This window comes from Xiphophorus hellerii, chromosome 5 (genome assembly GCF_003331165.1).
Source record: "Xiphophorus hellerii strain 12219 chromosome 5, Xiphophorus_hellerii-4.1, whole genome shotgun sequence".
NCBI classification, from domain to species: Eukaryota; Metazoa; Chordata; class Actinopteri; order Cyprinodontiformes; family Poeciliidae; genus Xiphophorus; species Xiphophorus hellerii.
Genome location: NC_045676.1, coordinates 25,020,649 through 25,162,245, shown reverse-complemented (window position 1 = coordinate 25,162,245; position 141,597 = coordinate 25,020,649). Strand labels below are relative to the sequence as shown.

At 38.8% G+C, this 141,597-nt stretch overlaps 9 protein-coding genes and 1 long non-coding RNA gene across 16 annotated transcripts; 5 read left to right on the top strand and 5 right to left on the bottom strand.

The window, feature by feature from the left end:
- Positions 1-13,124: 13,124 nt before the first annotated feature.
- On the bottom strand, positions 13,125-16,726 carry LOC116719325 (uncharacterized). Its single transcript, XR_004339168.1, has 2 exons — positions 16,601-16,726; positions 13,125-14,260 (listed from the first exon to the last, which is right to left on the bottom strand). It is a non-coding gene; the product is annotated as an uncharacterized LOC116719325 (long non-coding RNA).
- LOC116719324 (phospholipid-transporting ATPase ABCA1-like) lies at positions 16,616-52,848 on the top strand. 4 transcript variants are annotated; one of them, XM_032561812.1, is made up of 49 exons: positions 16,617-16,799; positions 20,362-20,470; positions 21,809-21,902; positions 22,689-22,830; positions 23,007-23,125; positions 26,821-26,942; positions 29,017-29,208; positions 30,406-30,495; positions 36,408-36,651; positions 36,749-36,888; positions 36,966-37,082; positions 37,907-38,101; positions 39,386-39,591; positions 39,673-39,849; positions 39,940-40,162; positions 40,267-40,488; positions 40,901-41,105; positions 41,195-41,308; positions 41,401-41,575; positions 41,680-41,811; positions 41,910-42,049; positions 42,161-42,298; positions 42,407-42,636; positions 42,730-42,802; positions 42,898-43,100; positions 43,205-43,256; positions 43,375-43,479; positions 43,750-43,898; positions 44,066-44,190; positions 44,911-45,009; positions 45,153-45,342; positions 45,459-45,553; positions 45,641-45,673; positions 45,778-45,883; positions 46,129-46,203; positions 47,002-47,171; positions 47,251-47,428; positions 47,520-47,635; positions 47,726-47,870; positions 47,966-48,089; positions 48,196-48,325; positions 48,468-48,651; positions 48,781-48,887; positions 48,985-49,126; positions 49,251-49,385; positions 49,502-49,605; positions 49,719-49,811; positions 49,968-50,211; positions 50,517-52,848. In XM_032561812.1, the coding sequence occupies exons 2-49, from the start codon at positions 20,405-20,407 to the stop codon at positions 50,658-50,660; spliced, it is 6,804 nt and encodes a 2,267-aa protein (XP_032417703.1). In that variant the 5' UTR covers positions 16,617-16,799; positions 20,362-20,404; the 3' UTR covers positions 50,661-52,848. The 4 variants fall into 4 exon arrangements, with proteins under 4 accessions (XP_032417704.1, XP_032417703.1, XP_032417701.1 ...); XM_032561810.1 differs by having other exon boundaries at positions 43,375-43,488; XM_032561811.1 differs by having other exon boundaries at positions 16,617-16,823; positions 43,375-43,488.
- Positions 52,849-59,008: 6,160 nt separating this feature from the next.
- LOC116720743 (ovomucoid-like) lies at positions 59,009-62,441 on the bottom strand. Of its 2 annotated transcripts, none has more exons than XM_032564148.1 (4): positions 62,384-62,441; positions 59,589-59,620; positions 59,387-59,496; positions 59,009-59,142 (listed from the first exon to the last, which is right to left on the bottom strand). In XM_032564148.1, exons 1-4 carry the CDS (start codon positions 62,430-62,432, stop codon positions 59,097-59,099), a joined length of 237 nt encoding a protein of 78 aa, XP_032420039.1. In that variant the 5' UTR covers positions 62,433-62,441; the 3' UTR covers positions 59,009-59,096. The 2 variants fall into 2 exon arrangements, with proteins under 2 accessions (XP_032420039.1, XP_032420038.1); XM_032564147.1 differs by lacking the exon at positions 62,384-62,441 and adding an exon at positions 59,934-60,000.
- Positions 62,442-65,987: 3,546 nt separating this feature from the next.
- On the bottom strand, positions 65,988-67,235 carry LOC116719403 (serine protease inhibitor Kazal-type 1-like). Its single transcript, XM_032561909.1, has 4 exons — positions 67,076-67,235; positions 66,724-66,743; positions 66,512-66,621; positions 65,988-66,121 (listed from the first exon to the last, which is right to left on the bottom strand). The coding sequence occupies exons 1-4, from the start codon at positions 67,125-67,127 to the stop codon at positions 66,076-66,078; spliced, it is 228 nt and encodes a 75-aa protein (XP_032417800.1). The 5' UTR covers positions 67,128-67,235; the 3' UTR covers positions 65,988-66,075.
- Positions 67,236-71,947: 4,712 nt separating this feature from the next.
- On the bottom strand, positions 71,948-73,050 carry LOC116720633 (serine protease inhibitor Kazal-type 1-like). The gene is made up of 4 exons (XM_032564006.1): positions 72,929-73,050; positions 72,598-72,629; positions 72,387-72,496; positions 71,948-72,083 (listed from the first exon to the last, which is right to left on the bottom strand). The coding sequence occupies exons 1-4, from the start codon at positions 72,975-72,977 to the stop codon at positions 72,038-72,040; spliced, it is 237 nt and encodes a 78-aa protein (XP_032419897.1). The 5' UTR covers positions 72,978-73,050; the 3' UTR covers positions 71,948-72,037.
- A 1,324-nt stretch (positions 73,051-74,374) lies between these two features.
- LOC116720595 (probable pancreatic secretory proteinase inhibitor) lies at positions 74,375-75,620 on the top strand. The gene is made up of 4 exons (XM_032563948.1): positions 74,375-74,482; positions 74,841-74,872; positions 74,971-75,083; positions 75,485-75,620. Exons 1-4 carry the CDS (start codon positions 74,434-74,436, stop codon positions 75,528-75,530), a joined length of 240 nt encoding a protein of 79 aa, XP_032419839.1. The 5' UTR covers positions 74,375-74,433; the 3' UTR covers positions 75,531-75,620.
- Positions 75,621-78,572: 2,952 nt separating this feature from the next.
- On the top strand, positions 78,573-86,685 carry stra6l (STRA6-like). Its single transcript, XM_032561947.1, has 18 exons — positions 78,573-78,794; positions 79,084-79,165; positions 80,663-80,763; positions 80,884-81,014; positions 81,106-81,226; positions 81,317-81,362; positions 81,509-81,634; positions 81,887-81,957; positions 82,271-82,379; positions 82,482-82,635; positions 82,873-82,948; positions 83,104-83,185; positions 83,591-83,639; positions 83,806-83,923; positions 84,001-84,120; positions 85,077-85,240; positions 85,825-85,968; positions 86,055-86,685. The coding sequence occupies exons 1-18, from the start codon at positions 78,769-78,771 to the stop codon at positions 86,285-86,287; spliced, it is 1,953 nt and encodes a 650-aa protein (XP_032417838.1). The 5' UTR covers positions 78,573-78,768; the 3' UTR covers positions 86,288-86,685.
- A 2,295-nt stretch (positions 86,686-88,980) lies between these two features.
- tdrd7a (tudor domain containing 7 a) lies at positions 88,981-101,162 on the top strand. Its single transcript, XM_032562157.1, has 20 exons — positions 88,981-89,188; positions 89,371-89,515; positions 90,248-90,395; positions 90,647-90,690; positions 91,959-91,999; positions 92,194-92,370; positions 94,035-94,757; positions 94,879-95,066; positions 96,039-96,231; positions 96,629-96,740; positions 96,854-97,065; positions 97,173-97,307; positions 97,502-97,585; positions 97,671-97,805; positions 97,916-98,026; positions 98,249-98,432; positions 99,092-99,243; positions 99,559-99,752; positions 99,886-100,046; positions 100,385-101,162. Exons 1-20 carry the CDS (start codon positions 88,985-88,987, stop codon positions 100,618-100,620), a joined length of 3,579 nt encoding a protein of 1,192 aa, XP_032418048.1. The 5' UTR covers positions 88,981-88,984; the 3' UTR covers positions 100,621-101,162.
- A 674-nt stretch (positions 101,163-101,836) lies between these two features.
- On the top strand, positions 101,837-120,211 carry tmod1 (tropomodulin 1). Of its 3 annotated transcripts, none has more exons than XM_032563944.1 (13): positions 101,837-102,187; positions 106,487-106,551; positions 106,662-106,762; positions 106,882-107,018; positions 110,437-110,593; positions 111,045-111,161; positions 112,557-112,646; positions 113,470-113,600; positions 114,369-114,476; positions 114,568-114,711; positions 116,439-116,583; positions 117,170-117,308; positions 118,897-120,211. In XM_032563944.1, exons 4-12 carry the CDS (start codon positions 106,896-106,898, stop codon positions 117,271-117,273), a joined length of 1,119 nt encoding a protein of 372 aa, XP_032419835.1. In that variant the 5' UTR covers positions 101,837-102,187; positions 106,487-106,551; positions 106,662-106,762; positions 106,882-106,895; the 3' UTR covers positions 117,274-117,308; positions 118,897-120,211. The 3 variants fall into 3 exon arrangements, with proteins under 3 accessions (XP_032419835.1, XP_032419836.1, XP_032419837.1); XM_032563945.1 differs by having other exon boundaries at positions 106,487-106,570; XM_032563946.1 differs by lacking the exon at positions 117,170-117,308 and having other exon boundaries at positions 101,838-102,187.
- A 3,172-nt stretch (positions 120,212-123,383) lies between these two features.
- cplx2a (complexin 2a) lies at positions 123,384-141,386 on the bottom strand. Its single transcript, XM_032563841.1, has 4 exons — positions 141,196-141,386; positions 140,054-140,139; positions 126,413-126,591; positions 123,384-125,004 (listed from the first exon to the last, which is right to left on the bottom strand). The coding sequence occupies exons 2-4, from the start codon at positions 140,082-140,084 to the stop codon at positions 124,813-124,815; spliced, it is 402 nt and encodes a 133-aa protein (XP_032419732.1). The 5' UTR covers positions 140,085-140,139; positions 141,196-141,386; the 3' UTR covers positions 123,384-124,812.
- Between the last annotated feature and the right edge of the window lie 211 nt (positions 141,387-141,597).

Below are 141,597 nucleotides of genomic sequence, written 5' to 3'. Positions count from 1 at the left end.
CAAGATTCATATGATGAACTTTCCTCAACTTGGCCTTTCTTTGGGTTGCAAAACAATCAGTTTTAGCAAATAAAAAATGTGAGCTCTGTAATCATAACCCGTTGTGTCATCATGAATTTTGCCAAGTTTAGATTTTCAAAAATAATTTAGCTGCACGCCGTTGTTGAGGTTCCCCGTTGTTATCTTGCCACGTGGTCATGAATTACTTGCATGGGACAGAAAACATTGCTTGATCAGCAGAGGTGTGCAGAGGCCCTGGCGGGAGAAAAACAACCGCGGCAGCAGAAAGAGGAGGGAAAAATGACTGGCAGCTATGCCAAACGTCAGGTGGAGACACAAAAACAGTGCAAACATGGGGATAAAAGGGTCAGACAAAGTAATGAGGTACTGTAGTTCCTCCTATGTTTGCAGTCAGATGGTGACATTGTGAAAGACGATATTGGTTTAAGGCTCATATGTGAGTTTAGAAGCAAGAAGATTTGCAGTGGAAGACAAAGATCTACACAATCCTGTTAAAATGACAAACAACTGTGATGTAAAAAAAAAAAAGATTTACTGTCTTTTTTCTGAAAAAGAATGTGTGTGCACACCGCTAGACGAACGCTTAGTTTACTTTTGTACACATTCAACATCAATAACAGTTAATCTGATTGACCTAAATTAAAATTCAGTTCACCTATTGTTGTACTTTCCCAACATGCACAAAATGTATTATTTTGGCAAAAGCCATCTCTTGCAGAGAGATAACAAATGATTAAATTGATCCCATTGAACAAATTAATCAGTCATAAATAATGTTTAAAAAAAGGGAAGAAATACACACAGAAAAAAATATAAAAATTAGAAATTGCACAAAGACAATGGATTATCCTCACAAGCAACAACTCAATGGTCTTGCTTAGAGGATCTCTGGGTGAAGTACGAGTTCTCACTACGTCCTCTAAATATAGTCTGAGATCCAATTGACATATTTCTGACAAAAAGGCCTTTTTTTTCAAAACACAAACTGTTTTCTGTCTACAGTAATTAAGCAGTATTAGGGCAGTGTACCAAAACTGGATTGTTGGAAAAGTGAATAAAGCAACAATCACAGTTTTCATTTTTGTTTCTGTCTGCATGAGCAAAGCTATGACAACAAGAGGACAGGAAATAATGCTTACTAAAATCTTTGGAAAGTCAAATTTACGTTAGACTAGAATAAACACATTTTTATTATCTATTGCCGATTCCACAAGCAGTGAGTGGACTAAAATAATCAGAGTGAGTCAAAAAACAGCAGACAGACAGTAGCGGAGAGAGAATAGACAGAGGTCAGTGTGGCCGCCAGCTGTTTGAGATGAATAGACCATTATATTGAACAGAGGGCAGCAGATGGCTAGTCAGCACACTGGCACATTGCACACAGACATCTCTGAAAGACTAAATGGGAAACTCACGTGACTAAAATAGCAAATCTGCTGGCTGACCTGTAAGCGCTGCTAAATGCAACCATGCTTCTCCTAAAGTCGGTGTGGTTCAAAAAATTCTCTAACAAAATTATTTATGCGGTTGTTTCACAAAATATTGGTTCTTAGCCCTGTAATGGGGTTATATTGTGTATTTCCCAGGGACATTATATAGTGGCATTTTATAGCACAATCATTCTATGTATGTCAAACATGACTTAAAAGAATTTTCACTTCATAATTTAACCCTTTGAAATTGAGCCTCTGTCTCTTTAAGAAGCTCCTACTCTTTCTGATACTCCGCCGTCAGCATGTCACCACAACAGTGCTCCTCCATGATGGTGTTTACAACCATTTGACTGAGAAGAAGTTAGTAAAATCAACAGATGCACATTTCCATCAAGGGTTTTCTAATTGCTGCCACTAGTCTGAAGGAGTTGAGCGGGGAAAGGCGTATGCTGGGAGTGGTGCTCTGGTGACGTAAAGATCAATTTTATACAATTAAACAATGTTCCAATAATGTTACCACATGTGGTCATCGTCTTGGAGGTGTTTTTGATGAACATTTTTTTTGTGTGTTTCACTCACAGACGTTTTAATCAGCCTGTGACTCACATATCATGGCGGTAAGAAATGACCAAATCTGAGAAGGTTTCACATGACTATTTGAAATGTCATGGCTTATTCTGAGAGAAACCGCTGTCCACAGGATGCAGAAAGAAGCCCACTTCCTTTTAGTCTGCTCACAGCTCAGTCTCAGCGTCTGCGCAACTGTTCCGACACAAACTGAACGCAAACATCCACAATCAAGGCTTTCAACAGCGGAGGTTGTGCGTGACAGTGATGCACCGTGTAAATAGTTTTTCTCTGCTTTATACCCTACCGGAAACTGAAACGAGGATTAGTGTCTTTGCATATAAAGCTACTTCCTCTTCACAACGGGAATAACCAGCGGAGGTGATTTGCAAACCTGATAAAGATGTTGCTTTGGCAGTACTGTTTAAATATCCCAGGACTCTGCTGTAAGTCTGGCCACAGGGTCAACCAACAACGTAAAGGCAAAATGGGGAGACTGGAAGACATCAAAGGAGGCAGAAATGTTTTGTTTTTCCTGCTCTACCTTTCTAAAATAAAAACTAAATATTACACTACCACTTTTTCCTCCTGCAGGTTAAATTGGACAGTCAAATATCATGAGATCACCTCATGATTAGCCAGTGTCTTAATCATGTATGTGTTAAATAAGCGTCAGAGGTTTAGGGTTAGGGTTAGCATGCTCCGCAGCTTAGCATGTTTACTCTTTGATTAGACTTGTTAATCATCTGACCCCTTGTATTTTTCAGTGTGGTTAAGAGTCATTCGAGTATTGACCAAAAAAAATTAAAAGAAAGAAGCTGATCACCTGTTTCATGAACTCAGTCCCAGTTTATGCCTTGAACGTCATTAAACTTATGTTTTTTTTGTTTTGTTTAGTTTTTTTTTTTCCTAAACTGTGCCCTAATGAGAACCCATCATTAAAAAAAATGGCCTAAAATGTACTATTCGTTTTATTCTCTATATTTAAACAAGTCTGTCCCTTGGTGACGTTAAACAAAAACTCAACTAATTATTCAGGATTTAAGGTTTGCTATGCAAGTCGTGAGCGAGGGCAGCCGAAGTGTAAGATGATGACAGGGAGGCACACAGAAATATGGGGCAAAGGTCGCTTCCTTATTATTCAACGTACAATTGTTTTTATAATCTAAAGGTTTTGTACAAGCTGAGGCATGGAAAAGGTCTACACAAGCACTGAAACAATGCAGTGCGTGTTTGTTCACACAGCCCTACTGCCCTGGGGAGCAGTTTTTATTCTAACTCCAACAACAAAATCCAATAGCAATAGTTGGGTAGAGGAAAACGTTGTCTTTTGATAAGTACACTTCGCCACAATGGAAGGCTGAGGAGGAAATTCACAACTTAAGTTATGTGAAAAAGGAAACAACTTAGTTACGTCTTGCCAGATGGGTTAATATCTTGGGTGTCTTGATGGGTGTTTTCTTGTTCATTTCTTATTCACTGACTTTAATCACCAGATCTCAGTTATGAAGCTCAACACTAGCTAAAGCGCTCAGTAACTATAGATGCTCAATTAGCGTTTGCTGCAGAGCTTTTACAAGCCTCATGAAAAAATAAAAAAGACCTTAAATGGGTTAAATGAAGATTTTTTGTACGTTTACGTAACCTTATTTGCGTTGTCTGTGAAAGGCCGAAGAGCTTGACCGAACGTCCTGTTGGGAGGCCAAAAAAGGAGGTGCAGAAGGCCGTGTACGACACGAAGACGTGAAAGTTCAAAAGGGTCAAAACTTGGGAGAACGAAGCCATTTAAGAAAGCTCCACTCCTGGGGAGGAAAAGTAAAGAAACATAGATTAATATCTGAAGCCCAGTGTTGCAACGACAGTGGCCTCATTCAGGAACCGCAAGTATGTAGGTCGTTTCTAGAGGGAACGCAGAGTTAACACAGTTACATGGAGAAATCATTATTCAATGTGAGCTACAACCCACACAAGTGGTGTGTGCAGCGGTCCTGTTTACAAAACAAACCGAATGCGAACAGTGTGTTTGTGAGGCAAACAAAAGCAAACGCACTCCAATAATCACTTTTTTTATTATTATTGTACAATTTAGCATTAATATATTGATACGACTGGCAGCTTTGGGTTAAAAGTAATATACTAAAGTCAAACTGTAGCTTAAATAAATACATAATTAAACTGCTGTGAATGATTTGCCATTGCACAAATTAGGTTTATTGAGAATCCTGAGCCTTCAGATGTTGTCTCTAATCAGGTTTTGATGCTGTTGAATCGCGACTGTGAGCTCGCAGCTGGATGAGATGAAGATCGTTCAGGTTGCTCCGTCTCTCCTTTCGGTTTCCCGCTCCGTTTCTGCCCGGTAACGACTTCTGGGAGCTTCGATGTCTTTTTTTTTTTTTTTTTTTTTTTTTATTGTACTCAGCCAGTCAGTGACATCATTCCCCTTTCACCCAGTTCCGCGGAGGCTGCAGCGCGAGGTAACTCCCGGTCAAACCGCGACGCGTTCAAGGGCTCTTGAGAAAGCTCGGACAAGCACAAACAAAGACAAGAAACGCGAAAACGTCTACGCTGCTCCTCGGCGGCTTCAGAAAAAGAGACATCGTCAAAGCAGAGCACGTCAGATCTGCGAGAAAAGATACATTTGGGATGTTGTGAAATTATTTCTGATCTTAGCAATGTATGCAGATTTTTATTGCATGGTAAATGAATGTACTATTGCAATATGTGTATAAATAAATAGGATTATATAAAAAAAACATTTGTAGATGTTATTGATTGTCTAAACTCAGTGAAGATTTATTTTTACTTTATCAGTATCTTACTGTCTTTTTAAGTTCTGATAGGTTATATGTATTATTTAATGTCATTTTCACTCATTATTATTGAAATTGCAGTTATGATATAGCTAAACATTGACATATCTTTGAAAAATAGTCTTCATAAATGATTGAGGTCACACAATAGCATGTAAACATAGCCACAGTTGAGCTTACATGATATAGGACTACAGTACAAGAGACAGGTTGTCAGATTTCCGACGGTACATGAATGCAACACAAGTCCCAGCATCGCAAGCAGGAGGAGGCCGCTCAATGATTATTATTATTCATCTCTACAGCGTTCAGACATGTTGTGACCATTTTAACACATTCTATCGAAACATTAAAGTTTTTCACAGTACCTATGTTGTTTCCTTTAACATGCTTGCTGTCATTTTCAGAAAATAAAACAGAAAACTAACCGTATCTTCATGTTTTGACTATAAAACCTACTTGGCATTGACATAGTTTAAAAACAGTTGGATGTTTGACGGTAGTCAGATTTTCTTTTTCTTTATTTTTGTGATCAACCAGATGTGACACTTTTTTTTTCTTTTTTTTTTTTTTTGCAGCGTGTTGTTAAATATAGGTGATGTGTCCACCATCCCCCTCTCCTCCAACTCCTCCTGCTCTGCCTGCCTCCATCACACTCCGATCTGGGGTTACTATCGGGTAAATCTCCCCTCCTCCTTCTCCTCCTCCTGCCGGGGTTACTATCGGGCAAACATGTTTCATCCTCCTTTTCTTGCCTACCTTGGACCAGCCTGCTTAATTTGCTGCATTTTGACAATAGATGCAGCTTACGTCCACATATGTAACGTTTTCACCCTCGACAGTGATCGTGTCCTGAAAAGAGGAAATCTGATAGATGCAGCAGTTTAATTAATTCCCGTTGCGCTCTCTTTGTCAGGGTTACTCTCGGCCAGAGGGGAAAATGAGGAGGCTGGTAATTTACACCTTTGCTCCCTTTTAACAATAAAACACATTTACTGCATTTAGGTCATCTCATGGCAGGGTTTGTCTTTTTGTTTGTTTTGTTTTAATTTTTCTTCAAAATGCAGGCTGTTATAAAAAAGACACTAGCTTTAATTCACAAAGATAAGCAACAGTCCTCTGAGATATTGTATTTATTGACATTTTACAAGTTTGTCTTCCTCCTCCTTTCTGATGACAAACCTGAGATGAGTCATATGGTTCATAAAGTCCCCAAGGTACAAGGATGTAAGCAGTTAAAAAGTAAATACTCAGGAATTTAGAAGGAGCTGCTTTACCAGATGACAAGAGAGAAATTATAGACTGCATGACTAAGATTAAATAGGAGTTTGCCTGATAAGGCTTGTTTGTTGCAGGACTATTTTAGCTGAGTGCGGTTGGCCATCTCTGGTAGCTATTAGGCTCAGTTACTTTTTATTCGTTCAAACTAAACCCAGAGGAACAGACTGTAACACATAAATTAGATTTGCAAAAATGTCCAACCACCACCAGACAGTGATCTATGTCTATATTGCTGCCAGACATCACAACATTCAGTTTTCAAAAACTTAGAGCAGTTGTTTTTTCCCCCAACCACTGCTTGACAGAAAGTCCTCCTGACCCCAAACATTAGGCTATCACAGAATATCCATTTTCAGAAAAGGAAGTCAGATGAAGACCAGGCACACATCCAAACCAAGAGCAGAAACACTTAGCAGTCCTTCAGCAAGGTCTGCGCAGAGAGTTAATTGGTAGGCAGGAAGGTGGAATTAGAGACATCAGTGGCGACAGTCAAATGTCTGCCAGGGACCAGAACGGGCGACATCAAAGTCTACCTGACTTTATGTTCTCTCTGTTTTCACGCTTCGTGGAAGCGATCTCGTCTGGTGGTCTGCTTAGCTGTGACACCTTCCTGGAGGGGCGCCATCTTCTGAACTACTTCTGCCAACGACCTAACATTTTTATTGCATAGATAATGCTCTTGGCCCTGTCTTTCTGTGTTTGACTCTGTCTCACGCCTAGACAAAGCTGTTGGGTAACCCTTTGTTGAGTCTCAGAGCTTATCTGCTCAGATGTATTTCTCGCCTCTAATGATGCTTCTGTTTCTTTTTGGTGTGTTTCTGCTCTGTTTTCTGAAACTCCCAGTCGGTTGTGGCAGAAGGCCGCTCGCATTGAGCCAGTTTCTTTTGGAGGTTTCTTCCTCTTAATTCAGAGTTTTTCTTCTGCACTGTTGCTGCATGCATGCTCAGTGGGAGGGATCGCTGCAAAGTCAATGACTTTTACTAGCAAGCGATCGTCCACTGTCGCTACATGCTCGTCCAGGTGGAGTGAATGCTGCAAGTCAATGGCTCTATGCAACCTGCCGGGTTTCCTTAGATAGAAAACTTTGGGAACACTTTATTTGAAGGGGTGTACATAAAACTGACATGACACTGTCATAAATCTGACATAACACCTGTCAGGAACATGAAGGGGTCTCCATGAATGCTTATGACTGTTGTCATAACGTGTCATTCGGTAAATAATGACACTTCTAAAGCAAAGTTGATACCTTTAATGGATTTTTTAAATGCAACTTTTAATGGAATTTTGCTTTTAAAAAATTAATTATTTACTGAATAATGCAAAATGGACACTTTTAATGGACTTTTAATGCAACCTTTAGTTCCACATTACATTAAAAGTGTCATTATCTACCGAATGACACTTCACAACAACAGTCATAACCATTCATGTAGACTCCTTTATGTTCATGATATTATGTCATTTTTATGACGGTGTCATGTCACTCTTAAGCACATCCCTTCAAATAAAGTGTTACCAAAACTTTTTAAAGCAAAGCAAAGAGAGGCGAGACATATTGTTCTTAAAACTGAACCATCTTTGACATAAAAAATGCCACTGCTCTTCCTCCTGGAAGGGTAAATGGCCCACACTTGTACAGCACATTATCAAGCCTACTAAAAGCAGTCATTGGCCCATTTACACACACATTCACACACTGATGGTGGTGAGCTACATTGCCGCCACAGCTGCTTTGGGGCCGACTGACAGATTGGCTGCCGTTCAATTGGTGCCACCCGGTCCTCTGACCTCCAACAGCAGGCAAAGCGGGTGAGCTGTCTTGCCAACAACAGCAAAGAGACCAACTGAGACAAAGCAAGGTTTTAAACTGGCAACCTACCAGCTACAGGATGAACCACTACCTCCCCTCCACCATAAAACTTTAGAAATACCCAAAGTTTGCCCCTAAAAACAGAGTAAAGCGTTCTATCAACCCCAAACAGAAGAATTTAGATCACCAGTCCATCATAGGATAACAAAGAGACACACAAAGTATAAAAAAAAAACATTCATGCATACCAGAGAGCTATTTAGAGTGGTCTGTACTCACACAGTAAGCACGCATTAATCTGTATGATATTATTTCTTTACATTTAGCGTTCTATGAGAATCGAAAAGTGTTTTAACATCCTGGAAGGCATTAATCTCCTGATCCCATTATCGCTGAGTGTATAGACTTTCTCACGCTGCATCAGCCATAACTCACTATTGTTCTCCAGCCTGCTGGCTTCTGGCAATTTGCTTCATAAAACAATAATGTCTTGATCTGTTGAACCACCTTAATAGACTGAATTTTTTTATTTCTCACACAATCAACAGTAATGCGTATCATACATTTGTCTCAAAGTGTATTTTAGGTCTGACTTCAACTGAGCTACAATCTTAAATTTGGACATGAAAGTGAAGTTGTTTTGTGACTTTTAGCGTGTTTCTTTCTGTGCTCTGTGTCAGAGAGAGGGAACTCGAGATTACCCTCGAACAGGACATTTACCAATACATAAACACTTCTTGTCTATCCAGAATGCCTCTGTGTATCGGTACAGTGGCAGATAAAGACTTAGTTAGAAAAACATGTAGATATTGTGCAGTGACACTTCCTTTGGCAGCTTTATCTCCAATATTGCAATCGATATTACACAATAATTACTCTGTTACTCAAATCATACCCGTACCACAGTCAGGCTTTAGCTGTCCACATAGCAACAAAAACAGACAGGAAATGTCACCAGAACAGAAATGCTGTCATGGTTTTCTTTTTTAGAATAATGTAAGAATACATGCATAACTGTTTTAAATAAACAGCTTAGGAAAGAGGCATTTTGTTCATGACTTGGCAAACATTGTTAGCTTATCTTATAAAACATAACAAACAAAATGGAAATGTGTAAATACTGTGGATATAGAAAAAGTACTTGATTTTTGTAATGTAAATAAATGACAATTACCACGTAAAGTTCAGCTTTTAACCTGAATAATTCTAATGAAAAACGAATAAATCTGTCACATACGTAGGCTTCTGGTTCAATTTCAGTCTTCTTCAGTTCATACTGATGTTCAATTGAACTGAATTGGATTAGCCTGGTTCAGTAGATACAGCCATAGTTTGCAGAGAAGTTACAAAAGGTCAACTGGGGAACATTGTACACAGTCATTAGTCAGGAGCAGAGTACCTCCAGTCTAAAACAAAATAAATTTGGTCTGATTTAACTTCAAACGGTGAAGAAAGCATGTGTGTCTTTTTTACTCAGTATATGCAAACTTCTGGTTTTCTGGATTTTAATACCACCACAGCAAGATCTTCTTTGGATTTTAGCCACAAAGTAATCTCCAACTGACCTTCTACAGTATATTCTTGTGTGTGTGTGTGTGTGTGTGTGTGTGTGTGGTGGTGGTGGTGGGGAGGGGGTGAGTGTTTTTTTTTTAACAAGATATGTTTCACTTTTGTTGTATCTACACTGAAGTCAGGGTTTGAGTGCATGACATGAATAACCACTATTATTAGCAAATGCACAGAAAGAAGTGATTTAATGTGTCTACATATCAAATTCAAGTCCAGACTGTTATGCTTTGTGGGGTTTTTGTGCTTAGACACATTCTGCTTGCTTCATCAGACCATTTATTTATGTGCAGTGTAGAATAGATAATCTATTCATGCAACAACAAGAAAAGAAAGTAAGAAATGCAGCTTTCAAGAGTTAATGAAGCAGTACTTGATTAATTTCATTACAGATTTTAAAGATTTTAAAACCCCACATAATGAAAACATTAAAGATATCACATGCACATTTTGTACATTTTTAAATTAACCAACTCAGCTGCACAATCCTTTGGATTAGATAATAACTACACCGCATTTATATTTAAATTTTGCTCTTTTAAGAATATAGTATTCTGTTTTCATTCTTTATTCTGTTTTTATATGTTTCATATTCTATCACTGTGTGAATTTACTTGCTTTGTCATTTTGCTGCTTTTGCAAGGAAATTCCCCCAACTCTATTCTATTCTATTCTATTCTATTCTATTCTATTCTATTCTATTCTATTCTAAGTTAAGTATTATGTAATCACTGAGTGAATTGTACATACAAGAGGGTTTTGTAGGTGATGTACAAGTAATTCTTTCACATAACCTTCTGTAAATAATCAGTTCTTGCCTTTTAGCTTTTAATAAAATGTTGAACATCTTAAAAGGCACTCTATTGTGCGTTGCTCTTCGGGTCGACTGGAAACAAAAGGAGAGATTTTAGAGCGTGTTCATGTCGGTTGATTATCGTCATTCTTTATTGGTGCAGGCAGATTTGGGGGTCTTTGATGGATTAAAAAACTAATCTGTCTGATTGGGGATTGTGTTTTAATTATGCCCCATGCTGGAAGAACTTACTGTACCCCATCCACACTGGAGAAAAGAACATTTCTTAATGAACCATGCTGCATTCCAGTTTTATCTTGTTTCAGCTGTCAGTTCCACATAGATCCCAATGTACAGAATAGTTTAAGAGATATCACATTTCCTTATTTTATTTGGGTGAAGTAAAAGTGTTGAAGTAGGCACTCTAAAATAATGCTCTGTGTGTCTGAGAGTAGCAGTTATTGTTGTTTTAATATAACATTGTTTCGTTACATTGTTTTAAAGAAATTGTCACATTTGACCATGCACACAAATGAAAGAAAATATCAGAAAGATCTCTAAAATAATTGATTCACCTGGAACAATGTACTGACGCCAATGAGAAACCCTAAAGTTTTTATTTTTGGTTTGAATCTGGTGCTTTGAATTAAAATTAACTAAAGATATCACAATTAAAATGACAGTTTGAATATTTTTAATGCATTAATTGTGAGTGGGTAAAAATCTAAATTCAAGGCTAAATATTTAAAGCATTTTTCTTGCAAATTTAGAGCACAATAGTAACTTTTGCTTTAAAAGGGTAGTGAAGATCACCTCCACCAGGAACTTGCAGTTCTGGTCGTCAATTTTTAATTTAACAACTAAGAATTGTGGCATACTTTCATGTCAGTATTTTTACTTCAGTTAGTTGCACATTCAAAGACTGAAAGTTTGCTCTTTTTTTCTTTTCATACATCTCAAGCTCAGGATGCAGTGCATTTGTGAAAAGAAATGTTGCCATGCCTCTTTTGTTGCTTTGGGCTTTGGATTCTGACTAAGTGAATTCTTACATATTAATAAGCTCTGACCTAAGCCATTCCTTTTGGAGTTCTGGCTGTATGTTTAAGGTCATTTCCTGCTAGAATGTGGACATTTGCCTGAGTTTTATGTTTTTTGTCCAGGTGTTCCTTGTATTTAACTCTTCTGGCCCATCTGTTTTCTGATGAGGTCACTTCTGAAGGCAGTTAATACAAATTTGTGTTTAGGATAATTATAGTTACAGCGAGTACAAATGAACACCAAACTTTACTGAATCTTTTTGAAGTTTTGCATTCAGCTCTACTTTGTGTACTCCCAACAAAATCCAATAAGATACATTGAAGTTTGTGGTCGCAATGTGTCTAAAAGTGAAATAGTTCTGGGGGTGTGACTATTTTTTGCAAGGCACTGTATAATTTCAAATGTTCCTTGCAGTTTTTTGGCTGACATCATCCTCCCCTACGCAACCTAACTCATCCTAATTTGGTCTAAGTGCCTATGAGGCATTCAAACCAAAGCACACGCTGTTAAGGATCCAAACACTGATATCTGAGGACATTAAGTGTTGACAGCCGCTTTTGCACAGAGTATTTGTCGGACAGTTGAGAGGTCTGGTTAAACAATATAGTAAGTATTTGTCATTGTTTAACCTGTTGTCTCTGCACAATTTGGGACAGACTCAGTGATTAAGCAACAGAACAGTAGAGGACAGAGTGCATTTTAGAGACAGCAGAGTTCAAAACAAGATGGATGAGTTATTGGGTTAACTTGTTTTCAGTTTTAAAATGCAGTAGACGAAACAGATTTAAAGGTTTTCATCAGTCAGGCTCTGATGACTTGACGAATTGATCGCAGCTGTTGCACTGATTACATTTTTTGCTGAACAATAACATGTTGGGCTGTAAGTGACAGTAGAATATGCTATTAAACACTCTTGTAGTTGTAAATATCGGGACAGAAATTATTACGTTTTGTAATCTTTTGCAGTACAAGATGTGAACGGTAGCTTTTTTAAAAATTCTACACAAAGAAATCCACCAAAAAGTAGAAAATGCAGTTTAACAACTTAGAGTTCAGACCTCTATCCATCAAGATGTTACTTCCCATGACTGAAACCTGTTGTGCAGAGGACTCTGCACAATAATCATGCAAAAAAAATAAGGACACCATATTTAATTATCTACAATGATGTAAAAGGGTAACTTTAATTTTAATATGTTCATTCAGTTAATAGATAATCTACAGAAGAGGATTAGGGCCACTGAAAAAAAAAAATAAAACAGTTCTGACTTTAATCTCAGAATTCTGAGATTAAAATCAGAATTCTGAGATTAAAATCAGAATTCTGAGATTAAAATCAGAATTCTGAAATTAAAGTCAGAATTCTGAGATTAAAGTCAGAATTCAGTTTTGCTTTTGTATGTGGGTATTCGCTCAACAGTTAGTGCTTATTTTCTACACCTGTGAGAACTTATGTTATTTTTTGATACAAGAGCATTATTGTTATCTTTTATATTGAATAACTGATTTGTAACAAAAGAATGCTTTGAAAAGTTGGCTCATTCTGATGACCATGTTATTCGAATTAACAATAAAATGTTTAATCTTTGCAAATCCATAGCCTTATATCTTGCCTCCAATATGTATTTTGCTGTAAATTCAATATTTTCATGTGCCTTGTTTTGCAGTGATCAAATAACACTGATCAGCTAATTTAATTGAGAAAATTATTTCATTTTACAGGATAGTATTTAACCACAAGGTAAAGTATTCAGAGATCTGAAAATGATGGAAACAGAATTCAAGGAACTGCCACAAATGAACTCAGTCACATGACAAAAAGCCATTTATTTGTCTTTTCAAACATTAATTAAAAATAGTTAAAGAGACACACTTAATAATTATACATGGTCTCTTACACTTATAAATGTCATGAGACAATATCATGGTACAGGGCACGGTTCTGTTTCATAGGTGCAGTGATGCTACAAATACAGTTCAAATTATGTTGGATATTTGTTTCTTATTTTAGTTCTGTCATATTAAGAGCTTTACCTAAGTCAGCTAACATAGCATCAGTTTGGTTATGAGCTTGTTAATTTACATAAAAAGCTGCTAAACTATCATAAAGTCATTACAGAGCTGAAACACAAAATGTGATGGATCTTCACATGGGTGATGATTACTACAGCTTCCCTTTACTTTAATAGCACTAAGCATTCCCCAAAAGGCATAAACACTTCAAATATTTGCAGAAATACAAGTTTGTAGAAACGCTCTGTAGTTTCAAAATGTTAATTTAATTTGGGGTGACCAAGTCCAGTCCTCCAGAGCTACAGTCCTCCAACTTTAATAGGGATCCCCACTCCAGCACACCCTCATTAGCAAGTCATGCACTTCTATAGAGTTATGGCAACAAGGTCTTCATTTGCTTCAGATATGTTGACATAGAGTTATGCCTAAAGATTGCAGCAATACTAGAAGCTCTTAAGGGTTGGACTTGTCCCTGAGTCAATGCATGAGCGGTTTGCTGAAATATACGAAGCTTACATAGCTTTAGTCCAAGAAATCAGGTTCAATGGGCAGGTGAAAGGTCACCATTGGCAACATCTTCACGCATTTCAACATAAATTAGTGTTGTCACAAGATGCATAATCACATTGGTTGACCTACGAAGTTTGGAAGTGAGATGAGCACAATATAATCCAGTATGCTAAAATTGCAAGTATCTATTTGGTACAGAAAGAAAGTTTGTAGTTCAGGCTGATTAGGGCATCCACATCTGACACTGTAGGAATTGTCTTTCACTTTTACAGGGGATCTCTCAGCAGTTGTCCTTCTTTTCTTTGGAGCTGTTGTTTGCTTTTGAAAAAAATTGCAGACGGCAATTCAGTCTCTGTGAGAGGGGATGTAATCTGGCAGTTTTGTCATCCATCAGCGCTATGACATCACAGCCAATCTGTAAATAGATAGAAAGAACAATTATTTTCTTCAATGCACTGCAGAACAATAACAAGATCACCCAAAATAATGAGCCTTTAGTTCACTGCTTATGGCAGTAAGAAAATACTTATTGTAAGTAACATAAAAGCCATCTACTGTATTGGGGCAGAAAGGACGTTCGCCTTTAAAAAATAAAAGACCGGATTGATTAGGATATTGGCACTAACACCGATTTATGAATGCAGTTTAATTATAGTAAAAGGTATTACACATGGCACATACAAGGAAACATTGTGTGGAACAACAATAGGGTCATTTTGTTATTTTCATTATTTATCTATTCATTTGCCTATTTATTTACATCCATCCATCTATCACAACATTCTGCATTTCTATTGGTTGTGCAGAGAACATCACATCACATCACCCTCTGGTCAAAGTTCAAGGCGGGAATGATCCTAACCAGGACTTTTTATTTTACAAATAACTTTAAACATTAACTTTGATTTAGTGAATTACAACTGCAGCCTATAACATTTCCGCACCTGGACGGTAACTGTGCTATTTGCACATGGTATGTGATGAAATTTCAATCTTGAGATTACACATACCATACAGTGCAGGAAAATGATTTTGTGATTGTGAGACAGTTTCCATCTTTTTCCAACATGTACCACTGACATAGTAATGCACATCAGTTGGTGTTAGCTAAACGGTGAGGACGTCCCATGTTCAGAACAACCGAGTAACCTTTCTCCCTTTCGCTGAAGTAAACGGTATTGACACGCCAATCATATTGGTCACTATATCTGTAATATAGACTCTGCTTCATTTTCTCGGAAAACATTCAAATAAACGAACAATAAAATCAAACGAAACAACCCCATCAGGGATAATTCCAGCAAACAGCTGTTTACACCATTTATTAAACGTGTGTGATGTAACATTGCAAGACACGTTAATTCCTCCGTCGATGAAAGCTAAAACCATGCTAACAGCTAGCTGGAGCCGTTATACTTTAGACATTAAACTATCCATCTTGTTTTATTCACCTTTTGTTGTTTAATTAACGAAATGGCATCTTCGAAAGACCCCTCGGACATGGAAAAGCTGACTTAAATCCAACATGTTCCTCCAGATATTTCGTTGTCCTCCTGCACAACTAGCATGTTGGTCATTGAGAAACTTTAATCTCAGATTTCTGACTTTCATTCAGTCTGACTTCAGACTTTAATCTCAGATTTCTGAGATTAAAGTCAGAATTCTGAGATTAAAGTCAGAATTCTGACTTAAATTTTTTTTTTTTTCCAGTGGCCCTAATCCTCTTCCGTAGATAATCACATTTTAGCTAAAGCATGATTGTTTTTCTGAACATTCAAAACAGGAATAAACTAGTAAAAAATTAAAATAAAAAAATGTTTTAAAAAAATTCATCCACCCCATAATAAAGAAATACAAACACAGCACAGAAAGGAGTTATGCGCTACTACTTTATGATAGAATAAAGTACTGGGGGTAATTTTTAAGAATTTCTTTATCAAAAAAAAAAAATCCATCTATCATTTAAGACGGCTTATCTTTACAGGGTCACAAAGGGGTCATTGGGCATTGGGAGAGAGGGGTAGATTCAGGACAGGTCGTCAGTCTCCACTGAAACTGTCAAATATAATGTACATTTCAAAACATTTTAAGGTGTTAAATATAAAGGATAGTGTTCTCATATCCTTAAGTCATCTCTTCCAATTTCTCCAGTTTTCCAGAAAACAACATTTTTCTAAGGATCTATGTCTTTTTATACGTGATGGGTTATATCAGAATATGCCTTTCTGAGAGTACTGGAAATATGACTGATGCAAAACAAGAAGTTAACAAAAAAATTGTCAGGATGATATCCTGTTTGCGATTCATTGTGCAATAGATTTCACCCATATACAGAAAAACAACTAGCTGCTCTGTTATATTATTAATTTTAGGAACAAAAAAAGAGGAAAGGAATGTCAACTTTAGACATTCAGTTGCTAATATTGCGAAACCTGTGGCAAATTTGACAAAAGTGAATTATGGGTTCAAAGTTTCAATATATACAATAATAACGCTACACAATCAGTTCATATATTGTTAACCAGTTGCAAAACAAACATTGATATTCTTCATCCAATAAACAAATATATAAAAACGTAATCAAATAGTCAGTTGCATTATTTACACAACCTAATTACAAGGGGTAATTGAATATGTGCTCTCCCTTAATTGAAAACCAGCGCGGTAAAAATGAGGCTGGCCCTTTAAGAGATGTTTTGCTGCCGCACGTGCTTGCCTTATAAGGGAGCAGCAACAAACTGTGACCGTTAGTTACCTTTTGCTGCGCTCCGCATCGAGCTGCGTATAAAAGCCTGCCTGGGGAGAAAAAACAGTTTTCCTAGACACTGACAAAGAACAAGGAGGACCGCGGCGTCAGAGGGACGCAGTTGTTAACCTCGTTTTTCGCTTCTGTTTGAGAAAAGGACGTTCAATTGATGAGAGGCAGAAGAGCGAGTAAACACATTAAGATTAAGGTTGGTGACTTCACGTGCACTTCTGTGAGTTTTACGCAAAGATTTGGAATTTCTTTGTTAAGACGAAAATGCCGCACCACATATTTCATCGCTTTTTGTCTTGTTGTTAGCATGTTGTTAGGCTAATTGTGTAAATCTGGAACTGAGAAGAAAAAAAACCCCAGTTTTTTATGTCGTAAGGAAAATATGGTACTTTAATTGAACTAATGCAATTATCCGCAACTTTTCGTCATTTTTACGTCTGTAGCTTAAACCAAGGGTGCAGTTTACTTAAAATTAGGACGTTTTGCTACTATGATGATAAATGTCACGTTTTTCTTTTTCCTGTAGTCTCTAATTTTCTATTTCGACAGCGTCTGAGACGGACTCGACTCTGGGCTGGAGTCTGTTAGAAAGTATAAGCAAGTAGCATCCGGTGAGGGATTACAAAAGTAAAAGAGTTTCTGTTGCAAAGTCTTAATTTGATGCTTAATAACAACCTCATAAATGACCATAACTTGAAAAACAATGGCTGTTGCTGCTTTGTCTATTTACACATTTAGAATAACACGGTCTAATAAGAGACAGACAGGAATAAATCGCTCATACGACATAGTTTATGTCTGGTGTAGCTTTATTTTGTAGGTTCATTCGTCTTTTTTGCCGCTTTATTTTGTCTGACTTGACCAAGCTGTTGGTCAGCGCCGCTGAACTGGATGACCGACAGTAACCCCAGTTCAACAGAACAATGAGATGAAGCACAAAAGTCAGTCTGGAAGACGATTATTTTTTTATAATCTCATATCCTATTAAATACACCTACCGAAAACATTTCGTCAAAGGCGTTTGGCTCATGTCTGCTTTTATTGATCTTACATTTAAGTAATTTCCACTCGATAAAAAACTCATACAGAGAATGTCTTTGTGGGTTTTTTAAGATCCTTCTTTTAATTTTTTTTTTTACCCCCCGCCCCGATATTTTTGTTTGACATGCATGCCTTATGCGATGCTGCCACGTCGTTGAAATATTGTGTTTTCAGATGTGCTACTTTGAGCCAAGAAAGTCGTTTTACATACAACATCGATGACTATACCCCCTCTTTTTTTTATACAAGAAAACGAAAAAAACTATGTTGATCAGTTATCATTTTGAGGCGCTTTACGAGAGCTAAAAAGACAATGGCGTTGAAGAACGGAGGAAAAACATTCTGTCTTAATGTGATGTAACACGTGAACGAGGAACGATGGTAAACAAGCATAAATGTGATTTTTTTTTTTTTGCCATGTTTTATACCACTGGAGGCGCCCTCGCTCTGCACCAGTCACTGAGCTAAATAACCTCCATCTTTATTCTCTGCATACGACGTGTAGATTTCGACCCAGTGTTTGTCTCGTTCAGATGCGTAATTTTGTCGCTGCGTCAAATAAAAATTAGTCTTATGCTACGGTGGAAATTAGTAGAATGATGGCAATACATTCATCTTTGTTCTAAGGGTTTTAGTTTAAAACGGCTCGGCTCATACATTGAGAAGAAAAAAACAAATTCCGCATTTTATCAAGACACGACGAGGGATTGTTAAATAAAAAAGACACGGTGCCTGATATGACTTGCTTTGTTATTCATGCCACATGACGCAGTAGCCTAAAATATGGCCAGATTACTCATTTACAGAGATTTATGGAACAGCTTTGCTGTGATTAATTAAATATAATTTTGCTTGACTTGCTTGCTTAGTAGTTGTTGCCACCAAATCAAGTGACTCACTGAGGGGTGAAACAGATGTACCCGAGCAACAGATAATGTGGCTGGATCGCTGTGTTTGTTCATGGATCCCAAAGTTCCTGTTAGTTTTTATTATGAAATGTTAAGCATTTCAGTGGATTTTGTTATACTTTGCACATTTTGTGCAATGTCCATCTATATATATATCTATATATGTCCTAAAATCAATTCCTACTTTGCACATTTTGTGCAAAGTAGGAATTGATTTTAGGACATATATAGATGGACATTGTTGATCTATTAGTCTTTTTTGTTGGTTGGGGGAATTTTCACATCTGTTTCCCTTCAGCATATTTGTATCCAAAGTAATAAGTTGAAAATGATTTAGTGCTAAAAGCAATCCTTGCATATTTTCTTTCCCTCAGTGAGTATTTATCCCACCCTGATGGTGGTAAAAAAAAAAAAAAAAAAGACCAAAGTTATTTGATTTGGTCAAACAGCTTTGACCAAAAGTTATTTGGTCAAAGTTATTTGCTTTAAGACTATTTGTAAAATATTTTTTAAAGTAATAGAATGTTAGATTTTATAGCAGATCAACTAATCAGTATGACACGTTGTGTTTGATCATCACTGTCCTTGACTTCGCTGTGCTATGGGCCCACTGTCCACTGCAGCCAATCAGCTTTAATCTGTATAAAGGACATTATGCATGGAAAATAGGACGGCCTTGATTTTTCCGCCAATGAAACGTGAAGTTTCACCACCTAACTCCAAAAAATTTGGAACGTACTGAATGAAATACAGTCTGAATTTGTACAGAGAGAGCGTTCGGGTTTGCTTTCTAATTTTAAATAAATTTGATCTGTGAGACGCATTATTTCTCTGGTCTAAGTGAAAGGTCAACATAATGTCAGTGCCACATACAAAGAGTTCTTATTAGAAGAGTTTCTAGATTGATGAACAACAAAATATAAATCGTTTTCAAAGAAATGAGACCAAATTTCACTTTGTAAATATAAAAACTATAACAAAGGGAAAAAAAAATAAAGCTGTTTAATTATTCATTCTGTAAAGAATAAACAAGGAGAAAATAATGAGCTGAAGTCATTCCTAAATTTTGAATTCATATCAAATGGAACATCGTGTTTGATTCTGAGGTGTTATCTGGCTGGAGCCAGTGAAGATAACAGAATCTACTGAAAACCTTTCATGGGCTCAATCCTCCTCCCCCTCCTGCGTGCTCCCCCATCGTCTCCCCACCCACTCATCCTCCCAGATCAAGTGCTTGAACTTTGGACAGAAGAGTTTACATTAAGTGGAGCTAAATTTGCAGGAGTCGGCAGCCGTCTTCCAGTCGGTTGGCTGAATTTTGCTGAGCCTTGCTGTTATTTTGGCAGCTCTGTGTTTCAGGTCAGAGGAGTTTTGTTCCAACAGGTGAATGTTCTGGCATTTTACTGTAGTTTGCCTCTAATGGTTTAATTTTGGGATTATTTACTCTTTCAAGAAATGCTTGTCATCCAATTTCAGCCTTCCTCTTGCTGTTTTTTTCCCCCCTCTTATCGTTGCGTGTCTTTGGTCGTCTTCTATTGATGTTATCACTTTCTGTTCTGTTTTCAATTCCATTTTTCTGCGTGAGAGCGTCCTCTTTAATTGACCACTGTTTTATTTCACAAGAACACAGCTAAATTAAAGAGGCTTAACATGCGTCTGTTATGGCTGCATAACTATTTCTCCACAACAAGAATAGTGTAAATTAATGGTTTTGATATTTGTTTTTGAGTCATCTCTGTGTTTTATGCTTGTTGTGTTTGACCCTATGTTTTTTTTTTGCGTGTGTGTGGTTTTTTGGTGTTTTCTCAGTGAGGAGCTGGCGTTGGCTTGTTGAGGTTAGGAAGACGGCAACATGGCAGTCTCCACTCAGCTGGGTCTACTGCTATGGAAGAACTTCACCTACAGACGAAGACAAACCGTAAGTAGTCTGTTAATCACTGATTTGAAAGAATCATAAACTCAGCTGTAAGTTATGACTGATTATTACATCTGTTAATTTTCTAAATACTTCTCTTTCTGTGAAATTGTAAATTTTTTAGCACACATTTCTAAGTATATCTAATTATGTATATATTATGTAATATTTAGAGATGCAACCGGGGCAATAAATGTGGAGACAAATTTTGCTCTGATTTACCTGTGGACAGCTGAGTCAATATGAAAAATTAAAATATATTCATTTGAACACATTAAACTAAAAACTCTCCGTTGACAGTTTCTAAACTGATCATTTTTAACAGTTTCTTACAAATCTAATTGAAGTTAGGGACATGCTTGATGTTTCTTTCTTACATTTTAAATAAATCTTTGATAAACAAGATGTAAAACCTGGATTGGGCAAATCAGACTTTAAGAAATTCCAACATATGCATGGGGAAAGAAAAGTTGATTAATCTCTACTAATATTATTGTTATTTAAATATTTATACAAAATGTTGGAATAATTTCCCAACACTGTTTGAACTCATTCACGTTTCCAGCTGGTTGACTTTAAATCCAAAATTTTTTTCTTGTGTGCTTACTCACACGTATTGTTCCCATAAGTGGGTAGAGAGGGAGTGACGTTATTGTCTTCTGAGACATTTGGATTGACAAGTGTTACAATGTGGAGACTGACTGAGATGGATGTGAGGTTGACACAATCATCGGTTAGATCTATTTATCTGGCTCCTATCATGTGCCAGTTGATGCCCACACGCTCAAAGTTATGCAAATTAAATTCAGTCTGACAAGTTGACATAAGTGCTCCTTTATACAGAGGGGGGTGAGTTAGTCTGCATACAATTAGGTCACTTCTCAGCTCCTCGAAGTGGCAGCTGTGGCCGCGTGACTTCCTGAACAATCTGCTTTGACAAAAGGGATACAGTGCATATTATTGAGACAGCGGCTCTGTTCTTCAACCGTCACACTGCATGTCTGACCCGCTGCTTCAAGCGGGCAGCTGAAGCTCAAAGGCCATATGGTGCGGATGGAAAATCCCATACAGATCTCCCTGTCTCTGTCTCGCTCTCTAGCAGCTTATTAATCAATTTACTTTACACAGATTCATGGTGAGATTCAGTGTTTGTAAACTAAAACAGTCAAATGTACTCGAAATGTAGCTTTGCTTGAATCAAATACTGGAAATGAAGCAAAGGAATCTGCAACGACTGAAGAACAAATGAAAAGAATCAGTCAAGAGCTGATTAACTCATCAGTTGTAAGTGATTTGTGTCTAGGAATGTTTAACGCCTTCCCATCATCCTTTGTCCCTTAGATCCAGCTGCTGATTGAAATCATTTGGCCCTTATTTATCTTCTTCATCCTGATATCAGTCCGGATGTATTATCCTCCCTATGAACAACATGAATGTAAGTAAAAAGGAAAGTTTATATGGAAACTTTACTCAGAAGCTGTAAACCTTTTCAGGGAAATGCAATGTTTTGCTATCCACACAAAAGTAAAATTTTAAGTCTTTGACTCTTTGAAAAATTTGAGGACCTACTGTAGAACCTTGTAGTACATCACAGGTAACCTTCAGTGAATTAGATTAAACTTTATTCACTACCAATATTGTACTAACAAAACACATATTGAAGAATGTTATTTTTAAATGATAAAGAGGATGCTGTATCACTGAATTGTTCCATTGTGTTATTTTTAGGCAAAACATTTGATTCTCAGAAAGATCAACATGGTAGTCAACTGAGGTCCTTGTTTTTGACGCACAAGAAGCTCTCCGCTTTGTCAATATTTGTTTGCACTATGTGAATCTGTGACTAAACCATCAGCTGCAGGAAAAGTGCAGCTGCTTTCTCAACCTTCTGCCACGTAACAGTTCAGCGAAAGAAAGCATCTAAAAGTTATTAAAATGTTTAATACATAGTATCTCAAAAAGGCTCCAACCTGTAAAATTAAACCAAGCCAACAAAGTGAAGGAGTGTCCTTTCTACTATTTTAGAAAGTAGTCATATTTTAGAAAGTGTCATATTTTATTTGTACATTTGAAACAACTGCTACTAAGAAATCAAAGAAACTAAACATTGAGGTTATTTGCGAGGAATACCATGTATCTCATTATTATTTACAGTTTGCTTATGTTTTACCTATTCTGGAATTTAACTTATCGTGAAAAATGTTTGCTTTTTTCCCCCCAGGCCACTTTCCTAACAAGGCCATGCCCTCAGCAGGTACCCTGCCCTGGGTACAAGGCATTATCTGTAATGCCAACAATCCCTGCTTTCGTAATCCGACCCCTGGAGAAACTCCAGGCATAGTTGGAAATTTTAATGACTCCATGTAAGTAAAGTGGCTAAGAATTTTTTTTCTTTATACTGTTTTGTATTAACACTATTAACATTTGATCAGAACTGTAGAATTTGTTTGTTTTTACTATTTAGAAGACGTCTTTGTGTCTTTTTGAAGCTTATAAGAGCGTTGTGTAATTGTGTTTTTCCTCTTGCTGTCGTCACCAGAATTTCCCGTCTGTTTAACGATGCCAAGAAGATTCTTCTGTACACCCAGAACGATAAGAGCTACGAAGGCTACCGGGGAATGCTGGGAGCCCTCAGAAAGCTTCAGAAGAACCCTGCTCGTAAGGACACGCCTTTAATTATCCTCTTGTTGCGCCTTCCAGTTGAAAAGTGTCCTACTTTCAGTCCCACTGGGGACTTTTTATCGTTTTCTCACCATTCATCAGCTGCAGCACCTGTGTACTAACTCAAACTTATTGGAGCCCAAGGTTATGAGTCTAATCTAGCATTCACTGTAGGTACAAATTAATTGCAATGAATAGTGTCATATAAAAGATAGACTAAGTTTGCGGTTTGGCAGCCAGTGTTGCAAGTAATCACTGCCATACTCCATCAACATTGGTGTGCTGGTAGGGAGGGACAGTCTGCTCGTACGTGCTGTCAGTGGCACAGAACAGGAAATATATTAAATTTTAGACTCCACCCTGGCAGACAAAATGTAATCAAAGCATAGATTGGGTAGTTTGTTTTCTCTACAATGTCCCTGCTTCCTGTCCCAGTTTAGTTACAGACAGTCTGCTGTAGATACTGTAAACACTTTCTTCTAAGCCATTCAGGATTTTACTGGAATAATTAGGATTTATGATGAAAGTAAAATTAAACACATTCAATCTTTTTTTTTGTCTATGATTTAAACTGTTTTAGTTATTTTAAATTAATTTAATCAACAACAATGAAAAGAAGAAAAAAAGAACTGAGGATTTGGGTTTTTGTGTGTATTTTGGTGTTAATTGAGTCTCTGTGTTGTTCTGTCTACCCCTTGATTTCCAGCTGTCCCTTGTTTCCCCCGATTATCTTCTGTATATTTAACCCCACTTGTGTCACCTGCTCCCTGTTGTGTGTCTAAGGTTCTGTATTCCCAGTGCTACCAGTGTCTGTGTTTCCTTGCCTCATCATTCACCTGTGTTGCCTGGATTTCTGTTCTCCTTCGTGTTTGGCATTAAAATCATCATTTCTCCCAACTACCGGGTTCCACTGCATCCTATCCTCACCATCTACAACTCCAATTCATGACAAGAACAATATGTAAAATGGTCTTGTAGAAATAACATGACATAATAAAAGAAGATAAGAGAATTTAAAGTGTAAGACTATTAAACAACAAGGATGGAATAGCTAATTGTTGCTTAAAACTATATTTATACCACATTCTTATGCCCGTCAGTATAATTCCTCTATATAAATGAGAGGACATTAACATTATGTCTCATAAGACCCCAATTTAATTTTATACTGAGCAGATTAGTTCTTCCTTTAGAAATTGTGCAGCTAAATTTTTTTGGTAGTTGTTTTGGCTGCATCTTAGTTAGCCCGGAGGTAAAGCTAATTGTATAATCACTTCTTGGAAGCTTTTCTAAGTTTTAATCAAGAGAGATATCTCTTCAAAGCAAAAGGCCAAAATAGGATTTTTCAGTCATATAGTTAATGCATAAAAAAAGTTTCGCAAAAGAAGATGTTAGTTTCCTGTTTCAAACATCGTCAGATCCTAGTTATTGATTATCTCCCACGTTTGAAATGTGTTTCGTTGTAAGATGTGAAACAAATTGAGCAGAATGCATCTGAAATATTTTTATTGGCTCAGAAACCTTCTGTGCACTTGATCACAAACGATTTCTAAAGTTAAACCATATTTCTTTCTGCGTTTGTCTTGAATCCGTGAGGGAGAATGCACTTGTGTAGAGACATCTCTAACATAATGCATCGCTAAGCAGCTAAAATGGGAAGTTATCTCGGAAATAGCAGCCTAGATCAAAGGGATTCTGCATAATCTCACTCACTTCTGTTGCTGATAACAGCACTGGGTCACTTTCAAGATGCAAAAAAAGAAACAAAAAAAACACATCACTTGTCAACATATGCAGCACATTTCACACTTACTAGCAGCCCTTAAAGAGCTGCACTTAAAGAGATTAATGAATCTTTCATTACAGAAGCATAATCTCACACAATTTATATGTAAAATAAAGACGTTAAACTGAAAATATTAGTCTGTAAAAAAAATTCATGATGACTCCCCTGGTGATTCTTATGAAATACAAGTATGTGAAATGTTTTTATATATGTTTTTATATTTTTACCAGGGTATAACTATAACATTCTACTATTCAAAATGGGAAAGACAAGAGAACATGCAATTTAATTAATGTTATTAGCTTCAAGAAAGAAGCTACTCACCAAGACTTGTTCACTTTTACCTTGGAAGCAAAAACTGAACATTTTTAAAATAGCCAAATCTGAGGCAAGACTTAGAAGACTCGGGTTTATTTAGTCACTGAGCATTGTGTGAAGGACGGTACAACTTGTCCACAGCTAACAGCACTGTCTTCAGTGTTAGATTATGCTTCAGCAGTGAACTTCAGTGTTTTTAAAAAATTTATTTTACACATATTTACAGAGTCGCCAGTAGATGTGGAGTGCACTGTATGGAAATAAAGTAAAAAAAAAATATATATTTCATCACAATTATGCTGACATGATCTCCTGAGTAATCGTGTAGTTCACTGGGAGTTGCAGCTTCCCAGTGGGACGCTGATTAGGCTCCATTAAAGCTCCCTGACCGTTAACCACTGAGGGTTTAAGTCATTAATACTCACACAGAGCTGGCAGAGGCACACAGGGACACATGAACAGCTATATTTGGAGAAGAAATCTGATGCCAAAGTATTGACGATGCTTAATCTTTAATCAGAAATTTCAAAGGACCCACACATCTCAGGACCATCTCAGGACCATCTCAGGACAATATTTTTTTCAGTCACATGTCTCTTGAAAAACACTCTGTTCTCTTTCATTTCCTCCCTTGGGTGTTTTAGTTAAAGCCAAGTGTTTCCTGTGACTGTTGGTTTAGATGTCATTTGATCTGTATACACAAAGGAACGACATGGAAAAACCATAAGCAGTGGGATTGGGAGACACATATGATTTAAAGAAAAAGCATGCTTTAAAGCTAAAATATAAAATTTTATTTCGTACAGTACTACAGAACATCAGAAAAGGAAGTATAAGAGTAGCAACATCTTCTCCTTTTGCGAAACTGTTGTTTATGAAAAATGGCTGTTAAAAAATCTGTTCCTCTTTTTTGTGTATAATTCTCCAAACTGTCCTCATAAGTCCACAAAAAGAAAAGAAAAATCACTGGAGGGAAAGGAAATTAAAATGGCTTCCTCAAGAAACGCTGCATGTAAGAAAAGTTAGTGAAGAAGCCAGTTTGAGACAGAAGGGATAAAGTATTTGGAGGAAAGTTGGACGCCCCGCAGTAACCTCTGCAGACTATTAAATTCATCGCTCCGTGGAAGCGGGAACAGTCTGTATTTTTGTGTGCTTGTGTGCATCTGTGTGAGTTTCTGGTACCGCTCAGCTGACTCGGGCCGGTTTCAGGAAGGGTTCGGCTTCTTCGGAATGCAGCAAAGCACAAAGAGCTTTCAGACTGCGAGGAAGATGAATTGTGTGTGCATTTGGAGACTCATCAGTATTCAAATGCTTGAAGTGGATCGCAATCATAAGATAAAGTCTGGGATTCATTTCACATGTTGGCTCATTGTTGATGTTACTCCCCATTTCATTTTGCAACTTTGAATCCCCTCCCCCAAACATTTGGACAAACATTCTGTCTAGTTGAATCTGGCAACTCCCTTTTATGAAATACCAATAATATCAAAATAAAAACATTTGCAACTTCCTCATGTTCTCTCTTCTATTGTTTCCAAGACGATTTGAACTCAATCACCTTTGCAATTTTGTTTGCCCTCCTCCCCAGGATTCAAGCTGAAAGACTTCTTGAGAGACGACGAAACGCTTTCTCACTTCCTGCACCACAACGCATCGCTCTCTCATCACACGTTGAAGCAAATTTTGGAGGCTGACGTCAATTTGGAGAAGGTAAAATATTAGGATTGTTGCAGATATTCACAGCGGTTGTGCATAAATCTAATGACCTTGGCTTTGCGGTATCTGTTGGACCAAAGGATTCAGCCAGAGCACAGCTAAGCCCTTAATACCCTGGGGGGTGGACGTACATTGAGTCGGGGGATGGATGGATGTACAAGCTACTGAGCAGTAGTCCCTCTCCCATTTGTTTTTTTTCCCTGTATGTTTATCATGGTTTTTGATATGATTTTCCCCCTCCTACATCTAATTTTCTGTTGTTCCCTTAGCTGAAAGGATAAATTGTTATTTCTTCAGCGTCCATTTTTTCTTGTTGTGTGTTAAAAGGACATTCTCTAAACCTATCCTCTTCCATCCATATGAGCTATATCTGAATAACTTGAACCGCATTCACTGACCGATTCTCCGGCCCTTCCTTCGCCTCTGCTCTGCGGCTGCAGTCACATGATTGCTTTCATCCCTCCCCCCTCCCAGTTCCCCTCACGTGCAGAGACAGAGGCTTTAAATCAAAAACACGTTACACCATCTGATTCTACACAAACCACCCCCTCCTCCCCTTCTGCCCCGTCTACCAGGCGCTCATTGATCACAGAAGGGAACGTCTCATAGATCACGTAGCTCGCCAGGATCATCGCTCCTTCGTAGGAATGACAATTATGAGACTGTTCACATTGCTGCACCAGTTTCTGTTGACATATAATGTAATATAATACTTTATTCTGCAGCGAAAAGGTGAATACACACACAGGCCGATGTTACGTTTCTCAAAGGAAAACATGTTTTGAATTCTGTCAGTCAATTTGTATGATTCCCAAACCTCCCAACTGGCTTTAAGCCCTGATGTTCTCCAGTGAACAGATTAACAGCTGTGTTATGCGTGTGTTTGTGCAGGGGTGCGTGTGCGTGTGTGTGTTATGTTGTCTAATAGATGGGATAGCACAGAGCGGTCAAGGACATTTGGAGGCAGGCAAAGAACACACACATCTTGACTCTGTCGCCAAAGAAAAAAAAAAAAGAGCCTCTGTTCCCTGTAGGCTCTTACGTTCCAGAAAAGGACATTTTGTTACTTCACCTCTCTGCAATTTCTCCTACTAAAACATAACACTTTTTTTTTCTCCAGAGCAGGGGGGAAATAAACAGTAACAAAACATATTATGATGAAATTGGTTTCTTGGAAGTCTGAGTACAATGTTTGTCCCATTATTTATATTACCAATTCTTACTTTTTGCTGTTTTCTGCTAGTTTTCTTCAGTCTGTCCAGTCTAAGGACGTTTTTGTCCTATTAGCTAAAGACAATCTCCAAGTAAGCTACCTATTGAAGCAAACATTTTGATGCAATATTGCTTTCTAAAACATGTGACAAAATGTTATATTAACTGCTTAATATTTGTGTCTCTGAAATGTAATTGAAATAGTAGTTGACTGTAGGCCTAGTTTAAAGCTACAAGTAAAAATTTTTGTAAAATCAACATGACTCACATTAGACAGTCTGTCATGTTTTATGGTCAGTTTTTCTTTCTGTTTTGCTATTTAGTTGTAAAACCTTAACTATTTAAAATAAAAAAATGACACTCTTTAAAACAATCTTCCAGGCCCAAGTGTCCCTGGTGACATCACGTAAGGCATTAGTCAGCTGACCAGTTTGTTGAGTGCCTCCATTTGTGTTTTTTATAATTTGTTTCATATTTTTAAATGTTTTAATAATAATAATTCTTAATAAAATGTGTTTATTTGTGTTATATAAATATTCGGAACATTGTCCAAGTCATTTTTGATAAATTGTCTTGGATATTTGGGAAATTTCTCAACAATAAACTGTACAGAGACCATATGAAGATTATTTTGGCAGACTGGAATGGAATTTAAAACTTCCATCTGTATCTTAAAATGTCCAAAATGCACTGCATGTTGTGGAATCCAGCAGTTTTATTATTACTAGGTGAAAAAACACAAGTTCGTATTACATAAAATGCATAAATAAAGGCTATTATTTATGTATTTTAAGAGGAATACATTGGACTATTTTTGACCTTTTGAATTTAAATAGTTTTGTTTTTTTCATTTCAGGTGCTCACAAAAGGTTTTGGATTCCATCTCAGAGATCTTTGCAACGTAACACCGCTGGAGGAGTTTGTCCACATTGCAGACCGTAACGTGTCCCACTTGACTCAAGAGATCATCTGCAAATCATCCAGTAACTGGCTGAACAAGGCTCAGAACCACTTCCTCTCCAATTTGGACTTTCTGAAACCGATTCGAGTGAGTTCGATAAATTTTTTGAGTTAATTTCAATTTGATTTTTGACATACTGATTAAAAACAGTTTTTTTTTCTTGTTGATAATTACGAGTATTTATTCTAACAGCCAATGGGTTAATAATTTTGTGTGGTGCAGTAAAATGCTGTTTTTTGGGGGGGGGTTGTACTTCAGAGTCTTATCATTATAAAGAATTGGCCCAGATATATATATAAAAAAAACTCCTGACATCTAGATGTTTTTCTTGTATAAGCAAGGTTTTCTTTACAAGAATTTCCTCCCTTTCCTGTTTGGTGTCGACTTTCCTCTGTTCACAAACAGTCTCCCCCTTCCCATAAACTTTTGAACTGTATACAAATCATTATGAGGAAGGATGGCAAAGGGTGAACAAAACAGTTTGCTGTTCAGAACTTAAAAGCAACAGCGAAAAGTCAAGAATTTCTTCAAAAGTCAACATAAAACATAGTGATGCTCATTATGCTTTGTTCTTTCAGGTTTCTTATTATTTCAGCATAAAGAAATATATATGCCTTGTTGATGACATGCGAACAGGCACTGACTAATATAGGATATTATTCCCAGAAAACAAACTTTGTCCTCAAAACTGAGTCCAAATTTTGCGAAACCCTTTTTTATGCAATCGTGGGCAATCTTTTCAACATTGGCAAAAAATGTTACTCTTGCAACACTCCCAAATTTTCTCCCATCACTTTCCTGATTGTGAGAATTTGTAACGGGGAGGAGGAGAGAAATAATAGGTTAGAAGTAAGACAAAAGTGAGCAAGGTGGGGGAAAGAAAGTTGAGAGTTCACTGGAGTATTGTTGGTTTTTCCCTAGAAGGCTGTTCTCTTTTCATTGACACCTGTGCTTTATCAAATGTCTGACATTCCAGCACCCTGCTGCCTAGAGTGATACATGAGAGCTCTCAATCACACATTCAAACACCGGCGTTCCCAGATAGCACAGAAAAAAAGAAGAGCTCAAATCCCCTTAAACTTTTTTTTCCCCTTGCCTTCCTGTCTTTATGATTTTCATTATCACAACCTTCATTTTACCTCACTTCTTACAATTTCATGACAGTTATCTCGTCTAATCGAAAAAACCATGAAAACTCTTCCTCCAGAGAACTTTGTAGTAAAAGAAAGAAAGAAGTCATTATTTAAGAAAGATGAACTGAGAATTATCCATTCTCTTTGGCAGAAGGATGTGAGTTCAGACCCCAAAGCTGTCCAAGACGTCTCAGCTGCAACCAACAACCTCCTGGAGAGCCTCGGCGCACTTGGCATTGAGGTAAATGAACTGCTGACATGTACAGAGAGCACCACCCACACAGTGCCACATGCAAACACGACATCCAAATTATTTGTATCCAAAGTTCAGTTGTCATGTTTGTGACTGAAATCAATTCCTAACCACACAGATAAACTGTCAGAATTCAACCAAAGGTTATGGTGTAGCAATTTGTATGCACTGTATTTGGGTAGATTTGGCCAATATTTCTGAGTAGAAACGATGTAAAGGCCAAAAGGCACGTAAGTTCATTAATCCAACCAATCCAACCAATTAGCCCCAGCCCAAACCATTTTTATGATCATTTTGATATTCTGGTTTGTAATTTATATAACTGAAATAGTGAAAAACTCGTTAAATATATTCCAACAAAGTCGAATGTTAACCTTTTGCCTCACAACCACAGCTAAGATGTCCCCTTCATATGCAACGGCTGCCTCAAATATTGGCTTTACAATTAGCCTTTTCGCTAAGCTAGCCGACCTCCAACACAGAAACTCAACCACATGACTTCCAGAAGATACTAACGATACCATATTGACATATTTATTGTCAAAACAACCAGCAAAACCTTATACCTCACCGCATAATAGAAGAAATGAGACAACCAGAAGCAGTAGCTTACATTTTTCACACTGCTAAAATAAAAATTAAACCCTTTTAATGGCTAATTTTTAATACCCTCTTAAATCAAGAGTTAACCTGACAGAGAAGCATCTACAACTGGAAATGGCAATATGTTTTTTGTTCTTCAAAAGTAACCGGAGTACATGACAGACTTGACTCAGTGAAACATCAAGTGTACCTTCATTGATGTTGCACGTAGCAGAAAACCATGAAGAGCCGCATGTCTGACCCCGACTAGTGTAACTGAGTCTGCAGTGTTGGAGTGCAATGAGAAATCAGAGATGCAGGAATTGGTTGAGCATGCTCACCAAACGCAACACAACCCCCTTTTCTCTCAGGCTCAGGCTCTGCTGATCTGGCAAAACATAAAGACCCAGCTGTCTGTCTGCGTGTGTGTGTGTATGTGGGGGGGTGCATGCGTGTGTGTATGTTGAGGCTTCCTGTCTAAGCAGCTGACGGATCCCTAAAGAACCACTCTTTTTTTCTTTTAACTGTGAAAATGTTGCAACTTTGAGTCATAATTTCCTTTTCCCTCTTTGCACAATATTTGATTCCTCTTTTTGATTGGAACAGTGTTAAAGTTGAAGCGTTTGCCATAATTGTTAGAATAATTTGAAAATTAAAAGGTCTATGTTTTCCACAAATAAATAGCTGTTCTGTGGACATGGTGCGGCATCTTCGGTTAAAATGAATGAGCAGCCATGATCAGCTGGCATGCAAGCAATGGCATGTTGTTGCTAAGAAAATGCAGGAGACCAATCTAATTTGTGGTGTGTGCTTTGGTCCAAGGTTTTTTAATTAGTTGTAAAGCAAACTACAGCCGTAGTGTTGTTTTTTTGTTGTTGTTTTCTTCAGAACTTTGGACATGAGCGAAAGAGAATGTTGTCTAGAAATATAAAACTATGGCATTATTTTATTTTCATATTTTATTAAAGCTGTCAGAATAAACAGGAATATCTTCCTTATAGGAATAACAAAGATGTCATGCCACACATTCAGTTCAGTATTTCTTTAAGGTACATAACACGATTAAAATCATAGGAAGCATCCTTCATAATTCTGGCACATTTAAATTTGCAGTCATAATATCAAAATAATGTTCTTAGCTGATTTATATGTGACTTTTCACAATTCTAAAAAAACAGTGTTATTGAAAACAATTAAAAAATGTTTGATTAAATACTTTTTGAGTCCTTTTTTAAGATTGTCATTCTTGAAATTTACGACTTGCATAAATTACCAAAAAAAATAATAGTGAGAGAATGACTTATGAATTGTATTTTTTATTTATGTAACTGTGTCAACTTAGATTGGAGGGTTTAATCCATGTGAATCTTGTACTTTTACATCTTAAATATCTAACTGCAAACAGTTCCTCATAGTTTGCAGTAATGCTGCATAGTGGTCACTTACTTTAGCTATTATTTTTATTTTCAAATTGCACCATTTCAAGAAAAACTTTGTTAAAAAATATGAAGCAATAAATAAACAAGCCTACAAGTTTAAGATGCAACTAAAGTCATATTCAACATATTAGAATATGCATTCATTTGAAGATTATTTATGAAACTAAAAGTAACATTTAAAAATAATAATAATGTATTGAACAGTTCATTAAGTCCATTCTGCATAATTAAATTGTTTATTGGTCTGATAAAATATTCTAATCGTAAATATTTTTATTAGCTATAATCAAAAATCATCCTTATTCATAGAAAAAAGCTTGAAAATAGAAGTCTTCGCATAATTAATCAACAACATGTTTCGCTAAGTGAATTGAGTTACTGAAAAATTTACTTTTTCAATCATTTAAGAAATGTTTGGACAGAATGCTAGACATTTCAGGGCTAACCAAAGAGATTATTATAAATCTTTTTAACACCTTGATGAAGCCCTGATGTATAAAAAAAATACTCAACACAACGTAGATCAATTCCAGGGTCAAACTGGTTGTTTTCTTGCGATCACGCGTGTGTTGGGACTTCATTCAAGTCATCAGGTGGACATTTTCCAGCCAGCCACCCCCTTATACAGCAGTAGAAAGGGAATCAGTGTTCAGTTTTTCTGCTGACCATTATTTTGCTTTCCTCACTGCTCTTCTTATCAAAACAACCTCAGATAGCCTCATTTGCCATTCCCGGTGGGGAAAAAAAAATAAAAAAATTCCCCCACATCGCATCCTTTGCAGTTTTATTGCATTTCTAGCAAAAATCAAGCCAAAAAAGCCTTGCATTCTCCAAAACACATCAAAAGTTAATTTAATATACTCTGATTTCTTGGAAAAATGTGTTCAGTATCTGATATACTTGTTAAAATTTTATTGTGTGATCAGCCTTTGAGCTGCTCTTGTCTACATAGCTGTGTGCTGGAGTGGAAACCTGAACTTTAATAACCTCACAGAGGCTGTGTGCTGAGGTTACTCTGGGACAATTCTGTTCTTCTGCCTGCCTGCCTATCTGCATCCCAGTTTTATTTTCCATGTGCGTGCGAGTGCAGCACATCTGCATTCTTGTATATAGCAGGTATTACTCATCCTGCCACCTCGCCAAGTTAGCGTGGGTGTTCGTCATGAAGGGAATGACACAAAATCGTTTTCATCCCAAGAAAAACGCTCATTCACACAGACCTACAGACCTACAAACAGGTTTGGTATCCAAAGTCACCTACATGCACATGGTGATATAGAGATGCGTCACTCAGAAGGTTGCACTTTGTTTGTTTGAGAGAGGTTGTGGCGAAGAGGATGTTGGCACCCTTAAGTGGAACGACAAATGTAAGCATCTGTCACAACACACAGAAAACCTCATGAGCAGCGAGTGTAAAATAGCATGCAGCATTTGTACACACACGCACGCACCCATGCCATGCACTATTTCAGATGAAACTGCAGGAAACAATGTTACCCTGATGTAGCTGCAGACTCAGCTGCAAGGTGAACCAGGTTTAAACAGTGAAAGTGAGACTTGCTCTCACTTTCTCAAGTTTTGAATATCTGTTTTACGAGCTGTGGGCAAAAATAGACCCATAAATATATGAATACATAAACAACACTGTTTTCTGTTATGCAACAACCAGGATACGGTGGATGTTTGCATATCATCTTGCCAATATGTGCCTGTGCTTGCATGTGTTTCTTTGTCTGCAGTGAGGAGTTGTGAATAAATGTCAGGATAATAGCGCTCTACTTGCGGAGCCAGCAGAGGTTTGCCTGTTAGAAGAAATGACCGAGAGTAACCTCTCTTTGTTCTCAAACCTCCCTCTGTTTTCACCTCCTGTTTCTAACACAGCCACTTTATTTCTTTCTTTCTCTCTTTCCTCTCTCTGCCTCTCTTTCCATTTTCTTTTTTTTCACTTTTTCTCTTTCCTCTGTCTTTCTTTTCTTTCTCTCTTTCCTCTTTCACTCTCTATTTCTTTGATATCGGGTATAGTTTTTACCCCTCCATTCCTCCACCAATACTTGCTAAATGGGTGAGGTCTCCCTTTTATTCATCCTTCTTTCATTCCTTTCTTGTCACGAGTTGAATCCCTGATTGCATGTCTAGTTGAACCGCTAGGAAACACAGTTAAACCTGTGCTGACTTGTCACTTGACCTATGGTAACCTACCGTGCGGCGAACCCGGTGATGTCAGAACGCATATGACTGCTGAGTGCTGACGGTATAAAACACCGCTTCCCATTTTTCACACTGAAGAAAACCAAAATGTGACAAAAACTCAAATTGCTTTCTGTTGGAAACAAACACAGCTACAGAGTTTATGCCAATTTCAGACAAAGGTTGCAATTCAAACAGAAGTTCTTTTCACGCATTATCAAGAAATCCCTGAACAAAGAGGACGGCTGTGTGCTGTTTTGTTCCAAACCTCAGGATTCTTTCCAGTTTTTAACACGCATATTTCTGCCACTGCGTTGGCCTGCATGTATCAGTTTGTGAGTTGTTGATTTGCTGCAGAGCAACAATGTTGCTGCTCTGGCATAAACACTCAGCATGATGGCTGTTTCTGATGAAAGACACTGTGCTGACTCGCATTACGCGTTATCTAAGCTCTTCCCTTAAAAGCAGCGCAGACCCTCTCTCACACACGCATGCTTGGAGGACTGGGAACAGCAGTTAAATTTATCTTAGTCGGGCAGACGGTCAAGTGTTAAGTGTCTCCACCCCTCAGAGCAGCACTTCTCTACATGTATCGAATGTACACTCACTGTGCACATGACGACTGTTTTAAATCGAGCTGTGGCAAACGATAACCTGCCAGATGTGGGTTTTTATGTCTCGCATCTTGACTGCCAACTCAGTACAGGAGAAACTGAGACTTTTGAGGTTTCCTGAAGGTGTGAAAAAAGGTGTGAAAAACTGAGCACAGAAAAAAACAGCTATATAGTCTTTTTTTTATGCCCAAGAGGGACTAATTTTGGGCATAAATTTTGACTAAAATCGTCTATTTTTCCCCAGATATCTGTAAAAAAACAAAGGGCAACTGAACAACAAAACCAACTGCCTGTGGCCATGTATCTTTCTTTTTGTAAAAAAGTAGGAATCTGAATTTTGTGTTAGATTTTAGCTAATCTGCCACAAAAGTTTTATTTTTAAAAACATGGGGGAAAAAGCTCTTAAAATACTTTTCTAACCATCCTGCTTTAAGGGATAATTAATTATTAATTATTTTTATGTGGTGCAGAGTCCACTTCACACTGTGAATGTAAGACAACACTTGCTGTTAAATAGCACTTTTCTAATAATTTACACTAAGAATAATTACAAAGTTGATGTTTTAGATGATCTTTAGCGTTGTTAGCAGGGGCATCATGCAGTGCTAACTTTACTAAAACAGCAGTCGGTGGATATTGGATTTAGACAGTTACCTTTATTCAGATCTCTAAACTGCTGCCAACATTTGAAATGTTCCAATTTTCCTAAATAGATTTAAAACTCCAAAGGATTAAACAGCATCCTAATTCAGCCTTCTGATTATCTGCTGACATCCTGCTCTAATTTTAAATAACTTGGACTATTTAATTAAAATAATTCACAGATATTGAAAAAAGCAAACTTTGGGTTTTCTATCAGTTGTTCATATTAACTCTATGGGGTGCAAAAACTGATCAGAAAAATATCTGATCTCTGAATTTCCAACCGGTCGGTCAAAAATAAGTTCCAATTGTGCTGAAAATGACCAACTTAAAATCACAAGTGAAAAATAGCTTCCAAGTGAATCCATCTGGTTTAATATTTGGAATTAGCTTTACTCTCTCCCTGAGCTTAATGTTTGTGTCTCTCTCTCGACAGCTTGCCAGCATGAAGAGCTGGAAAGACATGAGAAAGGAGATCCTGTATCTGACTGCAAACTCAACAGGATCTCCGAAGCAGATGTACCAGGCCGTGTCGCGTATTGTTTGCGGACATCCAGAGGGAGGCGGCCTGAAGATCAAATCCCTCAACTGGTACGAAGACAACAATTACAAGGCTCTGTTCGGACACCACGGCAACGACAGTGACAGTGAGCCCATGTCCACCTATGACAACTCTTCAAGTAAGCATCCTTATATTTTTTTAAAATATAAAAGAGTTGTTTGCTCCCAATTTTTATCTGTTCAATACTCAAACTGCGGTTTGTGTTTTTCTTTTAGCTCCTTACTGTAACAACCTAATGAAGAACCTGGAGTCCAGCCCCATTTCCAGGATGATTTGGAGAGCCCTCAAACCTCTTCTAATGGGGAAGATCCTGTATACCCCAGACACTCCAGCAACACAGAGGATCATTCACGAGGTACAACAGATTCCGCACAGAAAAGCCCATTATCAGAATGCCTCTAGTGAGTTAACCTAAAAGCTTGAATTTTGCAGGTTAACAAGACCTTCCAGGAGCTGGGGGTGCTGAGAGATCTGGGCGGCATGTGGGAAGAAATGAAACCTAAATTTTGGAGCTTCATGGAGAACAGCGAAGAGATGGACTTAGTCAGGGTGAGTATGTACACTGACATCATTTCTGTAGACAAAATATGGCTGTGTTCCCAGTGTTCCTTCATGTGTAGCCTAAAAAAAATTCAGGCAACTTGAGGGCATGTTTGTAATTATTTATCCTGAGTGACCCGCACAGAGAGTTTGTTTTCTTTTTGGGCCACTTTCAAGTTCTAGGGCAGCAAAGAAAGATAGACAGTAATAAAAAATAAAATAAAATAAAACCAATCCTAAAAAAAGACATGTTCCAAGTACAAAATCAAACCCTAAATTCTCTGAACACATTAATATCAGAGAGTCAACCACACAAAGCTATTGCACTACTTCCTCAGTTTAGATGAGCAGCTTTTAGTGGGCATAGAGCTCATAATGTGGTTGTTTTATTGATGGGAACTTTAACCCAATTTTCACCACCTTCTTTCCTTAATAAACTGCTTAAACACCACCTCCACCTAGTGGTGTATGCTTGTAAATTACCTTGTACATTTTTCTAGGAATTAAAGATAACAAACTTCTATTATTTTGTTTTTGTCCATAATGTATTTACTGTAGAAGCCCATACCCCTGGGGCACTTTATTTAACATTCAAACAAAGATATTTTCTCAATAAAAAAAAAAAAGAACTTGTGAAAAATACTTTTTATTATATTTATGAGAACAACATGGCAATCACTTGCAATTGGTAGAAAATGCAGGTCAAAAACAGCACAAAACAAATGCACTCTGAAACCAAAAGGCTAAAGGATACAGTAGCTATTCATAAGTTTTCCTTTTTTACACTGCTGCTTGACATAAATCATCTTTCAATCATTCTGTTTTTCTTCCAGTCCTTGCTCCAAAGCAATACCAGCGCTGCTTTCCTGGACGCTCAGCTCAGTGAGACCGAGTGGAGTGTGTCCGACGTGGCGGACTTCCTCACAAAAGCCTCAGAGGACCGCAGACCTTCGGGGTCAGCTTACACATGGAGGGAGGCGTTCAATGAAACCGATCGTGCCATAAAGACTATTTCACAGTTTATGGAGGTTAGTGAGTTACGAATGCTGTGGCTGTTTTAATTTTAATTTTATTTTTCCATTGCAAGGCAACAAAACAAAAGAAATCTAGAACATGACATTACATTTTTACGTAATCTTTTTTTTTTACCTCTAGGGTTTAAATGGCAAAAAAAATATTACTGTTAGTTTAAGATCCTGTCAGTTAATCTGAGATTCATGGCTCTTGATTTGTTTTATAAAATCGTTTTCTGTCTTTGGATAAAACCAATAAGAAAAACAACGACTGGGAGAAAGGGCGTTAAATGCTGATTATTTTTTTAGGTCATCTCCCTGTAAAATCGTTATTAATATTTCCAATGAGTTTGTGTGCTTGACCTCAAATACCAGCACAGCTATTAATAAAAACCTTGAAATTAAATGTTCTTTTGCTTCACATGCTTCATCAAACTAACTCAAAGCCATGTGATCTGTATCACTTAAATAAAACAAGGTCAGCCATAAATCCTCCCTCTGTTAGTCAGCGCTGATTCTCTGTACTTGTTTTGTTCTCAGTAAAGTTCTTTAAATATCCGCTTCCACCTTCATAATGATCTGATTTCTATTATGCCGTCTGTTCTTAAAGTGATAGGCTTCTCATGTCATATTTGATCACGTATATTATAAGTTATTGTAAGTCTTCCATTTCCTTCTAACACTATAGATTAAAAACAAATATAATCAGTTACGTATCCATTTCACAACTTTTACAACCTCTCTGACTAATGTTTCACTCCAAACAACCCAGTGACCGACTGACTTTCTTTAAGGAGATCCTATAATCTATATGCACAGTTGTTTGTTGCAGTAAAATCAATGTTACAGCTCCAAATAACCATAAAAGTTCACCCTTCAGTGTTTTCTACGCTGTATTTGATTGGAATTTGCTTTTCTGAATCTTTAATGTTTATCAAAGTTGGGATGAAGGAATGAGGTAAAATTCAGCTCATGTTAGATAAACAAGTGAAAGGTTGATCTGTGGGAGGGCTGAACACATCGGGTAAAAAATTCTGTGGTTATTCAGTTTGAACTTAGTGAACTGTAAAAAGTTCATAAACTGTTTTTCATTAACAAGATAACAAGGATAACTCAATAAAATAGGTTAAATGGTAATAAAAGTCAATCACCTAACAGTTAATTGGACCTCTTATAGTTTTATTGGTACAACAATATAACAATAAAAATTCTGAATCACTGTGGCAACATTTTCTCATTAAATCCTTTCCCTACTTGCCTGATTTCTCTGGCTCTTTTTCTAATTTCCTCTTCTTTTAGTGTGTGAACTTGGACAAACTGGAGTCAGTCCCCAACGAGGAACGCTTGGTCAACAAGTCCATGGGTCTTCTGGATAACCAGAAGTTCTGGGCGGGAATCGTGTTTCCCAACATCGCTCCCAATAGCACTGACCTGCCTCCCAACATCAACTACAAAATCCGCATGGACATCGATAATGTGGAGAGGACGAACAAGATCAAAGACGGGTGAGTGGCGACGGGAAAGACGATTTTATCTTGGGTTGTTTGCTTGACAGTTTTTACATTTTCTTTTTTGTTACTTTACAGATACTGGGATCCTGGTCCCAGAGCGGACCCCTTTGAGGACCTGCGGTACGTCTGGGGCGGATTTTCTTACCTGCAGGACGTCATTGAGCAAGGAATCATCCGAGCCATCACTGGTACTGAGGAGAAGACGGGCATTTACATCCAGCAGATGCCCTACCCTTGCTATGTTGATGATATGTAAGTGATTGCATTATAAAAACAAAACTTTTCCTGTACAAAGATCTGGTAGGATTGTACGTTAAACATTTCGCTCCTTTTTTATTTCAGATTCCTGCGAGTTATGAGCCGGTCGATGCCTCTCTTCATGACTTTGGCCTGGATGTACTCTGTGGCCATCATCATCAAAGGCGTGGTGTATGAGAAGGAGGCGCGACTGAAGGAGACCATGAGGATCATGGGACTGAACAACGGCACCCTGTGGCTGAGCTGGTTCATCAGCAGTTTAATCCCACTGCTGATCAGCGCCGGCTTACTGGTGATGCTGCTGAAGGTGTGTGTTGTTGAAGACTAGCACATGCATCATTTCTATCATTTAAAATAGTAGAAAACGTGAGATTATTATTTATTATAATCTTTTTTCCACTCTTCTCTCAGATGGGAAACCTATTGCCGTACAGCGACTCAGGCGTTGTGTTTCTTTTCCTGGGATCCTTCGGTGTTGTAACCATCATGCAGTGTTTTCTGATCAGCACTCTGTTTTCACGTGCCAACCTGGCGGCGGCCTGTGGAGGAATAATATACTTCACCCTCTACCTGCCCTACGTTCTGTGTGTTGCTTGGCAAGATTACGTGGGATTTGGAGCAAAACTTGTAGTGGTGAGTGAGATAGATTTTATTACACCTGAGTAAATGCAGTCCCCTGCATTTTCATTGATACCACCGGTAAGGATATGTAAAAAGCCTCAAAGTAAATTCATATTTTTCAGATGTAGCACAGTGTCTCTCAAGTAATTTTTAACAAAATCACGGCTCATGATGATGAAGGAAAATTTTTGAGAGAAACACACAGAATCTCAGACCATATTTAACACTGGGCATGAGGTGTTTTTCCACATATTCATTCCTTGTTTTATCTTCAAACAAACAATGAATAAAGAGACATTTATTTGGTGTGTTTAGTGCCAAAAACTTCAACCTCAGATTCACATCCATATCTTACACCTAGCGTGATACACAGGGATCCCAAGAATTCCTGCTATGTAAACTGTGGATATTGTTTCTCTCTCAGAGTCTTCTGTCCCCTGTGGCTTTTGGCTTCGGCTGTGAGTACTTTGCCCTGTTTGAGGAACAAGGTGTGGGAATCCAGTGGTCTAACCTTCTAGCAAGCCCCCTGGAGGAGGACAGCTACAACCTGACCACCTCTATATGCCTCATGCTGTTCGATGCAGTGCTGTACGGAATAATGACTTGGTACATTGAAGCCGTTTTTCCTGGTAAGACACAAAAAAATTAGCTTTTTCTTAAAAATCTGATGTAATCTGTGCAATATAAGTCATTTTAAAAACACATAATTATGTTGCAGGTCAGTACGGGATCCCCAGGCCTTGGTATTTCCCTTTCACAAGAACATATTGGTGCGGAGAGAAGGAGAATCAAAACATTAATACTCCTCTGTCAAAGAAGAGCAACGCTGACGGTACAGCAAATACAATCCTAAGTAATACCAAACTGCAAGAGAAGCCCTGGCTTATTGCTAATATGATGTTCTTGATTTCATCACATCTACAGCTGTGTGCTTCGAGGAGGACCCAAGCCACATCGACCCGGGTGTTTACATTGAAAACCTGGTGAAGATCTACAGCCATGGAAACAAGCTGGCTGTGGACGGATTGACCCTTAAATTCTATGAAGGCCAGATCACCTCCTTCCTCGGCCACAATGGAGCTGGCAAGACTACAACCATGTAAGTTCATATGGTCAGTGAACTTACTCTAGTTACCAACTAGAGAAAATGTAAACAACTCATTTCAAAACACTTAAGTGGTGACCACGTTCTGTTTGTGATAGGTCAATCCTGACTGGACTGTTCCCACCCACCTCTGGCACCGCCTACATCCTCGGCAAGGACATCCGCTCCGAGCTCAGCACCATCCGGCAGAACCTGGGGGTCTGCCCCCAGCACAATGTGCTTTTCAGCATGTATGTATGCACTTTAACTGGAAAACACTTTAGCACACTTGGGCCCCCTTTCTCGTATTTCAAGCGTTTGTGCTATTTGTTGGTTTGCCGTGAATCAGGTTGACCGTCGAGGAGCACATCTGGTTCTACGCTCGCCTGAAGGGCCTGCCTGAAGAGAAAGTGAAGGCTGAAATGGAACAGATCGTCAACGATGTCGGACTGCCACACAAGCGAAAGTCTCGCACCAGCACGCTGTCAGGTCGGTTTCTAGTTTCAGGGTTCTCTTAATTATTTTCAGCACTTAAATTGTTTGTTTTACATACTTGATTAAATTTGGAGTGCATGTTTCTGACTTTATCTTTTTGTGCAGGTGGAATGCAGAGGAAGTTGTCTGTAGCGCTGGCGTTTGTCGGAGGTTCTAAGGTTGTCATTCTGGACGAGCCTACTGCTGGTGTTGATCCGTACGCACGCAGGGGAATCTGGGATCTGCTCCTTAAATACAGACAAGGTAAATGAAACAAATATTATTTTTGTGTCATATATGTAAAAGTTGGCCAAAGGGCTTTAGTATGGCAGCGTTGTAGTGAATGACCTTACGTTTTTATTCACTTTTTAGCCCGCACCATCATCCTTTCCACCCACCACATGGATGAGGCTGACATCCTGGGCGACCGTATTGCTATCATTTCCCATGGCAAGCTGTGCTGCGTGGGCTCCTCTCTCTTCCTGAAGACTCACCTCGGAACCGGCTACTACCTGACGCTGGTCAAGAGAGACTACGACCTGTCTCTACAGTCCTGCAGGAATTCTGCCAGCACCGTCTCCTACATGAAGAAGACAGAGAAGGTAACCGAAAAGACATTTTTATGCTTAATAGTCTGCATTAAAAAAAACCATAAAGATAAATTTATTAAGGTTTTTTACCCCCACTTCTTTCAGGAGGACAGCGTATCAGAGAGCAGTTCAGATGCTGGTCTTGGCAGCGAACCTGAAAGTGAGACTACCACTATTGGTAAGAACTGGAAGCTTAATGTTTCTAGATAAAGAGTTCAAAAATGATATTCATCCACCTTTCTGTCTTTTTTTTCTGCTCATCTTTCCCATTAGATGTCTCCCTCATCTCCAGTGTGATTTTCAAACACGTCTCAGAGGCTCGTCTGGTGGAAGATCTCGGCCATGAGATCACCTACGTCTTGCCATACCAGTCGGCTAAAGACGGCGCCTTTGTTGAGCTTTTCCATGAGCTTGATGATCGACTTACTGACTTAGGAATTTCAAGTTACGGAATTTCTGACACCACCTTGGAAGAGGTAGGGGCTGCTTATTTAACATAGCCTTTTAATCCATTTTTAGCTAACATTCATTGAATCTCGAGGGAACCCTTAAATTGACCTTGTTTCTTTTGATGCGGCAGATTTTCCTGAAAGTGGCAGAAGATAGCGGTGTTGATTCTGTTGAGCTTTCAGGTGAGATTTACAATGTTTTAAATACGGCAAATGCAAATGAAAACAAAAATAAAAAACAAATACAAGCTGAGAAAATTGTTGAGTAAAGATAAACAAGTGTACTTTGGTGTTTTTGTAGATGGAGTCGTACCAACCAGAACCCGACGGCGACATGCATTTGGGGACCACCAGAGCTGCCTGAAGCCCTTCACCGAGGATGACTTTGACTTCAATGACTCTGAAGGTGACCCAGGTAGAATTTAATTGCCCGCCACGCAGCGCAATGACGAATCTTTTAGTTTTAATACTGAGGGGCATTGTGCATTTGAAAAATATGCAAAAATCAGAAACATTGCACAGAAACTTAGCCAACCTGAGGCTCATGTGCTGCTGTTACAAAACTGGAACAGTTGCATGCTTTTAGCAAAAACTACAAGTTTCATTGCTGTTGCAAAACCAGAGAACACATTTATCTTGTTTGTATGTTTGCTGACAATGTGTCTTTTCTGTGCAGAATCTCGTGAGACTGACTGGCTCGGTGGAACAGATGGCAAAGGTTCATATCAGGTCAAAGGCTGGAGTCTGAAGAGACAGCAGTTTGTTGCGCTCCTGTGGAAACGGTTCCTCTACGCTCGCCGCTCTAGGAAAGGCTTTTTCGCTCAGGTGTGCTGTGGTTAATGTTACATCCAAGAACTCTATGTAAAGTTGTGGTGCTCTTATCATTAACACAACTTAGTAAATTCATTATTTTACACCATGATAGAACCACGCCCATTGTCCATTTTATTGCACTGAAGTTTAAATGCATTGTTCTGGTTCGTGTTTTTCAGATTGTTCTGCCAGCAGTGTTTGTGTGCATTGCACTGGTCTTCAGCCTCATTGTTCCTCCGTTCGGGAAATACCCGAGTCTGGCTCTGCATCCCAGCATGTATGGAGAGCAGTTTAGCTTCATCAGGTGGGGCGTCATTCCCATGTTATCAACCTCTGTCCTAATATCTGGCAATCTTTAGGAAAAATGTAAACCTTCTTTGCGTAATTCTAGATAGCATTTTGTCACAGCGGTGTTTACGCTTTCGTTTCTGAGAACAAAAAAGAAACAGTATAAATGAGTGAATAGTGTTTTTCCATTAAGAGGTGTACATAGATGTAAAAGATTGCATAATGGCAGTAAGGATTATTATTTAAACAAGTGCTGCTAAAAGACCTAGATGATGAAGGAAATAGCTGCTTTTTAAAAAAGATTTTATTGTGAGTTAATACACAACTCACAAAAAATGTAATATAATTTCTTGTATATTAAATGTAAGAAATGCCATTACTTAAAGCAGTGGTTCCCAAAGTGTGGGGCGCACCCCCTAGGGGGTTCACACTGCCATTGCAGGGAGGGAGCAGGAAGCGGTATGAATGAATAAAAAAAAAAAAAAAAACAGTTACACAAAAGTGTTTCACTGTAAACATGGTTTGTAGTTTTGTTGCAACCTGAAGTGTGAAATAAACTTCAGTGGAGTTTGAAAACAAAATATGTGTATAGGTTTATGTCTGGTTGAACGATGTGTGTGCCCAGTGGATTTTTTTTTTTTCTTTTTTGCGGGGGATTTTATTGTAATCCATAGGGGGGGCAGAAGAAAATCTTTGGGAACCACTGATTTAAAGTGTTCTGTCTGTGCCTTTGCAGTAATGACATACCCGAAGAACCCCACAACAACAAACTGCTGGGAGCTTTGATGGACAAACCAGGATTTGGAACCCAATGCATGGAAGGAGAGCCCATACCGTAAGTAGAAAATAGTAACTTTATTCATGGAGATTATTTATCCAGAAAATGGTAACTTCAGTAAAACAAAAATCAAAATGATGTAGTAATTAGAAATAGAAAAGTTGAGCTGAAAACTAAAATGTTCTCTCTGCGTCCTCCAGGGACACTCCCTGTGTGGAGGTGAAGGATGATTGGACGCTCCCTCAGGTTCCTCAAAGTGTCAGTGATATATTCGACAAAGGCAACTGGACCATGGAAAACCCGTCTCCACTGTGTGAGTGCAGCTGTGAAGGCCGTAAGAGGATGCTGCCTGAGTGTCCTGCTGGGGCCGGTGGACTTCCACCGCCACAGGTCAGTAGGACCAACAGAAATCTGAACACAGATTCAGTTATGGCAACAAAGTGGTACACCCATAAACTCAACTTGGCACACAGTAATGAAGTATCATGGTTTGTCTTTGTATCCAGATGATGATCAGTGACAAAGACACACTGCAGAATTTGACTGGTAGAAACGTGTCGGACTACCTGGTCAAAACCTACGCTCAGATCATCGGCAAGAGGTAAAGACTCTTACCGTCCTTTCCTCTGAAGCCATATTTCTTACTTATAAGTTCTAGCCTTTCATTATATGATTTCTCCTTTTACAGCTTGAATAACAAGATCTGGGTCAATGAGTTCAGGTACATTCTAAGACATTATGTGTCTTAAAAAAAAGAAAACATTGATCTGAGTGCTTCTCTGCTGTGAGCTGCACTGATGTAAAAATGTTTGCTCTCCATAACAGATACGGTGGATTCTCTCTGGGCGCCCGAGGTTCCCATGTTTTGTCCCACACAGGTGATATTGATGAAGCTATTGTGCAACTCAGGCAACTCTTCCAACTTGAACAGGTAAGAATTAGATTAGAATAATGATATTATTCTTATTATACAGAACCAGTTTGGTTTTACTAAAGGAAATTTCTATTTTGGTCTTTGTTACTGAGGGTAACACAAAATCTGCATGGATCCTAGATAACTTTGGTTTATGATTATAGAGTTGTAGTAAATATTAAAATTTAAGCAAACATACTACATATTTGCTATAGACGACTCTCTGTCTCTCTCCTTTCCTTTCTGCCTCATCCATCCTTTAGGGAACGGCAGCCCATCGTTTTTTCAGCAGTCTCTCTGGTTTTATCCAAGGATTGGACACAAAGAATAACGTGAAGGTTAGCAACTCTATATGTTTTTGTATTTCACACTTCAATATATTTTGATCAGTGCTCTGTTTAAATAATTACTGGTCATAAACAGTTAATATCTTACCTGCTGTGCACAATTCTTTTGTGTTTTTATTTAGTATAAATCCATGTTAGTTGGTTTCAGAGGCTAAGCTAATGGCTAGTCTGAGAGGGACCAAAGACATTTATTGTCTTATAATATTGTCATAGAAGTTTATTTATTTAAACTTTTTTCATGTTTGCATTAAGTGAATGTTTACAACAAATCTGATGAATTTTACACAAGAAATGGCGGTTGAAGATGGTCATCCATCAATGATCTTCCTCTGTGAAATACTCATGTAAAGCATTTTCAGTCCCAGCAATAAATAAAAAGTAAAGAAATGTAAAGAGCAAAAACATTTTACTAATTCAGGTCAATACTGCTTTTGATTCTTGCATCATGTTACAACATGATAAATGAAATAATTTGCCATTACAGGATTTCTTCCTGAAGTAGCTCTTCAGAGAAACTGTAATTCTTTTGTCACAGCGCCGTATAGAGGCCTGGCATGACAACTACAGCTGACTCAAGGTGTCTTGGCAGTGCTGTCGAAACTTGGAACTTTTGCTCAATCATACGAAAATACTGGCAACTTCCAGATGATGTTCTCATGTAAACGTAGACTGAGAAACTTAAGATATCTTGGAATGTAATTTTAGAGCTACTTAAAAATTTCACCCAGTTCATCTCTAAGGCAATGGTTTAAATCCAAGTTTAAAAACTCCCCCCCACCCTTCCTTTAGATTTGGTTTAACAACAAGGGCTGGCACAGCATTGGCTCCTTCCTCAACGTGATGAACAACGCCATTCTGCGGTCGAGTCTCAAACCTGGTCAAGACCCGACAAAGTTTGGCATCACCGCTTACAACCATCCACTAAACCTCACCAAGGAGCAGCTCTCACAAGTTGCATTGTGAGCATGACGATCAATTTGACATATGAACGCAAGCGGAAATTTTCCCAATTTACAATTCTTACTTTTTGGATTTTAGGATGACGACATCTGTGGACGTGTTGGTGTCCATTTGCGTCATCTTCGCCATGTCCTTTGTCCCTGCCAGTTTTGTGGTCTTCCTCATCCAGGAGAGAGTAACAAAGGCCAAACATATGCAGTTCATCAGTGGTGTGCAGCCCTTGCTTTACTGGCTGGCCAACTTTATTTGGGATATGGTGAGACATTACCAAGTCAGCACCACTCGAGTGGCAAAGTATTCTAAGTGGAAATATTAAAAGACCCTCCTCTTCCTTTTCCTTCTCACAGTGCAACTACATCGTTCCAGCTGCGCTAGTGATCATCATATTTGTCTGTTTCCAACAAGAAGCCTACGTTTCTTCCACCAATCTACCAGTACTGGCTCTGCTGCTTCTCCTCTATGGGTAATTTGGACAAACTCTCAACACTGAGGCTTTGCACTTCAACCACATTCAACGATTTCGTGTAAATTTATGTTTTGCTTATTTTACCAGGTGGTCAATCACCCCTCTGATGTACCCAGCCTCTTTCTTCTTTAAGATCCCCAGCACTGCCTACGTAGTTCTAACCAGTGTCAACATACTGATTGGAATCAATGGCAGTGTGTCCACGTTTGTCCTGGAGTTGTTTGGAAGTAATGTGAGTAAATGTTACGAGTTTCAGAGTTTCAGACTATAGAATTTTTAAAAAAGCATTAGGAAGTTAAATTGGCATTAATTGCATTCCTCTCTCAGGAGATCGGTGGTATTAATGACATCTTGAAGAATGTATTCCTCATCTTCCCTCACTTCTGCCTGGGTAGAGGACTGATTGACATGGTGAAGAATCAAGCCATGGCTGATGCTTTGGAGAGATTTGGTGAGCCTTTACCTTGACCTGTTATAAATGTTATAGTCATATCATTAACTAGGACAAGAAAAGTCTCATGAAAGGCCATGTTAAAGAGACAAAATGTCTGTTATAGGTGAAAACCGGTTTCGCTCTCCTCTGGCATGGGACATGGTGGGGAAGAACCTGTTCGCCATGGCTATAGAGGGAGTTATTTTCTTCTGCATCACTGTCCTCATTCAGTACCGCTTCTGCTTTAAAGCCAGGTGGGTAAATCATGTCATCAGTCGAGTTACCCTACCACTTACCCAAACATCACAAATGAAAACATTAGTTGTGGGTTGATATTTCAAGCTATGACGCTCAAGTCCACTGAAATTTGAACTCTCCTATTTTAAAACCCCACAGATCCTCCACCGGCCATCTGAAACCAATTGGAGAAGAGGATGAAGATGTTGCCAGAGAGCGACAGAGGATCCTGAGCGGCGGTGGACAGTTGGACATTCTTGAGCTGAGGCAGCTCACCAAGATTTACAAGCGGAAACAGAAGCCGGCCGTGGACCGGCTGTGTGTTGGCATCCCTCCCGGAGAGGTAAGCCCCAGTTTACAGAAAATAATACAGAGGAACATGCAAGATTTTTTGTATTCTTTTATGAAATTAAGCAAGTGTGTTGAAATAGTCATAGCAGATATGCTCAATGATACACATTTTCCCTTGTAGTGTTTTGGTTTGCTTGGGGTCAACGGAGCAGGAAAGACCAGCACCTTCAAAATGTTGACTGGAGACTCAGATGTGACCAGCGGTGAGGCCTACTTAGCTGGCAAGAGGTATGAAACAAGACAAGCATTCTTATTTCATTTAAAACTAAAATAACATGCGAAAACTTTGGAGACTAATGTTCTTGTGTGTTTTCTCTCCTTTCAGTGTAAACACAGAAATAAACGAGGTGCATCAGAACATGGGCTACTGTCCTCAGTTTGATGCCATCAATGACCTTCTGACTGGAAGAGAGCACCTCGAGTTCTACGCCATCTTGAGAGGAGTACCTGAGAAGGAAGTCTGCGAGGTCAGCAGCAACACACATCATTGGTCTTTCATGTCCAACCTACTCCAATAACATGTATATCAAACAAAGAAAAGTTAAGCTTAGTCCAGACATTTAGCAAAACTCTCTTTTTTTTCCCCACTAGGTGGCAGAGTGGGGGATACGGAAACTGGGATTGATCAAGTATGTGGACAAAGCAGCAGGGAGCTATAGTGGAGGAAACATGAGGAAACTCTCCACTGCCATTGCACTCATAGGAGGACCCCCTGTTGTGTTTTTGGTCAGTGAGACTACATATTAATCATAAAACATAAAGATGGCAATGTTCACATTGGTGCTAGCTGATGTGTTACACAGTATATTTCGGCTAAAAATATGTTATCACCTTTGTAACAGGATGAACCAACAACAGGAATGGACCCTAAGGCACGTCGGGCCCTCTGGAACGCCATCCTGAGCATCATCAAAGAGGGACGTTCCGTGGTCCTCACCTCCCACAGGTCAGTCGAAGCATCTCTTTGAACTATTGAAATTAATGAATTCAGTGAACAATTTCTGTAGTCTCCCTATGTCTGTGTATTGAATACATGTTTTCTCTCATGGTTTGTCACAGTATGGAGGAGTGTGAAGCACTCTGTACCAGAATGGCTATCATGGTGAACGGCAGGTTCCGCTGTCTGGGCAGTGTGCAGCACCTTAAAAATCGGTAGGCCTGCACAAATGAAACATTTCATTACAAATAATTTTGTTTTGGTAACAAAATAAGGGGTGAAACCTGTAAACCCAAAGCATTGTTTTTTTCATACTCAAATTTCTTTTTCCACCATTATTCACACTTAAAAAAATAAATGTCTTCCACCAGGTTCGGAGACGGCTACACCATCATCTTGCGCGTGGCGGGACCGGACCCGGACCTACGGCTGGTGATGGAGTTCATAGAGCGGGAATTGCCGGGGAGCACGTTGAAGGAGAAACACCGCAACATGCTGCAGTACCAGCTCCCCTCTTCGCTCACCTCCCTCGCCCGAATCTTCTCCCTTCTCTCCAAAAACAAGGAGGCACTCAGCATAGAGGACTACTCTGTCTCTCAGACTACTTTAGACCAAGTAAGCAAGCAAACACAAAGTCAGTGGCGGTTCTTTCATTAACAAAGGGGCCCCTTTGTCTACAACCGCCCAAACATGTTCAAAATTCTGATATTGGATAAAATATAGTGCTGCTCTGCAAAAGAATCAATGAAAAGCAATAGAAAACTCGTTCAAGTTACATTTTTATCTTGTGCCTGTGCTGCTAACCCACACTTTTTTACTGACACCCTGAGTAGCTCACTATAGAAACTGCCACTGCAAAAGATTCAAATTAGTCTAGCAATATCTAATTGTATTTTTTTTTTTCTTTTCGCCTCCCTCAGGTGTTTGTTAATTTCGCCAAGGACCAAAGTGACGAGGACCACTTGAAAGACATCCACCTGAGCAAGCGGGATGCAGTCGTGGTGGACCTTTCTCAATTGAACTCTTTCCTCACGGACAGCAAAACAAGAGAGAGCTGCGTCTGATTTCTGAATCATGCTTCATCCTCTCTCCCTGCTAAAAAAAAAAAACGTGGACCACTCACTTGTGGGGGAGACGACCTATGGTCATTTTTTTTTATTTCTATTTTTTAGTCTTTTTTAATTGTCATCGTGTTTCAGTGAACCTGCGTCTCATCGCACAGCCTCCGATGGAGGCAACGACGGCAGGTTTCGTGACAGACGCTGAAACGATGAAAACTCAATGCAAATCAATGCAAGTCAAATAAACGTATATTTAAGATTAGAAGGTAGCTGTGTAGAGGTTGGAGACTGGTGCTTCTCCTCTTCACGACGTGGACAGGAAGAAAAAAAGACACTTGAAGCGACGGCAGAATCTGAATTTCTCAGTTCGACTGGAAAGTCCAGGTTACTGACTTCATGGATAAGACACTTTGGTAGGGGATAACGCGAAACGAAATCTGGAAGGTTTTCGTCCCCATTCCTCGGAGCAGACGGCAGCAGTCTGCGGGACTGCCTGTAAGCAAGCGACAGCAGAGTTTATGACGTTGTAAAAACAAAGTCATTCGAATCATTCACTGCCAGCTCTTGAAAGATGGACTGACTATTTTTTTTTTATTCAGGGTCAAACCTTTTCTCGATTTCTATTCGTTACCAAGCCAGTTGTTTTATAATCCAAGAGATGGTTGAAGATAAGCATCTAAAAATCCCGTTTTAGTCTCAAATGTGCAATCATCTGTGTTTTAACCTTTGCTAATCTGAAAAAAGAAAAATTCTTTTAGGCAGGCATGGTTAAGTTGTTTTTCATGGTTGTCTAATAATTCAAACTGCTAACCAATGTGGGGTTTTTTAATGTATTTGGTGTCCTTAACATTGTCCAGCACAGTGCCTAATCTGGTGGAGCGTCAAGCTTGAGCACTCCATTAAAAACAACAATGTATGTAGGCTGCCAAGGAATGTATAAGACCAATACCAACATGCAACAAAGCATAAAGAAAATAGTTTTATTATAGGTTATTGTGAAATGATGTGTGGGGGGGGGGGTTCAACTGTTGTCCTTCATTGTCAGAATCAAAACAAAAAAAAAATAGTGGTTCCCTTATGTCTGGTTAAGACGTGCATTCTGCTCTTCTGGCTTTACGCATCCTGCCCTCTCTCTTTTTTTTTGCACGGCCACAAGGTGGAGTCATCAGCAGCTCTATTTGTGTGAACCTTAGATCTGAAATATGTAAATGTTTTTGGTTGTGGCCTTCCAGAGGGTATGATGGGAGCACTTCAGATCTGAGCCTGTGCTGCATGGATAATATGTACAGTTGCAATTTTTTGATGTTAACACTGGAGTGAACTAACTAACTGTCTGTGTGCCAAACAAAGCTGAACTTTAAACACTGACCGATCAGCAAAAGGAAGCGAGTGTTTTATAACGTTTATCCATCAGGTCAGTTTGAAATATATTCCTCTTTCTCTTATCAGCCAGGGTTGTTGTATAAAAAAAAGGTGTGCACTCTCCTTCTTTTCTTAACTAGACTGCAAGTTACATTCATCCTGTGGAAAAATTGCCAAAGTCTGCCCACATCTATTAACTGCAACTGAGGATGAGACCGTTGTTTTTAGCAGCTAATCAACCAGCCAGACTAAAAACGAGGACCATGTAAATTAAAATTGTGCTTTTAATACTTTATAGTTAAAAAGAATCATCCAGGATTTTAACTGATTACAGGTGCTCTGTCTTGTATAAAATCTTGGAAGGGGTTTCAATTATCTCTGGGATCTGCTAACTAAAACTGAGGACTTTATTCTCTTCCTTGAAACCTCTGATTTTTAAAGAATTTGAGCACTTTACAGGCTTAGCAGGCCTTTGTTTTCATTTTTTTTAGACTTAGAGATGTAAAAAGAAAAATCTCTCCACTGGAAAACAGATGCGACAAACAATAAAGCTACGCCACCGCAGTGAAAAGTTTGCTAGAAACTTGAACTAGAGAACAAAGGCTTGTGTATTTAAGAGAAATGTGATGAAAATAAGTGAAGAAGTTGAGAAAGAGAAATAGTTGTGAGAAATTCAGGACAGAATGAGGGTGGTGATTCTTCTCTTTTCATTCTCAATATTATTCTTTGTTTACATTTTTAAGTATTACAGCTGTTTGAGTCTGTTACCCATTGTGAATAGTTATTCTTTACATTAATAAAAAAAAAAATCATATGTTTTGACAACAAATGTCTCCCGACTGTATTTTTTGTTTATTTTATTCACTTTGTTTTTGTGTACAGCTGAGAAACTTAGCATTACACATCAACATTTTCCTCAGAAGTTATATTTTCAGTCGGATTACAGATATAAAATCGACAGCATCTATGTAACAACGCATGTAATCCACACACACAAAAAGTGTAAATAAATCAGTCCATGAATTAAGTTAAAGTGGAAAAGCACAAGGAATAACAACTGTATTAAATACTTAGGAGACTTCTTGTTGCCTATGACAGCTTCTAGACATTTTCTGTATGGAGAATATTGCATTTTTTTAATTGCCAGGCAATTGAAAAAGCTGTTTGAGGTAACCTTTAAATTCATTTCAAACAATGCTGCACATGTGGCCTACAGGCATTCAGGGGTTGCTGCAGTTTAAGCATTTTTAAAAGATGTAAAATAGATTGCAAACAGTAGTGTGAACAAGATTCACATCATGTTTTATATATGCTTAAGCATATTCCCCCTCAGTACCTACTGTTATGCAAATTAGATTTGTACATCAATATATTGCTAGATGAAGTGTCATCGATAACCCATAAAATGCTGCAATTTTTAAGTAATTTCAGAGTATAGTTTTACAATTGTTGAAAGTAAACCTATTATTAATGTTTTAGTAATTTTTAAAAAGTTTTTATTGAACAGATGCTATCTTAGAAATAAGACTTTTAATCTGAGCACACACGTATACTGGTATATGTGGCATTGTCTGACTGTTTCCCCAAGCAGGCCTGGAGGTGGTTTAAATGGACTAACCTTTCCCAAGTACCTAGAGCAGGGGTCACCAATATGGTGACCCCTGCAGGCATCCGGTCACCTGAGGGGACATTGTCAGTCGCCCACGGAGCAAGTTCTAAAAATAGCCATTGTCATTAGGGAGCCCTGCCAAAGAAATTATTTAATTTAATGTTTTTACAATGAATTAATAACATTTGTTTATATTTAGATTTTTTTTAAAGTAAATTATAAAAAATGTTTTAAATAAATTGCTTTATGCATAAAACTCTTTTCTATGGTTAAAGTTCAGAACTATGTGCTGATGCCTGCAGGATATCTTTTTCTTCTCTCCACAATTTTGTTAATAGTAAAGAGGGTTGGATAATAAAAAATACCATAACTTTTTTCATTTAAAGGAAAATCTCACAGTGCATACAGCTGTAAAGCTGCAGCTGCAACAATCCATACTCTGTCACTTGTGAAGGTGCCATACATATAAAGTTTATTTGCTTATTAATATCTCTACAGCCTCTTCCTTGCTAAACTAGCATACAGGATAAATTGTATAATACCGAGAAAAGCAAGAGCAAGAAAAGCAGAAGGTCACAAGATTGATGACATTTAAACTTTATTACAATGTGACAAGAGTAGATATCATTTTTCCAGTTTGCTTCATAGTATTGAATTTATCAACTGTAGAGATCAGCAGTGTCCCTCCCTGACGAACATGATGTTCTTTCTGGTTTTCATGAGGAGAGAATTGAGACATGGCGTAGCTGTGATTCACTCATTCAGATGCAATACTATTTATAATACCAAACGAAACATAGTAACTAATTTTTCTGAACAATTAAAAGTAATTTTTTAAGCTTAAAATGTATCTAAGGTAAACTCTTGTGTGAAGGCAGGATAAGAATTGCTATTTTTTCCTTCATTGTAGAAAAACACTGTAGAAAAACCTTCCTGTTCCTCTCAATGGTTGATTCACACATATTCTGTTGTATTTCCAAAGATAAAACAAGAAATTTCTTTACACTTAAAAATATAAACACAACAATTGTTTTTTCTCCCTTTTTGTCATGAGTTAAACCCAAACATCCAAACTTTTTTCTTTCTCAACAATATACATTGTTCTCTCAAATATTTTTCACAAATCTGTTTAAATCTGTGCTAGAGAGCACTGCCTCTCTGCCAAGATAATTAATCTCATCTTGAAGGTGTGGCATATCAAGATGCTGATTAGACAGCATGAATGCACACTGTGTGCTTCAGACTGGCCACAATAAGAGGACATTATGAAATGTGCAGATTTGTTTCACTGCACAGTGAACTGAAAGGTCAGACATCCACTCATTAGCTGCCTTTCCATTGCAAATGTGCGCAAAACCTTGTTTGATATTCTGCAAATGTAAAAAAAAAAACCACACACACAATTTAGCAAATAAGAAATGCAAATAAAATCTCACGTGAGTAAGTTTGTTCAGGTGATAAACATTTAAAAAATCATGCCACACTTCTCCTGCTAGTTCCTGTCGTGTTTTTTTTAAATGGCATGTTTATATAAAGCAAATTTATTTTCTAAATGTCAAATTACATAGCCAATGGTGTTCATAAACACAAATTTATGAACTATGTTTAAGAGGATTGTATACATGGAAAACTGCATCTGAGGATGAGACTTTCCAGCAGAATTTATAGAAAATAATAAAGTAAGTTTCTTTTTCTTGAATAATCCAACTGATATATAACACTGCTGGCATCACAGTTCATCAAGGCTTTAGATAACAACCAGCTCTGAGGGTCAGTGTGAATTAACCTGTAAAGTGTATTATGCATCATAAAATATAATCTATATAATTCTGTATGTTTTTGTTTGTACTGTAGAGTTTGACCTTAACATAGTGATCAGCATAAAACAACTTATCAAAGCAGGTTTTATTGTAAATAGAAATTAAATAGTTACAGCTGTCTTTTGTAAAGAAACTACTTTCAAAACTATACCTTCAAAACAAATGAAACAAGAAAAACTTTCATTTTTCACCTGCTGCGACACAGAAACACAAAAAGTGTTCGAGTCATGATGTTGGTGAATGTCCGTTCTGATGTTGAACTCAGAACGGACAAATACTTCTCTGTTTAAAGGTTATTTATCTGTTTTATATGGGTGTGTGTGCGTGCGTTTATTTGTAATACCTTATGGGGACCCTTTTCCTGACATATACTACATTGTGGGAACCCACTGCTCCTTGTGGGGAACAAAACCTGGACCCCACAAGGGGAAACGCTGTTTTTGGGTCAGGGGTTAGATTTAGGACTAAGGTGTTTAGGGTTATGGTTAGGTATGTAATGGATAGGTCTAGGAATAGGATAACAGTAAGGCTTAGGCTGTAGACACAAAGATAGCCACGCAAACATGTGTGTGTGTGTGTGTGGGGGCGTGTGTGTGTGTGTGTGTGTGTGGGGGTGTATAGGAGCTTGGCAGCTGATAGCACAACCTCATAAAATAGTCATTATCACATATTGCACAGACATAAAGATACAATTTGTTAATCACTGGGTGTCAACCAACATAAAGAATAAAAAATAAATTAATTAAATACATATATGGATATACACTAAGAACATTTACATACTTTATTGAGAACTTTTATTTGATTGGAGAAACACACCAAAGCGAAATAGGAAAAAAAAGAAAAACTATAATAAGATCTTCTTAATGAAAGACTAGACAAAGGCTGATCAGAAAGATTATGGAAGGGTTTTTAAATCCTCAAACTGTTTGGATTTGTTTTTTCATGGTAACATGGAAATATTACGCTGCATGATTTCTTTTCTTTTTTTGCATGGGCACAACGTTGAGTCATCAGCAGCTGTTTGTGAGAACCTTAGACCTGAAAAATGTAAATGTTTTTATTGTGGCCTTTGAGAGGGCATGATGGGAGCACTTCAGATCTGAGCTGGTGCTGCATGGATAATAAGTACAGTTGAAATTTTGTTATGTTAACACTGGAGTGAAAAGCTGAACTTTTATCATTCCTCTTCCTATTAGCTTGTTGTAAAAAAGTTTTCTTAAGAAAAGGAGAGTGCAAAGTCTGCCCACATCTGTTAACTGCATCTGAGGATGAGACAATTGCTTTTAGCAGATAAAGAACCATCCAACCATCCATCCATCTTCTTCCGCTTATCTGGAGTTGGGTCGCTGGTGTAGCAGCCTAAGTTAGAAGGCCCAGACTTCCCTCTCCCTAACCACTTGGGCCAGCTCCTACATTTCTACACTTAAACAGTTCTCTAAAGTGGATTTTAAAAAATTCCATGAAATTCACATGAAATTCACATGTGGTCACATGTGAATTTCATGGGATTTTTTTGTACATTTCCAAATTTCATTGAGTTAAGGGAATTATTCTACGCAGCTATGGATGGCATGTAAAAGAATAGTCTTTTTGCCCTCCAGCATTGTGCACAAACCAATAACATGCAGAGAGTTTATACTTGTAAACCTGATTATGATTAAGTCAGTGCCTCACCAGCTATGAACCTCACTGCACGTCACTGACTCATGGCGTTTGCAACGTTTGCCAACCAGGCGTTTGCCAACATACCCCACCTCCAGGCCTGGTTCAAGAGTGCGACCCGCGTCCGGGTGAAGGAATACTGTTTCCAATTGTTTTGCTCGTCATATGCAACCAACAAGACTAAAAACGAGGACCATGTAAATTAAAATTGTGCTTTTAATACTTATTTTCCCAAAAAAAATTATCATTCAGGTTTAAAATTGATGGATAATTTTGATTTTGTCTCCTTTTTGTTCTTTTTCCTGCTTCTTTACAGTGATAAGACTCATTTAATGGTAAGCAGACCTCACAAACCTCATCGGTTGTTCCAAAATTTCAAAATTCTGTTTTAAAAAGCAAGAACAATGTAAAGAACATGGGTGTCTTGTACTTTGGCCTCATTTAAAGGCGGTAACTAGGACTGCCTCTTACCATCTTGGAAATATTGCCAGAATTAGACAAGTTTTATCATCTGAAAATACACAGCTCCTTATTCATTTGTGTCCTCATGTATGAACTACGTTAAGATCTTTAAATGGTCAGGTCCCTCACTACATTACCAACATTTTGATCCCATAAACTTCAGCCAGAACCTCTCCAGTTAAATGTTTTACATTTGTTCTTATCAGCTGTTCTTACCATATTTGGTCAATTTTTTTGTCTAAGTCTGTATTTCGGTAAAGCACTCTCTAGTTTTAGCTGTCAAAAGTGCAACATAAGGTTTACTTACTCACTTGCTAATATCTCTTTAGTCTTTTCCATCAATTATAAAGCAAAGTCTTCACAAAGTATTTTTGGTCAATTTTCTAGTGCAGATATCTTAGTACTATTGAAATAAGACTAAACAAACTTACAAAAAACTTTTCAGCAAGATATAGGAGTTTGTTTCAACTCAATAATACCTTAAAGGGGCAGTATTATGTGTTTTCCAGACATATAGAGCCATTTTATACCTCAATCAAATAACTATATCACCTTCAGTTGTTATAACAATGCCATATACTGTATGTCAACTATGACAGACAAGAAAATTGACTTCTTAATGTAAGGTCTTGAAATTGGGCTTCTGTCTCTTTAAAAACTCCTGTTCTTTCTGAAACTCCACCTTCAGGAAGTCATCACAACATTGCTCCCCTATTAACCCTTTCATAACATTTTCCCCAGTGTTTCACTAGCAGGTAGCTCTTATATTGAGCTCAGTAGATGCCCACTTCCACCAGGTGTTTGCTAACTGAATCTTCTGAAGGAGCTGAGTGGAGGAGTGGTGGTGGAGGTCTGCTCTATGAGGCTGAAGCTCAGCTTGTAGTTTATGATTATATTTGAACATGAATGTTAGAATGTTTCAGAAATGGCGCTCTGTTCACCCAGGCGTTCTGCACAGCTGAGTGGTTGCCACGGAAGATTAAAGGATTTCTCTAACTTGCATGAAAGAATCAAAGCAAAACTCCAGGTATGTTTTTGATGAGGGAAAAACATTGTAGCATGATGTAAAGCTCAAAAAGGCTGATTTTAGATAATAACACTGTCCCTTCAATATTCATTTTGAAAAGAACTAGTTCTACTGGCAGGTTTTTTTTTTTACAACAAAATGTCTTATGATTTAGAAAAACAATCTGCCAGTGGAACTTGTACTTTATCAATATTAAATTGATAAAGTACAATTATTGACTTAAAACAAGCTCCTACATCTTGGAGAGAAGTGGCTTGTAACATAGTTTTGTCAAGTGTATTAAGATATTTGCACTATAACTACACAAAAAAACTTGGTAAGATTTTGTGTTTTTGCAGTGTTGTGAATATAATATGCATCACAAATTGTTGCATAATATTGAGAGAAATAACCAGAAGGTCACAGGTTGATCAAACTTAGACTTTATTAATGAGACAACAGTGGATTTCATTTTCTGGGTTGCCTCATAGTGTTGATTTTATCAACCATCCTGGTCAGCAGTGTCCCTCTTTGGCAACCAAGATTTTCTCCTTGGTTTCACTGAGGAGAGAATTGTGACATGACAAAGCAGCGATTCAGTCATTCAACTCAGATGGTATTTATAGCAATAAATAAAACGAAGTAAGTCATTTTTCTGGAGACATCCTTTTGTATAAACAGCTGTCAATGTCACATTGGGCGACTACGAGGTTGGGACTAAAGCATTTTAATTTAAAAAGAATCAGGTTAGGTGACTTAAAATTAACATGTGAATCATGTTTGTGCAGCAGCTGAGTGTACTCACCGCATCTGCTTGCAGAGGAGACACTCATTGCCATAAGTCTGTCCGTCGCTTCCACACACAGGGCGCACATTCATTGTGCATGTCCAGATCCTTGGATCAGCACAAACAGCCTGTCGGACATGTGAACAACCCAACATTACATAAGATTCTGCCTAATAATAGTACGTTTTATTCATACACTTAATTCTAAGATTTATATTACCTTTCTGTTGTCCTCACACTTGTGCGCAGCAACTTTAGAAAAAAAAGAAAGTTTACTCTTATAATCCAACTTGCATTTACCATGTTGACATCACATTTGACATACCCAGCTTTAGATGACTACTTTCAGCATTGCGTATCAGTATGAATCAAGCTGTAAGGCGTCTATTATGCATTCAAAAGAGAATTTAGATAATAGAATATGTGTGTTATTATCATAGGACTTCACCTTAATGCAGTGATTAGTATAAACAGTTAAAAATCTCCTTTGTAGAAAAAAAAAAATAAAATTCTTTGAAAAAATACTTTCAAAATAAATTAGACAAGAAAATAATTAATTTTTTACTTGCTGCAACACGGATGATCAGGAGCCCCAGCACAAGTCTTCCAGTCATGATGTTTGTTGATGAATAACTGAATGGACGTATCGGTGGGTGAATATATACAGGTATTCTGTCAGTCACCGCCTCTGATTATATGTAGCTGTTTGCTGGGAGTGAGCGACACAGTTGATGACAAAGCGTGGGGAGGTAAAACATGGAGAAGTAATAGCAGAAGGGAGCATAGCAGTTGTTGAAGAGAAGTCAACCAAGAAACTCACAGGGCGATGAGTTTCTTGGAGGTCGCCCCGTAATTGGTGGGTTGTCTGTTCTAGCCCTTGGGCAAGACGTTTTACCAACTTTGTCTGCTGTTGGTGGTCAGAGGGACTGATGGTACCAGTCAAACTACCTTAGCTACAAACCAGTAGATTGCTACCATCAGTGTGTGAATGGGTGAAGTGCTTTGTGGTCCTCTTGACTTGATAAAGCACCAATCAACCACATGCCATTTACCAATTACCAAAACTATAAGTACCTTGGAATACCATAAACAAATGGCAACCAGAAAGACACCACAAGGAAGGCAGCAAGAGACAAATACCAAGTATTATTTGACAAGTATTGTGAGGTAACGCAAAAGTTTTGCTAGACAATGCAATACTTTTTGGAGGTTACGCAAAAGAATAAAATCCTCCATGTCCCCTGGGGGGCTCTGTAATATATATAAAATATGACATAAGATAAATTTGACTTCTTCGTCTTGAAATTGGGCTTCTGTCTCTTCAAAAACTCCTGTTCTCTCTTAAACTCCACCTTCAGGAAGTCATCACAACATTGCTCCCCTATTAACCCTTTCATAACATTTTTCCCAGTGTTTCACTAGCAGGTAGCTCTTATAATGAGCTCAGTAGATGCCCACTTCCACCAGGTGTTTGCTAACTGAATCTTCTGAAAGAGCTGAGTGGAGGAGTGGTGGTGGAGGTCTGCTCTATGAGGCTGAAGCTCAGCTTGTAGTTTATGATTATATTTGAACATGAATGTTAGAATGTTTCAGAAATGGCGCTCGGTTCACCCAGGCGTTCTGCACAGCTGAGTGGTTGCCACGGAAGATTAAAGGATTTCTCTAACTTGCATGAAAGAATCAAAGCTAAACTCCAGGTATGTTTTTGATGAGGGAAAAACATTGTAGCATGATGTAAAGCTCAAAAAGGCTGATTTTAGATAATGATAATAATAATATTCTTCAATATTCCTTGTAAAAACTACCAGTTGCACTGGCTGTTTATTGTAAAAAAAATGTCTTATGAGTTAACAGAAAATCTGCCAGTGGAACTTGTACTTTATCAATATTAAGACATTATTGACTTAAAACAAGCTCCTACATCTTGGAGAGAAGTGGCTTGTAACATAGTTTTGTCAAGTGTATTAAGATATTTGTACTATAACTACACAAAAAAACTTGGTAAGATTTTGTGTTTTTGCAGTGTTGTGAAGATAATATGCATCACAAATTGTTGCATAATATTGAGAGAAATAACCAGAAGGTCACATGTTGATCAAACGTAGACTTTATTACAATGAGACAACAGTGGATTTTTCTGGGCTGCCTCATAGTGTTGATTTTATCAACCATACTGGTCAGCAGCGTCCCGTTTTGGCGACCAAGATGTCCTTGTAGGTTTCACTGAGGAGAGAATTGTGACATGGTAAAGCAGCGATTCAGTCATTCAACTCAGATGGTATTTATAGCAACAAATAAAATAAAATAAGTAATTTTTCTGGAGACATCCTTTTATATAAACAGCTTTCAGTGTCACATTGGGCGACTACCAGGTTGGGACTATAGCATCTTAATATCCAAAGAATCAGGTTAGGTGACTTAAAATTAACATGTGAATCATGAATCATGAGCTGAGTGTACTCACTGCATCTCCTTGCAGAGGAGACACTCATTGTCATAACTCTGTCCGTCGCTTCCACACACAGGGTGCAAATTTGTTGTGCATGTCCAGATCATTCGATCAGCACAAACAGCCTGTCGGACATGTGAACAACGCAACATTACCTAAAATTCTGCAGAATAATATTACGTTTTATTTATACATTTAATTCAAAGATTCATATTACCTTTCTCCTGTTCTCAGACTTGCGTGCAGCAACTTTAGAAAAAAAAGAAAGTTTACTTTTATAATCCAACTTGCATTTACCATGTTGACATCACATTTGATATATCCAGCATTAGATGACTATTTTCAGCCTTGCGTATCAGTATGAATCAAGCTGTAAGGCGTCTATTATGCATTCAAAAGAGAATTTAGATAATAGAATATGTGTGTTATTATCATAGGACTTCACCTTAATGCAGTGATTAGCATAAACAGTTAAAAAACTCCTACATACATTTTTTTTTATAAAATAGACTTCTTTGAAAAAATAAATTCAAACAAATTAGACAAGAAAATAATTAATTTTTTACTTGCTGCAACACGGATGATCAGGAGCCCCAGCACAAGTCTTCCAGTCATGATGTTTGTTGATGACTAATTGAATGCACAGATCGGTGGGTGAATATATACAGGTGTACTGTCAGTCACCGCCTCTGATTATATGTAGCTGTTTGCTGGGAGTGAGCGACACAGTTGATGACAAAGCGTGGGGAGGTAAAACATGGAGAAGTAATAGCAGAAGGGAGCATAGCAGTTGTTGAAGAAAAGTCAACCAAGAAACTCATTGTTTCTTGGCTTCTTGAAGTTCAACCTTCAAGATTGGTGGGTTGTCTGTTCTAACCCTTGGGCAAGACGTTTTACCAACTTTGTCTGCTGTTGGTGGTCAGAGGGACCGATGGTACCAGTCAAACTACCTTAGCTACAATCCAGTAGATTACTACCATAAGTGTGTGAATGGGTGAATGTAGTGTGAAGTGCTTTGGGGCCTTCTGGATTTCATAAAGCACAAATCAACCACAGGCCATTTACCAATTACCAAAACTATAATTACCTTGGAATACCATAAACAAATGGCAACCACAAAGACACTACAAGGAAGGCAGCAAGAGACAAATACCTGCAACGAGTTTCTGAGAAGCAAATTCTGAGAAGCCAGCTGAATCACAAGAGCAAAGTCCGGGTAACAGTTATGCTGTGCTGGAAATAAGTTGCCCAAAGAATAAAATTTAGACCTGTGATATAAAAACATGAATGGTACTCATCACTGCACACCAAATCCAGTATCCACAGATTATCCACTAACAGCACAGGAGGCAGATGTCTGGTGAGCATCAGAGCCACCATCCAAGATGAAATATCCAAGCTCCAAGAATATATCAAGAAGATGAAGCACTCAGTGAATGCCTCACACAGTGAAAACTGGAAGAGAAGGAGCAGAAGGAACCATCATAGGAGGAAAACCTCCCATATGGGACGTACCATCAACACATAGGAGAAATAGTTGATATGACCAAATCCTACAAATGGCTGGCGAGGACCGGACTGAAGGACAGCACAATGGGAGGATGTAGATTTTGTGTTTCTGTTTCTAGTTAGTTTTGTCCCTGAGTCGTCTTCCTTCCCTGATTGATTCCTGTTGTCTCTTGTTTCCCTTGATTATCTCCCTGTGTATTTAACCTTACCTGTGTATTTAACCCTGCTCCCTGCCAGGTCCTAGTCATTAGTCATGTCTCATTGTCACCAGTGTGTCTTAGTTCCCTAGCCTCTTCGTTCACCTGTGCTGCCTGGATTTCTGTTCTCTTGTTCATTAAAATCATTACTTTCCAACTTAACCTGGGTCCAGCATATCAATCCTCACCACCATCAACTTCAACTCATGACACACAGAAGCACTGACCATGGCAGCACAGGAACAGGCCTGGGGCACCATATCTACCAAGAGCAAACAAGATCCCTGTTGCAGGCTTTGCAAAGAAACAATCCTGCCACTCACAGCAGGGTTTAAGATATTAGGCAGTATAATGAGTTTTCCAGGCCTGCATTTTATAGCATAATCAAGTAACTATTATTAAAAAATGAGGATCATTAAATGCTAGCTTTGGACAAAACCTTTGGATCCTTCCTCTTTTCCTTTTGCCCGGGATCGAGCGGCGTTCTCCATGAGCGACCCGCAACCGCGTGCTGTTAAAACGAAACAACAACAAAACGTGTTGACGTCACAGATCACGGAGTTTAATCTCATACAAAGCAATCGACAACAAAGCTGCAGAGGTACAGAGATATACATTTTATACAGACAAGAGAACAGACAACACGAAACACAAAAGACAGACAAAGGCGCCCAAAATGTGGAGGAAAAGATGGAAAAAACCTCTCTTGCTGGCTTGCTGACCTGTACTTTTTTATGAAAGAGGTGTTTCCCTATTTAATATATGCAGTCAAGGCGTTCCGTTCTTTGACCAATTAGAAACTTAGAAACTCCCGGAAACTCCCCTTCTTTACAGCTCCGATGTCTGGTTTTTATCTAACCACTTCGTGCCCATCTCCGTCCGACCTGGCCGAGAGGCGCCAAGAAGTCTGTTCCCCCTTTTCGGAATGCAAATTTATTGCTCTGTCTTCAGCGGGGGAGGCAAAAAGGCCCTGGTTTGTCTGCTGAATTCCCAACTGCTCAACAGAAACTATTCCAAATAAGAGTGTTGGCTATACCTTTACACATGTCGTGGATTAGCTATATTAAGCACCAAACAATAATTATTTTCTTTACACTATGCTACTCTCAGTGGTTATAAAAATGCCATATATTATCGAAGTCCCCTGGGGGACATGGGGTAAAATTTTACTTTGTATTCCTTCACAATACATTTGAGCTCCCTCGCAATAAATTAGCAAATGCACCCTAGTCTATTTTTTATACAGTCACAAATGTCAATTTAAAATTGCAAATATATACACATTTAAAGAGCCTCAGTGAAAACATGCTTACTCATTGATGCAAAAAACTGGTTGAAAACTAATTTTTTCCCTCCATATTTAAGTCGGTTTGTGTAAGGCTGAGAAGGGACTGTACATGAAATTAGCCTTTTATTAACTATTCAGACTACCAACACAAAAAAGATACAATTAAAACTGTCAGATGACTTTATTCCCCATTGAGAATAACTCACTGGATAATAAACAGGCACTTTTTTATGGAAGGTTTCTGTTTATATCTTAGAAAAGATGGAAAGGGATGGAAAGCCAATGTTTGACCTGCTATGCTGTTGCATTTTGCACATAGGTTTGTGGTGTATTTGTATCCTATAGAAGAAGATATAAAGCTTCAGATATTTCACAAATTAGATATTAAGATAAATGGAGAAGCCTTACGAAAACCTTATATCATAGCAAAAAGTACGGTAGCCGCCATGACAAAGATTTTTAGTATTCAATTATGTCACATGAACTGATCAGTACATTATTGTGCGAGAACACAAAAGTGTTGTGAGGTAACGCAAAAGTTTTGCTAGACAATGCAATACTTTTGGGAGGTTATGCAAAAGAATAAAATCCTCCATGTCTCCAAGGTGGCTCTGTAATATATATAAAATGTGACTTAAGAGAAAAATTGGACTTCTTCATCTTGAAATTGGGCTGCTGCCTCTTCAAAAACTCCCGTTCCTTCTGAAAAAGATGAAAGGATTTCTCTAACTTGCATGAAAGAATCAAAGCAAAACTCCAGGTATGTTTTTGATGAGGGAAAAACATTTTAGCATGATGTAAAGCTCAAAAAGGCTGATTTTAGATAATAATAATATTACTGCCCCTTCAAAATTCATTTTAAAAACTACCAGTTGTACTGGTAGTTTTCTTTACCAGTTGCACTGGTAGTGTTTTGTAAAATAAAAATGTCTACTTAACAAAAAATCTGCCAGTGGAACTTGTACTTTATCAATATTAAGACATTATTAACTTAAAACAAGCTCCTACATCTTGGAGAGAAGTTCCTTGTAACATTTTTTCTCAAGTGTATTAAGATATTTGTACTATAACTACACAAAAATACTTGGCAAGATTTTGTGTTTTTGCAGTGTTGTGAATATAATATGCATCACAAATTGTTGCATAATATTGCGAGAAAAACCAGAAGGTCACATGTTGATCAAACTTAGACTTTATTAATGAGACAACAGTGGATTTCATTTTCTGGGTTGCCTCATAGTGTTGATTTTATCAACCATACTGGTCAGCAGTGTCCCTCTTTGGCGACCGAGATTTTCTTGTTGATTTCTCTGAGGAGAGAATTGTGACATGACAAAGCATTCAGTCATTCAGCTCAGATGGTATTTATAGCAACAAATAAAACAAGGTAAGTCATTTTTTCTGGACAATTAGAAGTCAAAGTATGACTAAGGCGAAAACTTATGTCAAAGAAAGACAGGAATTCATACTTCCTACTATATTCCCTAACGAATAAAAACACTCAGTTGTTGATTTGCACTTTTTTGCTGCATTTTTAAAGACAAAAACTGGAGAGATCCCTTTGTGGAAACAGCTTTCAATGTTGCCACATTGGGTGAGTACCAGGTTGGAACTAAAGCATTTTACTTTCCAAAGAATCGGGTTAGGTGACTTACAATGAACATGTGAATCATATTTGTGGAGCAGCAGAGTGTACTCACTGCATCTCCTTGCAGAGGAGGCATTCATTGCCATAAGTCTGACCATTGCTCCCACACACAGGGCGCACATTCAATTTGCATGCAAAGATCTCTGGATCAGGACATTTAGCCTGTTGGACATATAAAAACCCAGCATTACATAAAATTCTTCACAAACATAGTAAGTTTTATTCATAGAGGAAATAAATATTTGATTCTAGAATTCATATCACCTTTCTTGGTCCAGCCTTGACTGCAGCAAGTTTAGAAAAAAAGATAGCAAGTTTATTCGTATAATCCAACTAACATTTAACCATGTTGACTTCAAAGTTGACATAACCAGCTTTAGATGACTACTTTCAGCCGTTAGTATCAGTCCGAATCAAGCTGTAAGGTGTCTATTATGCATTCAAAAAAGAATATAGATCATTTAATATGTGTGTTATTATCATAGGACTTCACCATAATGCAGTGAACAGCAGGAAAAAAAAACATTTTTGTAAGATGAAAAATACATTTTAAAAACTACTTAGAAAAAAATACCTTCAAAACAAATTAAACAAGAAATTTTTATTTTTTTTTTACCTGCTGCAACACAGATGATCAGGAGCCCCAGCACAACAAGTCTTCCAGTCATGATGTTCGTTGGTGAATAACTGAGTGGACAGATCGGTGGGTGTATATATACACATCTACTGTCACTCACCGCCTCTGCTTATATGTAGCTGTTTGCTGGGAGTGAGCGACACAGGGACTCTCTGATCCACACCTCCAGGGACGTCAGAACGTAATTTGGTCTGGATGATGACAAAAAAGTTGAGGTAATACATGTAGAAGTGATAGCAGAAGGAAAACAGCAGATGGTAAAGAGAACTCCACCAATAAACTCATGGGGTGATGAAGAAGGAGTTTGCCTTGTAATTGGTGTCTTGGTGGTTTGAGCACCCGTTCTGCCCGCCTTCATCGCTGTGTCCTTGGGCACCAACCTTGTCTGCTGTTGGTGGTCAGAGGGACCGATGGTACCAGTCAAACTACCTTAGCTGCAATCCAGTAGATTGCTACCATCAGTGTGTGAATGTAGTGTGAAGTGCTTTGGGGCCCTCTGGACTTGATAAAGCACCAATCAACCACAGTGTTGTGATTTGTGTTTATTCTGAGTTTTCCTGTGTCCCTGAGTCTCTTTGTTGTCCTGTCTCCCCTTGATTACTCCCAGGTGTGTCTCATTCCCTGATTACCTCCTGTGTATTTAGTGTCACCTGTGTCTCTGTGGGGTCCTCGTCTCAGTTGGCGTCTTGTCTGCGTTACTCGTTGTCCATTCGTATGCCTTGTGCTACCTGTGATGAGCCCTGGATTCAGCTCAGCAGTGCTGTCTCGGTTTTTGGACTGTTCTATGTGATTTTGATCATTAAATCATCGCTTATCTAATTCACCTGGGTCTACAGCGTCTGCCTCACCACCTTACACCACCAATTCATGACACACAGGCCATTTACCAATTACCAAAATTATGAATACCTTGGAATACCATAAACAAATGGCAACCACAAAGACACTACAAGAAAGGCAGCAAGAGACAAATACCTGCAACGACATTCTGAGAAGCAAATTCTGAGAAGCCAGCTGGATCACAAGAGCAAGGTCCAGGTAACTGATATGCCATGCTGGTAATAAGTTGCCCAAAGAATGAAATTTAGACCTGTGATTTTAAACATGAATGGTTTAAAAGCACTGCACCCCAAGTCCAGTATCCAATCAATCAATCAATCAATCAATCAAATTTTATTTGTATAGCACATTTCAGCAGCAAGGCATTTCAAAGTGCTTTACATCCACTGGCTATCCACTAACAGCACAGGAGGCGAAAGAACACAAAACCAATTGTGATGTAACGTAATAGTATTTCTAGAGAATGCAATTCTTTTGCAAGGTTGCAGAAAATAACAAAAAATCCCTTATGTCCCCTGGGTGGCTCTGTAATATATATCAAATATGACTTAAGATAAATTTGACTTCTTTGTCTTGAAATTGGGCTTCTGTCTCTTCAAAAACTCCTGTTCTTTCTGAAACTCCACCTTCAGGAAGTCATCACAACATTGCTCCCCTATTAACCCTTTCATAACATTTTTCCCAGCGTTTCATTAGCAGGTAGCTCTTATAATGAGCTCAGTAGATGCCCACTTCCACCAGGTGTTTGCTGATTGAATCTTCTGAAGGAGCTGAGTGGAGGAGTGGTGGTGGAGGTCTGCTCTATGAGGCTGAAGCTCAGCTTGTAGTTTATGATTATATTTGAACATGAATGTTAGAATGTTTCAGAAATGGCGCTCGGTTCACCCAGGCGTTCTGCACAGCTGAGTGGTTGCCACGGAAGATTAAAGGATTTCTCTAACTTGCATGAAAGAATCAAAGCTAAACTCCAGGTATGTTTTTGATGAGGGAAAAACATTGTAGCATGATGTAAAGCTCAAAAAGGCTGATTTTAGACAATGATAATAATAATCATACTGCCCCTTCAATATTCCTTTTAAAAACTATCAGTGCAACTGCTGTTTTTTTAATGTCTCATAATTTAGAAAAAAATCTGCCAGTGGAACTTGTACTTTATCAATATTAAGACATTATTGACTTAAAACAAGCTCCTACATCTTGGAGAGAAGTGGCTTGTAACATAGTTTTGTCAAGAGTTCAAAGGAATTTGTACTATAAATACACAAAAAAAACTTGGTAAGATTTTGTGTTTTTGCAGTGTTGTGAATATAATATGCATCACAAATTGTTGCATAATATTGAGAGAAACAACCAGAAGGTCACATGTTGATCAAACTTAGACTTTATTAATGAGACAACTGTGGATTTTTCTGGGCTGCCTCATAGTGTTGATTTTATCAACCATACTGGTCAGCAGGGTCCCAGTTTGGCAACCAAGATTTTCTCCTTGGTTTCACTGAGGAGAGAATTGTGACATGACAAAGCATTCAGTCATTCAGCTCAGACGGTATTTATAGTAATAAATAAAACAAAGTAAGTCATTTTTTCTGGACAATTAGAAGTCAAAACGTGTTTAAGGTGAAAACTAGTGTAAAGGGAAGACAGGAATTCATACTTTCTACTATATTCTCTAAAGAATAAAAACGCTCAGTGGTCGATTTGCACTTTTTTGCTGTATATTTAAAGAGAAAAACTGGAGAGATCCTTATGTATAAACAGATTTTAATGTTGTCACATTGGGTGACTACCAGGTTGGGACTGAAGCATTTTATTTTCCAAAGAATCGGCTTAGGTGACTTAAAATTAATATGTGAATCGTTGAGCGTCTAGAAGCTGAGTGTACTCACCTAATCTCATTGCAGAGGAGACACTCATTGCTATAAGTGATCCCATTACTGCCGCACACAGGGCGCATAACCTTTGTGCATCCTAAGGTCCTTCCAATAGGACAATTAGGCTTTGTGGCCTGTGAAAAACACATTACATAAAACTCTGCTGAATCATTGTTAGTTTTATTCCCACATTTAATCCACTTTTAATCCCACCTTTTTTCTATTCTTCTTGCCTGCATCACCTTCAAGAAAAAAAGAAAGCAAGTTTATTTTTATAATCCAACTTGCATTTAACAATGTTGACTTCAAAGTTGCTACAACCAGCTTTAGATGAATACTTTTAGCCGTTAGCATCAGCATGAATCAAGCTGTACGGTGTCTGTTATGCATTCAAAAAAGAATGTCGATAATTCTGGATGTTTTTTTTTTTACTGCAAGACTTAACCATAATGTAGTGATCAGCATAAGCAGTTAAAAATATCCTTTATAAAAAATAAAATTAAATAAAAAATACTTTGAAAAAATGCCTTCGAAACAAATTAAACAAGAAAATACTTAATTTTTTTACCTGCTGCAATACAGATGATCAGAAGCCACAGCACAATAAGTCTTCCCTTCATGGTGGATAACTCCGAATGAGCAAACGTGCGGGCGTATATATACTATCAGTCACTGCCTCTGATTATATGTAGCTGTTTGCTAGGAGTGAGCGACACAGTGCCTCACTGGCCCACACCGAAAGGATTTTTTTTAGCAGGACGTCAGACTGATGTTCGGTCTGGGTGATGACAAAAAGAGGGAAGGTAATACATGTGCACACTAAAAAGTGTATTTGGGCTTTTGTTCATCTTATGGACTTTTTTTTACATTAATCTCACTTTATTTGTTTGGTTAGTGATGACAACTTGGTTTTTGGTGTTGAATTAACTTAAAAGTTGCACATTTTAACTTAAAGGAACTATTTACTTTGGCTTTAGTTGAAACAATTATGTTCAATGCCGCGTTCCTATCCAAAATGTGACGTCATGAAGCTTGCGTCATGACGTCACATTTTGGATAGGAACGCGTGATCTTGTGTCAGTTGGGGTGTTGTGGTGTAGGGCACAACCCATTTATGAAGGCCTTTGTCCTTGATGTGGCTGCAGGTTCGATTCCTCTTTCGTTACCCACTTTCCTGCCTAACTCTCAAATAAAGGCCACCACAGCCTATAAAACGTTAAAAAAAAAGATCCTTTCTTAGTTTACTTCTTTATTTGAAGTAAACTATATGACTTGAGTAAGACTGACTTAAATTTCTCAAGTTAAACCAAATTAATAAATTCAATTGGATAAATGTAATTGAATTATTGTTACTAATTGAAGCAATTCAATTAAGTTGTTTCAACTGTTTTCTGTTTTCAGCGTAGAAGTAATAGCAGAAGGGAGAACAGCAGATGTTAGAGAACTGAACCAAGAAACTCATGGAGCGATGACGCCAACAGAAGTAGGAGTTTGCTAGAAAGGCTCTGAGTTGAAACTGATATACGATCGAACTGCTTTGAATTTGTGTTGTTTCATCATTAGTGACCAGCAGCCTGATGTTTCTGTTCTTCTCTTGGTTTGTTGTACTTCATGTCAGATGGATTTCAGAATGACAAGAGTCTCTCTCTGTGGTGGTGAAACTCCGCATATCTGTGTTGTAAAGTTATATTACCATGAGCTTCATTATTTGGGTACAAAGGGCCCGGTCATTAGCCCATAAATGTTTTTAATGAGGGAATAACGTCATTTTTTGAGCTTTAGATGTAAAGCTCAAAAAAGTAGATTTTACATAATGATGCTGCCCCGTTAATATTAATTTTAAAAAGTACTAGTTCCAATGGCAGTTCCTTTCACTTAAAACATGGAAAAAAAAATTTCATGTGTTAAAAAAAAATCTGCCCATGGAATATTAAGAAATTATTGACAAGCTCCTATGTCTTGGAGAGAAGTTGCTTGTAACTTAGTTTTGTTTTATTTCAAATGTACTATGATATTTGCACTATAATACAAAAATACTTGGTAAAAGTTTGTGGTTTGCAGCGTGGTGAACACTAATGAAACCACAATTTATACACAAATTGTTGTATAATATTGAGAAAAGCAACCAGAAGGTCACAGGTTGATGAAACTTAACTTTATTACAATGCGACAACAGTGGATATCATTTTTCTGGGTTGCCTCATAGTGTTGATTTTATCAACCACACAGGTCAGCAGGGTCCCTGTTTGGTGATCCAGATGTCCCTTTTGGTTTCACTGAGGAGAGGATTGTGACATGACATAGCAGCGATTCAGTCATTCAGCTCAGATGGCATTTATAACGACAAATAAAGCAAATTAAGTCATTTTTTCTGGACAATTAGAAGTTAAAATGTGTCTAAGGTGAAAACTTGTGTCAAGGAAGGACATGAACTTCTTTAAAAAAAACCCTCCATGTTTGATTTGCATCTACATATACTACCAGGTTGGGACTAAAGCATTTTATTTTCCAGAGAATCATGTTAGGTGACTTAAAATTAACGTGTGAATCGTGAGTGTGGAGCAGCTGTGTGTACTCACAATATCTCCTTGCAGAGGAGACACTCGTTGCTATAAGTGACTCCATCGCTGCCGCACACAGGGTCCAAAATCTTTGTGCATTTCCCGATCTTTCCATCAGGACAAGAAGGCTGTCGGACATATGAACAACCAACATTATGTAAAATTCTGCTCTAACATAGTAAGTTTTATTCATACAAAAATGAATGTTTAATTCTAAAATTCAAATCACCTTTCTTGCGAATCCAGACTTGTTTGTAGCATCTTTAGAAAAAAAAAACAAAACAGCGTCTTTTTTCATAATCCAACTTACATTTAACCATGTTGACTTCCGAGTATACTTTCTGCCCTGATTCAGTATGAATCAAGCTGTAAGGTGTCTATTTTGCAATCAAAAGAGAATTTAGATCAATTAATACGTGTATTATTATTACAGGACTTCACCTAAATGCAGTGATTAGCATAAACAGTTAAGAATCTCCTTTGTAAAAATAAATAAATAAAAACTACTTTGAAAAAATGCCTTCAAAACTAATTAATTAGAAAATACTTAATGTTTTTACCTGCTGCAATACAGATGATCAGAAGCCCCAGCACAAGTCTTCCAGTCATGGTGCTCGTTGATGAATAACTCAGAATAAGCAGATACGCCGGCGTGTATATACAGGTTCACTATTAGTCACCGCCTCTGATTATATTTAGCTGTTTGTTAGGCGACACAGTGACTCACACCTCCAGGATGTTACTGCAGGGACATCAGAACGTAATTCATAACTATACGTTTGGAGAAGCACAGACAAATGGCAGCCACGAAGAGCCCACCAGGAAAGCAGTAACAGGCAAATACCTGCAACGAGTCAGGCAAATTTTGCCAAGTATGCTGAATTGCAAGAGCAAGGTCCGGGTAACTAATACGCTGTGCCGGTATTAAGTTGCCCAAAGAATGAAATTTAGACCTGTGATGTTGAAAAATAAATGGTACTCATCACTACACACCAAATTCAGTATCCACAGATTATCCACTAACAGCACAGGAGGCAGATGTCTGGTGAGCATCACAATCACCATCCAAGATGAAATATCCAAGCTCCAAGAATACATGAAGCACTCAGTGAATGCCTCACACAGTGAAAACTGGAAGAGAAGGAGCTGAAGGAACCATCACAGGAAGAAAACCCCCCGTATGGGACGTACCATCAACACATAGGAGAAATAGTTGATATGATCAAATCCTACAAATGGCTGACGAGGGCCGGACTGAAGGACAGCACAGGCCTTGAGCACCAGAGTAATAGAGGCCCCAGATCTACCATACCAGTTAAGGACATTTGTGCAGATTATGAGCTGAAAACCATTGGGTCAAAGTGAGCATCATCCCCTCAGGTAGTGTAGAAAGACTGAGCTAAAATCCCGTGGGACAGTGGCGGTACTAGGAGTCAGTGGGTTGCCAGTTTGGTCACCGCTTTGTCCGCCACCGTCAATGTGTCCTTGTTCAAGACACCCCATCTACCTCGCCATGGCAACACTGCCTCATACTATGTGGCCATCCCTTTTGATGGCAACGCATGGCACATTAAACTGGAGATATACCAGTGACTTAGAGAAGAGCATGTGGTACTTGGAGGGTCTTTGGGGAAGTGGTTACATCCAGATACCTGGAGAAATCCCAGTTCAGAAGTCCGAGGAACAGCTAAGATGCTGCGGAGAACCCTCAAAGTCTTCCATAAGGACCCTTTAGTAGAAGACCAGAGCTAGAGATACATATGGAAAGTATTCCCTGCACTTCACTTTTCCTACATTTTGTCATGTTACAACCTAGTTTTAATTTAAGTATCAAATAAGTCTCATTTTTTATTTACACTGAACTTTTTCCTTGGTTTTGACACGTTTTGCAGTATCTTTATGTCAGTGCAAGATATGGTGGCTATTTTACGAGGGAGCCCGAACAGCTGTCAATGTCCCACACACACACACACACACACACACCCACACGCCCATGTAAACACAGTTAAGGAACTTGTAAAGAGAGAAGTATTTGTCCAGTCTGAGTTATTCATCCACCAACATCATGGCTGGGAGACTTGTACTGGGGCTTTTGCTCATCTGTGTCGCAGCAGGTAAAAAAGAAAAATTAAGCATTTTCTTGGTTAATATGCTTTGAAAGTATTCTTCTGAGTCGTTTCGTAGCAAAGAACAGTTGTAACAAGTTTGATCTCTGTTCACAATGAGTCCTGCTGCGATAAAGGTTGCTTTATGCAGTTCACTATGTTCAGGTCAAACGCTACAGTACAAACAAAAAAAGATACAAAATTATCTAGATTTCCCTTTAGAATGCGTAACAGGCACTTTACTGACACTCGGGGCTGAAAGTAGTTGGTCATCTAAAGCCTTAAAGTTATATGAACTCTGACATCAACACTTAAATTTATGTTGGATTATACAAAAAGCCACTTGCTTTCTTTTTTTCATCTAAAGATGCTGCAGACAAGTCTGGACTTATGAGAAAGGTGATATGATTTTCAGAATTAAACATTTATTTCATTTAAGTAGAAAACTCCCTATAATTGAGCCGAATTTAATGTTGTGGTGTTTTTATGGCTGTCAGCCTTCTTGTCCTGCTCTGGAGAAAATCATGGCATGCCCCATGAACTTTGCCCCTGTGTGCGGCAGCGATGGAAACACTTATGCCAACGAGTGTCTCCTCTGCGTCCAGAGACAGTGAGTACACACATCTGCTTCACACTCGTGGGATTCACAGATTCATTTTGGGTCCCCATAGCAGGTTTTTTTTGGGAAAATAAAATGCTTTAGTCGCCACCTGGTGGTCAACAAATGTGAAGTTGAAAGCTTTCTATGCAGAAGCATCTCTCCAGTTTTCTTTGCAGGACAGTTTTAGCTATTTTATGTCTACTTTTAAATACAGCAAATTTAAGTGTGACTCAACCATTGAACAGCAATGGGAAGGTTTTTCTATGGTGGTTTTGAAAAGTAAGGGTGGGGGATCCTTCCTTGACACAGGTTTTCACCTTACACACATTTTTAGTTTAGGAAAAATAACTCCAAATCTCAGATGAGAGAGTGAATCACTGCTGTGTCATGTGTTACAAATCTTTCCTCAGAGAAAGCAAGATGGACATCTTGATCGTGAAGGAACAAGGCTGCTGACCTGTACGGCTGATGAAGTCAACGCCATAACGCAAGCAGGAAAATGGCACCCGCTGCTGTCGTTGTGCAATAAAGTATCAGAATTTGTGAGCTTCTTGTTGTTTTTCCTCAAAACTGTGCAACATTGTGGCTGTATATAAGGTTCACAAGGAAGGCTAAAGAGATACTAGAGATAAATTAAACAGAAACCGGATGGAAAAATATATCTTCATTACAAATTTATAGTTGTTTAAACATTTTGTCATCGTTCGTTGGATTTTATGAAATACCAACACAAAGTAGCACATTATCGTGAAGCGGACGGAAAATGATATAACGCTTTCAAAATGTTACTGCAAATAAAAATCTAAGGTATGTGGCATGTATTTGTGCATTCAGCCCAGATTTCTTGATTATTTGATAGACTGATCCAGCCCAGCACCGGTTTCACTCTAGGACTGACCCGAATTTAACTCCGTCGTCGCCTCAATTCTGACCAGCTCCTCTTTTGCTCCTGAAGAAAAGCATCCCACGGCATGATGCTGCCGCCACCATGTTTTAAGAAGAGTTGCTGTTTTCAGGGCACCATGAAGTGACAAATAACTTTTTTTCACACAGCCCTTACGTTGCATTTTAGTTTCATTTGTTCAGACGATTTATTTCCTCATGTTTGTTGTTAAAAACTGGAAACAGGAATTACCATGAGATGCAATCCCTGCACACTAATTGAACAGGAACTGCCCTTTTTTTGAGGACGCTATCATGTCTGTCAATTTAGGTGGATGTCTTGCCATTTGTAGTAGTGCTATGCTCTTTCAATTTTCAGAAGATGCACTGAACAGATCACACACAGATGTTCAAAGCTTTGGTTATTGTATGATTTAACTCCTACCAGAGGTGGGGACTCGAGTCACATGACTTGGACTCGAGTCAGACTCGAGTCGTTAAAATCACGACTTGAGACTTGACTTGAAAAAATGCTCAAAGACTCGGACTTGACTTTGACTTTCATGCCATTGACTTGGGACTTGACTCGACTTGAAGCTGTTTACTTGAAAAGACTTGATATTTTTTACTCAAAGTCTTAAAATTTAAAACACATTATTTATAAAGTGGCGTCATTAATTAATTTCACTCATTCCGTATCAATATGCGCAGACCGTCGCTATGGTTTTCCTCTCTCCTTATGTATGTATGTGTACGTAGCTGCAGCACAACCAATCAAATTAACAGGATTTGGACGTTTAAAAAAACGCGGCAAAGCTACAGAGCTCAGGGAACGAAATACGAAATAACCGCTCGAATATGCTTCCGCGAGTAATTTCTTTTGGCTACGTAGGTTATGAACTTTCGACTAAAAAACGAACTGCAACTTGTAAAACATGCAAGAAGAGAATATCGGATGGAGATGCCACGACGTCCAACTTTGTCCGGCATTTGAAGCTTCACAAAGATCGGTAGGTGGCACTTTTCTTTTGCTGTAAGATAGTTGACTTTAGCTAACTTCGTGTTAGCATGTGTACTCCGGGTTAAATTGGTGATGATTTACCATAAATCCGGTCCTTCAAATGCCTCCACAAATAATGTGCACCGTGTTAGCTCAGGAAGCCGGTGGATAGTGAGCGGGGCTCCGGAACAGAAAGCAGATTCTGGACCTGAACACAGGGAACAGAGTCTCTCTGTCCCATCATGATGATGAGCCGGGTCTAGTATCATCTAAGGATGGTTGGTGTATTTGAAGACATCTACGTTGGGAAATTATATTGACAATATATTGTTTACTGCAGTCAGTGCATTAAGTCAACTGTTTTTGACTTAATGCACTGGCCGGCGTGACTGTCACATGTCGCACAGAACCCATTTCCAAGTAGTATAGCTTTGCTGGGAAAAAAAAAAAAGACCAAATACAGTTACTGTCCCAAATAAATTTTGTGTTTAGTGTTTAGAATATCTGTCCCATATTTACGGAGGACTGAAACTAACATACTTAGAAATAAAAGCAGAAAAATAAATGCACCAGACCTTCCTGAGTTTACTTGTGATAACTTCATTTATACTTATTTCATTTTTTGAAAACTATGATTGTTGTAGTGTTGATGTTTATTTATGAATAGAAGGAGTAAACTGAAGTCAAATGTAATTCATGAAAGGCTGTAATTTATTTTCTGACATCTGTTTACTTCTGACAGATTTGAAGAATACCAGATGAATAAGAGGATCACAAATGAACCTCAAATACATATTTTAAAAAGAACAAATGGTCTATTATTTGAATTTTATGTATAATTGCAAATTATTAAAAAAAAATAAAATAAAAACGACTCGAAATGACTTGAAATTAAAGGTTCCTGACTTGAGACTTGACTCGACTTTTGCCTGTCTTTACTTGAGACTTGACTCGGACTTGAGGACAGAGACTTGAGACTTACTTGAGACTTGCAACACAGTGACTTGGTCACACCTCTGACTCCTACTACTTCATAACTTTAACCCTGTTTGTGCCCCTTAATCTCTGTCATGTGTGTTCACTCGTGTGTTTGGACAAACCTCTAGGATTTTCTAACCTTATATTTCTGACTCTGGAGGGAGTTGGTTGCACTTGATTTTATTTAGAGGCGTTTAAATGGAGGAATAGATTTTTACTTGTAAGAAACATTTTGAAATCATTCGTTCTTGTCCTTTCACCTCGTAACTGCGCACTGCTTTGTGTTAGTCCGTCACCTAAAATACTAAGGACACACTGTGGAATTTGTAATGGTAAATGGGATGTGAAAGTAGGATATGGCTACATGAGACTCGGTTCCATAAATTAGCCTAAGTCATGAAACCAGCTTCCTCTTCAGAACTTCATTACAAAAATATTTAGTGTAATGAAGTCTGGCGTATTGATCTGTTAAGGCAAAGCAGCTGGTGAATGATTTGCTGGTTATCTCAGTGGCTGAGCTCACTGTTTACATTCCTCATACTGAGTAACACCGCGGTCAATATCTGCTGTGTGTGTCAGAGGAGACGCATATGTGGACAGAATGGGAAAGTGTCACCAAATACTTTGGCATGTAAAAAGCACAAACGGGACATCAAAAGAAAAATGGGAAAAATAAAAAAATCTAACTGCTGAATCCTAAGGTCAAAGGTCAGATCTGTCACGTGGTTGACACCAGGAAGCTGAGATGCAGTTTCTATCCGCGGTCACTTCCCTTCTCTGTACAGTCGAGCAGAAACAAGGATCTCTCGACTTCAATGAGCTGCGTTATCAAGGATGATAAGAATCACAGAGGAGCAACAGTAAGTACAGAGATCCAGTTCAGAGACTAGAAAGAGTTTGATGATAATGTTTTTCACTTTGCCACAATCAGCTCCCATTTGATTTAGCTTACGGTCCACAAAAGCAGAGCTTTATTGGCTGACTCTGAGCTTTAAACAATAATTTTCTACTTTGCTCAAGAAATGAGGTCGCCCGATGCGTCTTCAACCTTCGATCTACGACGTTCAGCTCCACTTATTTTAGTACGCCTGGGTTCTGTTTATTTTTGCAATGTCCTTTATAATGCATTACATGTTTATATTTTTACAGACTTCCCAGTGACTCTACAATTGTGGACTGTCAAAATAAAATCTCACTGAGCCTTTTCTTGCACCTTTCTCTCATTCCAGCAGTAAGTTATTGGTTTATTTTTCCTACAGTACATAAAACAAGAAACGGCAAAACAACAAGCCCTTTTTTTAATCACTAGAAAGTTGCGCAAAGGTAATTTTTTTTAAGCCAATTTGTCACAAACAGCTTTGACTTTTTGTCAGCACAAAAATGGTCCATATTTTTCTTCTTTTTGCGGTAAAAATCAAATTAACTAAAGGTTTTCATAGATTTCTAACCTACATTTTTCATTGCATGTCCAACCAAGAGACCCAGTTATTTATGACGCGTGGGAGGAGCCTGTTATCAAAGCAATAAACAGTTTAAGAAAATATTAATCCAGCTCAACCTGTCACAAATGATTCTTAGCCTGAGCACATGAAACCATGGCAGCATCAAAAATCATAAAGTAAATCAAATTAGAATATAATGAGGTCTCTGCTGCACGGCGGCGTTGTTGGTACTCTGGTACTGGAGCTTGAAAAACGTGACTGTTAGGTCAGCTGGTCCTGCAAGGACAGACAATGGATGGTTGACTAATCAAAGCCTAACTGAATTTTAGTGCTTTTTCTTATCTGCTCATGTCCCAATCGGGGGGTTTTGTCTGTGATGTCAATCGCACCACTTAAAGACAAGGTGCTTGATGGTAAAAAGTTCCAACTGTGACATTAAAATTTCTAATATCAATCGCATAGGCTTGTAAACACTTAATAACCTTTGCAATGATTCTACATTTCTTTGGTATCCCACGGATTACTTATAATTCTGAATGTTGAAGGTTTTTCTTTTCCTGCCAGCAACAGATATTTTGTCCCATCTGAGTTTCTACAGGACAGCCTTAACATGCAGCTTAAACACGAGGGAAACAAGAAAACCGTTAAACGCATCACTTTAAAAGTGAAAAACGTAACCATTTGTTAAAGATAAATCATGCTCAACTTCAAAAAATGTGCTTCAAAAATCCAGCGCTTTGCTTTGAATGCTAGAAAGTGTTTTAGTCGCTCTCTGTGCAGGTCTAAATTACACTGATTTCTTTCAGTAGCCAATACAGTCTCTCACTGCGTTCTGTTTTTACACTTACATTGTTAAGGGAAACATAAATTTATTAGATCAATGTGCGTATGCTAAGGTACAGTTTTACAAGCCGTTTGCACAAAATTAGTTGATCATCGTTGAAAACTGGTCGGTCAAAACCTGTGTGCTCAGCTGACCTAGCAGACACACCTCACAGACGATAGTCAGATGTTCCAATATTGATCGTCTAAAGATGCTTTGATCAGAATCTGACCTGGAATTAAGGAGCGGATTCGGGATGTTCTTTTTTAAAACATCTATCTCACGTTTTTAGCTTCATCCCCATACATAACATTCACTTTCAAAGCAACAACAAATGAGAATATGTGCATTCTGTGGAAATGTAAAGCAAACACTTTTTTTTACAAGCTACTTTTGAAATTTGTTTTTATAATAAAAGTCATATTAATTAGTTGCATTAATTAAGTGTTATCTTGTCATCCAGGTCCTGATTACAGGAGTGTTGTCATTTCTTCAGAGACGAGCACAGAGACGGGCCATTGACCACAGACTGCCATTTCTAAAGGGGCGTTTTGGTATTGTGGTGTAAGTCAAAGAAAATGAGACTCCTATAATTTTTTGTTCTGTCACACAATTCTGTTAGCTGTCAGTGTGCTACTTTGTTAGTAACATACTTCTTTTATATTCATAATGTCTTTTTCACAGACCTTTGGATACAATAGGCAGCCTCAGCAACCGCTGGTCCTATGGCTTTGCGTTTGGCGCAGTGTCCAGCAGCGTTCTGCTGCTTTTTTCTGAGCGTTACATCCCCTTTACAGTCCCACCGTGGGCCAGAGGTACGTCCTGTTGCCGTTCTAAGTCATCACCATGTTCTGCATGCAACATTCGATTAAAATCCCTGACCCATTGCTCTCTGCTTACCCTCAGCGGTAGTGTACCTTGTCGGAGCTTTAGAAGTGGGTCTGGTGTATTTCCCATTTTTCGCCTGTCTGTCCACACCATTCAGAACGGTCGGCGCAGTGCTGGGGATACTCTACTCCATACCCTGGTAAACATTCAGTACTGTGTAGTTTTAAGTGCAGTAGTAAAATCGATTATGGCAGTAATTTGTATTTAATGTCCTGGCTGCTGTTTCTAGGATTGTGATCACCGTCTGGGATACAGCCGTCTGTCCTCGTGGAGAGGTTGGTAGCTAATGAAACTTAAGACGCTGCGATGGAACAAACATCCAGCTTCCACTGGGCTTTACACAAACATACACTACATGCTCTATGCTTGTTCAAATATATCTGAAAAATAGTTCAGCTGTTTATTCTGTGTGATTTCGAAGGTTTTGGGTAAATACCAGAAGATAATTTCCCAGTGGCCCTGCATCCTCTCGCTTGTCTTCCTCTTGGGACGATTTATTTACATGCTGGTTAAAGATGTGCGCATACGTCTGCAACTGGAAACAGCGGTGAGCATGACGAGCTTGTAAGCTGAAATCAGGCCATGAAACACCATGTGTTTGCTGTGGAGATAAGAAAACCCAATATAAGACTTCACATGAGTCAGGATATGATGTGAATTCAAGGCATTGTTTTTAATTTTGCATAATTTCGTTTTAAAAGTTCTTTTTTTAATTATTTCTTGTTACAAGACAGCTTCTTTTTTTTTTTTAAACATTAACAAACAGTTTTGTGCGTAACTGTGCCAAATCTGTTGCTAGGATCCCGAAGAGCTGATTGATCAACACCAGGTAAACCACGTTAAGCGGCTACTGAGAACACCACAACAAAGGTAAATTGCACATACGGATGCCATCTTTACCTTCAACGTTCATCCTCATACGCACAGAAGCGCATTATGAGTAACAGACGTGGCAGAACTTTAATGTTTTGCAAAATTTGTCTAAGCTGTCTACATTAAGAGCAACTTGAAACAAGTTTCAATGTTTGAGGCAAGTTAAGAAACAGCACAACAGGTCTTAGTTGTCTCTTAGTCGTCTCCCAGATATGAATTCATAGAAGAAATCACTCAGACTGCAAACAAATCAATCAGAAAACAAAGTTGTGAACGTTTCACATTTTCTAACCTACTTTCTGTTTTTCAGTAAACCCCTCAGCTGGTTCCAAACACGAGTGTATGACTGGGACCCGTACTTCAAGTTTCCAAACAGGATCATTGGCACATCCATTATATCCCTCATAGGCCTATATACGGTGCAGAAAAATAAAATTTGTACAAGATGCTCATTTGATCTTGCGATTACCCTCACCAACAAGTTATGTACGCTTTTTTGTGTCTTCTTGGCCATTTTCTAGATGACACTAGCAGACTACAGTCTCAGTGACGTTGCCTTTGACCGAATAGAGGAATGGAAGAATACACTACAAGACATTACTGGCTCTTGCAACCAGACACAAGCGTTGGCATACATGATACCGCAGATAGAAGAGTTCATCGACGTGGCCAGGAGTGAGTTCCTCTATCATCATGTCAGAAGAGTGAATTTAATTAAGGACTCTTAAAATGTGTTGTTTTACCACCAAAATCGTTCTATTGGTGCTTAACTCTACCAGTGTAAATACTGGAAATAAATCGGGAACGACAGTTTGATAAAATTACATTCATGCCAACTAATAGAGCACAGACACTAATTTATATTTGAAGCCTAAATTAGTTGTAAGTGATGATCATTTTGGTTTGTTTTAGAGTCTTGGCTTGCCACCACCATCTTTGCCAGTCTCAACTCTGTTGCGTACACCTTCCATATCTTAGTATGCTACAGGTAAGATGGAAAAATTTCAATAAAACATTTCAAATTAGACATAATTAACAAAGCTGTCAAGTTAAGTAAATTAATTTGACCAATTTTAGCCTTGGGAGGTAAATTCATCTATTTGCTGGACCTCTGGTTATTCTCAGCATAATCTTCTGCCTTAGGAAACACTTGAAGAGACTTTGGAGGGGTCAGAAAGGTTTTCTTCCAGAGAAGTTCCACAATCCTAAGTCTGCAGTCAGCGTTGTGAGTAAAACACACATAAACATGAACAGCAAATATTCAATGCCAGTTTGGTTTGGTTGAGGAACAATTTTTCATATTGCGCAACGCAAACAGACTAGAAAGTAAATGATTTGTTGATTTGAGCAGCTCAACTTTGTTTAGGTATCTTTTGAGTCTTTTTTTAAGATGGTTGCCAGTGTTAGATGTGAACTTATTCCAGTCTGGTGCAAATTGACTTTGGTTTCAGTTCTCATGTGTTAGGACAGTAAGACTGCTTGAAGACTACACATGAGGTCACTTAACCCAAACGGCTTTGTATAAACTGAATTTTTAAGTGTGAACAAGCCATTTTGAGCGAGAGCTCGATTTAAATGTTTGAGTTAGAGAGCTCATTCTTCTCAAAACGCCAAATGTTTCAATTCACAGGCGTCCATTGCGAGATACTCTGGATGGCAAATAGCTTTCACTTTATGGGGTAAGCCTTTATTTTTATAAAAATGGAGACAACTCATGGGTTTTAGATCAAAAATATTTCTGTGATTCCTCAGAGCCAACGTCTGTGTTGTGTAATAAGCAAATGATGAGAAAGTTTGACAATAAAACTATTCTTAAAAGTTTATATCCCTCGTATTTCCCTTTAGGCTACCTGATTGTCCATTTTGTCCACTTCCTGTTTGCCCTTCTGTTTGCCTACTTGCTGGTTCTTCCCATACAGCATGGGAAAGTCCTGACCATGCTGTCAAACCTGGGACTCATTCTGTAAGGCCACTTCCCCTGTGGTTAGTTGTGCATACTGATGGATCCTCTCACTGACTCTTTTCTCATGTGTCTCTCAGCCTGACCATTGGAATGGTGGTCGGCTTGGTGATTCTCCAGGTAGTTCTGGTTCAGATCTTCTTTCTTCAGGACAAAATGTCCCCCAGTGATAAGCAGAAACCTCTGGCTCTCAACAACAGGTATGTATATTTTGGGAATGTAAAAGGGGGAAAATGGTAGCTAAACCAAGATACTTTATTCAACAGTGAATAATAACTCAGAGGACTGGGAGCGGTTGTTAACAAAGGGCAAACACTGATTAGATAAACTCCAATTAAGTGAACATGTCAGAAGCCATAAAACAAAGTCTTCCCCATTACTGGTTCCCTAGAAAACTAGATAACTAAAAAGAAAATGCCAGAGTGCCATTACTTTATCGATTACATTATGTAATCGTATTGTACAGTCAAACATTTCTTGTTCCTCCTAACCAGATTTATAAAACTTTGTATCTAAATGTGATGGCTAGTTATTTCCTATAGCAATAGTAATCTCATAGAAACTTACTTTAGGGTGGTGCATTATGTAAAAGCAACTTTTTTGAGCTTTTTCATCTAAAACCTACCTGGAGTATAAACGTATAATCTCACAAAGTGCTGCCTATTTCAACAAAGCTCCATCTTGGAGCTGCAATCTCCAGCTGAGTTCCCACTTCACAGAGCACCTTTGTCCTGCGATTTGCCCACTCAGCTCCTCCAGACTAGCGGCAGCAGCAATTAGCAAACACCTGGTGGAACTGCAGATCTGTTGAGCTAATGTTACAAAGTACTTCTCAGTCCAGCACTCTTAAGAACTGATATAAAGAGCATAACAATAACGCATTGTTGTGATGGTGTCCTGAAGGCAGAGTCGTAAATAGTAGGAAATTCTTAGAGAATTTACTAAATCAAATTTCTTTTAAGTCTTGTTTAATATATACAGGACTTTTATGAAAACTGAAGGTAACATAGTTACTTGGTTGTGCTATAAAATGGCACCAAGTGTTTGGAAAATACATAATACCACCCCTTTAATACAGACAACCAAAAATGTGGGAGAACAAATGAAAAAGGCAAAACAATCAAAAATCTGACATTTTTCTCACTGTGCTTCCCAGGAAGGCGTTCCACTGCTTCAACTACTTCTTCTTTTTCTACAACGTGGTGATGGGGATCAGCACCTGCATACTCCGCCTGCTGTTTAGCATAGTGGTTGGAACATGGTTGGTGTCCCGCATTGACCGAACCATAATGCAGAGAGGATATGAAAACCTGGATGCCGGTGAGCTTAACTTTTACTAGAAACAAGAGGAAAAAGACATGTATGGAAACGCTGACTTCAGGTTTTTAAGTGTATTTAGCTGTCAAATCTAAGGCTAGACGCATTTCATGTTTCAGTTCCTAGACACAATGAAAGATGCACTTATTTTGTTTGGCTGTTGACGAAAATAACTATTTCTGATCAAATTCACATTTTGTATTTGAAATCGATAACTATTTTTGCATGTTTAAATTTGCTCAGAATCAAACACTCCAATGAAATTTCACAGGAAATGAATGCTGGTTGACCCACTTACGGAAGCTTGGGGTAGTAATGCAAAAAATGTTAATTTTGTAAAAATTTATTAGATGTAAGATCAATTTTGAACTGGCGTGATATCAGTAAAACATGTTTTGAGGTAGTGGCTGTAACATGAACTAACAACTTTAAAAAATAAATTAAAAAAATAGCAAGAAAGCAACCTCACTGGGTTGCTTTCTGCTTATACATGGTTAACCCACTCTAAATTATATGAAGAACATATATTTCTCTGTATTTAATCCTCACGCTTGCTCATTTTCTGTGGATGTAACTGTTTGCTTCAGGCTACAGTACATGGATAGGGATGATCTTTGCCGATCATTATCACAACAACCCAGTCATGGTGTGTTTCTGCCAGCTTCTGGTCTCAAGCACAATAGAGAAACACAATGCGACTGCATACTCCTCATTTGAGAATGCTCAATCAGGTTGGAAAAGTACCATTTTGCATCATGGCAGTCCATCATATTTTTACCTAAACTTCATCCTCATTTTTTGCGTATTTGCTTTTCAGCATCCCCACTCAACAGCCGAGCCAGGAGGCGTTGGGCGTTGCTTTACACCCTGCTGAAGAACCCTCCTCTGATCCTGTGCAGGAAACACAATCTCTCCACGGCAACGTCATCATCACCCACCCAGACGGAGACAGAAGTTCGGGCTTGGGTCATGGCATCACAAATACAGAACCAGCAATCGGCACCACAGGGAATACCAGAAATAATAGTCACAGCAGAAGAAGACTGTTAAAAAATTTAAAAAACTGTATGGCTCAGCAGAATTTTAAGCTGTTGAACAACTTGGATCAAATTACTTAAAACTGTGGTAGATTCTGTTTTATAACGGGAAGTAAGTGTTTTCAAAGGCATTTGAATTGTTAATTTATTGCATCTTCTTTTGAGGCAGCGATAACAAACGTTATCACGGCTGCAGAAGTGAGCCGACTCTTTTTAATTATTAACTGTGGGAGATTTCAGAGATGTTATGTTGTTGTCTAGAATGCGTATGTCTGTTCATGGTTGTTGAAACTATGTCACTTAATTGTCAATGCAAAAATAATTGTGAGGTACAAAAACAGTTTTCAATGGTTTTAAACAGCTTTAACATTTTTTTTTCTTGTTTGCTACATTAAAAACTTGTCAAATGTGTGGAATTGTGGATTCGTCAGAAACAATGCTGGTTGTAGTGCTGCTTCCTTTGCTTGTCTCACCCTAGTCCAGTACTTATAGAAATGGTCCCACAGTTATTCGAAGGAATATTCTTGCAAACGACAGAAGCAAAACAAAAGAATGAAATAGTTATTAACCTCCAAAGAAACCTTGTAATTAACCCACAAAAAATAGAAAGTAAAAATTTTAACAGATTTCAAAGTTAAAAAAAATAAAGAATAAATAGTTTTACAGGCAAATGCTGTTCACATTGGTATCCCATTCTTTCTTTTCTTTTCTCACCTTATTAACTTGAAAACGTTAGTAAGGGAAGAAACTTGACAAACTAGCACATTTATTGTTTGTTTATTTTATTTTTGTCTGCTCTCACTGCTCCTTAACCACCTTTTCTTAAAAAGACCCTGCCTTTTGCTAGGTGTAAATAAGAAATTGTTCTTAATCTATCCTAACTGCAGTTTTATTTAAAAAAAGTGTTTAATAAAAAAAAATACAGGATGACAAGTACTTACTAACTGACAGAGCAGGCAAGGTGAATAACCCTCAGAGAGAGAACCAGGCCTTCAAGGAATAAAATGGAAATAAGAATCCAATGTAAGAATACCATAAGAAGTGCTCAGATTAAATAAGACCAAAATGATAATTTTTTGGCATCTATGAGCTATGAAAGTGTGACAGAACCAACATTTCTGTGCCTCTGTGAACACCAAGGCTCACAGATGCTCTGCATTTAGTCTGAGTGCAAGTTAAATGTCAGTATCTAAAGGAGCAAAGGATGGCAGAGAAATACCTCAAAAGAGACTTCCAGCTGTAATACCATAGATGGTGCTGAATAAAAAATGCACACCGGATGTTCCAGGTGTTTACTTGTAATTTTTTGTTTTTTTATGTTTCTCTTTTCTCTTGACTATTAGCCACTGGTTTGTTCTGGTCTGTCACATGAAATCCCAAAATAATAGAAGCTCGTGTTCCATGTGACACATGAAAAAATTTCATTTAGCTAAATCCTGTATCTAAATGTTCCCAGAAAGTCACACACTGTAAAAGTGAAGCAAACTTTCAGAGAACATTTCTGGAAAATGGGAAAATATGTAATTTTCAGACAATGTTTATTCCAATGAAAGTTGCAGAAGCTATGACAAAGCCTTTACATACAGATATAGTCAATGTTTTTACTTTCAAAATAAGCACAGTAAATGCATTGAAACACAATAGTTAAACTAAAAGTGGGCTTCGACAAATGTAAAAAGAAAAAAAAAAGCATATTTTTACATAATAAGTAAATAATAGTGTGGTGATGGTGTGTTTTTAACGAGACATAGAAAGCTAAAGCAAGTGTTTGTTTTTTATGTAAAAAAAAAAATAATAATAAAATAATTTATTTTAAAATTAAAGTTTTAAAATAGCACATGTAGGGTTGGTTAAAAAAGCAGACCAATCAGGCGCCGCGTCTTTGAACTTTGGGACGTCAATCTTTCCTTCCGAGAGACAACCGTTCGGCTAGCTAACCTAAAATAAAACAGGTAATTTTCACATTTATTATAGGAAATTGCCACTTTACTGTACTGTTTTGAGTTTCATATTGTAAAACAGTCTGGTACGTTTGTTTAAAATGATCTGTAGTTCGAGATGGGGAAGTTAGTTGCATCATAAGATTAAAACTAAAAATGAGAATTAGCCGCTAAGGAGCTAATACAGCTAGCTAACATTAGCAAACTGCGACGTTATTCACGTGGCAAGTTTTTCCTCAGTAAACCAAGTTTAGTCCGGTTTTGGAGCCGTGATAATGCCAACATAATATATCTTATACACAAATAAGGAAACCTAAGCGTTTTTAAAGTAAAATATAAAAATCTATAGTTCCCTAAAAAAGATTTTGATGATGCTAATTAACTACCGCGTTTCTTCCAGGTAGGAAATCTACATAATTGTGAAAGTCGGGGGTATTTTTGTGTAATTTGTTATTTTCTAAGACTTTCCCCAAAACTTGCAGTGTTTGAAAAGTGTTAAAGGTTCTAAATGAATAATTTAAAGCTTTTGGCAGAAATGGCTTAAACCAGTAATGTTAATCAATTTATGCAAATACAACTCTCGTCTGATTGAATTGTAACTGCATGCATTGACAATTCAATGAGACAGATTGAATTGCATGGTGCACCTACATGATGAAAACAAAAAATCAGTAGGGTCCAGGGTTTGTTTTTTGTTTACTATTGTGTTCCTATACTTTACAATATTTCAGCCTTGTCTTGTTTTTATGTTTCAGGCTTTGCCAAATAAGATGTCAGACAGTGAATCCATAAAGAAAATGTTAATGGCTGTCCTCCAGTCCAGTAAGACTGGTGTGTCCGTCAGTAACCTCCAGTCAGAGTATAGTGCACTATGTGGAGAGTTCATCCCACTGAAAAAACTTGGCTTCTCAAAGCTAGAGGACTACCTCCGAAGCATTCCCTCGGTGGTGAGGCTGGAGAACCGCATGGGAGAGGTACTGGCTGGTTTTGCTTTGTTCATAGACAAAACAACCACTGCAATTGGCAGAAAAGTCATAGCCGTATTTTAGTGTCCTAATTTTTTACAGTCCAAATAAAAATTAGGACTGTGTTCAAAACATTTTGCAAAGTTACTTGGTAACCTTTGGGTAAACCTGTTATTGCATCTGTTCTGTAGTTGAGATGCTTTGCTACTGTGTTGGAGGAAACGGCTCACATTGCTAAGCTGGTTGCCAGGCAGAAGAACTCAAAGAAATCCGGGCGCTCCCAGTTCGTCAACTGCAAGATGAGATACAAACCCTTCAATCCCTATATGCTTAATGGTACGAGACATTTGTTTTCATTACCTAAGTTACAAGAAGTAAAAGCTTGCAATATTTTTTCTCTGTGTAATGAAATATTTGTTTCACTCTTTACCATGATACCATTTTTATTTATCTTGTATTTAAGCCACAGTTTTACTATTTTGCCTGCATTATGGTATAGAGTCCACACTTTACAAAAATGTGAACTGTTATTGAATTTTGTATTAATTTTATTTTTTGAGGCCTTTTGAAGACAACTTGTATTTTTTATAAATTTTACAAGGTTTCTGCCAGAAAACTCGCTAAGCCCTGGGGCTGGGCTCTCAGCAGCCATTCATCTAGCTGCCCATTGTGTTTTTGAGTTTAAAATTTTTTTAAGTTGACGGAAAATTTGAAAATATAACTAGATAATTATGTCTTATTGAAAGACTGGAAGATTAATACCTGAACACCAACAATAAAATCTTTAAAAATGCCAGCATTTTAAAAAGACTTTAATAAATAAGCATTGCTTAGCCTGGTGGGGGCACAAGTAAAGCCTGGTGGCCCGCCAGGCTTATAATACTCTGAGGGAAACCCTGTTTTATTTCAAGATGAATTGATCAGGCTCAGTGCGGCTGATAAAGATTTTTGTCAAAGGACTACAAAACACACACAAACTAATTTTGTTTGAGTGAATCAGTGCAGAGTTGCCCAGTTTTAATCACTGTCCTTTTTCTCAGTAACTCTTTCCTCCTTTAATTGTTTTAGTGACTCCACGGTCCTCTCTTCGCCAGCCGTCTGCTGGAAGATATCCTAATTGGACGGGAAACCGCTTTGGAGCGCATGGTGGACATACAATGGAACGTAGAATGACGTCTCCGTCACCAGCTTCAAGGGAGAATGTCATCCAGAGCAGGTGAACCTGTTGCAGCACATTTGAACCTGTTGTTGTTGTTTTGTTGGGGTTTTTTTTTGCAATTGTGCATCCAGATATATAAATGGTCATTATCTTAAATGAAAAATATGTAGTATATATGCATACCGGTCTGAATTTATACTAAAGGCTATTTATGCAAAGACTGTTACTGGTTTACAAGCTATAAAATAATGGGATGAATATGAATATTCCTGTATTTGTAAGCTTGTACTTAACGACTGTTTCAACAGGAGAGAAAATTCTTCTATGAGCCCTACAAACAAGAATACCAGAGGTAGAATTAGTTTATTTCCCTCCCTCCTAATTTAATTCTTTTAATTTTTCTCCATTTTAATATTCATACTGTTTGTGGACCAGCTGTGTGACTGCCTCTTTCATATAGGTTTCCAGTTTTACACTCTTGCCCAGCAGGTGGCGATGCTATGCTGATTTGACACCTGAATATTTGAGGAAAGTTTGATCTCTCCCCTAGAATTTCACATCTTTTGTGTTAAAGTGAACAACGGCAAAATTCCTTTACTCTGTTCTCCTTTTCTTTCATCTTCTTGTGGTTGATCTCACGATCTTTGACTTCTGTTTTGTTGCTGAGCACTGCTGACCTTTACAGACCTTAACACAGTATATAGGATAGTACAGGACTAGTTAGAAAATTGCAAAATACTACTACAGAACTTGTTGGTTTATTCAAATAATTATTTTTTTTTTTGTAGCTTTTTGTCTAAAGACAACCTGTTTAGAGTTTCTTTTGGTTAATAACTGGAACATTGATTGATATATTTGATGTTTATTCTCGATTTGATAAAATGTAAGTTTATCGCTTGTTTCATAATTGGTTGTGGTACTATGTTTATATCATGAAAAGAATTTTGAGGTACCTTATTGCTGAAATGTGCTATGCAAATAAACGTAATAGTCTACGCAGGGGTGCCCAAAGTCGGTCCTCCAGGGCCAGCATCCTGCATGTTTTCGTTCTCTCCCTGGTGGTACAAACAACCTTTTCAGCTTGTCAGTGCTCTTCTTAGGCCTCTAATGAGCCATCATTGAATCCTGGTGCGTTAAACCAGGGAGAGAACTAAAACATACAGTATATCGGCCCTCCAAGACCGACTTTGGGCACCCCTGGTCTACAGTAATGACATACATGTGGTTGAAAAAGCAGTGTGGAGTCCATTCGGTGAGGGCATTCATTTTGTGAAGAGAAAATAGAGGTGGGACTTAAAGGACAAAGGTAAAGCTCACAAGACTAGTCCTGATGAGTTCATGAGAATGAGATTGAACTAAACATTAAGACGTTTAAGGAAAATTCAAAGATGAAATTTATGCTGCAAAAGGACTTTATTGCCTTTATTGACTTTGTTCTTGCCACAAACTCTTTTCTGATTTCTTTTAATCTCTTCAGACCTTAGAACAGTCCCTGAACTACACTCGATCTGCAGTAAACTTACCCGTTCCCAGTTGCTGCTAATGGAGAGCTCTGTGATTGTATATGCAGGCTGATTGCAGAAGTTGCGAATCTTTTGACTCGTTTTGTCCCATTTTCAGCAGGTCCTCCGAAAGACGTCTTGGTCCCCAGTAAATCCCAGGTACTTTATTTACTTGTTCAGGAGTTTCTTCTTTATATTTAAGCAATTTTGCACATTGTGTTGAATTTTCTGGTAGTTAGCTAACAGGGCCAGTGAGATTAGATGTACCAGAAAATTTCCACCTATATGTAGGAGCACATATATTATTAAGCTACATTCTGTCAGTCATATTGACATTGACTTTCTTCATGCAGACTGATCTGGATCGGTATGACGCGGAACTAGTTCAGAGTCGAGTAAAGCAGCTTCTGGAGAAATGCCCTAGTGGAGTGTGGATGTCCAAGCTGTCGGATAAGTACAGTGAAATGTTCATGCAGAAGCTCCATCCTCAGGCACTCATCGATCTGGAGAAGTGGTCGCATATCTGTTCGGTGAGTCACTTGGGATGAATTTATGTAATACTATAACTACAATGGTCCTTTTTGTAGTCCTTAGATTGAAACATCCACATATTGTAGACAATGTGTCAGTCTCATAAGGATGCTAAAATAATGAAGCAAGTGTCCAAGTGTAGGGATGGACTTATTTCATGTTATAAAACAGGACGATGTACAATCCCTCCCCCCGAGACAGAAATATTAACAAATGTCTGAGCAATCTACTAAACAGACAATCCACATCGTGCCATCAAGCAGATGAATACATGTAACTTTTTTACACAATGACAAAAAACAGACAAATAATGAAGTTAAGACACTTAAATTGCTCTGAATTTATGGACGATTCAGCTGCTGTGTCAAGAACGCAGTGCGACAGGCTCTTCCTGGTCCACCTGGATCTGAATTGTTCTGGAGGCTGAATTTGCTCTCTGTTCCCATTGAAATTACAAGCGCCACTTCAAACAAAGTTTTGAAATCAGGGAACGTTTCTTCTCTTGAAGTGATCACAAGGTGGCAAGACTCTGAACGAGGTTTTTTTTTTTTTCCCCAGTCGATTAAATAGGAGGAAATCCCACAGTTTGCAATCCTTCTGTACCAGTTTGTGACCTGTACTGGTCAGACTGGTACAAAGCCTCCAGAACTCTTCAAAATACTGTCAGCTCCTGGATAGCGAGATGCATTGCAATGTCCAGGTCCGAGATTATGCTGTCATGGGAATTTTTTTTAATTGATTTAATTACTTCCATGATGAATTTTGTGCGTAAAGTTGAAAATGTCTGCGTCTCTGCACCAACTGGTCAGGTGTGTCAATTGTACCGTCTCAAAATGATGGTTGAAGACGGGAAGTATTGCTTTAACGTGTCTCCTGCATGCTAGGGCTGTATAATTATATCGATATTTATTGATTTCTTTCCTCCCTCGGAAGGGATCGATTTTTCATCCGCGAGTATCGATACGTGAAACCATAGGGGTCCATAGGCTTATACCGTCTTTTTAACAGAGGCTGATAATCTCCCCACTCAGCTCCTGGATCACTGTTGAAATTTTGAGTTTTATATCAAATCCACATGAATTAAATGACACAAACAAATTTTCTCACTGCATCTTTGATTAATTTTGTCCAGCTGTAGACTGTTAGACTCTGTCCAATCAGTCAGGTATTGTGTAGTTGGTGTTCAGTCAGTCAGTTTTCAGTTAATTAAATCCAAGTATATGGAACACAAAATGTCACTAAAATCACTCTGTCCTGCTAAAATCTTTCAGAAAATTGTAAAGTGCATCGAAACGTGTCGAATTGTATTGTTTGCCAAATATCGTGATATATATCGTATTGTGAACAGAATATTGTATATCGTGTTGTATCGTGAGATTATCGTATCACTACACCCCTACTGCATGCACCACTAATTTCACTATTAGGAGTTTTGATTTGTCGTGGTGTGTCACCCTGACAGCCTTTGAGCCAGATCATAACAGCACTGAAAAATTCTTGGGATTTTTTATTTTTATTTTTTACTTCTATGTTGCGTCAATTCACCACCGATTTCACTGAGTTACGTGTGTAGGGTTTGATAATTTCCCTCCTGCTAGTTTTGTACATTTTTATTTTTTAAGGTTTTGTCTGATTTCAGTCCTTGGGTTTTCTCTCCTTTCAGGTGGAGAAACCTTTCACAAGTAACCGTAGCGACCAACTCATCTACCCTCTTCTCTCTTTGGACCCCCCAATCAACCCTGTCATCAACATCAACCGCTCCTCTCCAGGGTCACATCTGGATTCAAAACGTGTTTCTTCTCATCCGTCTACATCTCATCAGCTGTCTCCTTCCTCTAAAACCGGAGATTCCCCCAGAAGTCCCTTGGCTGAGCCCACCTTTATTTTTCCTCCGCAATCTTCCACCACTGCTTCAAGCAAAGCACTGCCTTCAGTGACGTTACGCAGCCCTGGCCCAAACCCGATTTTGACTCCCCGACTTCCCCGGCGTGGTAGTCACACAATGTCTTTTGACGGCGACTCTAAAATTCGTGTTTCTCCCAACCAAAGCACTCCTCCTTTAGCTCCCACCTGGACTGCCCTCGCATCAACCCACACTTCCCCCGACCGTGATGTCTTACCTCTCTTGAAAGCCACGTTCTCTTCACCTTCCAGTTCGGCTTCTACTCCTCCATCGACACCCTGTCCTGCTGTAGTGTCGGATGACATGCGTGAAAAAATAAAGGAGCTCCTTTCCAAGTCTAGTCAAGGTCTGTGGGCCGATGCACTGCCCAAATGTTTCAAGGATGTGTACAAGACGCCCTTCCCTGAAGAGATCCTGGAAAACTTGTCGTCGTTGTCTGATATATGCACTGTGGAGTACCCTTTCCCACACAACAAGAAGAGGGTAAGAAAATGAGACAGACTTAGCTGCATCTTCTGTGGCAAACTCCCATTGGTTTCCTTCCTACTTTGTTGCTTTATTAATGTTGCTTTATTGTTTTTCTGGGATTTCCATTTCTTTTAAGGCCATTTTGTACTACTCGTGTCAAGTTAATGTGGACCTGACAAACAACCAACAGACCCTAATCAGCCCCCTCCCTTCTGGGTTGGAGGCACTTGGTCCTGTGGTTCCACCACCTCTGACCCAGCCCCCCGAAGTCTGTCCCTCTGTGTTGGTTACTGAGGCCAAGAGCACCAACGCTCTCACTATCCGGTATAGTGCATTATTGCTTTTTCAGACTTTAGTGCAGTTGGAATTGTTGCTGTGCCTCACTTTTTATTTCATCTTAATAGAGTAACGTTTACTTTTAAGAAAAGTCATTTGTCCCGACAAGCTGTTACACCCCCAGGTCTAGAGGTTCAGGGGTGGCAACATAAAAATGTGTCCAGAGAAAACAAATGGAATGTAAAGGTTTTTTTATTACAAAAGATGGTTTCACAAAACACAATCCAACTTAACCCAATTAAAACAAAAGGAAAGGACTAACAAATTCAAGAATTGTTAAGTGCAAATTAAATTACAAAATGTTCAAACAAGTCTGTCTAAAGTAAACTCAAAACAACCCAAAAGAAAAGACAAAGGGAGGACCAAACCTCCCAAACACGAGCTTCTAGCTTGTATAAAGTCGGTCTAGAGCAGAGTCAAACCGCTTAGCAGAACAAGCGAGAACAAAATAGTTAAAAACTACCCAAAGCAGTTACAAGCACCAAAGGTGGGGGACAGCTAAACAGGGGGCAGGTGAGGCTAATTAGCTGCTAATGTATCCTTGCTAACTTGTTTGCGTCTATCATGGGTAAGTGCAAATTTATTGTCAGTTGGCTACATGATGTTCTTCGTCATTGGCTCGCTTCTGTTGCCGTTGCCAACCCAGAGTATGCTACGTCCATTCTGTGCAAAAAAGCTAGACACTGCAGGGTTTAATGACAAAGCTGGTTCCAAGAGCCACAATACAGACCCCAGGAATGTTGCACTTTTCCTCCTATGGCATGGCTAAAGCTCCCCTGAAAACAGTCAGTGCTGCTACTATTAGCACTGATCTAAGAGCAGCATTTAGTTGGACACAGACTTCTCTTACCTGATGAAGAATTTTAGTTCTACAAATTTGTTACAATGGAGGGAAATAAACATGAGAAAAGGAGTAGCGTATGAAACCAAACGTGAGTAGAGGCTTTTATCTCTCTTCAGGTATGTTGGTAACAACTACTCAGATGCTCAGGAAGCCATGGAGGACATCATGCAGATCTTCTACAGCCGAAACTCGACGAAACGTCCCGTGTCTAACCCAGCCGTTGGTCAGCTGGTAGCAGTTAGAGGGGAGGATGGAGATGAGGTGGCCAGAGCGCAGGTGACGGAGATCTTGGACTCCAACAAGGTCAAGGTAACTGGCTTAGTTTTCAAGATGTTTCTCAAGTCACCTCGGCAAAAATAGCCTTGTATATTGAACTTTTTCTATTTGTTATATAAAAGCCACAAACTTCAAATTCCTTGCATTTCTTGCAAACACAGAAAAAGGTATATTTTCAAGAATGGTTTCCAAATGGTTAATACATTCTGCTCTCTAAGGCAGTGACTAGTTCTCATTCTGCAACTTAAAAGAAAAAACCCACTAGTGCTTCAACTCCTAAAAATGCTGCTTTAGCCTATTGGTTCTTGTCTAATCTTAGAAAAGTGAAATGATTTAACATCGTTTTCACAAATATGCTGTTATCTATAGAAATCACTGCTCTGTTTGTTGGCCAAATAGAAATGTTGTTTTCTCCCCGTTTGACTGACAGGTGTTCTACATGGACTATGGCTTTTCTTTAGAGACCAGTCAGAACAGTCTGCTGGAGCTCCATCAGGACTTTCTCTCGCTGCCTTTCCAAGCTATCAACGTCAGGCTAGCAGGTGCAAACATGGTGGAGATGAACTAAAAACTCCAACACCTTGCATATCTTTAGTCACTTGTAAATATTAGTCGTTCGTTCTGCATCATGTCCTCGTTGTCTTCTTCCTGCTAGAGTTGGAAGTGTTCAGCTCCCACCCACAGGTGCTGTCCACCTTGGATAAACTGGCGGTTGGAAAGATCCTGCGGATGGAAACCTTGCAGCCATGTCAACACAGCGACGTGCCCACGGCGCTGCTTTTTGATACCTCACTAGAGGATGATGTGAACATCAACTCCATGTGCCTGAAGGCTCTGCAGGACAGTACGATGAATAACCCTCTGTCTGTATGTTCACAAACCAAAATCATTCTCGTACAAGCTTATTTTTTTTTTTTTTTTTTTAGAACTCAGTCACACAAAATGTCTAATATAAAGTCTCTTGGTTCCTCCAGGTAAACGTCGTCCTTAAAGATGTGTTTGTGACAAGCGTGTGCGAAGATGGGACCATTTTCTGCCAACTTCCCTGCAGAGGAAAAGTCAGATTGAGAAGGTTTCTGGAGAACGTGGAAGCATTTTTCACCTCCCAGGTAGACAGTGTTTTCATCAAATGTCAAATTTCCATGAGATAAAAATGTTTTGGAATGAATTGGAGTGAGCTGGACTGCATCTTGACTTGATTTAATGAAAAAAAAAAAGCTGTGATGGCAAGTTTGAATTGTGGCTAGATTCTCTGCATTGTTGTCAGCCGGTGAATAATTACATTATTAAATGTTCCTAAAAGGTCACACCAGAGTCCCTGGTTTCCAGACCCTTCGGCGGAAAGTTCTGTTTAGCCCGTTACGAAGATAAATGGGCCAGAGCGGAAGTAAGAGCTGTACTGTTATTTAAAATGCTTACAGAGAGAAAGCTGTCTTTTTTTTTTTTTGTTATGATTTTTATTCAAATTGCAGATTACATACATGCATGACAACCGCGTGATGGAGATTCTCTTCACTGACTTGGGCATCCCAGCAACTGTCACATTCACCGATGTTCGAGAGATTCCTCGACATTTTCTGAAGGATTTCATCATCATCCCGCCACAGGTTTGATTTTTTTTTTTTTAAAAATGGACTCATAAATCTGCCTTAAAACCATATTTTTAGTCCATCTGCTTCCTGTTAGGTAGATTTTCATATTTGTCCTTTTCTTGTAGGCTGTTAAATGTCGACTGGCTGACCTCGCCGTTCCAGAAGAAGGCTGGAGCCAGGAGCCCTTTTTGCTGCTAAATGAGACTCTTCTTTCAGCAAAAGAGCTCAAAATGAAGGTAGTGTGTGTTACAGTTGCAGAAAATGGCATCAAAGAGCTTAGGGTTTCAGGTTTAAACATTCAAATTGCATCCAAATTAAGTCAAGAATTAATATATGTGACGGGTAAGATCTGAATCATCTTCTGGTATCTTTTGGTTTTGATAAAATGCATAAAATAAATGAAAATGCACATTTGGCTTTGACTTTTAATTACTATTTTCCCCTTGCTTTTATTTCAGATATCAACATTAAAAGAGTACAAAGGAGGCAGAGTGGTCTTTATGTACCTCTTCGATGGTGGTGATGGTCAGAAGTTAGACGAAAGCATCAACCATCACTTGGCTCATTCAGAGGTGTGGCAGAAAGTTGTATCACGGAACACCAACACGGTCACCAGCACTGGCAGCAACATTGTGGATACAGGTAACATTAGACATTAACGGTGTTGTCACACCTGATAGTCTGGTAGACTCTGTTTGATTAGGAAACAAAATTGCAGCATTTGTTAAATTTTCAGCTGGTGGGGTTTGCTTTCACACTGCAGTGTCAAACAAACCGAACATTTTCACAAACCTGTCCCCCCAAATTCCCCCCATCCCTTTGGCTGTGGTGGCTATGCACCAAGAACCACTGAAGGAAACGACATGGAAACCTCCAAAGATGACACCGAGCACAACTTCCTTCTTCACAAATTGTAAACAAAAATGGAGTGGCATTAGATTTTAGCAGTTTGTCTGTTGTCTTTGGTAAACGCCAAGAGCCGTTTCACCTGCTACCCGCAAGACCCGCATGTTTGATTTGGTTGTACTTACCCAGAATACCCTGCCCTGTACTTCACATCATGCTTTTTGAGCAGTCTCTAGCCCACTAGGCATCTCCATATTCCTTCAAACCGCACCAGGGCTCACTTTAACCAAACCAAGGCTTGAGAGCGCTTTTTAGGTCCGCATCAGAGTTCGATCTCGCATTCACACCTCCCTAAACAAACCAGAGTTTGATTAAAGCGGAACAAACGGAGCAAATGTGGATGCATCCTAAAAAGAAATCCTTCTGATGCAGATTTTTTTGTTGTCGTCTTTTAGATCTCACTTCTCTTGTGGAGAAGTGGACGCTGGGAAACCCGGTCCCAAGTCCCCGCATCAAGACCTCATCTCCGCTACGTGCCAAAGACGATGCAGCCGTAAAAACAGGGACGCAGCCACTCCCATTACCCCCTCCACTAGACCTTCCACAGGTGTGTAGCTTTGTTTGTTTTCAGCATATGAGCAAGTTAAATATGCAAAAGTATAATGTCTTTTAATAAAATAACACACTTAAATTGTTTGCTTTGATTGCACTTGATACAGTGCTCAAAGTGTTTTGACTGGCCAACTCCAGCTTCTGCAAAGTTTAGTACTGTCCTCTGGTTCAGCAGCTTTTTCAGACTGAAAAAGTGGTCAAAACATCTTTTGATATTTCAAGATTCTCCACTTTAGAAATATCGAACGTTACACGCATAACTGTGATTGTATGAAATCCATGTCTTATTGTCTCCTTCCTTCCTTTTCAGTCTGGTCAGAACATGGACGTCTTTGTGCCGATGGCTTGCCACCCGGGTTACTTTGTGGTACAGCCTTGGCAGGACCTCCATAAACTCGAGGTGTTGAGGGGAGAAATGGTCCTTTACTACAACCAGTGTGGAAATACGAGCACGACAATGGACATCCAGAAAGGACGCGTCTACGCTGCCAAATTTGACAAGAAGTAAGTAAATCTAAACCCCAGGTAGAGAAAAGAAAAAAACGCAATTTTATGAATCAACAACCAGATCTGAAATATAGGATGTTCTTCTGCTGTTGTGAGGTTGGTTGATTTATTGATGTCAATCTCTGCTCAGTTGGCACCGCGTGCAGGTGAAAGGGGTTCTGTCCAACGGGTTGGTTTCCGTCTATGATTTGGACTACGGTAAGCACGAACTGGTCCCTCGCACTCTAATCCAGCCTCTAATAGAGGAGTTCAGACAGCTACCCTTCCAGGCTATTGCTGCACAACTAGCAGGTGAGTTATCTACTTTTTTTTCAGTCTCTGGGTAAATTATTTACAATATGACCATCAATCATCAGAATAATCTATTGAAAAATGGATTAACAAAATAATTGTTAGTTGCAGACCTAAATGAGTCATGTAGTAATATATTTTTATATTATATTTTAAAATCCTATCCGTTTTAGCTATTTTCAGGACAATCATTGATTTTATTTTTTTCTCATGAATAATGGCGCCCCAATAAACACAGGGAAATTGTTGAATCCTTGATAAAGTCCTAAGGAGTTTTAGTTCTACTTGGAGTTGGAAAGATAAAAAAAGAACCTCACTGTATCTGTATAATCGTCCAGGTGTGGCACAGCGCCAGTGGTCAGAGGAGACGTCGTCGTTGTTCAGGAATCACGTGGAGCGGCGAGCGCTGGTAGCGCAGGTGGAGAGCGTTCGGGAAGCATCAGAACTCAAAGGTGAGCTGTCGGCTCGCAGGTTGACGGTTTACCTGGTGGACACCTCATCGGAAGAGAAGGACGTTTGGATTCACAGCATCATGGCTGACATCGAGAACGAGCTGTCTTCTGCTGCAAGCTAGGTGTCCACACAGACAGTGGTGAAGTAAGCAGACTTTTGGGCTCTTAGACAGTTGTGTGCACACAAACTACTCTTGTTTTGATTCTTTCTAAAGTAAAATGCTTGAAATGACTTTTACTTTGGAAGGAAAAATTGTACTTCCTCTGTGTTTGCTTGTTCATGTTGTTTTGTAGGTGGCTTATAATCAGGCTTGATTTACGTATGTGAGCAATTTTCTAATGTTTGTGACGTGTTATGGGCTGTAAAATTTGTTCAGGGAAGGATTTACATTTCCATTATTTCAGAACATGGATATGGAATTGTCAAATATGTCAGATTAATGTGTGTTTTTGTTTGCTGTGGTTTATGCATACAATACTCTACCTTTTTGGCAATATCTGTCTTCAGTTTACTGCATGTGTGTACATAGTTGTTGAATTGTCATTATGGTTCATATTTCCATTGTTTTTGAAAGAGATGTATCCACCTTGATTTTTGTTAAGTGTGAGTTAGTGATTGCAAAGAGATGACAGAATACAGTTTCTGTAAAAACAACATTTTCAATAAACTTTGGTGATGCATCAGCGAAGGACTGCTGCTCTAACTTACACACTCCACTTCACAACTACTCCCCAACTCTGCTCTGGAACGGCTTTCCATGCCTGCTCAGAGAGGCAAAAGTAGTTATTCCAGTTTGAGTCAATTAAAGAAGCATTGTAGCAGTCTGGTAGGGATAAACAAATGGACTTAAAATGTTATTCTGACCTGGCATTTTTGGAATTACAAAAAATATGGATGGATGGATTTTAAATTCATCATTGGTGGTGGTAACAAAACTGTCACTGAATACTGTCTGACTCTTTACAGACACAAACGCCGTGCGACAGGAAATGCTAAATTAATAGTTAAAATAGTAAATCATATCAATGGTTTTTGGTGTTTGCAAAAGTTTATCATCAACGGATGCCTTAGTCTCGTCACAAAGTTTTGTGTTCTCATGGACAAAATGCCATTGGAAAATCTAGAAAATTGTGTGTGGTAAAGTGAAATAATTTTTTTATTTTTTTTTAAATACAAAGAATATACTTGTGGCCAAAGCGGGTACGAAACGCCTCTTGACGTTTCAAGACATCGAAAAGTTAAGTACGACTTTCGAGAAAACTGCAAAAACAAATGTGTCCGATAATGAACGCAGCGCCTCTTCGTGACATCACTGGAGTGACAGGGCAGCCGCGTGTTGGGGGGAGGAAGAAAGAGGAGGAGGAGGAGGATCACCTCTCCCTAAGTTGACTTTGCCGTTTTAGGGAGATTAGATTCAGCTTTCCGCAAACCCACCAAGAGCTGAGCAAAGACGGGAGAGGAGAGGGGACGCCTCGACGTCTGCTGAATTCAGTAACCAATCTGTCCACGGGTCATGGCCGGTTCCGTGTAGCGGAGCGGGTTTTTATTTCGGGCGGATTCCCCCCGGTTAGTGCGCCTGCAGCCGAGCGCAGCTCTCACTGCGGCTCCAAAGGGAAACCATATCTGGTCAAAGTATTCGTTGCTGTCACCCAGTAGAGCCGGACCGGCTATTAATAGCGCCGGAGGAGGTACGTAAATTAATGCAAAAGTTACTGTGTGCGAGCAATAAAGTAGCCAAATAGGTGAAGATGCTTTTCTAGTTGACGGTGTTGATTTTGCATGGAGAAAGTTTTATTCAAAGCAGCAGCGCTTTAAGAGAGCGTCTTCTTAAAAATGTGTGGGAAAACTTTCACTTTATATGGCGGAAGTATATTTTTTTTGCTTATGAAACAGGTTTGCAGTGTTTATAGAAATTAAATATTTCTCTCCACAACAAACTAGTTCCTGAGCAGCCATGATTTTTCTTTTGAGTTTGGATAAGCATATTGTTTCTTGTACATGGAGGAATATTCTTCTCATTCTCAATGTTTCATATTAGTTAAGCATCGATATTCACCCTATTTATTCCTAAATGATGTACGTTTCAAAATGCAAACCTAACCCCATGCATACACCCAGTGAAGTGAGGTAACCTTGATGAAACATGACATTTTGACCCCTATAGAATGCAGTCAAGTCCAAGAAAGCTCGGAGTACTTTTACATTTCACTCATCACACAGGTTATTATGACACACAGCCCTCACCGGTCTCCAAAATGAACAAAACGCTGCCATAAAGGAGTTTCCTGTTTCCAGAAACCAAAACTGACAACTTTTGTTTGGCAGGAGTTTGTGACGTGTACAGATCTCAGTTAATCTGTCCACGCTGACATGCTGTCGCGTATTGTTTTAATTCCCACTGTTTATCTGCGAAGTAGACACTTTAATGCAGAAGATAAGCACTCTTACGCATGTTATGACATGCGGCTAACATAGGCGGACCAGTTGTCCCTCAGCTGTTTTCTACTGACCCATTCGAGAAATCTGTGCAATTCAGCAGCTGAAGTAATGCAGCATACTGACATAACATTGCTCCTAAATATGTTCAGCTACAATTTAGGTGAATAAATTCCAGTTTTCCTGAGCATTTAATAATCTGCTTAAGATATTTTGGTGATTGATCTCGATCGCAGACAACGGTGGACATCTATTCACTGTGGTATTGAAAGTCGCATTAGGATTTTAATTATATTCCAATATTCAAAATATGATGCAACAAATGTCCAAAAACATATCCTTGAGTTTTATGTGGATTATCTTGAATTCACATATTGTCAAAATTACACATCCTCTAATAAGTTCACCAACATTTGCTTAAACGGACTTTGGGGAAGTTGCAGAACAACTGCACAGTTTCTGCAGCCACTTATCAAGCTACTGTTATATTCTGGCTGAAGGCTTATTTTAACAATAATAGTTAATTTATATGTCCTGGCTGGGATTCACCTTTTTCAAAAGCAGAATTCACAAATGGCTTCTTTCCCGTGAACAGTACGACATGAGTCGGTGTGGTTCAGTTCACTATTTTGTCCGTTTTCCGTCGGAAAAGCGACCCAAGCAACTGACCCGTACCACACCATAGGTGGGACTTCTTCTGTTGTAGGTCAGTAGCACAACAGTACGGTTATGGTAGATCTACTGGGGTCACACAACACAGTTCATTGCTTGGGGTACCGGAAAACCTCACCGGTTGCGACAAGCATGAGAAATACTATTGCGTCGTGTTCGCCGTCGCACTAATTTGACGCCATGTTAGGCATTTGGTTTCGACTCCACCTGCCCAGAGAAAATCCAACTGATGGTGGAAACGCTCAGTTGATGTGTTTGGGGTCATTGTGCTGTTGACGCAACTCAACTGTCTCCAAGGTTCAACCTTCTGCCCCTCTCACTCTCAGACCAAAGGACGTTGCTGTTCAGGAACAGCTCAGAAGCAACAGCGGCTCTTGCCTGATGTAAACTAAAATCGGCTCAAACACTTCGGTCATAACTCACCGAGTAGCTGAGGGGTCCCTGAAGAAGAAGGAAGCTTCTGCTCTAAAATGAACACATTCAAACATCGACACTCTGAAGGCTTCGCCAATGTTTTATTGTCAGACAAGAGCGCTGTTTGTCCACCAGGACAAAACGTGCTTGTCAATGAGGCTTTCAGTGTTGAGCATGGTGGTGGTTATATCATGCTCAGGGTTAGTTCGGCTGCCAGTAGTAGTGGTACGTTCCACAAAGTGGGTTGATCATTAAGATGGAGGACTGCTTCCGTATATTTTACTTCACCTCAAGTAACAACTTCGTGAGCAGACATGGTTGGGGGTTTCTTACAGCACCACAATTGAAAATTTGCTCATTGTGCATAAAAGACAAGTCCTTGCTAGAAGAAAAATTAAATAAACTCTTCTATTTCTGATAAAACATGTGGGCAAAATATCCAACCAAAATTATACCAAAAGGCTTGCAGATGGTTACAAAATCCATGTTTTCTTTGCAACTTGCTAAAGGACACCTAACTAAAATGTAATGCGGGTTTATGTATTCATTTGAGCTTGAATATGTAATTCCAATTTATTTTTAGTTGAATCTGTCAACTAACAGAATTCCTTTGCTTAATTTTCCATTTTATATTTCTTATTTGGATTGACTTCTAGCAGAGATTGTTTTTAAACTAACGAGTCAGTTTCTCTTGTAGGCAGTCTTATGACGTTTAAACTCTCTTCCCATCCAGTTTTCCTGATAAGTAAAGGTTTGCAAAAGCTTTTAACCCCTCTGATTACTGAAACGTATCAGTGTTTCATACAAGAAGAAAAATACTTCTGCTGTTAAAACCGTTTCAGACGGATCAGCCTATTCCAGTTTGGGTTTTGAGTTTGTGGGTCCTGTTTTGGAGCAGAGGCTTGTAGAAACTCAGATACAGGAAAGTGGTCTGTTTGATGTCACCAGCGTCTTCCAGTAGACTTGCAGACAGTGTTATTTGGACTCCAGCCCAGTTCTTGATCTTGTGTTTTGGTAACGTGTCCTCTCGCTGATCCTGGAGAAAGCAGAACAAAATAAAGGTGGGTTTGACCTGGCTTCTCCTGACCATGGAAAAACACCTGCTGGCAGACAGAGGGAAAAAAGAACAGCTTGCAGCATATCTATACTCATTCAATGCAAAACATTTTGTGATTAATAATTTACTGCGGACTCCAAAATGATCATGCAGGGACATATTTGCCAAGTGCATCTAAACACATCTCCCTTGCTGTAGCGTTTGAAGGAACTTTTGAAGACGGAAACAAATTAGTGGGTCCCCTAAGTCATCTTGGCATGAAACACACTTTCACTTAGTGTGTTGACACTCTGTTTGGTTCAGCAAAGGAATAATTAGTAAACTCTCATTTATTATAAATCCAGATTAGCTGGGCCAGGATGTTGGAGCTGCATTGGTCATTTGCCATACTTAGAGCTACAGTTTGTGATTCCTATTAGAAAAAAAAGAAAGAAGTTTTTTTTACATATTTATTAAAGCATCCAACATGGCGTGACTGTATAAGACTCAGATAATCAAGTTACTCCTCCTCCTCCCTGAGCTACTATATGGCGACCTACCAATCACAGCTAGGAGGAAGGTCTTAACACTTTCAATTATGCTTGTGTATGTGCTGCTCCATGTGCTAATGGCAGAGAAACAACTTACCATTCCAGGAAAGCTGTTTATCCAGAGTCATGCTAACTAGCCTTAGCATCCATGACACTGCTAACTGTCCAGAAGACACTGTAGCACAGCAGAGAGAAAGGGGGAGTGTGTGAGCAGTGTGTGCGCAAGTGTGATTGACAGCGCTAAGGCCCTCCTCCTGCGTCTGATTGGTTGTTTCAGACTGAGCTGTGTATTTCTGCAGTTAGAACTGGGAGGAGGCAGGGCATGGGATTTACTTCACAGATTACCTGCTTTATGACAAAGTCATTGTTTTAAAAATATGTAAAAAACAAAAAAATCCATATTCTTCAGAAAAGTTACACTGTAGCTTTAATAAGTAATACAGTTGTTTACTTGAACGTGTTGCGACCCTCTAAGCGTAATCATGTTGCATTTCCAGAGAAGTTAAATGCGAGTGCTTTACACTGGATTCACACTCGGATATGAGATCAGAAGGAAACCTGCGGCTTAGTGCCGTTCCCAGGTTGGGCATCACCACTCGACTGGAGAAAACTGGAATTGAACCCACAACCTGTGAATTGCAAGATGGCTAGGCTTCCCATTGTGTCGCAGTTCCCTCAATTCTTTATAGTGTCTGTTTTACGGCGTGTTTCAGGAGAGCACACCATCTCAGTTTCCCGTTTGCTGTGTAGACATTTGTCAGTGACTCAGTAAATAACGAGCTACTGCAGATGTGATGATGACTGTCACATCATCATCATGATGTGATGTGGGACAACAGCCTTCACGCAGAGAACCTTTATGCCTCTGCTGCTTACAGCTGCTGCTCCATCCCTCTGACAGTTTGGACACCTGGCTGCCTTTTGGTCTCACCCTACCGTTGACGTGAGTGAGCATCGCTGAGGTGAATGTAAATTATGATTGTTCTTTTTTCTGTTCTTTCCAAATTCCAGGTTCTTGATCTGTATTTATTAATTTTTTTGCCCTCTGTTCAGTCCACTGCCTCCATCATTCTAGATATTTTCAAACTAAGTCCACATTCTCCTGCTCGATTGTCTTTTTCGTCTCGTCTTTCCGGTTCGGGGAGGTCGTGGAGGTGAGGATGCAGTTCGACGATGTTTTACCAAATCTATATTAATAAAACTACATCAAGATGGACTCCTATATAATTTCCAATTGCTTTGCCACATTGAAACCGACGCCGTTTGTTTCCAGGTGTGCGGCTCATCATGTCGCTGTTGAAGAAGGAGATGGACAAGTACAGGGACGTGGACGAGGACGAGCTGCTGAAGAAGCTGTCAGAGGAGGAGCTGCAGCGGTTAGAGGACGAGCTGGAGGAGCTCGATCCTGACGTGAGTTTATCACACTTTGGTCCAAAAACAAAGAGTCGAGATGATTTTCTCTTCACTGCAAAGTTATGGGGTCAGGCTGCCTCAGAGGAACCGTTAACATGACGCACGGCAACCTTTTTTTCTTCTTCTTTCTTTTTAATTAGAATACTGTGAGCTAGTTGTTTTGATTTCTTCCAGAAGAACTACACACACAGAGCAAAAATATGAAAAAAGTGCAAACTTCATTCGTCTCCTCTTATTCTTAGGTTTGTGGTTGAAATGTAAAAAAATAATAATAATAAAAATGTGAAAGAGATGTATATATAGTTTTGCCAGAGTTGTTGTTGTTCTTATTGTCGTGTGTACGGCCACAGAGAATACAATGCATCAGGGGTAACTGTGTTGTCTTTGTGCTAACAGCATTTCTGCAATGCACTGACAGCACACTGTTACTTATCGTGAGCTATGGTTGTGAGGGGAGCTATATTAGCTTTCAGATGGATGTCTCGCTGCTTCTGCAGAGACAGGAGCCCCCGCTCCATGCCAAGGGAATGACTGGTGGGGCTCGGCGTGGAGGACTGCGCATGTGTGTTAGCGAGGCGGATGCCAGCGGTGAGCAACTGCAGGGGCTTCCATGACGTAAGCAGGACGACGCGCGCCTGGATTTGTTTGTGCCCGCTTGTGCAGACGGGCAGGGGCGCACACGACGCTAAAGTGTCCGTTTGATGTGACGTGGAGAGACACGTCCTGCATCACTTCTGGTAAAGCCTCTGAAAAAGACCCACGTAGGACAAAAAAAAAAAAAAAAACACAACAACTCTGCCAGCTGTTTTGACGGAACATGAGCGCAATAATACTGTCATCAGGAGAACATGGAGTACACGTGTTGTCTTACTGTTGGACTTCTGGACTTGGCTCGGCTCTTTGTGTTTATATCTATTGAAACATGCTGGTTTATTTACTGCCGCATTGGTGTTCTTTGGTTAGTGCTCAAGGCAAAAGCACTTTTTATGTGTCGGCTGACGGGGGTGATTTTGTTGACATAAAAATTTAAGACATAGTCTTTGGATTCATAAAGCTGCACAGTCAAAAATGAGCATCAACGATTTCAGTTATTTAGCCTGTGATAGGGGGTTTGTTTTTTAAAGTCGTATTATTAATTAATTTATAATTGTCACAGTTTCAAACGAAATATTTAATGAGCCAGATAAATATTCAGTCTGAAAATTAAATATCTAAATATTTAGCTAAAATCCTAAATATTTATCTTTAAACTAAATATTTAGTTAGCATGTTCAATATTTATCTTCAAACCAGATATTTAGTTGGCAAGTTAAATATTTAGTTTCAAACTAAATATTTAATGAGCCAGATAAGTATTCAGTCTGAAAATTAAATATCTAAATATTTTTGCTAAAATCCTAAATATTTATGTTTAAACTAAATATTTAGTTAGCATGTTCAATATTTATCTTCAAACTGAATATTTAGTTAGCATGTTAAATATTTAGCTTTAAACTGAATATTTCGCCAAGATGAAAATTCACTTGCTGAAAACCGTAGGTGGAAGTTGCTGAGGAGGGGGACGCGCCTACCTGCCCCTAACTGTTTTCCATGCGGTTTAGAAAAACTCTGTTCACTCCAGTGTTTTCTCTGGAATCTTATTAAAGAGATCGTTATTGGTTTTGAAACCATTCCATTTATTTTTTTTTAAACCTTGTTAAACCTTGATACCGGGAACTGGCCCATGCCTGCTGCTGGCAGGCTCGGTGAAGGATTTAGCTGTGTAAGATGAGAGAAACAGATTCTACTGTTGTTAAAAATAAGTTGGTACCGTGGCTAGTCATCCAGAGCCGAGATGAGAAAGAAAGCTCGGCAAGAACAGTGCACCTCTCACTGACTGCAAATTCCTCGGGAAGTTCTTGAAAATCGTATTGTTGCTCCACGCCGGCTTTTATTTACTGGAATAGCCCTGAGGGTAGACTGACAACAGGCAGAGAGGGGCAGACTGGAGTGCATGGAGGCTTGGGAGTGCTGAGAACCCTGATAAGATATGGAGCTATAAGTAGAGCTTCCAAGAGATCTGGTTTTCACTCTTGGTCCTTCATGAAAAAACGAATGTGCCGTAATGGTGTGGGAAACTCCTTGATCCCTCCGCTGGGCAGAGGAAAGATAAGAGGAAGATTGATGAGGGAGTTATATTTACTAGCAGTATCTGTTTTGTATCCTACTTTTCTGGCAGTTTCATTTTCTTTTGATTTGTGGATGGACGTGACTGTGGCTGTTTTTTTTTTTTCGTAGCCTTTCTGGTGTGAGTGGTCATTATCATTTATATCTGTTATCATGCCAAGAGTGTGAGAGCGGTTGCCGTAAATCCAACTTTCCCTGACATTTCAAAGCAAAGACACAGATTAAGAGCTGTTTCCATAGAAACTTGTGGAGAAGGTGGATCCTTACCTTCCAAATCCAGCATCCTCCATTACGGTTCAAAGGGATTAAACAGGACATGTTTGCTTTACTTTATTCAGCCTTCCTGTTACCTGCTGAAAGTGTTGCTCTCTCTCTCCCCCCGCCTCTCTCTCTCTTTCTCTCCCTCTCTCTCTCTCTCTCTCTCTCGACATTGCTAGTAAAACTGTAAATTCAGAATTTCTGATAGTTTGCATCTCATTTTGTGTTACAGAAAATAGAGAGAAAACTGTTAGCTTGTATTGCTAATTGTAAGAGAAATACACACCTTTTGCCAACTTGCAATTCGCTCAACTCAGGTGCGACGACTTTAAAAGCTCTGAACTCCGACCAACAAGACGGCATAATGTCTCAGAGGTTTTTCTGACGGAAAAACTGTCACCATGCATACAGTATATAATATGGGACCGATAATCTGAGAAAATATCAAGCTCGTCTTCCTTCTGTTTGTGAGGAAAAAAACAATAAGAGGTAGGAAGAAAGACAATCAGTTTTGGGTAAGCGTTGCTAAATGTGCTAATGTCGGAGAAACAACTTACCGTTACAGGAAAACTGTTTTTCTGCCGTCATGCTAACTAGTCTGCACATTCACACCAGAATCCGCTCTGAGGAACTAGCTGTAGCCTAGCAGAGAGCAAGGGTCAGGGTGTACACAAGTATGATTGACAGCGTTACGACCCTCCTCCTGTCTCTGATTGGTTGTTTCTCACTAGGAGTGATGTATTTCTGCAGATGTCAATAGGACCACAGAGAAGATGAGGAGCTGGATTATTTAACAGATTGTTAAATAGTGGCAGCTTTAACAAATATGTAAAAAAAAAACAAAAAAAAACTTTGTCTATAAAGGTTACATACTGCTACTTTTAACACCTCAGCAATACTAAGAAAAATACAAGAAAATTAAGACGGATCAGGATTTCCCTGATTCGAAAAAGCCACATTTAAAACAATCTAAATTTTCCTTTCTGCCTAGAATGCGTTGCTGCCTGCTGGCCTTCGACAGAAGGACCAGACCAAGAAAGCACCAACAGGAACGTTTCAGAGAGACGACCTGCTGGCCCACCTGGAGAAGCAGGCCAAGGAGCATCCTGACAAAGAAGACCTGGTGCCGTTTACCGGCGAGAAGAGAGGTAGGAACCAACGTTTTCTCTAAAGAAACCATTAATCATTTTACATCAGGAAAGCAGATTTCTTTGAACTTTGGATTTTCATCAGAAGAAACAAAACTTCTTAAGATCGCAACCTGTTTTTTTGTTTGTTTGTTTGTTTTTGGGGGGGGGGGGGGGTTAGTGCTTTTTTTGTACCGCTACTTTTGAAAAACCTATAAGGATATCAAGTTTTGTATTGAAGGTAAATAAAAATTAATTCTTACCACTACACAGTTGGAATATTTCATGTCTTCTCTTACCACTAAAATCTGCTTAAGTATCAGTAAAACACTTAATGGACTGCGCAGCTACAGCTTTACACGGGTTCAGGTAAACATGCAACCTTCTTTCAGACGGTATGATGCGGTTGTTTTGCTCTGGTGCCACAGTGCAACAAATGGCTTTGTATGAAACTCTTTCCCACCGACCACAGGAAAGGCGTGGGTCCCAAAACAGAGGGTGGACCCCATCATAGAGAACGTGACCCTGGAGCCGGAGCTGGAGGAAGCCCTGGCCAGTGCCTCTGATGCAGAACTCTGCGACATTGCAGGTAGTTCATCCAGACTTGGATCCCCTCTAATGTAACACCTCAGAAATGTCTTCCACATACTTACTCTGTAATGAGTAATGAAGATGTCTTCGGCCTTCCCAGCCCTTGTTTCCCCTCATATTAACTCTTCATTTCTCCATTTCCTTTAGCACTCCTTCCATCTTCCCTCCTCTTCCCACCCCTTCATTTCTCCATCGGTTTCACCATTTTCTCCTATCCTACTTCTGCTGGATCTGTATCCATTAACTGAGCCGCATCCTGGGTATCTAATGACACTGCACTGTGTTTGCATGGAATATTTGAGGATCCCTCTCCTGTTAATGAGGTTTTTATTGTTAACAAAAATGCTGCGTTCTCGTTCATTTCTCCTTGTAAACCTTGGTGCTATGGTTTTCTAGACGTGACACATTTGCTGATGCATGAGCAAACAATGTTTGGCACGAAAAAATCTCAATCATTTTTATACCCCTGCAGTAACATTTCATCTCAATCTGCATTTCATACCGATAGTTAAGCCCAAACCTACTCAAACCCCTGATAGATTTAGGTTTAAGCTAATGTTTTGATTTTTTGGAAGATGTTCCTTCTGGTTGGAAGTAATGTTGATGTTGAAATTAAATCGGATCTGTGGAAGTGGCTAAAGATTAGGGTGATGGCAAAGACGCCTTCCAACCTGAAGGACCTGCAGGTTCACCATGGAGGATAAAATCATCAAAATAAACGAGGAAACGTGCACAAAGCTAAGAGCAGTTTAAAAACGGGTTTGATTGTTTAGACATAACATTAAAAAAAACATCTATGTATGATTTAGGACGGCATAAATTATTTGCGGCCAGCATTTCTGAATTGAAAATATTGTTGTGATTTGTCAATATATAGTTTTGGATGAAATTCTGATTAGTTGATAACAATAAATTGCAATTAACTGCATTTTTTACACTCAAAAAATGTAGTAACTGAATTTTTAGTGACATCAAATTTGTGACTTTAGCTGCTGACAGCTTTTTGCATAAAAATGTAGTCACGCATTTCTTTAATTGACTGAAAAAAAACATTAGTCGATACCTTTCAGTTTTTTCTCCTAGCTCTTTTCACACAAAAAATGATTTGACTCATTATTATTATTATTATTATTATTATTATTATTATTGTTCGTGCATGCACTTATCCATCTCTTCTGTCTGCCATTCACATTTTTGTCTCTTGTCTTCAGACAAACAAAAACCAAAAGCCCCAAAAAACTTTTCACATTCGAATCTGGGAAAGCATGGAAATGTGAATAAGTTTTGGAATCTGCTCACTCTTGTCATAAATACCACTAAGTGCTTTTGGCCTTTTTATCTATCAGATTTAAGACTGTATTGATTTTCATTTTGGTGTCTTCTGCTTTGTCAGCTATCCTGGGCATGCACACCCTGATGAGCAACCAGCAGTACTACGAAGCGCTGGCCAGCAGCACCATAGTCAACAAGCAAGGCCTCAACAGTACATGAAACACACACACACACACACATCTGCTCACGCTGTACATATGAACTCACTCGAAGTTTATTGGATTGTATGGAAACATTCGCAACAGGACCAGCGTTCATCTGACAGAAACACGTTTATGTGGCGCCAGGCAGAGAAACGCTGACGAGAGCAGGCTTGGATTTAAACGGAACAATCATTCAGTCAGTCAGAACCAGAACACTAACTTTAAAATAGACAATTATCTTCAGCTTTTTGGTTTTTTTTGGTTTTTTTGCTTTTGTTTCAGGCTCAAATTAAACATGTTTTCGCCTGGAAGAAAAAAGACTCTACTGAGTCATCTGTTTACATTGAATTTTATAAACTATTGTACAGCTTTTCTTCGTCATTTGGACACGCGCACGCTTTGAAACCCATTGTGTATCTTCTGAGGAGACGCTTTGTGTTGGTCTTTCTCAGCTTTAAACTGTGTGAGAGCTTAACACTTCCAAATTTATTCAGCAGATGAATCCGTATCCGAACCGCCAGCTGAACGTGTTGGTCACGAAGGTTTTCTAATGAACAGTGGTAAATGGGAGGGAACAGGAGAATTGTTGACTTATTTTAGCATGGTAATCCCAATGTGTTTGTTATGAACTTAACTGTATTAAAGAAATAAAAAAAATTCTCAACGGCGTTTTTAAATGTAGCTTTGTTATTTGGATGGGACCCTCTTTCCAAAGCATGACGAATGACTTGAGTAAAGAATATCTTATTCTGTGTCCAACAAAAAACAGTTTTGTTCCCCTCAGATTAATTTCTTTACAGCGACAGCAGCTAATCTCATGTTGCCTCCCAGGTGTGATCCAGTGTACCCAGTACAAACCAGTCCCAGACGAGGAGCCCAACTCCACTGACGTCGAGGAAACGTTGACGAGGATAAAGAGGAACGATCCTGACCTGGTGGAGGTCAACCTCAACAACATAAAGGTGGGAATGTTTTATCACGCTTAATAACGACAACGGACCATATGATCGAAAAACCCACTGTGGAAGATTTACAGATAGTTTGAAAAAAAAGAAGAAAAAGACAACATATATTCTGTACATTGTTCTCCAAATGAGAGAATTTTTCATTTGAAAAACACACCGTGTCCTACAATTATACTATCAAAATGAAATATTTAATTTTATATCCATCTGCACAAAAATAGGATACAAATTATTTTCCAAAATAACGGAATTAAACTATTTGAATAAACATTTTTGCTGTTTCGTATTGTCTCATCAATGCATTCTTAGAGTTAAGTAATCTAAAACAGACAGAGCCCTGGTCAAATGTAAACATATTCAGCTGTGTAGAAGAAATCATTTCAATTTTAATGGACATGTGTCGTAATTTTAATGTTTTCTTTTTAAATTATGTTGCAGACTTATAACTGGATCATTGTAAATGTCCACATCTGACAAAACCTGTATTTTGGAAAACTTAAATTCTGCTGCAATTCAGGTAGACGCTGCAATTTCTGTAAGCCTCACTTTCCTCCACGTGGTCTGTGTTTTTAAATTGGTTTAACTGCCGTAACGTGACTTGTCAAAGCGTAAATCCAGTTTTTATGTCGGAAAAGTGTTTTAAACTTAAACCACTGGATAGGCTGGTTTTAAATCTATTTATGTTTGAAGCTTTTAAGATTTTTGAGTCGTCTTGCTCAGAAATGCAACGTGTTGCTCTTTCACCGTGTTCTCCTTGTTACCCAGAATATCCCCATCCCAATACTGAAGGCTTACGCCGAAGCACTAATGAAGAACACCGTGGTGGAAAGGTTCAGCATTGTTGGAACAAGGAGCAACGACCCCGTAGCTTTTGTAAGCCTCCCGGGATTTCACCTACATAGACACAAAATAACATCCCTTCATAGCAAACGGTTAGCTAAATTCCTGCACCGTTTCTCCTCAGGCACTGGCAGAGATGCTGAAGGTGAACTCAACTCTGAAGAGTCTGAATGTCGAGTCAAACTTCATCACCGGGGCTGGAATCCTGTCCCTGATTGAATCACTGCAGAATAACGCGACACTACTGGAGATTAAAATCGACAATCAGGTGCCAGCCGACTCCCGCATGCCGCTCGCTGCGGGCGGATTCACTCTACACAAGCCATTTGTACCACTTCAGTCTAATGCCTTTTAGATTACATAGTGATGTCACACTGCACAGTTATGCATCAGTGACTCACTCGTTTTTCATAACACGCCTCGGCATTTGTTCTTTTTCCATATTTATCACTTAGAACGAAGGAGACGAAGAGAAACGCTACCTTTTTCTGCCATCTCTGCGTTTGTAGTAGATTTGTTTTTTTTTTTCCAAAGTACGGGCCTCAGAAAATTGGAGGGAAGACGGGAAAAAAAATCCAAAAATTAAAAAGAAAAATTGGTTAACGCTTTATTTGAAGGGGTGTGCATAAGATTGACGTGAAACTGTCATAAATGATATAACATGGCTGTCATGAACATGAAGGAGTCTTTATGAATGTCTATGACTGTTGTTATGAAGTGTCATTCGGTAAATAATGACACTTTAATGCAAAGTTGCTTTAAAAGTTGCACTAAAACAAAATTAAAAGTGCCAACTTTGCATTAAACTGTCATTACTTACCAAATAAAGCACCCTTGGCTTTTTAAATGGACTTTTAGTGCAACTTTTAGCACAACTCTGCATTAAAAGTGTCATTATTACCGAATGACATTTCATGACGACAGTCATAGATATTCATAAAGACCCCTTCATGTTCATGACAGATGTTGTCATATTTATGACAGTGTCATGTCAGTCTTATGAACACCCCTTCAAATAAAGTGTTACTAAAAATTTATTATTTTTTAAAACAAATTTTTAATTACATTTTTTTATTCGAATTTAATCTGTTTTTCAATAATTTTTATAAAATATAAGTTGTTCAGATGTATAAAACAATGTTTAGAAATGTTATTTGCCACGCTCTTCTTTCTGATCAATTTAACAAAGCCAGTTAAATTCATCAAACTATTTTGTTCCTCAAGCTAGCATAGTTAGCTAAGCTAGCAAGTGTGAAATGAACAAGTTTCTGACGAGCTATAAAAACTCTTATGGTGCGTTTACACCAAACGCGTCACGCGCATCAAAACGTGTCTGACGCTTCAAGTTTGATGCATGTGCACTTTTGGTGCGTTCACACCAAACGTCAGGCGCGTCTGGTTTACACTCAAAGTCTATGTAGAATTTTGGATGCGCTCGACGCGTCAAACGCTCCAAACTGTTGAAATCGCGCCGCACCAGACGCTTTAAACGCACCTCACCGGGCCCTCGACGTGCCTCCGCTTAGACTGTGAACGCAAAGCAGACGCGCCTGACACGCAAAACGCGTCTGTGAACACACCATAAGAACTGTGCAGGAACTGTGGGCGGTGTGTTTAATATAACATATCACATATTTTCTTATAATTAAAAGAGAGGATTATGATGAACAATATTTTCTTCAAAAAACAGATTAACATTGTCATTACATCACCTGATGATAAAAATCTTTCACCATACAACTCACTGCTAACTAAAACCAGGAGGTATGAGGCAGTATTTATGCTAAATGGAAGTAATAATTATTGAATAGTGAATACAAGTAAAAACAAAAGTTCTAAAAGTTGATGATTACACAATTTGAAGCATTGAGTTTGTAAAGGGAATCCCCAATCAGAAGCCAAAGCTTGCTTGGGATGCCAGTGGTTTCTTAACTCCTCTTCTTCCTCTTTCTCTCCTTCTTCTTCTTCTCTCTTTGCACTGCTCCCTCCTTCCAGAGCCAGCCGCTGGGAAACAAAGTGGAGATGGAGATAGCCAGCATTCTGGAGAAAAACACCACCTTGTTAAAGTTCGGCTATCATTTCACTCAACAGGGCCCGCGCCTGCGAGGCTCCAACGCCATGATGAACAACAACGACTTGGGTGGGTTTTACACAAACGTCCACACCTGCACACGTAGGATCCATCGCTGCATTATGCGAACACGGGTGTTTCAGGGAAAATAAAAGTTGTGACGCAAATGCTGGACTCGGCAGATCCTGGAAACCCGAGCTGCTTATGTAACTCCTTACAACCTGTCAGCAGTATGTTGCATTTGGCAGCGCTGGCTGATGAGTGTGTCAGTGCCGCTGACACCTTATCTCCACTCTATCTGCTGGAGTCCTACTTCAGAGCCCAATAGGAGAGCTGCAGTGATATCATCAGTTGGTAACTCGGTTGGGACGGCCAATGAAAACAGAGCCTTCCCAAGTCGTGACATAAGAACTAAGAAAAGACAGAAGAGAACAAAATGTAACAAGGAAAGGAAGTGTTTTCTGCCCTCTTGCATGTACAAGTCATTTTATAGATTACTTTATATAAACACATGGATTTAAACTTTATGGTGTCAGTTAGCAAACACCCTTTTTAGGATTGTAATGTGAATCTCTAAGTGGAGTTTAAGTGTTTCCATCTGCCATAATTAACGTTGTTTTTCCTCCGCCACCTCGCCGTCGTCGTCATCTTAAAGCCCGGGTCGTCAGGTCAGAATCGGACGGCTCCTTCACCTTCACTCTGTCCGTTCCTGAGCTGGAGAGAGCCTTTGGAAAAAAGTTCAAGTGCAAGACTAAGTAAAACCAGAAACACCCATATGAGACGCAGTCGCCACGGTGTGCAGTCACTCAGGTTTCCCTTTCTTCTGCCAGCAATTCCTCTCACTTCTTTTTTACGCTGCCAGTTCCTCTGCCACCTTCTGAGCTTTTCTGCTTCGCCTTCCCGCAGCGCCTCCTATTGATTCTTTTCTTTTTAATGATCCTGTTGTTCCCGGCTTTTCAAGAGCGTCAGAACAATTCCACTTAATGATGCAGCTTCTGGATGTCTCGTCTTCTTGGGCTTTATTGCTAATCTGCAGGACCCCATCACTTTTTTACTTAGCTTTTCTATGGAAATTTTGCTTTTCAAAGAAATCTAAAGACGTCTCTTCTGTTCTGCTGTGGGTTTTTCCACCTTTCTGTTTTCTTGATGTGCTCGGTTCACTCTGTTCATTTGCATTCCTGGTGCGCTCAGTAGCCCAAAACCGGATCATCCTTTGGATAGTAGTTCTTCTTCTTCTTTGATGTCTTTTGGCGGTTGACAAACAACAAAATTGACCTTTTTATAGTTATTTCTGGATGTTGGTCATCTGTTTTTGTCATAAAAATCACATAAATAAGTCGTTGATCTTGTGTTTAGCTTCAAGCATATAAACTCTTCCCCACTCTCACTGGGATCTGTCTATAATCCACGATTGGGTCGCAGTCAGTCTGCCACACTACTCAGATCATTGTGGTGGATCCGCCCCAACCCATTGAATTCTGGGTATTTTCCTGGTGGGATCTGTCTGTAAAGCTTTCAAACGGAGGAAACCTGGAAGCAATCTGATCAAATGCCTTCCATCTATGGCAATTGCTAACTTCTCCGTTACCGAGGTGACCGTACCTGGAGCCAAATCCCCAGAAATTACATTTTAATAATAATAATATAATCCAATTTTTATATATATATATAAAAATGTTGCAATAGTAATTTTGCAACATTTCGTCGTGCACAATGACGATAAAAGAAGTTCTGATTCATTAGCGCTGCGTCGGACATTCATTCGCTCGTATATAACCCTGAGGATCATCATGGCACCAGTTGTTCAAAGGCTGTTCAGCTTTCAGCTCCTTTAAACCTCAAAATAAAACCTTTTGTTTGTGTTTTTTTTCTCTATATTTTCTTGTCAGTATCTCACATTTCTCTTCTTTCTTTTTCAAACATTTCTATTCCTCTGTTTCTTTGTTTTCCCACTGCCCAGTTTCAGAGTTTAAAAAAATTTCTTTTAAGTACTCTCTCTGTTTTTCAACTGTTTCTTTTCTGTAAATGACCAGATACAATTAGAAATTTCTCTGCTTTAATATAAGACCTATCTTGATGCTTTTTCACTTTACTCTTCCATGTGTTTTACAGTAGGCATGGTTTATTCAGAATGAGGTGCATTCATCACTTTGTACATTTTCTCATTCATTTGATTCCACCTGACCAGAGCACCTTCTCCTCTACGTAACTTGTGGCAAACTGCAAATAAGGCTTCTTATATTTTTTCTTCTAAACAAAATATCTTTCTTCTTCCCTCCTTTCCATACAGGCCAGATTTGTGAAATTCACATCTGATCAAAGTCTTATAAGTTCTGTGCTTGGCTTATCTTTGTAACTCTGAGTTGCTCTTTCCGTCTGCAGTAAGAAAGAGAAGGCTTGAGGGAGGACCCATCTTCCCAAAGTGTCGGACAAACGTGTAAAAAAAACAAACAAACAATGGCTACCTTCATCCTCCTCCAATCGTCCATGACCTCCATCATCAGCCACTTTATCGTTTGGTAAATCTTGTGAAAATAATTATTTTGTGCATCTGGATTGGCTAAGACCTTAAAAGCAGCAGCTCTTTGTGCTCACCAACCAGGAGATGCACGCTTTGTGTCAGTAATAAGAGTCTAGTTTTGAAAATAAATGGTCATTTTCTTCCTGTTCGTGACATCGATTCAGTGTTATGAGTGCTGTTTTGTAAAGGGGATGTGTTGCCATTATCATTACTTCCCTTCAAAATTCTTGTCAACTTAATAGTATATTCTATAAAGACGACAATGAAGCTCAGGCTCAAAAGATAACAGATATACAGAAGAATTGTTCTAAACATCTGAGGTGACGCATCATTTTTGTGTCACATGCTCCGTTATGCACATATTCCCGCGGTTTTAAAGCTTTCTATTGTGAGACGTGTCACTTTATATGTACCATATTTATTTGAGAAAAACCTGGTAAAAGATTTAAAGCTTTAAAAACAACTTGTCGTTTTTTTAACGAAAAGAATCGCTTTCTTAAACTTGTCTGTAAGGCGACGCAACTTTCTGTCCTTAATGATAAAAAAACAGGCTTGAGGAGGAAAAAATGCACATCTGAATGGATTCAGGTTACTCTTTTGGTTTGGTGAATAACTTTTTTAGTACTTCATGTTGCAAAATATATTTACTGTATTTATATGCATCTATAACTGGTTAGTTATAATTTTCAGGATCCCCCAAAGAAAATACCATTTTTTTAACTATCAAAAAATACTGTTCCCTCTGTTTCAATTTTAAAAAGTACAGAGTAACTCTAAATCGGTGGGAATGTCTCGTTGTGACATAAATTGAAAATTAGGGGGTTATCGACCCAACTAATAATTTGTAAAGCTCTAGTAAAACCCACAGATGTATGTAATCATAAATGACAAGCTGTGTTCATAAGGCATGTTTTGTATTCAAGCAGTTTTACCCAACACAGATCCTAAAGACTGATCATCCATGTATTCTCAAATTCACATTAGTGCTGGATGTAAACATTTGTAACCGAGTGCTAAACGTCTAAAACACTCGACTTTGAACACTTTACTACTCTGTCCCTCTGTCTTTTGTTTTCTGGTTTAGTGCTTGACTGTTTTTTTTTTCTTTTTTAATGTAGAACGCACAGTTGTTAGTTGAAAGTGTTTGTTTATGAGTTTAATAAAGTTTGAGATTTAGTTTTGTTGCAGGTTCATTATTTAATTTAGAACAGTCTTTGTCCTCCCCATGTAAGCTGCTGCGATCTGACGTTAAGACCAGAGTAACACCTGGTGGCAAAATGGAGCAATAGCACTGTTATGCTTTTTCTCTCTGGTCTCTATTAGTTTACCATGACCTCATCAGACACATCTGCTCTACACTGTTATAAACTAATAAAACTTCAACAGATTCCTACACAAGTTCTCAAATCCACTGTGCTTAAAAATGAGACTCTTATCCTAAAATTACATTCAGTAAGCTTAGTTCTTTGAAAAATGTCTAAACTTTTCCATTCGGACTGTATTGTAGGAAACTGGTCCAGTCTTTTTTCAGTGTTGCAAAACCAAAGGCGATCTCTTTGCAGACTTTTCAAGTAAGTCGTACACGGTCAGTGTTCTTTTTTTAAATGTATTTATTTATTTTTCTATTGATTCCCCCTTTAAATTTAAAATCTGTTGCAAACAAGACAGCCTAACTCTAAAATTACATCAACCCAATAAACCCCAGTAAATCTTCACATCTTCACAACATGTAAAGCATGCTTTTGAAAGCCTTGAAAGTAAATGCTGAACTCAATTATAGTCTGACACATGATCATTTGAAATTATTACATTTTTGGTAAGTTGGGTTGTATATTGTATGGCATAGAGTGATTCACAGAAACTAAGTTAGACCTACATATATTTAGCTTTAACTGCTTTTAATTGTTCTGTTTTTTTTTTTTTTTACCCATTTCTCTTTCCCCCAGAATTATATATTTTAACATGCTCCAAATAACATGGTATTTTAATTGAAATATTGCTTTAAATCACTGGAAAAGACAGGAGACCTAGAGTCACAAAACCTAAATGATCCTTAACGAAAAGATAGAAGCGAGAACAGTTGCCAAAAATGTTACTGAAGAGCAGCACTACTTCAACATGTTTTTACTCAAGTAAAAGTAAAAGGTAGCCATCCAAGAACTCAAGAGTAAGAAAGTGTTTGGTAAGAATGCTACTGAGTTACTGAGAATGTAACATTTGATTAAAGGGGCACATCATAAGGGCAAAGGGGAGCAACTGCCACCCTGCAGTAGAACCTTGACCCCCAGCTGCCCCACCAAATTTTATGTCCTTAAAATCAAACTTATGAAAAGTAATTGTTTCACATGGTGCCTCTTTTGCCTTGAAATTCAATACTAATTTGGCAAAATAATAATAATAATATAAAGGGCTGTTTTCATGTTCAGTTCCATCTTACCCTTAACAGACATAAACATGCAGTGAATAAATTGACTTTCCATCAGTTTTTTTGCACCAAATACTTAATAAACACAATTTATTATTATAAAACACGGCAAACTAATGATGGTAAAGGGCCGCACTGGGTTAACTCAGGGAATCTCATCTGTCCGTGTATCAATCAACTCCAAACCTTTTCTTTATTCTGTCACAATTATCGATTTATTCCATTTTGATCATCATGCTCCAAACTCTGCAAGGACTGACCGCCCCGCTCACCGCTTCCTCATACACACAAAGCCAGCAGGCCAGTAACCTTCAATTCATACTTGATGACAGCCACACCACATCGACACACCCACCACCCACCGCATGCTCCTGTCATATCAATAATTACTTATTTCATTCATATGGCCCTCACAGAGCCTCAGTGAAAACATGTTTTTTATTATTAACTGTTTGGTGCGAAACACTGATTGAAAATCGATTTATTTACTGCATTTTTATGTCTGTTAAGGCTGAGATGGAGCGGCACTGAAAGCAGCCCTTTAAACCATTCAGACTACGAACACAACAGAGACACATTCAAAACTGTCAAATGACTTATTACCCGTGATAATAACTCAGAAATAGTCCAAATTAGGATGTATTTTTATTTCTTTCCTACGGAAAATTTCTTTTTATATCATAGGTTTGTGGTGCCTTTCTATCCTAAAGAAAAAGATATAAAACTTCAGATATTTCACAACGAGATATTAGCATACATGGAAAAACCTCACATAACCTTATATTAAGGTACAGCGCCCACCGTAAGAAGGGGAAGCGAGGGAACGGAAAAGAAAAGAAAATTGCCATGTCCCCTAATTTACTTATTTGTAAATATTTATATTTACTAATAAGATTGTAAATATAGTCTTAGGTCCCTGAAAAACTAAATTCCGGCCCTGCACCAAACACCTCGTGCCTTCCTGTACGCATCCGGAAACGGTGGCGTCTCACGAGCTCGTTTACGCTCGTCTACAAGCCGGAAGCGTGGATCCACTGAGGCGCCCAAACTCTTCCAGGTGAAGTCAGCTTTTCCAGGTGAGGTTTTAACACACAAAGTTAAAGTCCAAATAAGTTCGCAATGAACAAAATGTCTGCCGAAGGTGACAGACGGTCGCGGGTTAATATGGCCAACCATGAATGATTTCAAAGAGCACTAGCATATTTCTCCATTTAGTTTTGTTAGCAAAAATACCCACAAGAACAGTTTATGAATGGTTATAATATGAAAAATGTTTGGGGATGAAGTTTTGCCGTCGACTATATCAATATTACAGAACAATAGCCACTTCAGATAGAAAATCACAATAAAACATGTTTGTTTTTGTTTGCCTATATCATGTTGTCTAGTAAGTAAAGTTCCTCGCGATTAGCTCAGGATCCACGAATTGAAGGAGTTGCTATGCTCCTTTATATAAAAGTAAAAGTAAAAAGTACAGGGCAGTAAAACTACTCGTAACTCGTTCCCAGAACCCTTACTCCCCCAAAAATATGTCAAGTAAATGAATAAATGCAGTTACTATCCATCTCTAAAAATTGGCAAGTTTTATTAAACAACTAGCGCACTGAAATCTCTTTTCTTGATTTTTTTTTTTTTTTTTTGGCAGAAAGTGCCCAATTAAGCCCTTTCCATTTTATGGAAATTTAAAAAAAAAAGAAAATAAAGTAATCCCATTGCTTGAAGTCAAGTAAATAAATAAAATATCAAGCTGCTGAAGTGTTGTTTACATTTAATGGGTGCAGATGTGACCAAAAATGTAGAAAGCCAATTCAAATCCAAAAAAGGCCATAAAACATCCAGATGCACAAGACACAAAAAATAAGTTTACAGTTTTTCCTTCCGCTGTTTTGTAAGTCTGATCACAGAAAAAACACACTTCTCGTGTCTGTGAGCGGGATTTTAAGTCTTTATTGAATCTCAGGCAGAAACATATATTTAATCCGTTATTGCTCTTGTCATTCTGCATAACCTCCATCCAGAACAGTAACACTGAACCCTTTGAAACACTTGCTTCTGTTATTTTCTGTAAAACAAAATCAGCAGGCTGGGATTGTGTATTGAAGGAAAGTGGCCTCTCTCCAACAAGACTTGGTCTCTTTGATATAATTTCTAAAACAAAGAGGAAAAAAAAACCTTTATCTCATTCACATGTCATGTATTCCTTCCCATTGATCCTGATTGTAGCAGTATAGATACTGTAACTTCTGGTCTTATGGCTGATAGCTTAAGGTTTTGGCTGTTGCGTAAAACAGCTACAGCAGTCATTCTTCCTCAAAATGACAAAAAAAAAAACAAACAAACAAAAAAGAGAGACACCAAGCAAATTAAAATTAGTTTCCTGAATACATACATATCTAATTGCTTTTTTTTAAACTACTGATATTATTATTATTGTTGTTGTTATAATTATTATTATTATAATTAACGGTTATATCAACATGGAAGTAAACACAGTCAAACTTAAGTTATTGCCTCGATATTTTTTTGCATGGTAAGAAATAAGATGGACAGCAACCAGGTGGATTTTAATACATGACGACACAACAAACTCTCCAGACAAATGGCATGCAGGACATGACACTGAGCAAGGAAGTAGAAACATTTCTGAACACCGTACAATATGAACATGGAACGCGTTGCGCTTTGAGGGAGTGTGTCTGGAAGACAGACAAAAAGGTTTTACAGATTACGTGTAACACTGTGTGCAAAAGGTTTTACATAAATATCAGACAGAACACACATAACATAAACTTTAGGAACATACAACAGTAGTCTTTAAATTGTTCTTAAAATATGGCTTATCCAGATATATCTTTTTCTTCTTCTTCTTTTAAATAGCCACTTATGTATTCTTTTATATGTGATATCTATGATTGTTTGCCCACCTTGATGTATGCGTTACTTTTTTTTATAATTTTTTTTATGTACAAACTGAGTGAAGGTGGTGGACAGATATATTTTTCCATACTGCAGCTAATGCAGAGGAGAAAACAAAAAGTTCAAAATGTCTCAAACTAGAAGGGTAACCCATCTGAAATGTGACTTTAGCCCTCCACATGTTGTTAGCTTTGAAATCTAACATGGCTGAAGCTAACATCAATCTAGCTAACATTCACCCGGTTGCTGAGTCAGTGTAGTCTGTTTGTTCACATCTGAGAAGTTTCCCTACTACAAAATTGTGATTTGACACCGAAACACTCCTCTAAATTCTATGTTGGATCTACATTGACAATAAAAACCCGATTCAAGCCAACCTTGTGAATGTAGCCTGCAAATTCAGCCAGACAGTGTTAGCTTTAGTTAGCTGGCTAAGCTACTTCTTTAGCATGTCTTGCAGAGGGCCTGGCAGGTATTTCATCACTGTGTCCATGATGCTTTCTTCTTCCTCCTCATCCCCACAACCGGCCGGCACGGCTTTCTTGGGTCGGGTCAAGCTGCCGGCTGCGGGCTCCTCCGCAGCAGCCGCTGCCTCAGCCTCGGCCTCCTCTTTCTTCTTCAACCCATACTGGCATTAATACACAGAACAAGAATGGTGAGTAATGCAAAGACAAAATGCATATGAAAAAAAAAGAAAAGGATCAAGTTGCTATGTGACACATTGGATCCTTATTCAATGTGTATTTCCACTTTGAACCCAGACGTTGCCATTATGCCTCGAAAATAAGATTCCATTTTGTACAATGAACCAGTTGGTACCCTTAAATTATACCACAGTACCCTATATATAAATTCCTGGACAAATTCTAGAACGATTATCACAAAAATACTTGAATCTCAATAAATTACATTATTGACTATAAACTAATGTAGATTTAATATTACACCCTAAAGCATTGTTCAAGGTACTGAACCCTTTGTGGGCCAATTAACTCTTACAGAACATGAGAAATGGACACCTGATCCAAATTAAATAGCAATAAAACACTTTATGCTGGTAATTATAATTTTTTGAAGTCACATAACTTTCTTATAATGGGCAAGAAGTAGACTATAGGAAATTTGAATCATCAGTTTTCAACTAGGTTCGGTATTATTGCCAAAGTCGACATGAATTAGTCAATACAAAGTTTCCAGTGAGTAAAAAACTCCTTATCTTACCTGATAAAGTGAAGTTTTAATCTACTAAAATGACAGTTAAATTACCAGAGTTCATACAATTGTTTTAGTACCTGTAGAAAAACTACTGAATAGTCTTTTGAGAGTGAAGATTTGTTTATCCAGTCACCTGACGTTTTGTTTTTGTTATAATTTCTCAGTCTGGGCGAGAAGAGCTTTAATAGGGAATTATTTTTAGGGAAACTAATCAACTCAAATCCATTTTGTCTCACTTTAAGCCCAGTTCTGATTTGGGTGGAACATTTTTAAGGAGATACCCTGCTGTAAGCCACATAATCATTCATAAGCAATCATAGTACTCAGAAAATCTGCATCATCTTCTGATTTAGTTATATTTCCTCATCAGCTCTCTATCTTTTTGCCTGATAAATCCCAGTCCCTTTTCTCAGCCTTTTGTCTCTTTTTGTTCTGCACAACGTCCTGATCCATGTCTGATGTATTTTAAACAGCAAGTTAAAAATAAGACAAAAGGAAGAGAAAAAAAAAGCTACCACTAAAAATAGCAAATGTCGTTACGCAGGTCAAAATTGGCTTTAAGAAGAAACGTAAATGATCACGTCGCGCATTATTTTCGGATTATTACACTTTTCAGGAGCTGTTCAATCAAGTCATTTTTGTTTAAAAATATTGACTTTCCCCTTAATGAGCTAGCGTGTCAATTAAAAACTTCTCTGGGAAATTGGCATTCTTTGTTTTTCCTAATAATCTAATGGCTAGTAATCTGTTTCTATTTCCTCTTCTTTCCCTTTGGTTAATGACTCGCTACACTCAGACGGCAGATGTGGTTTACATCATACCTTATCCCTGATGCCTTGCCTCATCTGTTCCCTCTCAGCCTCCATCTTGGCATATTTGGCCTTCCTCTCCTCCTCCTGCTGCCTTAGCGCTTCCTGTCGCTCCTCCTCTTTCTTTGCTGCATCGGGGTCCTCCTCCTTCTCCTCCCCGCCCAGCATCTTGCCCACATCAGGGGGGCCTCCTGAGAAACAAAAAGACGGCATCGTAAAACAGAGACATCAGGTACAGTGACGGCTCCAGCTGGTCCCTGAGACTTTAGTGTCGGAAAATTCAAGCAAGACTGTGGGATGAAGTGAATTAAACGGAGGCAGACGTAGGATGAGACATAAAAGGAAAACATTTTGACAGAACAGATTGCACACAAAGAGTATTCCAGGTAAAGATTTTATGGAAGTCATGACATTTGAACAAGCTGTTTTGATAGAGTGAGCATGAATTTCATTTTTCCTCCAGTCTGCCATGATAGAAACTTTTGGAGCATCTGTTGTGCGAGACTTTGGCTTCTGATAGGTTCTCTCTGGCAAAATGGCCTCAGGGGAAAGAAAAGACTAATAGCTATTAGATGATCATTGCAAATGGCAACTGGAGGGAGGCTTGCTGGTGATTGAGCCTTCAATCCTGTAACTTAGCTTTTTTCCTCATGTAGATTGTTATTCTCAGGGAATTGCTGAGAATTTCATGAGTTTGGTTGTTCAAGCCACATGTAGCTTGTGAATCTAGAGAAGACTTTCCACCATATCCATTAGCGTGATTTATTGGGGCGTCCTTCAGGAATAAAGAGTATTTAGGTTGCTTTTATGGGATAAATAGTCCCAAAATAAGAGCTGTGTCTGCTTGCTTGACCTTGAGTCTATCTTCTACACAGTAGGTAGGGTTCAGTGGCTGAGCTAATCCTTAGTTTGAAGGTGTTTAGATAATGGACAATATTACAAGACACAATCTCTCTTTGTCTTCATTTACCACTGAGCATTAAGGTCTACTTCCACAGACAAATTAACTCGACTTGAACAAGTAGAACCCATGGGTGTAATGGTAAAATCAACTTGGGAAAACAATCACAGTTCACTCCTCCTGTCCCTCATTTCCAACGTCTGTCCTGGCGCCTCGTGTGATTAATTGACGTAGATGTAAAGAGTCAGTTGCCTGTGAGTGATGGTAGGATATGTTATGTGGCTGCTGCTCTGGCTGTACTAAAAAGCACCAACCGGTTTGTCTCAAATCCAACCCTCTCCTGTGATCTGGAGATATGGATAATGACCAAATGCCTTAGATCCCAGAAGAAACCGGCCGAGATGAGTCTTCCCTCACAGGGCCGCTGACTCTCTGTCATGAAAGAAGTCAGTTAAGGTAACCAAAATGGCTCCTGGTTGTCTCAGGCACACCCCAATGGGAGCACACCACCAGGCAGATCCAGAATCCATGGAAGGGACAATATATCCCTTCTGGGCTTCGAGCAACTTATGTCTACCTGGAGTGGATCTATGGAACTGGAGTATTTCTAGGGAGAAGAACATCTATAGGCAGAAGACCTAAAGGCAAAAAACGGTGAATGAATGAACCCAACTGAAAGCTTTGGTCACGTAGAGGGCTTTAGGAGTTTCGTTCTATATTCTAATGGCAAAGAACACAAAACCAAAGTTGCCTAAAACAGTAAAGAGTAAAATCCACGAATCACCTGCTTTGTTTAATTTCTTTATATTTTGTTTTACACAGTACATACAGGTAGTCATTTATTTTTCAACTTGAAATGTTATGTTGACGGGTCTGTGGCCTGTTTTCATCCGGGGTAAACTGAACCGAGACTGTCAAACCTATGAGACTATTCATAACAAAGCGAAGATTTTATGCAACAAATGCAGAAAAAAAAACATTTTGGGGGATTTTTTTTAAAGACATTGACATTTCATCTGTATGGATTAACATTTCCGGCTTCGAGGCGATTCTGGTCCACCATCCAGCGTCTCAGGAGGGGGAAGCAGTGTGGCACCAACACTGTTTATAGTGGGGATGGTGTGCTGCTGACCTCAACTCGGGATGTTGTGGGCCGGTGGGCAGAATACTTCGAAGACCTCCTCAATCCCACCAACACGCCTTCCATTGAGGAAGCTGAGCCTGGGGACTCTGGGTTGGGCTCTCCAATCTCTGGGGACGAGGTCGCCGAGGTGGTTAAAAAGCTCCTCGGTGGCAGGGGGTGGATGAGATCTGCCCTGAGTTCCTTAAGGCTCTGGATGTTGTAGGGTTGTGTTGGCTGACGCGACTCTGCAGTATCGCATGGACATCGGGGGCAAAATGATTCGCCCAAATCTGACGTTTAGGAAGATTTATGTCGTGCGACAAACTAAGGAAGATCTAATGCCCTTTCGAATTCTTCCGCAGTATTATTTGAAATGGAAGTCCCTTCATTTAAGCAAATATATTGCTTTTAAAAGGGGGAGATAGTTGTATAAAAAGAGAGAACTAGTTTTCCTGCCTGTCCGAACTAACCATTTCCATCACCGGAAATCTACCGAGTACCACGCAAAAATAAAAATAAGTCTGTCTAAAGCCATCTTTGTCAACACAATGAACAGAAATGCCAGTGGTAGGAGAAATTTAGCTGAAGACCGGAGTAGACAAATGAACAGAAGAAGGGAGGGGGGAAAAAAGGAGGAAGATAATTTCAATGTTGTGTTACCAACAGACTAATCTTGGGAAACAAAATGGGGAAGCGGGCTATCTCTTTGAGGCGTTATTGTCCAATTAGCCAAGCTGCTCCATCAGCAGGATTGCCCTTCAGTTCATGAGCGGCCACACACAGACTGGTGAGCGTGCGACAGCCGAGGAAGATGACGAGGAAGAAAACAACACAAGCAGAGAGGGGACGACTAGAACGAGATGGAGAGAAGAGGAAGGAAAGAGGCATTTGAGGGGAAAAAATAAACAGCAGAGACGTCTGCAGCTGCCCGCAGTACAGTTGGAGTTTCGACTCATTCAGCATAATAAAATCAAACTTCAGCATGTTGAGGGAGAGAGAGGCAAAACATCTTAATATGGCTAATAAATCAGATGACTACTTGAATGGACCGTCCTTCAAATAGTTCTTTTAAGTAGCTTTTTATGGCAAAAACTGAATAAAAAACACTATTGAGATTCCTCTCCTACCAGGAATGGAGAACAATGTTAACATGGTTTTCACTGTATGACCAGCAGTGTTATGCAGCCGTAAGCTTAGTGTTCAAATACCTGGGCTTAACCCTGCATAAAAGTGCCACCTTGAAATTAGTGACTGCAGCTGAAGTCCACTTGCTCCTTTTTAACCGACGCTGTATCAGCTCAGACCCTCAGAAAAGCCTCCAGCGACAACGAGGAGCATTGATTTTTCCATAAATCAAACTTAAGTTGCTGAAGGAAGAAGAGACTTTGGCATTCGCTCCTCGAAAACCAGTAGATGGAAATAAAATTACTAAATACCTAAATGAGTATATTTAGAGACACATTTAACTACAGCCTTAACGGTCCATTTAAAAGGAATGTGACACCTTTCTTAAAATATATATATTCGTTATTTAATTGACTACACTTTCTTGGATCTTCTAATGAGTTTTTGTTTCCCTGGGATATAAATAAGACGTGACACAGACACACATTTCTTTTAGCCACCAGGCTAGACAAGAACCTATACTCATATTCCAAGTACACACCACACAGTAAGGATAATAAAGGTTAAAAAAAAACTATACCAACCATCGGGTGTAGTTGTTGTTTAAGTCTGACGTCAGTATCGTTTTGGGTTCTACCAGCTAAGTTTCCAATTGTCTTGCGAATTTTGATCAAACTTTTAAAATGTCACGAGAAAGAAAATGCAAATTATGGGTGCTTCATCAGATAAAGAGGTGCCAAGCTAGCATGGACCAAACATCTTAGGAAAAAGGAGATAGTCTTACCCTCTGCTCTGGAGGCTTAGAGTTTTTCAGAGTTTCATGCCTCTGGTAAGGCACAAGCTCCCATTTAGTGCAGTAAGAATAAAACCACTTCAAGAAAGCATGAAAACTTAATCCAACCTCCTTCTCTGAACAAACTGGACCTGAATCCAGCAGAAAACCTTTGGTGTGAACTTAGGATAAGGGCGTCACTCTGTGTGTTACAAGCTTGTGAAATGTTAGGTTGAAGACTAATTGCTGTTTTTTTTTTTTTTTTGGTCAAAGAAAGTCTCACATAGTAGCAACTACAGGAGTACCAATAATTGTGCCTCTGGTAGGTTTGTTAAAAACACTTACTTTCAAGAAGGGATGTTTACACCATGCATTCATAGGTACTTTATATGACATCAATGGAAATACAATAAAATAATTTTTTTTTTTTAAACTTTAAGCTTTGTTGAAAAGGACAAATTAATGTCAAGCACCAAAAACATTGTGTAAAAAGAAAGAGTTAAGTGTAAATATAATTTTTCATTTAACTCTCAATAATCTCATTTGTCAGTCACTCATCAGTGATCAAACAGTTCAGTAGTGAGATTCTTTGACCTAAACAGTTTGTAAACAGAAATGTTTTTAGTCCTGATTTAGACGTTTCCCGCACACATCAGGTTTCCAGGGAGTTGAAGAGAGTAGAACTAAATGTTGTCTAACGCAGAAATGCATTTTGGCCTGAGATCATTTAGTGCTTTATAAACCAACAATCAGATAACAAACAGCCATATAAATGTCCTCAAAGTAAAGGTTGGATTTTTCTGAAATTTTCTGTGTAAGATTATGTTAAAATAAAAAAACGCCACATTTATTCTGAGCCTTTTTCCACATCTTTGCCAAAGGGAGCCAATAAATAGCCTTGTACTTTTAGTAGAGAATAACAATAGACTGAAGTATTTTGACGAGGGGAAAAAATTCAATGAGGTCACAGATTTTCCTGCAGGGGGAGAAATTACCACACATTTGGCACTTCTGCTACGAGAAGGAAGAGATGTAAACGGAGCGAAGGAGACGTGTGTGCACATAAATTGTTTGCTTTAATTTCTGGCTTATATCCATAAGATCTGGTGGGGTTTAGCCTTTCTTGCCCTGCGTGTTTAAATGAACACATCATGTAAATAAATTCTCGTGAAGAGCAAAATGCAAACGCATAAACTGAATATAAAGTATCTGGTGTGAGTCCCAGTCACTGGCTGCATTTACATATTCTATATGTGCTCTTAAACCTGTTAAAGTGTGCCTCTTGACAGCTTCTACACACTTTCGCTTTGAATTCATGAGGAGAGAGTGACTATATAAACTGAAGTGGGTTAAGGTCCTGACAAACAATGCATTCATAGGAAAACATGAAGCACAAGTGGCGCTAGCAGAGAAACACTACTATATTACCCAGCATGCCTCTTTTTTTCTGCAGATATTGAAATGAACAGTCTTTGAAACTCAAATTAGTCCCCTCAAAATATGTTTTTAACCTTGAATACGCAAATTAGGATCCATACATGTAACCCTAAGTGAAGCTAATTTAGTCTAAGTGAACAAAATGCTCAAATTCAGCAGATTAAGATAATCTGTTCAAACCTGATTATTGTTTTGTTAATACTCCAGATTTATGCTTTTCAACTATTTCACATTTGCATAAAATATGCATGGGGGGTTATGTGTTCAGATTAGATGTCTTGTATGTGCACATCGTTGCCAAAAGCACTGAGAATACAAAACCTAACAAAGGTTTTAACAGAAAAACATTTAATTTCAGCCTCTCTTGGTGCCGGTTTTATACAAACTGCACTGAACATACGTGCAGACGCCTCACACCAGCCCTGTTAAAATTAAGTCATCATTATTGGCTAAACCCGAGTGTCCAGATAGCTGTTTTGGCCTAATTGCACCACGATTCATTTCAATAATACTTGAACTCAGCAGCGAGACAAAGGGTGTCATTTCTTAAATCCTCTCTGCTAAATTGCCTCTTTGCTAAGTCTTTGTTAAATCCAAAGCCTCTGGGGAAAGTGGGAAAGATCGCTAACCTCAGCCAACTTTCCCAGTGCTGGAACTTTTAGTAGCATCAGATAAACAGCGCCTTAATCTGCCCTCTTCTCAGAGGAAGGCTCTTGTAAATCCATCGCCTGGTTGGACAGACCGGGTCCGTGGGTATTAACGACAGCAGAAATGTGGCGTAACAAAGAAGAGCAGTAGCACTTTTTCCTCAGCATTTTTATGCTTTGGATTCATTTTAGTTTCCTCCCAGAAGCAGAATAACAATCGGGGCTGTGGTTGAAAACAGCTTTGTTTTGCACTAAATCCTCGTGTCATATGCACAGCTTAATGGCTTGTCTGTTTGCACGGCATTTTTGTAAACACATTTAAGGAAGCTTTCTGCAAGAAATTCACAAAACTCAACTCTAATATGTAACAACTTTATTCAAGGAAGACACATCTGTCAGTTTCTCTGCTCCGTAACATTTGGTTTTGATGCGATTTATGTTGATGGTGTTGAAGATATGTCGTAAATAAAATCGCTTTCTTCTGACATATTCATTTGAACTGCCTGTTTTTGCGATGTTTTCTTCATATGAACCATCACAAGTTTCCATAAAGCTGCTACACAATCAGATTTTGTGTAAACTAGGTCTAAACGTAAAAAAGTCTCGGCATGAAGATGACAGTGCAACATCTGTGAGGAAAAATCTATTTGTTTACTTTTTTTACTTTCCATTGTTTCCTTGTTTTATCAAACCAATTTTCTTCTTTTTTTTTTTTTACTGTAGGTTTTTATTGCCTGTAACTTCCCCTTAACTTAGATTTGACCTAAGTCACAAAACAATGAACTTTTGCTCAGAGAGAACTGCCAACTGTTTATCAAACGTTATTAGGATGTGAACGAGATGCTCGTCTCTGGAAGCCGGTTTTAAGCCGAGACTAAATGTGAACTGATGTAATTACTTCAACTACAAAAACTGCTTGGTTATTTTCTCTATGCTGTTGGACCTACGCCTGTCACAATAAGCAATAAATCAATCATGATAAATTTAAATGAGCGCGATGATTTCCATTCGGGCAACAGTCGTTAAAGAGAGGCTCGCCTTTAACATAATTTAAAGCCGCTGTTTTGAGAAACAAACATTTGATACCCAGTAGGAAGTAGTTAGCCTGCACTTCCTGCCTCTTTTGCCTGACTGTTAATGACTGTTACTTTCTTAAAATTCAGTTTAATTATTGTTGTTTTGTTTGTTTATTTTGGATATTTAAAATGTTTTCTGGTTCCAGTGTTAAATGTTCCTTTGAAATTAATATATATACATACAGTATATATTTATCTTTGAGTGGGTCTTCCCCCATTACTGTGCCATCTTTCTATAATATTAGTTGAAAATGAAATCAAAATGACAGAGTTATCATTTACTACAATAATTCCTGAGACAATTTATTGTCTAGCAAAATTTATTACAGCGACAGGCCTAGTCTGGACTAAAGTTGTTTGGTTTTAACTAATATTCAACCATTGAGCATTTATATTCATCGAAGTCTGAACATTATAGTTTTGGTCAAACTTTAAAAAGTAGTGGCCTGATAAAGGACAAGTTATCTAGATTAATTTGCAAAAGATAGATGATAAACGATGATTATCAGTTAATATAATTTATTATATTCGCCTCATTCTTTTCTCACAAGACAAAAGTAATGTTAATGGTAAATTTGTCATAAATTTCTCTTTGTCTTAGGTGTGCACTCTTTACCTCTACTCTCATGCTATTAGAATATTTATTATATAAATGAATCCATTTTTTTGTAAGAATCAGTCGTCATGAGAAAAGCTTTTTTGCTCAGTACAAAAATATCTTCAAAATCAAATCAAAACAAAAGAAACGAACTCAATAAGGAGATTAATGTAACTTCAAACACAATTTTGTTTTTGCCAGCGTAACAGAGAATCTGTGGGGGGGAGGGTGTGTGTGTGTGTGTGTGTGTGTGTAGGTTTGCCCATTATGTACTGAAGACCCGATCCATCAGCCAATCGTGTTACAAAGCCGTTTAAAGAAATTATCTCCACTTTCAGGGAATCGGGGGAGGAAGGAGTCTCTCAAGGTGTCTCTTGTTTCATTTCCCCTGAAATAACTTCACTTACATGTGATTCCCTCTTTGATAGTGAACAGTGTAAAACTGGATCCACATATGTTAGAATTTAGGACCAAATAAATGACAGCTGGTAATAATTGCTCCGAAATAAATACAAAAGCAGGTCTTTTAAATACACTGCACTTAATAGTAGGGTCATTCATTGCTTTCTATGAATCATAATATAGAAGAAGAAGAGATTTTACAATTAAGATAAATTATTTCAATAAGAAAGACTGATGAGTCAATATGGTTTAAAACAAAATAATTGTGGTGGGCCCGTGCAAGAACAGAATCACTATAAGGCCTCTGGCATGTTTAATTTTTACTTGGTGTTCTGCAGAGTATCAACTTTTCTGGAGGCATGTTCTCTTACTAAAGCTCTCCTTCCCTGGCCTGTCAGTTTAGGAGGATTCTTGTGTCATACCCTTTTCCATTTTCTGTGAGATCTTCAAATCTTGGGAAATTATTTGAGAAGTCAATTCACCTTTAAGCTTCTTCACAACTTTACCCTCAACCATTAATTTACAGAAATGGCAACTCTGTTGATTAAGTAGTCGATTTCTGAAGCCAATCTGTTGCACAGAATTTAATTTGGGGTCATCAGAGCAAAGGGGACTGATTCCATTTGCACATCACGCTTTTTAGATTTTTATCTGCTTGAAATTAACGTATCAGTTTCCTTCCACTTCATTCCTTCCTCTCTACAATTGGCTAAGAGTTGGCTGCATTCGTGACATTTTCGCTAAGGCAGTCATATTTCTGCTCGAGGCCTTTGTAGTTTGACTGAACTTATGTCAACAGAGTAGTGTTTTAAATTGAATTTGAGCTCCAGACGTTGGAGCTCATTGAAAGGTCTTTTTTATACCAATGATCCAATCTGTCACAGTGGGTTGGAAAAACCAACTGGAAAACCCCCCCTCTGGATTTCCCACTTGGAAAATCAGAGAATCAAACGATCCAATATGGCCGCTCCTCCCATCGACAGTAGTAAGGAGTGGTGGAAACGTGTCTATTTTGAAGGACACACTTGTAAGAGTTAAAAGTGATGTTTGGATGCGCAAAGTAGAGTTTAAAACAATGTTTGTAAGTCGTACTACGCATAATGGCTACTTGGTGGAATCCTGATTTCTCCAAGTACGTTGACTGGTCAACTTGTGAAGTCATTCCCAGCCCCAAGTTTAAACTTCTACGGTAAAGGGAATGCGATATAGCTTCAGATTTTCTGAGTTTTGTAAGTGCAGGGTCAGTTCTCGAGCACTCTGGAGCGGGAACAAATATTTAACTTTGGCTTTTAGTTCCTCAGCAGAAGCTGTTTGCTAGCCTGTTTAATTCCTTTCAAACAATGACCCATCACTAACTAAACTGTGTCTTAAGCGTTCCAGTGGTTTGGTACGTTCATTTAGAGGAGACTCATGAATAAACGTCTGGGGAAAATAAGGTTTTTGGGAAGCTTCATTACTGTCGGTAATGGTAAATTTTAGCTTAGGCTTTAGCTTTTAGGTTTTTAGCTAGCGGTCTAATACAAAGTAGGATTTTTCTCTTGTCCAAAAGGTGTTACGTCATTAGTCGCTCTTCTTAGTCACAGGTTTGCATCTTTTAACTGTTTCGGGCATCAGGTGACATACAGTTTTCAGCTGTGGTTGCTCATGGCAGAGCCAAGCAAGCCAGGCGAGTATCAAATTATAGCCCTGCTGAGTCATTTCAGTTCAACTACGCTCCGTCTTCCTCCCCGTATCTGTAACTAGAGCCGCCTTAGAGGATTACTTAATGCACTGGAAGCATTCTCTCAGTCACGAAGACTCATCCTCACAGTGCCGCAGCTTTGGAAAACACAGTTGAAACTAAACAGGCAAAAAAAAAAAACGGACCCAGGAAGTTTCCAGTAGAGAATCTGCCTTCTGCAACTTGAAAAATGTAGACAGTAAAATGCAGCCTGGTTTATTTTGTTTCCCATCTTTCAAGGTTATGGGGCTGACATAAAATTTCAAACCACCGTCTCAGCAAATATCATTGTGATGGCGTATAAACTGTCCAGTTAGGTTGCCGAAGCAACATTTTCCTGACCCAAACCAAGTATGGTGTCTAAACACAGTCTTACAGAAAGAGGGGAAAATGGAAAAACAATTCAACTCAACTCTCGCGGTTAAATAAATTGTTGTCGTTCTCCATCGCCATCATCCTGAGAACTAGTAGATTTTTTTTAAGACTCTCAAGTCCCTAAAACTAAGCAAGGCAATCCATGTTTTGACCTTGACAAATAAATCTTTGTGCCTACCACAAAATGTCTTATTTTAAAAGGGATTTTCATTCTACTCCGTTTTATATTTGTGCTGTTAACAATTGACACTGTCGCTGTGGAGAAACATCAAGTTTGACCAGCTTCTTCCACTACGTGATAAACGAGTCTGTTTCCTGATTTAAATGCTCAAAAAAAATCTACTTTTAATACATAAAAAGCAGTTTTGGCTGCCAGGAAAAACAAACCTTAAACATGTAGACTAGTTTACAAAATAAACTGTAATTACAACAGTATTAATATGGAAAATTTACTATGGCTTGGTAAAATACAGGTTAAGTATGTAAATTCAGTTAGACATTTCTGATGGATCAGTCAACTTGCTGTTTTACAAATTCTTTTGGTGGAAAAAATTATGCACCATTTTTTACCATAACCCTGGGTAAATTTAATATTTCTGCACAGTGTGAATTCTTTGCACTTGAAATACACCATCCAATTACTGCATCCAGCGGTCTTTTGTAAAAGCAATATCGAACACGTAGCCATTGCGATGGCAGCTGCAGTTCAACGCACTGTGCAGCTCTGTTGGGTTTAATAGAGTGCCTCACCCTACATTAGATGAAAGCCATATGAGCACAGATACCAGCATTTTTAGAAGAAAGGGAACTCTTTTAGTTCTGGAGTTCTGACATTTAAATCATTCGTTTTTAAAATTATTTGGCTGCCATGTGTTGTAGTAGCAGGAGGTAAAGTGACCTCAGCCTCAATTTTACATGGCAACACGCTACAAATTCCACTTTCATTACTTTTTATGCAAAGTGGTGCAACACGAGAACCCCAAGTTCATTTAAAATTTGTAAAATGATGTTAATTAAAGGAAGCATGTTTTATTTTAACTGTGACTGCAGGTGTGTGTGAATGGCTTTCTGTCTTGGCCTTGTTGTGGACTGGAGACATGAAGCTCTCTGCATCTCCCCTGATGCATGCTGGGAAATAAGCTTCCAGCCTCCCTGCATCCCTCAACAGAAATATGTGAGTAGAATGGATGAATGGATGGTTACATTTGCATATATATATATACAGTACAGACCAAAAGTTTGGACACAACTGTGTGTGTCCAAACTTTTGGTCTGTACTGTATATATATTTAAGCCATATAAGATCTGCATGAAAACCACAAATATCACAATGGGAAATAATTAGAATATATATATCCTCGTATATAAAACATAGATGCTAATGGAGGTTCACTTTCACTAAAGTGTGAAGAGGAAAACTTAATTTCATACAATGTGTAAAAATGACTGATGCAGCAACTGATTTCATTGTTGTTGTTTTTCTCTGTTTTTTGTATTATAATCCTGACAATGTTCACAAAATTCTAAATTTCAAACAATCTTTTGGACTTACTTTAGATTTACAGCTAACTTTAAAAGAAGAAAAAAATGTGTGTAACTCGTTAAGCGTGACAGCCGATTGCATTCCAGTTTCTGTTGGACTCCCCAGAAGCGGACCTCGTTCTGCTTAATGAGGTACTATTAAGGTCAACACCAGAACCCAACAGCAGTGTGTAATACTGGTGGAGACCGTACTGAAACACATTCAGTAATCTAGTAAATATTAAATTCTGGTCTCTTAATTAGCTAAAAAAAAATCAAAATTTATGTTGCTTAAAAAATTTATATGAATGTTTTGTGTTTTAATCTGAAAACAGAACATTGTGTTATTGTTGCCAACTCAAAATTAAGTTTAAAAAAAAATGTTTTATTTAGGGTAAATAATTGGAGTCTGAATACTTAAAGTATCGAATGCGTCTAGCATTTTAAGCTCATAAAAGAACTTTGATTAAAATTTGGAAATGCGTTTGTTTCAACAAACATTGTACGTTCATTGCATGTGTAGATGTGTCTATATTATTGTTAAATTAAAACTAAAATCACAATTTAAACTAGAACTGCAAGCCGTTATAATGGATTCCTCGCCCTCCCCAGCAGGTCCCCTTTTTAAAAAATCAAGTTAACAAAAACTTTTATTTCAGATATTTAGATAAACTTTAAAGTGCTTATCCCAAAGTAAAATCACAGAAACTGGTCATTTTGAAATGTTCACAGCTCAATTTTGTCCTGATTCACTTTTAAATAAGCTAAAAAATGTCATCAAGCAAATATATTGCAATATTTTGCCTATGTTACATATCTGACAGCAAAAACAGTGAAATATGTGAATGTAATGAAATGAATTTAGAGCTGAGAAATGCTCTGATAAGCAATGACCATTGATGCCGTGTGGATTTTAACTAACATGTACTGACAGACTGAGCAGCAGATCAATAGATCCCTGGATTGATTATCTAACTGATTGGTTTGCTTCATTATCAGGCTGCCTCTGCCCTCATAATGATTTGTAGTCCAACCTTTATGCTGAGTTGGTCGTTTTGTCGACATTCCGCTAAATAAGGTCAATCAATCTAAATTGGAAAGGAACTGTAGGTTGAAATAAAAAAAAAAGCTTCATCCCACAGAGAATTGGTGTTGCACATCAAACTCTACAACTTTGTAAAGTTTACCGCACCCACTGGAGCCGACCCGCTCACAACGACAGGCGCAAGGGCCCCTTTGCAGCAGGCTTGAGGCACCGAACCCACCCACTCTCTTGAAATCTGGTATCTGCAGCTCGGACTTAAACCCTGCCTCCGACTCAATGCAGTTGATTTAAGAATTCACAGTGCGGCTGCAGGGCACGCAGAGGCTTATGCAGAGCGAGGCGGCGGCGGCGGCGGCTGCCTCTCCTGCATCCCAATGAGATGACAGAGTGGGTGAGGGGGGGGAGGAGAGGGAGCTACACGTCAGCCCCCGCCGTTCAACCGTAGCCGGCTAACTGCTGCAACCTGGAGAGCAGCGGCTCGACGGCACGCACGACTGAGCCGAATGGGAGAGATCCCTGCATTAAAACGGCCGGTGCCACTTTCCTGCTCTTTGCCTTGGAGCTAAAGCTGACAAGGTGGTTCAGTTGCAGAGCTATTATTAGGACTAATTAGAGGCAAATATTATCCAAGAGGATAGAGCTTGAAGGATTTAAAGGACAAAAACTCAATTTTTTTTTGCTCTAATTCTCACTTCTCTTTATCACTTGCTTTCAAGGACTTTGACTTTTCTTCCCACATAAGTTACTCTGTGCGTGTGTGAGAGAGTGAGGTCTTTAGTTTGGTGCAGGATGCAAAAACAGCCCAACGTCCCACCAACAACTACAAAGCAAGCGGCCCTCGACAGCGTCCCTTTAAATCCTGAGCACTGCAGTGCTGTTAAATCAACCTCGCGCCGAGGCAGACGACTCACCTCCCAGCGCAGCTTTCATTACAAAATTCATGATGAGGCAGTTCTGCGTTCCTTTCCCTCAGTCGTTGACGTTTTCAGGGACAGACCTGGAGCCAGGGGACAAAACACAGGAGTTTTAAACGGGATGGGGATCAAAGAAAGAGTGAGAAAGAAAAAATATATATCATAAGCACCCAAAACCCAGTTTTACTACTAAATTGCTGTAAATGTCCATCCACAGACTCGAGACCATGTTTACTTTAGACTAACCCGGGCTCTTTCTGGAGCAGCGGTGAGTTTAGAGGAGGCACCTGCGCCCTGGATTTACAACCTCACTCCATCTTGAGAGGATTTATGCTGACACCGCCTGACTTCAGAGTAATTCATCCTCATAAAAAATGACGACCAGAAAGGAGGGAAGGAAGGTGAAAACAAAGGCAGGGTCGTTCTCAGCCAGAGGAGGCAGCTTTCTGCATCCACTGGGCCCTGAAGAAGCATCACTTTGCACAATGATGGAAAAAGCTTTGCAGAAATGTTTAGGACACTCTCCTTTCCCTCCACTTCAGTGTCCCCTATCCCATCCTAATCTTGTTTTGAGACTTTTTATAAAACCAAATTTTTAATAATCTTACATTCAAATGTGCATTTTTTCACAATATGGAACTTTATTCCTGTGAGATTCAAAGCTCAAGTTAACTGTACGACACTGAGTTTCACGGAGATTAAACCATCTAATTAATTTAAAGCTTGACTCCTGATTTGTGTACTCTCTCTCTATGTATAATTCAAAGGTAATCTGTGCAGTCCTGCTGCATTCTCCTGCATACCCTTGGCACTGCAGCACAGGCAGATGCATTCATAACTTCCTACATCAAAGTCATCGTGCAGCAGTTGGAACGTCTTCCAAATGTTTCCTGATTTCATCCCACTGCACCAGGACCCTCAGTTCCTCCTCGCGCAAACCCGTCCGGTCGTAACTAAGTGTTCTCATCCGCTCTCACTTTACCTCCTGCTATTACCACGTACGACGGACAAAACCCAGCGCTGGAAAACATAAGTTACATAAAAGAGAAGGGCACAAGAGCACAAGCATCCTCTGGTGAGAGGTGCAGGACCTGCCACCGTCCCGTCCCGTCATCCAACAATCTCCCCGCATCATTTACCTGCTTTCTCGATGCTCCTCCCTTCCTTTAGCGCTCCTTGAATCAGCCGTCTTCCTTCGTCCCCTCGCCGGGAAGAAACGAAACGAGCGATTTACGCGTCTCAAGCGAAGCGACGTGCCCCTCTTTGTGCGAGCAGCTCTCAGTTTGCAGTCATGCCGGCTGTGTCAGAGTCAAGGCTGCAGCGGAGGAGGAGGAGAAGGAGGAGGATGGGGAGAGTCTATTCCTGCAGGACGAGGGGGAGAACATGCACAAAAAGAGGGAGGGGGAGGGGGAGTTACATGGACGATATACCCTACCTCTTCAGTGTAGTTCAACTTCGACAGTGAGCACAAAACATTTAATTTGGTGCATCCTAGTACTCTATTTTACTCATGAATTCATGTGATTTGTGCGATAAACCTG

Bases quoted from the DNA above. Each gene is read 5' to 3' on its own strand.
- LOC116720743 (XM_032564148.1), bottom strand. From the start codon at position 62,432: ATGACTGGAAGACTTGTGCTGGGGCTCCTGATCATCCGTGTTGCAGCA. The intron at 59,621-62,383 runs GTAAAAAATTAA...TTTTTTCTAAAG, and splicing joins GATCATCCGTGTTGCAGCAA to TTGCTGCGCACAAGTGTGAG. The intron at 59,497-59,588 runs GTAATATAAATC...CATGTCCGACAG, and splicing joins AGTGTGAGGACAACAGAAAG to GCTGTTTGTGCTGATCCAAG.
- LOC116720633 (XM_032564006.1), bottom strand. From the start codon at position 72,977: ATGACTGGAAGACTTGTGCTGGGGCTTCTGATCATCTGTATTGCAGCA. The intron at 72,497-72,597 runs GTGATTTGAATT...TATGTCCGACAG, and splicing joins AGTCTGGATTCGCAAGAAAG to CCTTCTTGTCCTGATGGAAA. The intron at 72,084-72,386 runs GTGAGTACACAC...TCCTCTCCTCAG, and splicing joins CTCCTCTGCAAGGAGATATT to TGAAACCAAAAGGGACATCT.
- tdrd7a (XM_032562157.1), top strand. From the start codon at position 88,985: ATGTCAGACAGTGAATCCATAAAGAAAATGTTAATGGCTGTCCTCCAG. The intron at 89,189-89,370 runs GTACTGGCTGGT...TCTGTTCTGTAG, and splicing joins TGGAGAACCGCATGGGAGAG to TTGAGATGCTTTGCTACTGT. The intron at 100,047-100,384 runs GTGAGTTATCTA...ATAATCGTCCAG, and splicing joins TATTGCTGCACAACTAGCAG to GTGTGGCACAGCGCCAGTGG.
- tmod1 (XM_032563944.1), top strand. From the start codon at position 106,896: ATGTCGCTGTTGAAGAAGGAGATGGACAAGTACAGGGACGTGGACGAG. The intron at 111,162-112,556 runs GTAGTTCATCCA...CTGCTTTGTCAG, and splicing joins AGAACTCTGCGACATTGCAG to CTATCCTGGGCATGCACACC. The intron at 112,647-113,469 runs GTACATGAAACA...GTTGCCTCCCAG, and splicing joins CAACAAGCAAGGCCTCAACA to GTGTGATCCAGTGTACCCAG.
- stra6l (XM_032561947.1), top strand. From the start codon at position 78,769: ATGATAAGAATCACAGAGGAGCAACA. The intron at 81,958-82,270 runs GTAAATTGCACA...TCTGTTTTTCAG, and splicing joins CTGAGAACACCACAACAAAG to TAAACCCCTCAGCTGGTTCC. The intron at 82,636-82,872 runs GTGAGTTCCTCT...GGTTTGTTTTAG, and splicing joins GTTCATCGACGTGGCCAGGA to AGTCTTGGCTTGCCACCACC.
- cplx2a (XM_032563841.1), bottom strand. From the start codon at position 140,084: ATGAATTTTGTAATGAAAGCTGCGCTGGGAG. The intron at 126,592-140,053 runs GTGAGTCGTCTG...TTTGTTTCTCAG, and splicing joins AATGAAAGCTGCGCTGGGAG to GAGGCCCCCCTGATGTGGGC. The intron at 125,005-126,412 runs GTATGATGTAAA...TATTAATGCCAG, and splicing joins GGCAAGGCATCAGGGATAAG to TATGGGTTGAAGAAGAAAGA.
- LOC116720595 (XM_032563948.1), top strand. From the start codon at position 74,434: ATGGCTGGGAGACTTGTACTGGGGCTTTTGCTCATCTGTGTCGCAGCA. The intron at 74,483-74,840 runs GTAAAAAAGAAA...TTTCATCTAAAG, and splicing joins GCTCATCTGTGTCGCAGCAG to ATGCTGCAGACAAGTCTGGA. The intron at 75,084-75,484 runs GTGAGTACACAC...ATCTTTCCTCAG, and splicing joins CTCCTCTGCGTCCAGAGACA to AGAAAGCAAGATGGACATCT.
- LOC116719324 (XM_032561810.1), top strand. From the start codon at position 20,405: ATGGCAGTCTCCACTCAGCTGGGTCTACTGCTATGGAAGAACTTCACC. The intron at 26,943-29,016 runs GTAAAATATTAG...TTTTCATTTCAG, and splicing joins CTGACGTCAATTTGGAGAAG to GTGCTCACAAAAGGTTTTGG. The intron at 36,652-36,748 runs GTAAGCATCCTT...TTTTTCTTTTAG, and splicing joins CACCTATGACAACTCTTCAA to CTCCTTACTGTAACAACCTA.
- LOC116719403 (XM_032561909.1), bottom strand. From the start codon at position 67,127: ATGACTGGAAGACTTGTTGTGCTGGGGCTCCTGATCATCTGTGTTGCA. The intron at 66,744-67,075 runs GTAAAAAAAAAA...AACTTGCTGCAG, and splicing joins GATCATCTGTGTTGCAGCAG to TCAAGGCTGGACCAAGAAAG. The intron at 66,122-66,511 runs GTGAGTACACTC...TTCTCTCCTCAG, and splicing joins CTCCTCTGCAAGGAGATGCA to AGAAATCAACAAGAAAATCT.